Genomic DNA, 144,179 nt, shown 5'->3' on the forward strand with positions numbered 1-144,179 from the left:
TACAGAAATATTTGTTCTTGTATTTTTTAGCAAAACTCAATAATATATAGAGCATGATAATGATCCTTTTCGTAAGTTACACATAACTTTGCGATGCTTGTGATTATTTTGAATAAATGATGACTTTAATCTCGCTCTCATATTACTGTAGAACATTCCCTGCCTTCATTCTACCATGAATTCTTTCCACTTTTTTTTTATTATTCTCCAAACAGAAGCAGCATTTTAATTCTTCTGGTTTTTCTCTTAAATAACGTTTGCAGGTGCACTATATACTATTTCGTATTATCCTATTTTATCTTTATTCGTTTAAAACTTTTGTAAATAAACGCAGATTCCATGAACAAAGCTTTTTTCTTAGAACTGTACACCTGTGGAACTGTTTTCCGTTTTCCTACTTTCCAGCTAACTACAATATGGTCGTCTTCAAGTTCAACGTAAACAAGTTCTTGATGAGCCGTTTCCCTTAACTAACCCAATTTACCAAATTTACACAAGTAACGATTACTATATTGCTCTAATGACTACTGTATACTCTTTAACCCTTATCATCGAGTGGCTTCTGGGCTTTGATAAGTGGTGACTTCTTTGTAAAAAATAATTGTTTACAGATTATTGTTAAAATTAACCTATTACCACGAGACGCTTAATTTTTTTTTAGTTTATTTTTGTCATTAATACCCACATGGTCTTTGATTATTTTTTTACAACTTCATTCAAGAGCATAATCACGTTGACACACCGGTTCCTGCAAGATTTTCGAAGTTACTCAACATTGATCCTGGTCAATACCAGATGGGTGACTATTTAGGAATAACAGGTGCTGTATGTAGACGGACGTCGACACCATCGCGCAAAAACCCAAGGACGTAATCTCTCTTGACTGTTATACGCACCCGACTGGTGCTTGTGAATTTGATATGTCCCTGTGAGGAACCAGGTTACACTCGCCTCAGGTGAATGCCGTTTAAAACAAGTGAAGTATGCATGGTCCCCCGTGAGTACACAATGAACGAAGCATAAAAACATGACTAAGTTCAGCATTGCCCCCCTCCCATTTAGCCCCAAAAGTCCCCAGAGGACGTAAAATCCTGGTGAAAATGAACAACAGTGCCGTTTTAGGCCTTAACAGATGTAAATTTGAGTTCTGCACATTGCAAAAAAAAAAAAAAAAAAAAATGACAAGTCCATAATTTTCACCCTCCTATTTAGCCCCCAAAGTCCCCAATGTCTTACCATATTTAAATTTGAGTTCAGCACCATGCAAAACTGCTGAAAAGACATACACCGAAAAATTTTGGACAAATATGGTAAAATGGTTGCAAAAACGGAGTGTTTTTTATTAGCCTTTAAAGAGCTCCTGGGCACACCCAATAGTTATCACGAAGTATAGAAAACAAAATTATATAGAAATCAGTTAGTTACAACTTTTCAAAAAGTTTTATAAAAATCCAAGGCATCAATTTTTTTTAATAAGCATAAAAGTGTCAATTTTAGCCATTTTAACCCGGAAGGCACCCGGGGGGGGGGCAACCGGAGTTTTCACGGAAAATCCGTTTGGTTACATTTTTACTCATATCGTGTTTAATGTTTGTGCAAAATTAAAAAAAAAATTCCAAGACGTAGTTATTGAGAAAAGTGCAGACAGACGAACGGACGAACGGATAAGAGTGAATTTACAGGTCCACCCTCCTGTTGTTGGGGGGGGGACCAAAAATAGTAGTTAATTCTATTTTTATTATTTTTTTATCTTAAAATATTACACGTTTTGTTTTCTTTTATTCTCCACTTCTATTTGACGATCTTTCAACAACCGCTTCTAGATCCGTTCACTTATTTGTTTGAAGAACGAAAAAAAATTTCTTTTAATTACTTTTATTATGCTAATATTGATTTTCTTTATTTTTATTTTTTTATAACTTATTTTAACTTATTAATTATATTATTCATGTCTTTTTAATTATATTATGAACGCAAGAGATTTCTACTTTACGTGAGTGCTATTTGTTTTGCTAAAATGTTTTCAGATTTAAGGTTTTATATATAACAGATTAAAACAAGTTTATTATTTTATACTAGCAGGCCTCCCGACGTTGCCCGGTCGTAAAATACGCATAAATATTATATTTTAATCAATGCAGAATTATTATTTATTATAAACAGAATATACCGTAGGTATTAAAAGTTCTGTTAAATGCCTTTACAAAAATAATGAGGTAAAAAAAACAAACAAACAAACAAACAAACAAAAAACGAAAAGAAACTAAGGCATATGCATGCAAGTATTATGTTTTTATTGTAAGTAAAAAAAAAAAAAATACCCAAGCTGAGATCGAAACCAAAACCCAGTGAGTGAAGTACGATAACCATTAGCCCAACTCTACAAGATCTCCAAAAGTTGTTTTCAAACTTTCTAATTCTTAACATAATGTTAACAGAATGTTTAAGAGAAAAATCCGACGATTCCCACGTGCCATTTTATCAATTTTGACCCTTTAGAAACCCTTTTCTTCGGATGAATACCGATTAAAAAGTTTTCTACATGTTTGAATATCCTACAAATCAAATTTCAAGTCAGTAGATTAAAAATTCGTTGAGTATATAGATTGAAAATTGTCCTCACACACACATTCTCACTTTTATAGAACACTAGTAGGCCACTTGGTGTTGCCCAATCATAAAATATGCATAAATATTATATTTTAATTAATTCTTATTTATTATAAACCATAGATATCAAACGTAACGTTAAATTCTTAAAAAAATGAAGTAAAAAAGAAATAACGGAAAGAAACTGAGACGTGCATGCGAGTATTATGTTTTTCTAAACAGTTCACTTCTTGTAAGTAAACGAAAAAATATTCGAACTGAGATCGAAATCAAAACCTAAAGATAGTGAGTCAAATACGATAATCATTACACCAGCTAGAATGAAATACGGAAAGTGTTTACAAGCCAACTAATACTTAACATAAGAAACGGCCGCGTATACGTAGTCGTGAAAAAGTTGACAAACAGATAAAAATCTGGTGGCCTCCTACGTACCAATTTTTCAATTTTGACCACTTAGCAGCCGTTTTTCCGGATGAAAACGGATTAAAAAGTTTTCTACAAATCTGAATAACCTATATACTAACTTTCAAGTCAGTAGATAAAAAAATTGTTGAGTACATAGGTTAAAAAGTGTCCTCACACACATTCTCCCGTTTATAGAATATTAGATAAAATAAGTGACTACTCCAAAATGAAATGTGTTCTATATTTACAATCTTTAAACACTTCATTACTTCGGTCTAATATATTGTTAAGTTTGCAGGTTGAAACAAGTAATGTAGAAAGCAATACAAATAACAACTCAACAAACAAAAGTAGATCAAATAAGAAGTGTATTAGGAAAAGGTATATTTACAGGATATTTACATAATGGTGTCAAATAAGCGAGTCTTTGCTGGAGAAACATATCTGCTCTCGGCGGCCTTCGGTGACTTCTGGTGAACACACACCCAGACTAACTGAGTCTTCCTATTTATGTGTAATTACTATCCACATATGCAAATGAATGTTTGACACCACAACACCCTCCTCCCAAGATTTGAAGTCGCACAGATTTCAATATCTTTTTCTCTTGGGATTTAACATTAATGTTTAGACCTGTCGAAAAGTCTGCGCACACTCTGATTTCATAATTCTTTTTCTTTACATATACGGTGGGGGCTGCCCAGTCGCTATGTTCTATTTTTGATAGTATTCCTGTCTGTTCCAATCTGTCTAATTCTTTATTAATCTTTTCCAACCCAGCGAAGGGAACGTTTCGCTTTTTTCTAAAAATTGGGCTGGTGTTTTCTTTAAGTTTAAACGAGGCCTTAAATTTATTGCAACGACCTAATTTAGTCATAAATACACCAGGGAATAATTTTTTTAAAGTCCTCTTTCATATTTTCTGTTGTTGGAGTAATACATTCTATTTTTTTACAGAATGTATTAATTGGTTTATCTCAGAGTCCAAATTTCTCAATTAAATCTATACCAAACAGGTTTTCGCTATTTTTCAATACGAACATTTTTAATTTCTTCGTAACCCCTTTCAATTTTATCGGAAGGATAACTTCTTCAAATTTTATCTCACCATCAGTTACCGTCCGAGCTGATTTACTTGTTTTCATCATGGTTGGTTTACCCAACTTTTTCCATGTATTCAAGTTTATTATAGAAATATCGGATCCTGAATCCAGTTGTAATTTTATTGGCGTTTTAAATATTTCCGCTTTTATGTATTTTCGCCGATTTTTGTCTAATTTTTCATTTGATTTTGTTTGCTGTACTCTATTTCTGGTGAAATCTTTATATCTGCAACAATCGCTTTTGTGTCCGACTTTCTTGCAAATGTAGCATTTTTTTCTTCTTATAAAGGCAATCCGATTCCCAATGTCTTTCTGCGCATCTCTTACAGTTCTATCTAGGAAGGGACTTATTATATTATTTACTATAATTATAATTATTATATTTGGAATATCTCGTTCCGTTTTGACTGCTTTTATTTGCATAGTTCTTTGTTGGTGTGTATGGTTTTCTAACCTTCCTTACATATGCCACTTTTTAATCCTTTTTTTAGTGTAATGGTCCTTTCACAATCCTCTGCTAATTTCTGAAGTGTTAAATCTTGCTCAGATTCCAGCTTAGACAACACTCGTCTGCGTATTTCTGCTTTTTTCGTGGAGACTAACCCTTGTGCGAAGATTAGGCATTTAAAATCTTCTACTGTTAGTTCCGCTAGCTTAAAATTATCACAGTTTTTATTGTCAAATAATCTTGGTTGTCCATCTTCCTTAGATTCATACACAACCATCTCTTATGAAAAAGAGATATATTCGGATTAAATAATTCTTTTAGTAATTTTACAGCTTCCGTGAAATCTAATTCCATAGTTTTTTTTTTTTAGGTAATATATATTCTACGAACTTGCTGTATTCTCTTACACCCAACTTCCTGAGTAAAAGGCTCACTTTCTGACCATTTGGCCAACTTTTGCAGTCCAGTTGAAAGACATCCTCGTATCTTGTATAGTATGCTTCAAAAGTCTTTTCTTCCTCCGGCACATAATTAAATGTGTCCATGCTATTAAATATAGTTGTATGCGAGAAATTAGTACTGTCGACATTTTCTCGATTAGTCTTTAATAGTTCCAGTGTTTTAGCAAAACGTTCATTTTGCCTTTCTTCATATTCAAATTGTAATTTCTTCTGCCTTTCTTCTTGTTCAAGTTGTAATTTCTTCTGCCTTTCTTCTTGTTCAAATTGTAATTTCTTCTGCCTTTCTTCTTGTTCCATTTGCCATTTAAATAATTTCTCATCTCTACGTGCATCTAGCTCGTATTGCGCCTTTTGTTGCGTCTGCAAAATCTTCCATTTTTTTGTATCCTTCAGTAGCAGTAATGCAGTTACGAAGAAAAATTGTACAATTTCACATGCAACACAATATCCGTACCATATAAAATGGCTTGTGTTACAAAAAAAATTGTTCATAGTTTCTGTTTTCAATAGTAATATCGCTGCTCGAATATTTTCTCACTTCGCGCGCAAGTCAAGCTCATCCAACCACAACATAAGAACTGAGGATTTTGCTGAAACTACAAAATACGATTTACTTTTCCGTTTTAGGCATTTCCTAATAAATAACAGCCGAACTTAAGTGCAACTCTTTCCATAGAAAAAAAAAGAAGTTTTTCAACTCGAGTCACAATTGAAAAAAATAAAATGCATGGACTAAATTAAAATTTTTTTTTTGCCTGACGTTTTACTGTCTTATATCCGTTATCCAGTGACAACTTTAGTTTTAAAAAATCTTTCCTTGATTTTAGTTTAACTGTGGTATTTTTTTTTTAAATACCGAAGAGAAAAATTTGGTTTACCAAAAATTCTTTAGTTGGTATTTACAGCAATTTAGGAAATCCACTAGTGAACTTTTTTTTTCCTCGTATGTTACTTCCTTGTAATTTAGTAATACGAATCTGTTCTTCGTAATTTAGTAATACGAATCTGTTTGTCGTTTTACAAAAATTCACTTTTACAGTTTGTTAATTTTTTTTAAAGATGAATTCCACGGGAAACAGCGTAAATCGTCGCTTTTTTTTTTTTTTTTTGCCACGTTCGAGTTTTTTTTCTTTGAGACTGCAATTAAAGGTTTTGGTATGTCTCTTTTTTCCGACTAGTATTTTAGTAAATAAAATACTATTAATCGAGGTTACTTTTATTTTTTTAACCTGAATGTAGTTTTTGTTCTTGGAATTTGGGAAACAACTGTTTTTCTTTTATGTTGTATTTCGCGAGTTTTCCAATGTTCGCTGAATTATTCATTTTTTTTCCGCTTGAGTCGAACTTCTCTTTAGCGTAAAATCCGTTTTTACGACTATTTCGTTCGTCAAAACTTGTATTCCTTAGAAAGGTCGACGGTTGCGTTGTACTTTTTTTTTTAGTGAGTTCTTTCCATTTCTTCGTCAAACTGTTATATTTGATGTTCATCCTCGTTGTCACTGTTAAGTTTGCAGGTTGAAACAAGTAACGTAGAAAGCAATAAAAATTACGACTCAACAAACAAATAAGAAGTGTATTAGGAAAAGGTATATTTACAGGATATTTACATAATGGTGTCAAATAAGCGAGTCTTTGCTGGAGAAACATATCTGCTCTCGGCGGCCTTCGGTGGCTTCTGGTGAACACACACCCAGACTAACTGAGTCTTCCTATTTATGTGTAATTACTATCCACATATGCAAATGAATGTGTGCCACCACAACATATATGTTTTTCACATTTTTAAAATTTAATATTTCTTGTTTACGCAGCTTAAGTGGTTACGGACACGGAATGAAAATCTGCGTGTTCCAAGTTCGAATTTAGTTCATTGCATATTAACACTTTCACTTATAATGTTGGCAACCTTCACGGAGTGTCTCCTGTGAGTACCCGATGTCGTTAGATAAAAGACTCTAACAAAAAGTACCCGGGAAACCAATGCCAACAATATGATCAACTGATTCATACGAAATCAAAATAACTAAGACATAATTTAGTTCATTTAGCCTTGCTAATTTCAAGTTTTTTTTTTTTTTACTTACCATCTGGAGAATTTTCACTATATTTAAGTTCCGATGTACATAATGCAAGACGTATGTGCACAATTTTACTCACGATTCCTCCCTCTTTCTTCCTCTCCATATATATATATATATGTATATATATATATATATATATATATATATACATATATATACATATATATATACATATATATACATATATATATATATACATATATATACATATATATATATATACACATATATATACATATATATATATATACACATATATATACATATATATATACATATATATACATATATATACATATATATACATATATATATACATATATATACATATATATATACATATATATATACATATATATACATATATATACATATATATATATACATATATATATACATATATATATATACATATATATATATACATATATATATATACATATATATATACATATATATATATATACATACATATCTATCTATCTATATCTATAAATATAAAAGCGAAAATGTATGTATGTGTGTTCGTTTTTTCTGTATGTCTACAAAAGGCTTTTTTCAGAGAAGCGGTCGGTCGCTTCACAACTTTTAAAAACTTTTTATATTACATATAAATCGTATTATCTCACAGTTAACAACGAAGCTCGTCTGTCTATTTAATTTGCTCTATTTCGGGAAGATAAATATTCAACATTTGTCGCTCGCCGCATGTGGGTTAGTCTTTTTCCTATAACATCTTGGGAAAAATAAAAATCCCGAAGTCAAACTTAACCTCATTAACTCATTAAAACGGGCACCTGCCAAATCCAAGTAATTAAATAAATTCAAACGTGTCTCCGTTAACATCTCGCGGTGGGGCAATGGTTAACGTCGCACGTTTTTTTTTTTCAACTTCAATTTACAACTTTGCCTCAACGGTTCGGGTTTGACCCTCATACTTACTTTTTTTAACCCCCCACACACACCTCCAAACACCTGGGCAACGCCGGGTACCCCCCACTAGTATATATATAAAAGTGAACGTGTCTTTTACCCCGTTCTTTTCCTCCTTTGCATTACGGGTTCGAGCCTGCCTTCCTACTGCCACTTTTTTTTTTTGCTCAACATACACATCCAAACACGCGGGCAACGCCGGGCTGAAATGCTAGTATATATCTATAAAAGTGAACGTGTCTGTGTGTCTGTGTACATTTCCCTACGCAATAACTCTGTCAATTTTTAGTCCACAGACTTGAAATTTGATATACAGGGTACTGAGATTTGGAAAAATCGATGTGATCGGTTTGCGGCCATAAATTGGGCCGTTAAGGTGTCAACGTTCAACGATTTGACCCTTGAGAACTCTACCAAACTCCTCCGACAAGTTTGAGTCTAAACGCGTGAAATTTTAGATATAGGGTCGTTGGACATGGATCTAACTTAATAACTTGATTTGAGCCCAAAACAATAAAATTTTAAGGGGTCATAATAGGGGTCAAATTTAAAAAAAATTGACCATTTTTTTTGTTTTTTATGTTTTTTGTTTTGCTCAGCATACACCTCCAAACACCCGGGCAACGCCGGGCCGAAATGTTAGTATATTTATAAAAGTGCACGCGTCTGTGTGTTTGTGTGTCTGTTTGTGTGTCCGTGTGTCTGTCTGTGTGTGTACATGTCCCTACGAAATGTCTCTAAATTTTTAGTCTACAGACTCAAAATTTGATATACAGGGTACTAAGATTTTGGAAAATCGATGTGATCGGTTTTATACCAGAAATTTGTCTGTTAAGGGATCAAAGTTCAACGATTTGCCCTTTGAGAACTCTACCAAACTCCTCCGACAATTTTGGGTTTAAACACTTTAAATTTTAGATATAGGTTCTTTGGACATGGATCTAACTGAATAACTTGATTTTAGCCCCAAACAATAAATGTTAAGGGGTCATAATAGGGGTCAAAGTTAAAAAATTGACCTCTGCGGTCTCTACCAAATTATTCAGACAATTTCTGGTCTAAACATTTGAAATTTTACATAAAGGGTATTCAGAGATAGGGCAAGCTTTTTAATCGGTTTGGGTCGAAAATTTTTTGTTACTAATATATAGATTTATGTATGTATGTTTGTATGTCTGCCTAAAACTTTCGACAGAGGCGACGGATTTTACCAAGATACGTATCGTTTTGAAGTTCAACATTTCAAACAGCAGATATCGAAAAATTGGCTAAAAACATTACTATCTTCCCCTTCAACTAGGCACTTTTCTACAGGGGGGGGGCTTTTTTTCGCAGATCCTTGATTCTTGAAAACTGATACCACAGAAGCAGTTTTCCAGCAGGCAGGAAAACAAGATTCATTAAGGCATTTGTTGTAAAGTTTGGAGAGGATTGGAGCTACTTCGGCGAAGCACTTTTTTAATAGCACAGCCGGGATGAGATCAGGTCCACATGCTTGTGAAGTGTCAAGATTTTTTATGATAGCATGCACCCGAGAAGTGGTGATTTTCAGATCGGTTAATGTGGCGTCTGTCCGCAAAGAAAAGTCTGAGAAAGGGTGGTTAGTAGGGTCTAGTGTGGTATTGGAAGTAAACCGACTGGCAAGCATGTTAGCCTTCTCGGTTGCTGAGCAAACAACTTCATGATTCTTGGATAGTAGGGGAATTGTTGATTGCCCATTATTTACTACACTGTTGTAGATTTTCCAGAAGTCACGGGTTCCTAATTTCTGTGCTTCGATGCGTTTTTTGGTGGTTTCAGTAAATTCTCTCTTAGCTGTCGCTATTTCTTTCTTACAGCTACTCCTGGCTTCTATATACTTCTGTCTGTTTGAACTGGATATATGTCGGTTAAATCTGCGGTACGCGTGCTGCTTTTGTGCTATGGCAGCTGCACATGTGGAAGTAAACAATTGGGGACAGTGGAGCTTGCTATAAAATTTCGCGTGGGACCATGTGCTTCAATTGCTGTTTTGAACAATTCAGGGGTCTCATTTGCGCACTGTTCAGCAGGAAGTGAAAAGATATATTGCCATGGGACGTCTCTGATGAGATCCCTGATGGCTACCCAGTCAGCCTTTCTATAATATCTCGTTGTTTTGACCAATGGCTTTTCAGTTTTTGCTCTAGAGTTTAGGGCGATTTCAACTATTATCACGACATGATCAGCATTCCAAAGTGGGCTGTTGGCGTTCGTAACACACTCATCAGGAACTATGGTCAGAAACAGATCTAAAAGTGATGCGTGTTGTTCTTGCTGGTCAATATAAATATATATATATATATATATATATATGCATATATATGTATATATAAACACATATATACATATATATGCATATATACATATTTATCTATCTATCTATCTATTTACACACACACCTATATATATATATATATATATATATATATATATATATATATATATATATTAGTCCTCGCGCGAAAGAGCAGGACACAAAATGTTTTTAATAATAATAATAATAGAATAAAAATCACAAAGACGTTCGCTGGCGAGGACTACTATTAACCGTAACCAGTTATGCAGTCATTTTGAAATTTTCATCTCTATTTTTCTCCTTATGTACTGAATATTTGTTAATGAAACCTATATGAAATATGTACCTTATTAAAATTTAAAGATTTCCTATTCTGAAAGATGTTTTAAAAAATTTAATCTAAAAAAAATCATTTCAAAGTTTTTATTAAAAAAATCGGATTTTCTCATTATTCGGACCTGTATTACAAAGAGGGGTTTGTAAAATATGAGTTGTGGTCTGAGGAGAAATACAAACAGAAAAAGAGAGAATATTCAGACCTGTAATAATACAAAGAGGGGATTGGAAAAATGAGATGTGGTGTGAGGAGAAATACAAACTGAAATAGAGAGGAGAGTTTTAAAATATAATCTTGAAAAGATAAGATACAAGTTAGAAAAGCATTTATCCAAGGCATGAAAATTTTTAAACAAGATGCTTTTACTATAGGCTTTAAAAATAAAGGTACAAGATTCAATTTGAAATTTATTTATCTTCAAAGTGCACTTTTATAAATTTTAATAAGTAAGGTATAAAAATTTAATTTAAATTGAATCAAAAAATTATCTTGGATTTATTTTATGTAATGTACATTTTGGTGCACTTTAATAACATTACCTTTCATCTAGCAATTAATGATATAGATATAAAATTTTCAATGATTTTTTAAAAAAGTGCAACAGAATATACATTAAATTTTTATACCTTACTTTATAAAATTTATAAAAGGGCACTTTGAAGATAAATAAATTTCAAATTGAATCTGGTACCTTTATTCTTAAAGCCTATAGTAAAAGTAATGCCTTGGATGAAATGCTTTTCTAACTTGTATATATATATATATATATATATATATATATATATATATATATATATATATATATATATATATATATATGAATTTTAAAATGGATACAATCCGACGTTATGATGTGAAAAGGAAGCGGGAGACCGGAGGCTCGACGTTTCGCCCGAATTATGCGGACTTTTTCAAGAGGTGTTGTCACTGACGAGAGGGTCGATGTTTTTAGTTTTATAAATACTGGGGGAGTGTATGCAAAATAAAACTATTATACAAATATACAAAAAATAAATAAAAATATTTATTAACCAGTGTCTAGATTATTTTAGTGCAATATTATTTTAGATAAATGGAAAGAAATGTTAAAAAATCCTTTTCCCTGTTTGATTATCGTATTACAGGTACACAGATGACTCTTTCTCCCCAAATCGTCGAATATTGATAATATCACCAACAAACTTAAAAAAAAAAAATAGAACCTACCATCAATTACACTTACGAAACTGAAAATAATAATTCCATATCTTTCCTAGACATACAATTAATAATAATAATAATCAAGTAAAATTCAAAGTTCACCGTAAAACAACTAATAAGAATGATTATATACATTTTTACTCGCAACACAATGACAACGTAAAAAAAGGCATTATAATTAGATTTTATCTAAGAGCTATGAGAATATGTAGCAAAGAATATCTAAACGATGAATTTGAATATATAGAAACTACATTCAAGAACTTACAATATCCCCAATACTTCCTATTTAACGCTAAAAAGGCCTTAAAAATCTATCAAAACCGAGATCAAAACCACCCCTCAAGAAAACCTAACACACAATAGAAGACTAATTGTTCCCACTAACGATAAAAATGATAACATTTATAAAAACCTTAACAAAATCTGCTTTCAAATAGTACAGAAAACCTCCCTAACGATAAGAGATTTAATTCGGCAATCTAAAACTAACAATAATAAACCATTAACACAAGCTGGAATTTATACCATACCGTGCCTTGATTGTGGCAAGATATACATGGGAGAGACGAAGCAAAACCTTGCTAAAAGATTATATGAACACAAAAGAGACATAAAGAATAACAATACACTTAATGCTCTTTTCGATCACATAATGGAAATGATCATCATTTCGATTTCGAAAATGCGACCCTCCTAAAGCATATACATAGTAGGTCAACACGCCGTCTGCTAGAATCTGCTCTTATCTCTAACTCTATTAACACTATCAAACAGAGAAAAGGGTTTTTTAAGATTTCTTCTCACTTATCTAAAATAATATTGCACGAAAATAATCTAGACACTGGTTAATAAATATATATATATATATATATATATATATATATATATTTTGTATATTTGTATAATAGTTTTATTTGCATACACTCCCCCAGTATATATAAAACTATAAACATCGACCCTCTCGTCAGTGACCACAGCTCTTGAAAAAGCCCACATAATTCGGGCGAAACGTCGAGCCTCCGGTCTCCCGCTTCCTTTTCACATCATATATGCAGAATGACGCATAAGTCAGTTTGCCTTACAAGGAACTCGTATTCACGAGGCTGAAAATAAAGGCCATTAATATATTTTTATAGATGAATTAAAAATAAAATACTAATTTTTAAACCATGCAATAAAAAGAATTAAGTAAGCACTCATCATCTACAAAAAAGATATTTATTTTAAAATGGTAAAGTGACTTATACGCCACATTATATATATATATATATATATATATATATATATATATATATATATATATATATATATATATATGTGCCGCTCCCCATGTGAGGGTACCAAATTGATTAAAGGGAAAATAATCCCAACTCACATTTAGGTAAAAATGCACTTTCGTAAATAATTGAATTCATTCAAAACGTATCGCAAAAACAAAAACAAATAACATCTATCTCTCTCTCTCTCTCTCTCTCTCTCTCTCTCTCTATATATATATATATATATATATATATATATATATATATATATATATATGTGTGTGTGTGTGTGTTATGATTTTAGTACGCTATATACTAAAATTCCGCATGAAAAACTTATAAAAGAATTAAATGATACTGTAGATTTGGCTTTTGAAGGTGGAAAAGGTAAATATATAGACTTTTCAAACTCTAAAGCTTTCTGGTGTAAAAATAAAAATATCAAAACTAGTGTTTCTAAAGGTATTCTAAAAATACTTGTAAGTCATCTTATTAAAGAATGCTATTTTCAAATAGGAAATAAAATATTACTCCAAACGATAAGTATCCCAATGGGATTGGATCCTCCACCATTTTGGGCAAATTTGTATTTACATAGACTCGAGTATATATATATGTCATCATTATTAAAAACAGATATATCTAAAACATATAACTTTCATGGATGTAGGAGATTTATAGATGACCTTATATGTATAAACGATAATGATGAATTCGAAAAAAATAAACATCTTATATATCCAAACGAATTAAAATTGAATTGTGAACATAGAGGACAACAGGCTACATTTCTGGATTTAGATATAAAAATTGAGGATGGGATTTTTCTTTATAAAATATTTGATAAAAGAAACGCTTTCCCCTTTAAAATAGTACGTATGCCCCATAAAGATAGCACCTGCCCTGTTTTTATGTTTTATGGAACCATTATGTCAGAGTTTTTGAGAATAGCTCGCGTTACTTTAAAATTAATAGATTTTATACCGCCAGTTTCTAGTTTAGTAATAAGGATGATAAAACAAGGTGGGATAAAAATAAAATATTAAAAAGTTAAATAAAGCATTTGTTCGTTATCCTGATGCTTTTGAATCGTTTAAGATAAACCAGACTATATTAATAAAGGAAATCCAAAACTATATTAGCAATGTATAAAATGTATTTATAATTACATATAATAAATTTATATAAAAAAAAAGTATATATGTAAAAATATTTTTAACCTTTATATATCTAATTTTAAATAAGAATGTAAATATACTAAATACTAATCATAGTGGGGGTGATAAGTAGTTAAATGGATTCATCTTAATCTTATAAATACAAGACTGATAAATTAAAAAAATAAAAAATGTATCCATTTTAAATGTGGAAATTGATGAATCACACAGTTTTATAGTATGAAAAGGTTAGTAATTGTAATTAAGAATAGAAAACTTGATTAAATGTTTGAAACATGTCTTCTTCCTAAGATTAAGGGTGGTGGTATTTGATCAACACTGCAGGGGAGCCATGATGTAATATACTGTTTTGTTTGTAAATCCCCGAAACAGTGTTTCATGGTAAACAACTGATGATCCCTTGAAAAATAAATTATTGGTATTATAGTAAATTCGAGAGCGAGTGGATGCAGTGATTGCAGGTGATTAAATGACTTACTGACTAGATGGTTTTCTAACGAATGATAAAAAATATATATTTTTTTGTATAGTTTTAAAGGTTAAAAACTTCCAAGACTATATATATATATACGAACAATGAAGTTATCAAATAACATATTTAATATATATGTGCGTGTGTGTACGTGTGTGTGAGTGTCTTTACATATAAGGAAAATTTGAAACATTTAAACATTGAACAAATCTTTAATGTTACTTTTAAACAATGCTCTCCACAAGCCAGTGCGTAAACAATAAACAGCGAGAGTCTAATTCGGAAATGATCAAAATCGAACACACGCGAAAAAGTCTTCTTTTTTTTTTTTCGCTGATGCTTATTCTTCGAACGTTCGGTTAGTAGCGGACTACACGTCACAACATTGATATAAACTAAACGGATTAAAGTACTTTAGAAACAATAAGTTAACATTAATTTTCATAATCCCAACAACATGTTTGCAAGTTTATCGACTGCACGATCAAAGTGATTTTTTTCTTCATTCTTGGTATTTTTTTTTTCTGATGCGTCATCAAATTTACAAGAGTGTTTTTTCGCATGTCGGTCTGTATGTTTATCAGCGTGAAATTCATGGCGACCGTAATGCCAGCCATGGGAACGTTATAAATTTCGCAATACTTTATGTAATCCAACCATTTCTGGTACATATACACTTCAGTCTATGTTTGACATGTCCATCAATTTTCAGTCATGATTATTCAACTATCTATTTATAAACTAAAACAAAACAAACAAACAAACAAACAAAAAACATAACAAAACAGAAAACTTTTATTAATTCCAAACAAGGCATATTGCAATTGAAACGTAAGGGGCTAATGTAGTAGTGCCATATTTTATACAGAAGCAACATGGAAGAAGTTGGTGAAGATGTTTGTTCACATTACATTTAAATTTCTACATGTTGGTATTGTCTTGGAAACAGTGAGTAAGAATATTTCAAATGCAAGCGGTTCGAGGAAAGAAGCTATTACACTAGAAAACCTTCCGCATCTAAGAACCTTTACAGTGAAGCACTAGTCAGATCGGTTAGGAGTATTTTTTTTCAGGGGGAAAAGTGTAGTAAGTTTTTATTCATTTCTTTTGATTACACACCAGGTCAGGTAAGTGGGATATCAAAAGCCAGCATTCTAGAGGAAGAACAAAAAATGTCTGAGCGGCCTAGCTGGAATTCACTGGTAGGAGCACTTCAGGCGATTAGCAATAAACTAACCCTTTCTCAAAGTATAAGAAAATAAAGTCTGGTCAGGTGGACTTTCTAGATCTGCACAAGACCATATCTCAAGCCATATTAAAAAATGGCAGAGATTTTGCCATACTGATTTTGATATGAACTAACTGCAACCTGCAGTAATTTCATTCATTGGTGATGCGACAGAGACAGGTGTTTTGCAGACAGTACAGGATCTTTTTTTTTTTTTTTTTACTCATCTTCACCTCAAACAAGGCATATTGCCACTTAGATGCAAGGGACTACTAATTGAAGTCAAGCCTAAGAAAGATTAACAAGCTGGTTTACCTTAACTTTGAACTTCTGCATATCAATATAGTTAGGGTAGCAGGTATCAAGAAGGGAATTCTAAAGTAGCTGTTCGAACGAAGAAACTATTAAAGTAGAACGCTTTCTGGCATTTAGGGACCTCAACAGTCAAAGGGTGTGATTTTGTTGCTAAGCGGGTTTGTTGGGGGATATGTACGTCGAGGGGGTCACAAGTGCAATGAATTCATCAGCGCATATTCCATTAAAATACTTGTAAAATGGGCACATGTTAGAAACTATTTTTTGAAATTCTTTGATTGTCGTACAGTGATAGGCACACTTAGATACGACGTGTAGACGTACCAATAACTTGATAAGGGCTACGATTTGCGTCATTTATTTGGTGTCCTATCACAACAATTAGCCCGACAGAAACTGAGTCATTTCAATGGTTCTTAACTGGCGGGCTGAGGCATTCGTTCTTAGTATTCTAAAGAAGTCCACCCTCCCAAATTTTGCCTTCCATTTTTCGAGTAGAGTAAATTTATTGTTTACTACACGAGGCACCTCGACTAGGGAATGCCAACGGGGCTGTCCAGGCGTTTTTTAAAGGGCCATAGTGTTCCCTCTTTAGAAGCGCTGTTATTACTCTACACAACTTCCGACTTTGTGTCGCATCTTCCTGTGGTGGGAAGTAAGTAATAGCGTGTCGATAGCTCTGACAGATTCCTCTTTTGGCATTGCTCTTACTTGGGCTGTAATGGCAGCCTTCAGTTTGTGAAATAGTCTGGAGACTGTTTTTAGTGACATTATCTTTGAGATAACCTCTCAGATAGAAAAATCTGTGAAATTAAGATCCAATACATGTGAAGACGGTTCAAGATCATACTTATTACTGATGAAACGATTATCAAAGTGCCCTCGCATATCGTTGAACAGCGAATAAAATAACAATTGTTCGACATTCACAACTGAAACTTAGTGGACAAGTGAGACATATACTGAAGTTTATTTGTACCAAATATGGTTGAGTTGAACGATGCAGAGTCTATTAGGTAAGGAATTAATTTTCGAAATGTTTTGTTTTATCGCTATGAGACGATGTGTAAGTGTCCCTGATAATATTGTGGCCGAGATGGGTATATTTGCTGATGATCCATCTAGCACGGCCGTAGCCGAGATTGAACTCACTACCCGAGTTTGTAGTGTAATTTAAATCTTGTCGGTAGCGGAATACTTGATGCTTCGCCAGGACTATCAAGGGTATTATTTTTTTTATCGTGACGCCATCACTAGACGGGGTGCCTACTATGGCCTAAGAGAGCCCCATCTACCCTCGAGAGAAAGATAGATCACTCCAGTTTCTCAACCTGGTATTTTACCTCGCGGTACATACAGCACCTCGCCTTCCCAAATGGCCACCAATCTGGTACTGGCCAGGCTCTTCGTTGCTTAATTCGGTGATCTGGCGAGAACCGGTGTCAACGTGATTGTGAATGCGATTTGCTGATGATACAACGCTCTATAACATGCACGAGGAAAGAACGGATATACATAAATCTAAGATAATGGCAGAGTCGTAAGAAAATGACCTCAAGACAGTAGTGGAATGGGGCCGTAAGTCGATTGTAACATTTAATACTAGTAAGACTAAGCTGCTTTCGTTTAACAATTACAAGACGCCTCTCCAACCGCTTATATCCATGACAAATGACACCCTACCTGAGAATTCTTCCTTCAAACTCCTCAGCCTAACATTCGCAGGCAACACAAACTGGAACAAATACATCGAGGACATTGCGAAGGTTGCTAGAAGACTACTCACACCTGAGAGTATCCTGTTCCTCTACGAAGTCACAACACCCCCATGCATGGAGTATTGTTGCCACATCTGGGCTGGTGAATCTACCATTAGCCTCTCCTTTTGTGATAAAGTCCAAAAAACATTTCAATCTAATAGATCCCACTTTGTCAACTAAGCTCCAATCCCTGTCCCATCGCCGTAATGGTGCATATATGTGTTTTACAAATATTTTAATGGAATGTGCTCTGATGAATTAACTGCACTTGTGCCCCCCCTCGACGTACATATCCCCGACAAACCCGCTTAACAAAAAACCCACATGTCTTCACTGTTGAGGTTCATAAATGCAAGAAAGCTTTCTACTATAATATTTTCTTCCCTTGAACAGCTAGACTTTGGAATTCCCTTCCTGCTATCTGTTTTCTGCTTCCCTAACTGTATTGATATGCAGAAGTAAACCAACATCTTGTTAATCTTTCCTATGCATGATCCTGAATAGTATCCCATTACGTCAAAGTGGCCATATGCCTTGTTAAGGGTGAACGTAAGTAAAAAAAAAAAAAAGGAGCGTGTTGATAACTTCGACACACTCATCTCTTGGAACTGCTCTGGTTTTGGCTATGATAACCTCCTTTAGTTCGTGAAACAACCTGGGGCTGATTTAATAAACATTATACAATATCTGGTAAAGATCCAATGAATATGGAAACCATTCAGGATTAAACCTCTTACTGATTAGACGATTATCAAAATGTTCCTACATATCCTCGAACAGCAAATAAAATAAGGATTGTTGGACATTCACGACTGAAAATCGGTGGACAAGTGAGGCATATACGGAATTTTATTTGTACCAAATATGGATGGATTGGAGATTACAGTGAATTTTATTAACAATTCCATGATGGGAGGGGACAGTTTTTGTATGGGTGGGGTGGAGGTTAACCTGTAACATTTTCACCACTAAATGCGCAGATTGAATAGGCTCATCTTCTTCTAGATGCGTGCAAATATGCTTATTTTAGCCTGACATGCTTAAGTATGAAGTAGTATTTTCGTAGATCAATAGTGCTTAAGTTTGTGATGGCATATTTAGATGAGTCCACGCATCTCCGAACAAAGCTGTATAGGTCGGTCAGTTAGAAAAAAAATCCGCATTAAACGCGTAGATTGATTGGACACATCTTAAGAATGGACCCGTTCTTTGTTCTCTTATTTCTGTAGGGTTTATCATTTTATATTTTTCATATGTTTTTTTTTTATATTGGATCGTCTGGTGATGTATTTCTGCTGACAACAATCGATGTTATTTAAAAAGAAAAAGATAAAATGGCGGACAATTATGTGACGTCTGAAGCGCAATATCAGGTTCACACGCTTCTTATTTACGACTCAGTCTTGGAGGAGGAAGGAAGAGTCTTGCACGTCTTTCTGAGCATCATCATCATCAGCACTTGCTAGCGTCTAAGTTTTTCAACCGTTGATTGTATAAATGTACGTTGTATGCGAAACATTCTGAAAGTTGGATATCGCATTCACATATGATAGATCCACACTTCCTCGGATCTGAAATAAAGTATAAAATAAACAAATTATGCATTTGCATATCAGGTTCGCATGTACAAAAAATGCATTCATAAATATATTAGCTGAAATACTCGTCCCATGACGAAATCATAATATTGAAACATTCCGGGAGCCTTTAATAAAAGCAGACGAGCCTAGACGCCAAAATGGTTCAAACCAGTAAAATATATTTAATCGATAAAATGTATGTGAATATAGATATACAGGAGTTATGGACCGAAAAAACAGTTTTAATTGATTAATTTACCTCCTTTTCAGGTTAGACACAAGGTTAATTGTGGGTTTAATGAAAGTGTTTCTGTAGAAAAAACTGGATTCGAACCTGGCACACCATAACATTAAAAAATGAAATAAAGCATAAAATTAAAAAAATAGTATAATTGCATATCAGGTTTGCATGCAGAAAAATACATTTATCTATAATATAAAGGACAAAAATCTGTTTAAATATATGTATGTATTATGTATATATTATGTATGTGTGTATATTTGTATGTCTGCCTAAAATTTTCGACAGAGGCGACGGATTTTCACAAGATCGGTATCATTTTGAAACTAATATCGAAAAATTGGCCAAAAACATTAATTCCTTCACCATCAACTGGGCACTTTTCTACGAGGAGGGGTCGCTTTTTTGTCGATATTTTCGAAAGTCATCTCCCGTTTTCGATTGCATAGCCTTAAATTAAATCTACATCACTTCAAGTTTGGCGATGGGCGCAACAGTAAATACGCCACGTTATTTTTTCACGTTCTTTTTCTCCTTCGCAGTACGGGTTCGAGCCTGCCTAATACAACTTTTGTTTTGCTTAGCATACGCCTCCAAACACCCGGGCAACATCGGACCACCAGGCTAGTTAATAATACGGCTAGCGTATAAATAACTTCGCCTTAAAAAAGAGCCTGTGTTAGCAAAGGCGAGAGAAATGGAGGCAATTTACGTAACATTATTTTTCATATCAATATAAAATTCCAATCTTTAAACTATGTAATAAATATTGAATTATAAAGTACAATCATGTACAAAAATATTTTATTTTAAAATGGTAAAGTGACTTATGCGCTATCCTGTATTAACTGAAATATCCCATGTAAAATTCATAATATTAAAAAATCTTTGAGCTTTTAATCATCATCATATCGTATGAATCCAAAAATTCATATTCTTGGCATTGGTTTCCCTAATATTTCTCTAGTCATTATTACGAGACGAACCATGTGAAGGTTGCTAACATCCTAATTGAAACTAATTTTGTCGAACAAACTGGATTCGAACTTAGGATATACAAGTCCGTGTTGTTAACCACTATCTTACTGTCATCGCCCTTCTCAGAAGTCAATCGGCAATTATTAACTGTCACATGTCAAATTAATAACAGTGAAAATGTTTGAACCTTTAATAAGAACAGGAATTCCTAGACGACCAAGTAGCTTAAACCATCTAAAATATGTTTATTTGATAAAAAGTATGTGAATATAGATATAAAAAAAGAGCTATGGATATAGAAAAAGTTTAATTTTCTGAAAGTCTTATTTACATTGTTTTGAAATGATTCAGATATGCTCAAATTCTGAAGAATATATTTAATTTTCTGAGATTAAAATATAGTTTAAATTTATTCCTAAGATATAAAAAAGTACATTTCAGTTTTCTTGCTTCCATTATTAAATAATATAAATATGAATCCCTTAAAAAGCTATGTCTTCGATTTCAGAGCATATATAGTGGTTATATTCCAATGACCCAAATATAAATGCTTATGTTAAACAAATAAAAAGTATATATATATATATATATATATATATATATATATATATATATATATATATAAAACACGATCTTAAAGTTAAATTGCACTAAGATAGGAAGATTCTTTAATCAAATAATGTGTTATAGAGTTGTCAAAGATGCAGAAGTACGTAGATTGCTGTCGCCAGATAACAAGAAAGGATTTAATCCTTTTGTTTAGTGATCTCAGTGTCAAGAGGTTCGAAAGTTACAAACATATAAAACTAACGATGTCATTCGGTGTATCCATATGATTTATTTTTCAACCGAATTAACAGAAATATTTGTCATACTGTGAAGAGTGTTAGAAAGTGATTCATAAAAAGAAAAAGTCGTCGGAAGTAAAAAGCTATGACAATAGTTAGAAATGATTCACTAAGGTAAACAAAGACGCTCGGAAATATAATATATGGTCAGTAACTTTTCGCTTATCGGCCACTCTCAAACAAAACACCGGGCATAGGATTTCCGATTTCGAATCAATTAATTTAGAAGCCAGAGTTAGTTAATAGTTGATTTTCAGTTTGAGACAGCTAACAACGATTTGCGGCTCGGAACAAATCAAGGAGAGCTTTAGAATATGAAATAAAAGATGCACGACAGACAGTTATCAACAGCCAGCGTTTGGGGGTCTTTTATCACAGATACTCAGATCTCAATTGAGTTATACCAACAAGTTGTTTTGCGTTGCTTTTATCCTAGTGCGATTACAAAGGCGATTATCGGGCTACAAGAGATATTTGAAAGCGGTTTATTATTCGTCATTTTTAAAAAATCTTTTTGTGATATGGGAGAAAATGAAAGAGAACATTCGTTGCTTTCTGAATCAAAAAAAAGAAAGCTGTTTGCATACTTACTTGATGTGCACATGCAGTATTCCGAATTGCAATGGTAATCATACTGCACCATAGGATAATAAAACCAATGACAGTGAAAAGAACCGTAGCAGAGATCATGATCGTAACAGCATCTGAAACAAACATGCATTTATTTAATCATATTTTTCAAAGAGTGCATATAATGATAGAATTCGATTGATGAAACGCAGAAAAACGATTATCAACTCAGATACGGCAATCTTAAAATTAAAAAAAAATGTCACAGTCTGGAAAGCAGAAAACATGGAAAGAATTCCAAAATCTGAAGTCTGAAGGAATAAACTATTAGATTAGAAGGCTTTCCAGCATCTAAAGACCTCAACAGTGAAGAGGTGGGATTTTGCTGCTTATCGAGTTGATCGAGAGTATGTGCGCCGAGAAGACCCATTGCTACGGGCTTATCAGAGTACATACCCCCCTCCCCTCGATAACTCGCTGACATCAACGTTGTATGCCGTGGATTTTTCTCTCGTTTTCTCTTATTCTTGTTTTGCCGTGTCGTCGTCTCTTACGCATTAGCAGTTGTCGAGCGGGGGCACACAGGTTCACAAGCATAAAAAAACACAACTCCAGAGAAAAACACAGACTCATACACATTCTCTATATATTGGTGTGACTCAAAGTGCGTGTGTGACATCCTTGATCCTATAAAATGTAAAAATCCACATCTACGTTCTGTTGAGGCTGTGTCCGTCAGTTGCCGTTATGTCTGCTCAATCTCTCTCGATTTGATTCAAGCCACGGTTTGCCTTTAGTCGTACACAAACCATTCGTATTGTCGTTAGCATAGTAACCCTGCAAGATGTTCGCAAACCAAATGTAAATATATCTACATCCATTGTTTCATGTTTTTGTTTCAGTTAGTGCTACGTCTTAATTAAAATACCACCTTACTTCTCTTTTTTCTGCATTAAGGAACAAATTTCGATCATTGTCTACTGATAAACCCTATTTCTTATTCTTTTGTTAATCGATAAACCTACTCCCTTTTCGTTTTTACTTTCTTTCCCACTTCCTAAAACTAGGGGAAGATCGATGGTATCACATCGACGATAAAACAGACGTTAAAGCTTGGCCGATAATGCGTGACATATTAGATTTGAGAGTATTTTTTGGACATTGTCTATGAGGAAAATCCTACTGGTAGATGCACCAGTCCTTATGTTACAATAATACTTCATACATGGGCGAATAGTGGCTTTATAGAGGTATAGAGGATACTCAGGTGTGAATAATTTCTAACACGATAGAAGGAGTTCATCTTTTCTGTAGTAGTCTTGGCAATGTCCCCAATGTATTTGTTCCAATTCCTGTTGCCTGTGAATATTGCCGAGGAGTTCACATGATGAGTGTTTAGGAAGGCTGTTATTTGTTATGGTAATCGCTGACTTAGAATGTTTTATTGTAACTATTAAAGGAAAGAAGCTTAGTCTTAGTAGCATTAAATAATTCCACTATAGACTGAATGTCGTTTTCTAGGGTTTCTGCCATTACCTTGGATATGCATATATTTGTTTATTTTTTTATCGTGTCTATTATAAAGCGTGAAACCATTAGCAAGTATACACATCTCAGAAACTATTCTATCAGGGAGGTCGTTTATGAATATTATAAATAATAAATATCCGAGGCGCATTCTGGCTAAAATAATGTTGTTTGGATTTAAAACCATCGAGGACAATTTGAAAAATCCGATTATTTTGCACCCTCGTTTTCTTTTAAAAATGGTATTAGAAGTATTGAAACTGACCTACACACCACTGCATCATACAGTAATATAATTTTAAGATGAGCAGGTTATGTCTTAATTCTTTTTAGCGGAAAGAATAACAATTAATTACATTCCCATCAATCCATATTCTTTATAAAGTATCAGCCAGGAGAGAAACAGCGAACTTTATGACAACGTCTCACTCTGTGATTTTTTTCTTATGTATAAGAAATAAATTCGATAACTCATATCAAGAAAACGGGAAATAAGTATCGAATTTTATATACATTAAGACACTAGTAAAGTGTGACATGATTACGGATTTTATTGGAGTCAGAAAACATTGATATTTGATACAATTGACAACAAAAGTGAAAATATTTGTTTGTTTTTATAAGGTGAAAAAAAAAAAAAGAATTTAGTGGGTTTTTAGTTTAAAAAGTAAATAGTTCGACCATAGTCGAAGGTGGCCCGAAAGAGCCCTTGATTGAATGCTATACGAAGGTATAGGAAGATAATACCCTTTTCCTAGGATTACTCCACTTACCCTTGATCCTAATCTTATAATGTTGAGTGTTTACAAGGAGGCACCAAGAAATATTGAAAAAAGATTTCGGTATGAATGAACCGATGTTTGAACCCCGGTCTACCGACACATTAGCAAACACTTACTATTAGGGGTTTGTTTTCTAACTAAGGTGATCCAAAGTAATGTTCACACCAAAATACTCTCGTGACTTCGTTCCTCGAGATTTATTTGTTTTTATTTTTTTTTGAACGGCATTCAACCTAGGCTGGCCGAACCAGCTTTATTTGAAAAGGAGATCTCATGGGAATATCAAATTCACAACCGATCCTCAGTCGCATGTATATCTCGGCCAAGGGAGATGACAATGTTATGTATGTCTTTATAGTTTTTGCACGGAGATGTCTACGTCCTCCTATATACACCGACTGGTGTTTCCAAATGGTCAACCATCTGGGATTGACCAGATTCAACGTTACTTACCTTCGGTAATCTAATGAGAACGGATATGTCAATGTGATCATGCTCCAGGTTGTTCGAGCAATATGATGTCTTGCGTTATCTTTCAAGAGAAGAGTCCGGATTTTGTTCACAAATTCTGTTTAATCTATTCGCAGTACAGGTTGCCAGCTCTGGTCCGAGCATCCAAAGCGAACTTGTAGTCAATTATTCACCCATAATTTCACAAGTCTCATCAAAGTATCAGATCAGTACATGTGAAGGTATTTTAACCATTGTAAATAAATTTATACATATTGTTATGATTAATTTATGAGTGTTTTTTTTTCTCAGATTATTGAAGCATTATTCATTTTTACAAAAAATATTCTCATCCGAAAACAACCTTCTTTATATTCTGACTCGAAAACAACCTTCTTTAGTCAACAGAAAGAGAGTCATTTTCCTCATACAGCACTACTGACCAAAGACCTCGTAGGGAATTTTATTAGTCAATTTTACTCCATCCTGCATATTCTCCCAATCTAGCTTCTTCAAATAATCACTTATTTTGGAGATTTCAAAACCATTTAGATGGCCTTATATTAACATCACGAGAGAATATTGAGCATGAGTGCGAGTCATCTTTCACATAAAACTTAAAGAATTTTTACAAGCGAGGCCTTTATAAGCTCATTAACAAATGAAATCAAGTTATAGAGACCAAAGGTCGCTAAAGCTATGAATAAGTATTTTCAAGATCTCACAATTTTTCATTTTCAAGATGAAATTTTAAATCTGCAAAACTTTCTCACTGATCTAGTAGTACGTATACAAATAGAGCAGAACTGTTGAACCACTCTTATATATTCATCCCAGATTGATCTTACGTTTCTGAATTTTGAGATGACGATTATTTTGTTCGCATTATTTGGACTTCTGTTCTCATCTTGTCGACAGTTAAAAATTTGATCCTATATGATTTAATCTAAACAACAAATTTGTCTCTTCATATGACAAAAAACAAAATTAATCAATCAAATTTTGATCCGTTCAAAACAAGATCAATTTTTATTTGGATTCTTTGAACTAATATTCTCATCTTAAGTGTTATTTTCACAACGTTTCGGTCGATGTAACATCCGACCTTCTTTATATGTATCTTATCGAAATCGGGTATCTTTCTGTCGAAATCAAGAATCTGCACGGAATTTCGAACGGAAATGAAGATTGAACCTTCAACCTCCAGAAGACTATAACTTTACAACTGAATTTTACCAAGTACTTCACCCATTTCCTCACAGATCTTTGCCGGGGGGGACACTAAAAATACGATTGCGAATTACTTAAGACTTCTACCCAGTTATGACTGACGGAACGACAGCACACTACCCTCGTGGATTAAATAAATGTTTCGTTCGAAATTCCATGCAGATTCCCGAGTTCGACAAAGATTCACGAGTTAGACAAAATACACCTGGAGAAAGTCGGAGGTTCGATAGATCAACACATTGTGAAAATAGCTATGAAGATGAGAACAGTGGTTAAATGAATCCAAATAATAAAGACTAATCTTGTTTTGAAGGGATCAAAATTTGATTGATTAATATTATTGTCTGTCACATGAGGAGACAAATCTGTTGTTTAGATCAAACAATGTATGATCCGGCTTTTAATTGTCGACATTACTGAACAGATTTGACTCTTTCTCTGTCGTTTGAAGAGTTTCAAATTAAATTGGTTTTGGAGACACTCATAAAGGCTTACACATAACGATAATTACTAATAGGATTTGCTATTTATCAAGCTAAGACTATTAAACAATTTAATAAATCAAGGTGACCTTCTGTTGTTTGTAATTTCAAATAAACAGTCTGTCAGTAACGAGTAAACAAATACAATACACTTTTATAAACGTATTTTATATTATCAGGATTATTCAGACTACTATTTCTAAATTAAGTGTTATTCACACAACGTTTCGATCGATGCAACCCGTGACCTTCTTTGTCGCCTGTACTTACGATTTGATTTTCAACCTCCAGCCGAATGTAACATACAACTGAATGTTACCAAGCACTTTATCTACTATGCGGACATTACAAGTTCAATCCTCAGTGCGAGCGGCACTAAAATACAATTGCGAATTACTTAAGTCTTCTATCCAATCATGGTTGATGGAACGAGAGCATGCTACTCGTGTGGATTAAATAAAGGGTTCTGTTCGAAATTCCATTTGCATTTCCGAATTTGACAGAATTATTCCCGAATTTGACAGGATACACCTGATGAAGGTATGAAGTTACATCGACCGAAATGTTGCGCGAATCATGCTAAGATGAGAACAGTAGTCCAAATAATCCAAATAATACGAATTATCAATCTCCATCTAAAAAAAATTAAGATACATCAAAGTAATTCTTTTATTAACTGTACCTAAAACTATGCGACAAAGTATGGTTCGATAAAAGAAATATGCTTATTTTTGAATTTTTATACGGTTTTAATGATGATAATGATATTATTATTATTATTATTATTATTATTATTATTATTATTAAACAACAACAACAACAACAACAACAACACAAAGGTGTACACTACTCCAGTGGAAATGACAGAAAAATATTATGCTTCTTTAGTTCTCGCACTACTCTGTCTAATATATAAAGAGAAAACGTATGTGTGTGCGTATGTCTAGATAAAAGTAAAATATACAAAACGGACCACCATCAAGTTGGTACTGTCTTCAAAAGTGTGACCACGGACGTATAATATCTAAAATTTAGAAAAAGATGATCAGTTTCTTAGAGTCTTACTAATGATGAAATAAATTGAGCATTGATATTTTATTTATAGTTGGTCAGCAGTTTATATTAGTTTTTGCTAAATTTCAATTACGGCACATCAACGCAATTCAATTCATTTAATGTTTCGAGTTCATTTTTTAAAAATACAACCGATTCATCATTTACCACGATTAAAAGCCACTCGAAGTTAATGAGATTAACTATTGAATGATGAATAATACTATGAGAGGGTTGGAAATGATGGATGTTGTGTTTACTGTTACGAATTATTCATGGTATAAATACGTGTGTATACCACCGGATGCAATTTTATGTCATACTAGAAACTAATTATATTGAACACATTAATGCGAACTTGACAAATCATACTTATCCTGGTCAAAAGTAATGCTTAAAAAAAGGTGATTCAAAACTCTGCAAAGTTCCCAATGAGGGTATTATTGCAGGATGTTGTTCCGTATCATGCTTACAATAAATGAGTATTTTAACACCCTTTTTAACTCTATTGATACATAAGTGATCATAGTAGATCCGATTGAATTTCATATCCCAAAAGTCTATTTCGTAGTCGGCGCCGGTAATTCTATATAAAAAACATCATAATTTTACATCCCCCCTTCTCTCTTACATCTATATAATGCACAAAACTTCCTGCTCAAAAAATAAAAATTATAAAATGCACAAAGCTTTTTACACAAAATGTGTATTTTATGAAATGTAAAAACTTCTTACCTAAAAAGTGAATATTATAAAATGTGAGAAAACTTCTTACTCTAAAAGTGAATATTATAAAATGTAAAGCATCTTACCCCAAAAGTAAATTATTATAAAATGTACAAAGCTTCTTACCAAAAATGTGAATATTATAAAATGTTAAATCTACTTACCCCAAAAGTGAATACCATAAAATGTAAAAACTACTTACACCAAATGTGAATATTACAAAATGTAAAAACTACTTACCCCAAAAGTGAATACTATAAAATGTAAAAACTACTTACCCCACAAGTGAATATTATAAAATGTACCAAACTTTTTACTAAAAAGGAAATATTCTAAAATATAAAAACTTCTTACCTAAAAAGTGAATATTATAAAATGTAAAAACTTTTTAATAAAAATGTGAATATTATAAGATGTACAAACTACTTACCCCAAAAGTAAATATTATAAAATGCGCAAAACTTCATACTCAATAAAAGTGAATATTATAAAATGTAAAAACTACTTACCCCAAAAGTGTATATTATAAAATGTACCAAACTTTTTACTAAAAAGGAAATATTCTAAAATATAAAATCTTCTTACCTAAAAAGTGAATATTATAAAATGTAAAAACTTTTTAATAAAAATGTGAATATTATAAGATGTACAAACTACTTACCCCAAAAGTAAATATTATAAAATGCGCAAAACTTCATACTCAATAAAAGTGAATATTATAAAATGCAAAAACTTCTTACCCAAAAAATGAATATTATAAAATATACAAAACTTCGTACCCCAAAACTGAATATAACAAAATGTAAAAACTAAGAATAAAATTAGGTAATATGATACTATGAGCTGGGCACAAAAGGATCTAAGATCTTAATTCAGTAACGGACTACGTTTGATCTCCTTACTACTATATTTATATAAAAGAGCAAAACACAGGTTAATTAATAGTAATCACAAAAAAGACTGATGACTCAAATCATCCTTCTTTTACTAAAATGTTTAAGACATATTTCTTATATTGTATATGACGTCATCGCATTGAGGATGATGACACAGAGAAATACTAATGAATAAATAACTTCACATTTGCTTAAAAGCTGTGTTTTTGCCTATGTGAATGATTAGCCTCTCGTGAATAGCTGTTCTATTGTCAATTCGGTTTTCATATGGTCTTCTGACGCGTATCCGATCTCACTCTTTTCGTCTCCGCTGTTATTTATGGACGCCTTATAAAGACACATGGAATGCCCCCCCCCCAACAAGAACAATGCAAACAAAACAGTTATTCTTGTTTTATATCATAAGTAAAAGGATTAATCGACTATGCCTGTTATTAACTTAAAAAAAAATATGTACACACGTTCCATATAAAAAAGGCGGCGATAAAAGTTACACCTAACAATGCAATCAAATTATTTAGACAATTCGGACTACTATTCTCATCTTGAATTTTATTTGTACAACATTTCGGTCAATGTAAACTCCGACCTTCTTAAGTGTATCTTGTCAAACTCAGGGATCTTTCTGTCGAACTTGAGAATATACACAAAATTTCGGACAGGACCCTTTAGTGTTGTATATTTTGTGTTTTTTATTTTCTATCTCTCACTCTAATTCTCACTCACTCACTCACTCACTCACTCTATCTATCTATCTATCTATCTATCTATCTATCTATCTATCTATCTATCTACCTATCTCTGTCTGTCTGTCTGTCTGTCTGTCTCTCTCTCTCTCTCTATATATATATATATATGGATATATATATATGGATATATATATATGTATATATATATATATATGGATATATATATATGGATATATATATACATATATATATATACATATATATATACGTATATATATATATATATATGTTACCTGAGAAGAAAACCGAGAAGTAATAGTAATCAACGTTTCGCCCCTATTTCAGGGGACATCATCAGGATTCCGTACGTATATTTGCTCTACAACAGTCAACAGTATTGAGCACTTTCTTCAGTTTTTATTAATTACTATTTCCACTAAATATATATATATATATATATATATATATATATATATATATATATCTGTATTATGTTATTAGTATTGTTATTTTTTAGAAAAACGGGGAGCTGAATAAACGTACACTATTGCAGATTTATAGGATCTTTTGTAACAATAAATCGATCTCCATAAAAAAAAACTATGCTTATACTCAACACATTTAATAAAAGAAACAAAAAAAGAAAAGAAAACAGAAAACAAACAACAAAAAACACAACAAAACAAAAAAAAAACAAAGAACAAACAAATAAAACAAACAAACAAAAACTTGTCATAATAACATGTAGATATATGCAGATATATTATCAGAAGTGTATTTTATAGGTACTGCCCCTCCCCTGTCATCTAAATATTCTGTTTCTATATTACAATCTCGAAAATTAAGAAAAATGGTATTTTTTTTTCAGATGATGTTTCTGATTTTTTTTTTAGATGAGGATTAATAATTCGTATCATTTTGATTATTTGGAGCATTCTTCTCACCTTTAGTGTTATTTGCACAACGTTTCGGCCGATGTAACCCCCGACCTTATTCACGTGTATCTTGTTGGGTCTGGCTGACCACATATGGAGGGAAAAGGGAAACTATTTACCTTATGGAATGAAGTGAAAATTATAGACAGAGAAGAACGGTGGAGAGTAAAACGATTGGACAAAGACCATATATTAAGCAAGCCTAGTATAGAATTTCATACAATATGAGAACCATTTATCATAAATAATAGGTAATCATTTTTTACTGTTAAAAGCAACAACAACTATGAAGATGATGATAACAGTCCGCAAATAATTACATAAATAACAGATAAAGTCTCCATTAAGAAATATGTACACATTTACACATATAATATGTAGTAATAAATGCTTCATAGTGATAAGTATTAAGGTTGTACACGTAAAGAAAAAGGTTTAAGGCTCGCACAATTAATGCTAGATATGTCCGAATAAAGTACTAGGTTAAATTCAGATGTAAGTAGCACTGGGAGTTGAACGTTCAATCTTTACTGTGACGAATATTAAGAATACAATTGCAAATTACTGAACACTTCGACTCGATTCTGGATGACGGAACGAAACCATGATTCTCCCTTGCATAAAATAAACGATTCCATTCGTTTCGTGCAGATTCCCGAGTTTGAAAGTAAAATTTTCGAGTTTGACAAGATACACCAAAAGAAGGTCTGAAGTTACATCGGAAACGTTCTGCGAATAACAAGAGAACGGTAGTCCGAATATTACGAATTAGCATTCCCTGTATAAAATAATTCAGAAACCCAAAGCAATAAAACATTACACACAAGTTGCCCTGAGCTATGTTCATTATGTGTTCTGTCTCCACTGGAATCTTCTGACCATTCGGTTGTCTCAGTTAAGATAAAAACAAAATGAAATAAGTCCTCCGACATACCTCTCCATCGTACAATATATCGATACTCTATGGCTGACTGGGATAGTTTCCGTACATTTATATCAGATCTACCTTTGCATTCCATGTATCTATAGTATCAGACCTGATAAAATGGTTAATTGTATGTATAAACCTCTTCATACCAGCCAAAAAAAAAAAAAAAAAAAATCCAGAAAAAAACTAACAGTCAACCGAGATTCACACCAGAATGTGCTGCTGCTATTGCACACATAAATCACTATTTCCATTGCTTCAAACATAATAAATGTACTGAGACTAAAGCCACTGTAAAATAAAAATAAAGAATACGAGAGAGAGAGTTGTATGCTCAGTTCGTCAATTCTAAAGTAGCTGAACAGCGGCTTGGTTTTCACAAGTTTTGGCAAATAACAAACAGGGTCCTGAGCAAAAGCGTGTGCTCTATCACAACCATCATCAATGGACCTTAGGTAATCTCGTCAGCATGAAAAAGCCAAACTCTTTGCCAAGAACTTTGCAGCTAATTCTACCCTATGCGATTAAAAGGCCGCCAACTCTCCGTATTTCCTCCTGTATCTGAAAACACGTTATGTGACATACAAATAGTTGTGCGTGATGTTGTCAATCTAATCAAAAACCTTGAGTCAAGTAAAGCAACAGGCCCTGACGGCATTCCAATTATAGTGCTGAAAAAGCTTCAACTAGAACTAGCTCCCATACTTACGAAGCTGGTTAAGCATTGTCTTAAAGAGAATTGCTTCCCAACACCCTGGAAAACCTCATCAGTATGCCCCGTATTTAAAAATTCAGGTGATCGGTCATCTCTTAGTACATACCAATAATAAGTCTCCTGTGCGTCATGACTAAGTTGCTGAAATCTATGTTTATTTAACAAGTAGTCAATCACCCTAGCAAAAATAACCTGCTTAGTGACATGCAATATGGTTTCTGTTCGACTAGATATACAGCAGACGTGCTAACAGTTATATCTCATATGATCTACAAATCTATCGATGGAGGCATCTTTTCTAGGGCAATTGCTCTTGACATATCAAAGGCCTTTTATAGGGTGCGGCATAAAGGTATACTCCATAAGATCTCCAGCTATACTAGAACTGGAAATGTCTTCTCAATTATTAAATCAGTTCCCTTTGATAGGTTTATAAGAGTAATAGTTGAAGTGCAGAAATCAGAAGCTCACAGTATTAATGTTGAGTCCTCCAGGGTTCCATCCTGGGCCCAACTCTCTCCCTGATCTACATCAATGATCTCCCACATCACACCCTAAGATCATTCGTAGACATTTATGCTGACGACAATACCATCTATGGCAACGTTTCAAAGGCTGTAAACAACCAACATCTCTCTGATTCTCTCTCCTCTGATCTTGATCATATGGTGCAATGGGGAAAAGGTGGCTTGTTAATTTTAATGCATCTAAAACCAAGCTTCTAACTTTACATCATCAACAGTCTGATCCCCATCTGACATCAATTAAAATAAATAGCTTTCGTTTTGAGGAGGCTTCATGTTCTGACACGCTTCTGGGTTTGACGTTTACTCCTGATATGAAATGGAACACGTACATCAAACCGGTTGCCAAGGTTACTGGAAAAATAGGATCTTTCTACCGCTCCAGTAGATATCTAATCGCAAATGCAATTCTCAACCTGTATAAGAGCCAATTACGTCCAAACATGGAGTACTGTTGCCTATCTGGGCAGGAGCTGCTAGAAGCAGATTATCCTTACTTGACCGAGTTCAAAATAGGCTTCGTAGCCTAGTCGGGAATGCTCTTTTCTCCTCCCTGCAACCTCTTTTCCACAAAAGAGACGTTGCGAACCTGTCTCTGCTTTATCGTTATTTTCATAGAAAGTGCTCGTTTGAGCTTCAATTTATGGTCCCCCTCGCCAAACTTTTACGAAAAACACTCGTCTAGCTGAAACCACTTTCAATAATTTCCCCCACTCTTTATCTGTGCCTAAATCTTAATGTAGATTCCATGAATAAAGCTTCTTTCTGTGAAACTCTCTCCTGTTTCCCTGCTTTCCAGCTGACTACAATATGATCGTCTTCAAGTCCAACATGAACAAGTTCTTCATGAGTCGCCCCCGTAAGTAATCCAATTTATCAGGTTTCCACTACTAACGTTTACTATGATATTGCCCCGTTCACTACTGTACACTTATTAACCCTTATACTCGAGTGGCCTCTGGGCCTTGATAAGTAGTGACTTCTTTATAAAGAAAAATAACATAAATTTAAATTCAAATAACTAACAGTTTGCAATACCAGTTTCTTCTCAGAAATTTTTTAGTGAAATCGATTTTTCAATTTGAATCTGTTTTTTTACTATTAGGTCACCACATATCAAGTGAAAAACCACTCGGAGGTAAGGATGAGATGGATAGATTAACAGCCAAAAATTGATCAATGCTATAAGGAAAGTTTGAATATTTGTTAGACGTTTTTGACAAGTAGTTGCTGACATTGGATTTGAAGAGAACTATGTTGTAGTTTGTGAAGATGCTCCACAGATGGGAAGTCTTTGCAAATAAGACCTGTAAATGGAAATGAAAATGTACTGTCCTGTACAGGGACTGAACTCACAACCTACAGATTATTACTTCGAAGTTAAGTCATGGAAACATTGATAACTCAAAAACTATCTGATCAGGTTGAAACTTTGTAGTTTAGTTGTCTAAAAGTATGAATAATAAGGAAAAAAAAAAAACACCCTTACTTATGAAGCATAAATCAGGTGTGGGACTTCATTGACTACAATATGGGCAAAGTAAAAACTCTTTATGATGAATGGAACTGAAGATATAGGGATGATTGTACTTACCTATCAATGGCGTCTAACGGTTTCGAACCGTAGGAGCCGATGCCACAAAAACAGCCATATTGGTTAAAATCTGTACAGGACCGATTTGTGTACGTGTGTATCATGTCGCAAATTGCAAGAATGGAACGCTTTGATACTCGACTCACTCGCTTCATATTAAATCCAACTGCAAGAACAGAAACAAAAGGAAATAAAATAATTAATTACTAGTTTATATTCGTCTTCTTGCGTGTTATTTTCCTAGCTCCTACCACTTTATAGCTACTACAAAGAAACATACCGTATATTTCGGCGTATAAGACGACCCTTAAAGTTAAAAAAATCATTTTTAAAAACCAATATTTCATAAGATACCGGGTGTTGCAATCTCTAGCCTAGGCTAAAAAAATAATGGTTTCGTGATTTATCAATCGTCTTATACAACCGATATATGATAAATTATTTAAAATTTGTTCCAATTTTGTACCGCGTCTTATCTGACGGTCGCCTTATACACCGAAATATACAGCATTTGTAAAATTTCGTAGAAAAAATTACGCCACTTAGTATTTGCACGAGAGAGAAACTAACTACAAAGAATGTATTTACACTTTGTTTCTATTGGCAAAAAAAAACCCCCAAAAAACATAGAAATTATGTTTGAAGCAAAAATAATTCGTTTTCGACTAATGCTGAACAAAAAATAATCAGCAGAAGATTTTTTTGTGTTCTCTAAACTCTTATCCGTTTTTAACACTTTATTTTTACACTGCCCTATTAGGTTATCTATATCAAATTAATGTATGTTCGTCTATTTCAAAATCCATTATACAACATACAGAGTACATAAAGACGTTAACATACGCCACCAAACAAACCTCTAGCCCCTACAAAACTAAAATAACTCACAAATTCTTACTAGAAAAAAAAGGAACCCCAACAGCGCATAGTCTGTATGATACCAAAATTGTTCTGGTGTAAAGGGAATTGTTTTGTGTGTAAAGAGAAATTGAGTACACGTGTTTATTTCAACTGGTAACGTGTGCGTTTACGTATGTGTAAAAGGAATAGACATAAAGGTGTGAGAAGATATTAGCGTGAACTGTGTATGTGAGTTCAGTGAGCGACATGTTTATGTTCCACTGAGGACCGTGTTTAGCAATTCGTGAAAGTCTGTCCTTGCGTCTGTCACTATATCTGCAGAACGGGGTGTGTACACTATTTTACGAGAATCGTTCTCATACGTGTCGACTGTGGAAGAAAACCGGAAAAAAGCGATAGAAATCTTCGTGTTTAGGTTTTTATAGTACACGCAAAATTGCACTGCGATTGGTCGGAAGAAACAGCTGATTTAAGCTTGTCCAATTCAGAATCGATATATAGCAACAAACTCCTCAAAACACCATAACTTTTTAGTTGTACATAGATATGTGTACGTTGACGTACTTAAACTCGAGGAATTCATTATTCTAACGGTTTTTGTTTTTTTAAATCTGTGAACATTCATTAATAACGTGACTGTACACATATTGTTATGTAGCGTGGATAATCAAAGACGTCGGTCCGATTCTGTCTCGTAGTCTTGTTCCTTAAGGAGGCAGGGAATCATTTTCTACGTAGAAATAAATGGGTAAATATTGTTTGCAATCACTATAGTCTTCCTTCATCTATATCAGACGTTCACATTTATTTATCGCATAACTTTAGTTCCTCTATAGAAATGTGTGTGCACAATCTACAACGAAGTCTTATTAAAAAGATACAATACCCATTTTACTGTTGATAGGTTTATTGTTATTATGTATTCATCTGGTCAGAATCTTGTAAAACTGTGCTTGTTAGACGATCGGTCTTTTATGATTGCCAGGCTGATTTTGGAAGAGCGGGAAAACTAATATGAACGTTTGCTTCGAATGCGACTATGATTGTTTTGATAATTCCAAGATTTAAACTAAAATTGAAATTGTAAATATTGTGTTGTTTTTATTTTAAAGTTTGTCGATTGAACAATGTATTAAAAACTCATAAGTTTATCGACGTTATATATCTCTGGCCAAGATCTCGTAAGACCGTTCTTGTTAATTTTTCGAGATTAAAAGATTCCGAAGCTGACTTTGGAAAGAGAGAGGGAGAAAGAAGATTAACCCGCTCTCCAGTACACGTCTGCGTCAGACACCTGCTGCTAAACATTATTTATTCAATTTTTGTCATGACGTCAGTCACAAAATCTTTTCAATCCTCTTACTGATTATGCACAAATATGAATATTAGCTCTAAAAATGATTACAAATAACTGCAACGAGATTACCCTAGAATGGCCGAAAAATCAGGATAGTAATTAAGAATACTAATCTACATGATAATGATGTGTAGGTCAGGAGTGTGGGTAGATGTTGTGTTTGGAATGCGATTGTGATTGTTTTGATAATTTCTTAAACTAAAATTGAAATTATAAAATTATAAAAATTGTATTGTTTTTATTTTGAAGCATGCCGACTTATCAATGCATTAAAAACAATTCAGAGTTACATAACCGATAGAGATAATATTGAGAAAAACATCAGAATTAGATTTGCAGTGAAGTGAGCGGACATTCCGCTTTTTGCCCTTCCCTCCCAACCTGGAGTTGTGCATATATAAGACAGTCGTGTATCAAAGGAATGTCGACATGCTATCACAAATAAATTGTAAGCTGTATATATAAAAATCTTGTTTTCAACTTCGCATTTGAAGACGAGTAAAAAAAGAGCGGGCAATGTTACATGTAATCTTTCTTATGAGTATACATTTTATAAAATGAAACCGCATTTACCAGCGTGGTGTAAACACTTTAATGTAAGTAAAAAAAAAAAAAAAATGAAGAATACATCTAAAGGTAACTGTCTACGCATTTAGATGTACTTATTTTCGACATTTTTTTCTTTGTTCTATTCATGATGATGATGGTGTAAACACTTTAATGTGATGAGGATGATGGTGATGAGGATGATGATGATCTGATGTAACTAATATAAGTAATGGTTCATCATTTTGGATGTGAGCCACCAGTACGCAGTCATTTAGAAAATAAAACAAACATTCCATCTCCTTAATTCCTTCATGAATATATCAGACGTGAAGCAATTACTTACCGATAGAAAAAAGAACGACGAGAAAGAGAAGTGTCAGAGAGCCAACTATAAGTATTAGCCGACAGTTTAACGTACGCGTCTTCTTCTCCGGCATTTCTGAAAAGGGAAAAAGAAATGAAAAGAAATCGTTATATACAGGTATAAGTAAAAACTAGTTGGAATACTCATTTCAAGACACACTCATAATTCTTGAATCCTTTAACCTGTATACTGTAGTATACATGATCGTGGCTTTAAAATAATCTTTTTTTTTCACCCCAAACAAGGTGTATTATCACTTGGGATCATGTCTGTTAGGCGATCATAGGGAGTTGAGTAGCGAGATATCCGTTCACATTAAATTTAAGCTTCTGCATGGCAGTGCAGTAAGGAAAGCAGGAAACAGGTGAGAATTCCGAGGAGGAAACAATTAGTGTAGAAGGCTAGAGATTTTAACAGCGAAGGGGTTAAATTTGTGCTACGAGTTTATTAGAGCACATTCCACTAAAGTACTTGTAAAACAGGCACAGGGATGCAACTTTGCGGCGATGGGACATAGTTTGGAGCTTGGCCGATAGTGCGGGACCGATTAGATTTGAGACTCATTTTTTGAGCCTCTCCGACTGTCTGTATTTTTTCTTGGGTAGGGGCTCCTGTATTCACTTATATGATCTACTGTTTCGTCCCGTTGTCAATGGAGTCTACATTTACTATTTTACTGATTTTTGTCTATTTTGGCTTTTATATAGTTCATTTTGATCACATTTTTTGTGCGGCTGTCAGTAAAAACTCTGTTTATTTGTTGAAGGATCTTTTTATGCGTTTTTGTAAGAAATTTCTTTAGCCAGTCTTATGAATCATCAATGTTGCTGTTTCTCTTCATGTTTCCTTATTTCGCAGCTTTTTGCCCAATTTCATTGTGATAACCACTCTTTCTATATTTCAAGTTATGCAATTTTATAGTTTTTTTTTTATCGCATCATCCTAGCGGTCTTCTATACTTACCAGACACAACTTTTTTCCTTTTTACATAGAGTTGCACGGTGTCATTGTTCGAGTGCAATTTATTGTAAATTGTTACAAATTTCCCTTTTCTTTAGTGTACGTTTCTTCTTTTGTTTAGCTGATGAAGGATCCAGTTAACTCATTATGGATACTGTCCAGGTATTTATTTACCATTATTTTTGTTTGTACTCCCTAGGAGCTCTAGCAATGGTCTTCATCAGAGTTCACTCACTGCTAATAAATGGTGGTGTTATATGGAGGCTGAGTGACAAAAAATCTCTCCATATTTCCAGTATTCTCCACTTCTTTCGATAACGACTTTGCATTATCGCAACATTCACTTACCATTGATTTCTAGCAAGTAACGACCAATGTCTCAACATTCGCACTCAACAGTAGAGATCTAGCTAGTATTCTTTCTCTTTGATCCTTCAAACGTCTTTCACCGTTCACGACTATTTTGTGTAATATCATCCATATCATTTCGATGATAAGGACTAACGAGGGGTGATGTGGCGTAACCCTTAATTATCCCAAACACACATTGAGTTTTATACTCAAGTAGCTTTTGGGCCTTGGTATATAGTGATCAATTTGTATAAAAATAAATAAAACTCAGAAATATATCAGGTTGGTGCATAAGTTCCCGCCGTTTCATAAAAAAAACTTGTTCTAAAACATGTTTTGATATTTGGCAAAGTGTTATATATCATTAGAAAGCAAGTATTCTGTTCTACAAGATAATGGTCATCGTTTTTTGCTCATATAATATTTTCTCGTTTTTCAGAACCGTCAAATGGATTGTCAAGTAGATAAAAAAAATCACATTTTCGACATCTTCTTTTCACCTTTAATCGAGGTCAAAAAGCGAGTGAAGTGACCAAGAATATTTGTGTCGTATATGGAGAAAACGCTATAGCTGAGAGAACTGTTCGAGATTGGTTCACCCGATTAATTTTGATCTCAGTGACGCTCCTCGTTCCGGAAGACCAATCAAGATAGACTGAGACCAACTCAGAGTTTTTTTTTTAAGGAAGATAGTCATCAGACATGTAGAGAATTGGGTGAAAAGATGAAATGTCTTTAGTTGATTCACACAAAAACTTCGGTTCTACATGAATTTACTTTTGCTGTTAAAATTCTTTGACTTTCTTAAAAGAAAACAAACAATAAAAAACCTAATATAATATATATATATATATATATATATATATATATATATATATATATATATATATATATATGTGTGTGTGTGTGTGTGTGTGTGTGTGTATATAAACAACTTACAATGGTGCATTAGGCACTGGACGTGAAAGTCTTGGCAGATTATAAATGGAAAAGAAAGGATGGGTGTTGACTCATTAAATCGAAAATTGAAATTTATAGAGAAACACCCACGGCGATGACAGAAAACATAACTCATAGAAAAAATCAAAACAAAAAGCAAAAGTGACGACCCCTCCTCGAAATGGCTGAACACAAAAACACTAATAAATAATCATTATAACGCTAAGTGTGTGTGGGCTGGCAGAATTCTTGGTTGAAGCAGGAATTTTCGGAGCTTGATAGATTCGCAAGAAAAGTAATATACGAGAGGGATGTTTTGCGCATGAAGGCAACTGTACTCAAAGGATATACGAAATCTGTGAGGTAGGAGTTTTGTCAGCATAGAGAAGCGTCTTGATATTTAATTAGCGGGAAATAAGGAACTACTTGTTAAGTAAGTTGCAAATAAATGTTACATATTAAAGGAAAAGAGAACCAATATTGAAACACAAGGGTTAAGAGATACGAAAGGCTTTGTTTAATTGAGCGTCGGACTAGAAATCTGAGTACGACTAATCAACAGATAAATAAACTAATAATATTTGAACGATAAGCCTTCTTAGAGCGCTTCTATTTTAGAATCTATTTTTCCTTTATTACATTTGTGATCGCGGACTCCCTGAGTTTGTTTACTACGATGCAGCAAAACTGACTGAAACTCAATGCAAAGATTAGTTTCGCATTTCCTATATCCCTGAAACCGTTGGATTGGCAAATCGAGTCTGATTAAATATAAACCTCTATTAATAATACTTTATGCATAATATCCCCGAAATTTAAACAATTTTCTACATTTAGTATTGAAACTAACAGAATTGTAAGCACGGATGTAATTATAGAAAATAAAACACGCCACTTTGCTATATTCTCGTTGGTTTCGGATTCTCTCAGTTTGGAAGACTTAATTAAATATAAGTCCATTATTTAAAATACTGAAAATATCTCCCCTTAATTTAAATCAATGTGCCACATTTAGTTTTGAAACTAAAATCCGAAAGCTTGCTAAAATTATAGACGATAAAATAGGGTACTGTAAACACTAAGGCATCCTCGTGGGACTAAATAATAATTCGGTCTTCTCTCATGTAACATCCCAATTATATCTTGAACAAGTAAGTTTTTTTTTTATAAATTAAATAACTCTTAAAAACTTCAATTCAGTTTCACTAGTTTTATTCTCTTTATCCCGAAAAACAACAAAAAAAAACCCCCAAAAAACAAAACAGAACTAAACAAAACAAAACAAAAAACGAACAAAAAAAAAATAAATAAACAAACAAATAAAAAGCAACAACTTTGGAACTGCTTTTTTTTTTTAAAGAAAATATTGTGTCTGAAAGTTGTTTGCTGTTCGTACCCCATTCAACGAAACACATGTAAGACAAAATAATATATTGAGAGAAAAATATAAACAATGATATTTTTGGCTTTGGAATGCAAACTACTGATATATATATATATATATATATATATATATATATATATATATATATATATATACTTTAGTATAATATATATATATATATATATATATATATATATATATATATACATACATACATATATTATTTCTACATTAGAAGTATCGGTTAACGAAAATATAAAAAAATCATTTAGAAACCAAATACGATGCAAGAACAGTTTTATTTCAGATTCTTAATAATGTATACACAATTTTTTTTCCTTTTTTCACCATTGTCGAAATCTAACGACCTTCCGTCATAGACATCAAATTTCTAATGTTCTTGGATACATTTTAAATGTCATTATCGTTGTAGAGAAACGTTAGAATGCGCGTGTAGAGCTATTAAATTTAATATGTCTACATTAGAAGCATCGGTTAATGATAATATGGGGAATCGCTTAGTAACCAAAGACGATGCAAGGACACACACACACACACACACGTATATATATATATACATATATATATATATATATGCATACATATAAGCATACACACATATATATACGTATATATATGCATATATATATGTATATATATATGCATATATAAATAAATATATATAATATAAAATAATCTATATATTTATAAAAGTGAAAACGTGTGTGTGTATGTGTGTGCGTGTGTGTACATTTCCCTACCAAATTACTCTGTGAAGTTTCGGTCTAGATATTCGAGATTTGACATAAGGAGTATTAAGATTTGGAAAAATCTTCTTAATCAATTTTCGGCCAGAGATTTGGCTGTCAAGGGATCAAAGTTTAACGATTTGATCTTTGAAAACTCTACCAAACTCATCCGCCAATTTGGGTCCTAAACACTTGAAATTTTAAATGTAGGTTACTTGGACATGAATCAAATATTTTAATCGGATTTGACCACAAAAATAAATGTTAAGGGACCAAAATTGGGGTCAAAGTTAAAAAAAAAATTGAACTCTGCAGTCTCTACCAAATTATTTAGCCAATTGAAATTTTACATAAAGTGTATTCAGAGATAGGGCAAGCTTTTTCATCGATTTGGGGCGAAAATTTGAGCTGCCAAGAGGTCAAAGTTACAAACATTTGGCATTTGCGGTGTCTAGCAAACTACTCAGCCAATTTTGGGTCTAAACGTTTGAAATTTATAATAACGGGTATTCAGCCATGCGGCAAGCATTTTAATTAGTTTTTGAGCAAAAGTTTAGCTGGAAAAAGGTCTGAATTGAAAGAGTTGATCTTTGCAGATTCTACCAAATTTCCCCGCCAATTTTGGGTCTAAGCACTTGGAATTTTAGATGTAGGTAATGTGGACATGAGTAAAACTTTGTATTTTGATTTGAGACCAAAGTAATAAATTTTAAAGGGTTAAAATTGGGGTCCAAGTTATAAAAAATTTACCTCTGCGGTCTCTACGAAATTACTCAGATAATTTTTGGTATAAAGATTTGAAATCTTACATAAAGTGTATTCACACGTAGGGCAAGTTGTGATCAGTACATAAGGCCAGAGCAAAGCCCGACTAAACTGCGAGTAATTCTATAAAATCAACAGTAGGTACTCTACATTACAATGTAGACTAAAATGTATTGTGGACTAATTTATTGCGGGGAGGCATGTGAAACTTCCTCCCGGTGAACTGCGATGGATCCCCAACCAAAGCTTTCGATTTGATTAAAAAATGTGATTTCACCGATTTCAATGACACAAAAATATGGGAGTGTTAAGCATTCATTGATAATCATTACATCTCGGACAACGCCGGGATGCCCCTGCTAGTGTATATATATATATATATATATATATATATATATATATATATATATATGTGTGTGTGTGTGTGTGTGTGTGTGTGTATGTGTGTGTGTGTGTGCGCGCGCGCGTGTATTCTAGCAGGACCCTTGTACCGGCGTTGCCCAGCGGCAGTATGTCACAAAGACAGATCAGATTCAGTAAGGCTTCTCCCGCAAAATAAACAAATTAAAGTACGGTTTTTAGTGGGGGCCACTGCCGGACTTAGAAAATAACGGGCTCTGGTAGCCTAGGAACAAATGAAATTATCTGGCTTCTACTGTCTAGCATTTTCAACTCGCAGAAGCGGTTGACTGTGATTAGCATAACTGTTGGTTACTGGCGATTAGTGTTGTTTATAGGCGATTACTTGCGTTTGTTGGTAGGTACTGTCTGCTTTGAAACTGAAACTCACTGGTGGTCATGATTAGCGTCAGCCGCTATTGGAAAGAAATGATAATTACTGGCAGTTAGTGCTGTATTGAAGCGTTTACTGGCGTTTATTTGTAGACCTTGACAGATAGTTTCCGGCGTACAGTGTCAAGCACTAGCAACCATGAGCGTCTTCTGCTGCTATTGGAGTGCTCTTAATTGAGCTTCAGGCAGATGATTGCGTGTGACTGGGTTCTTCTACAAATCTTGATCATGACCAGTGTCGAGCTTTAATGAACTTAATTGCTCTGAAATGAAATCGTCTGCAGTTACTTTCACTTTATGACACTGGCGAGCACTGTTGGGCAAATCGCTTATCTTTAGCTGTCGTTCATTGTCATATAGTGGAGGGCACTTTCATCCGTGTTAGTCATTGCTCTTTTAACGTAATTATTGTCACTTTATAGCATGAGCGCTGACTGGTATACCGTACTACGATATTCCAATTAAATAAAACCCGACTGTTGTTTTTTATTAATCTGTTATTAAAAAATAAACTATTGTAAATATCGAGTTGTAAGAACAGGCGATGCAGAAGCGTACTGCACCAGTGTCAGGTATAAATCTAGGTTTGATTTAACAATTGTCCGGTTACCGAATCGGACTTTGTTTCGTTGTTGAAGGGAAAAATGAGATTGGATATGGAATAAATACATGAAACTTTAACATGGCTGCTAGCGGTTATAAACAAAAATTGTTGGCCTATGCTTCTTATTTGTCGAATACTGATGAACCAGAAAATAGCAGATGTATTATCATAACAACAATAATAAAAATACTACTAATAATGCGAAAAGACGTAGTCCGTTTTCTGCATAAGCATAGATTGAATAAAATCTGATCCTGTTATTATTATATTATTAAAAGTGAACTATTGCAAATGCTGTAAAATATTTTGCAGTCTCCCAAAAATTTATTCTTATCCTTCTTCATAATTTCTGGAATTCGGCTGATTCTTCTCCTTTTCACAATTTTCGATCTCAAAATTCCATACACATTTGACAAAAATCACTCCTGCCAAAAGGAATGCTTTTTATTGAACTCGTCTGCCTTTCATATGCACATTAGATGCCCTGAAGTCTCGTTATCTTACGGGATCGCCATAATAAGTCTAAGTAAACACAGCGGTCATTGTTTTTCTTATTTATTCTTCTTGCTTGACACGAACACTGTCCAAAAAAATCAGTTTTGTACTAATTTTTAATCACAATAAATATTTAATATTTAATCACAATAAAGAACAGGTGAAGCAAAAGCATACGGTATCGGTGTCAGGTGTAAACTTGGGTCTGGTGTAAACATTGTCTGATTACCGAAGCGAACTGCGTTCGTTTGTTGAAAACACAAAATCCCATTGGCATGAAAGAAAATATATGAAATTTAAACATGGCCGTCAGCGTTTATTAACTTGCTCCTTATATACTGATGGGAACATAGTCATTGTTACTTGATGACTAAATGAAGACTTACCTTTAAAAAGTTGATTTCTAAAGGTATTCAGGTACGGTATAAACGAATATCACAGTTAAATTTGTCACCGGCGAATAATATTTATGTTAACTATTCTTCTCTTTCCTCACAATTCTCGGTATCAAAATTCAATAGACAGCTGATTCTTCTCCTTAACGTTAGTAGTACGTTTATTATTCATACGTTAACTTCAGTAGTACGTTTATTATTAATACGTTAACTTTATATTCCCATGTTTTATGTAATACAGGGTGACCCCCCCCCAAAAAAAAAACAGGCCCAACTCTAATTAGTCCCCGTTTCTTAGTGTTTTGTCCGAATGAAATTAAACTTTGGTCATAACTAGTTTATTATATTCTAAACATCACATCAAAACACTCGGGTCTTTGGCCTTTTTTCTCCGTTGACTGTAAAATGCTCAGAAAAACAATTGAATGTCCTCTGTTTTTTTTGGGTCACCCTGTACTTTAAAGTAGCCGTCATTTTTTCCCTTGTTACATATAACACTTGACGCATGATCTAAGCAAAACAAAACACCCCCTCCTTGTATTAAGAATGATAACCAGTGAAAGCAATATGAAAAAATAATTAAGGAATAACATAATATAAAAACTACTTGCTTGCGGCTAATGTACCAGTGATATTCGTCCATACCAGGCCCCAAAACCTGTAGAAATTAGCTATTTAATGTTAAGTTTTCATTTGGCCCTCTACATCACATTAACCGCGAAGAGTAAATAGCAAATGTAGTATCATAGGCTTTCGGGCCAAGATCACAGTTGAGTATCTGTTCTGATGCTACAATTCACCTTTTCTGTCCGCAATCACTGGAGGAGAAATCCTACATGATTGAGACAATCTAAAATTTTGTTCCTATCCAGAGTGCCCCTTTTAAGGGAGCTGGATTTTCCCCACATCAAAAAACGACCTTGTAACTAACTCTGCCCTCGTGTGGAGGTAAGCAAATAAGGTTAGCGTGAAACCAAATTTTAATCTATGGATGATCAACATATATATATATATATCATTTTACTATTTGAAATGTTTGATTTAAAAAATGTAACTTTATATTTGAGACGAATTATATATACTGTTGATCATCCATAGATTAAAATTTGGTTTCACGCTAACCTTATTTGCTTACCTCCACATACCTATATATATGGAAAGAAATGATAATTACTGGCAGTTAGTGCTGTATTGAAGCGTTTACTGGCGTTTATTTGTAGACCTTGACAGATAGTTTCCGGCGTACCATCCCTCTTGAAGAAGCCCGCATAAATCGGGCGAAACGTTGAGTATCCAGGTCCTTTCACCTCCATTTTATTTCATATCGTCGGATTTAATCCAGCTCAACAATCATATATATATATATATATATATATATATATATATATATATATAGGACTTTCCACTTATTTAGTGTTTCTTTTTCAAATTAAATATGTTTATAACTCTTTTTCAAAGTGTTTTTTTAACATGTTTTATTAACTATTTACTCACACACACACACACACACACACACACACACACACACACACACACACACACACACACACACACACACACACACACACATATATATATGTGTGTATGACATCATATAAAAATGTAATGTGAGTTTCAACGATAAATTGTATAATGAAAAGTCTAAAATCAGTTTTTAACTCCAATTATTAGATTGGGTGATGCCAGGGACAGAACCGTGCATAACAAAACAATCCAAAAATATATTTTAATTATTTGTAATTTTGTTTTAACACGGAACACAGTGCATAAGTTTTTTCTTAAAGTTCTCTTTTCTAAATACTTATAAAAATGTTTGCAAAAACAGTTTATTATATAGTTTTATTATGCAAGATCTATGTTTATGTTTGACTAAAAAACAAACAAACAAAAAAAAACATACAAACATACCAACACTTGTAATCTTTGATTAAAAAATCAGTTTATAAAAATATTATCGTTTTAAAAGTTCGAATGAAAACTGTATAATTAAAAGTTCTATTTTTTTATGTGCGGTTATAAAAATAAACATACCAATATGATAAAAAAAGCAAAACAAAACAAAAACAAAATTAAAAAAAAATAAACATACCAACATGATAAAAAAACAACAAAAAACAAAATTAAAAAAATAAACATACCAACATGATGTTTCAGTAAAAAAAAACAAAGTGCCCTCCGACAAACCTGACAAGCAGCAAAATCGCGCCCCTTCACAGTAGAGATCCCTAGATGTAAGAGAGCCTTTTACTCCGGTAGTTTCTTCCCTAGAACCGCTAGACTTTGGAATTCTCTTTCGGGTCCCTGCTTCCCCAACTGTACTGACATGCAGAAGTTCAAGTGTAACGTGAACCGACATCTTGCTGCCCAACTCCCTACACAATACCCCTAATGCTTATGTACTTGATAATACCCCCTACAACAAAGTGGCAATGTGCCTTGTTTGGGGTGAAAATGCAATAAAAAACAAAACAAAACAAAAAAACAAAACAAAATTACCAACACCTCAGAAGTTCATAAATATATTTTTATTGTAAATGTTATATTTGGTATGTGATAAAAGTTAGAATAAAGAGATTTTCCTTAGTTAAACAGTGGAAACCTAGTGTCATTTTACTGTTGAAAAAAGAAAGTTTTTAACGGTAAATTATGTATACCGTTGGGCATCCGTAGATTAAACCGGAGAACGCTTTTGTAAATAAGGAAATGTGGATCTTAACGATCATAACGAATGAAAATACTCCTGCTACCACCACTACTACTATTATTACGAATAATAATAATAATAATAATAATAATAATAATAATAACAATAATAATAACAATAATAATAATAATAACAACAATAATAATAATAATAATAATAATAATAATAATAATAATAATAATAATAATAATAATAATTTTTACCGTATTGTATGTGACTATGTAAAATACATAAGCGCAACCAAATAATAAAGTAAAGATAACAAAAAGAAGAATAAAAGTAACTACGGGTGTAAACAAATGCTAACTATAAAAAGGGAGCGTTTGAAAAAATAAATCTCGGAGATGTTTATTTCTGCGCGAATGCGCTTTGGTAAATGAGTAGGCCGTTTTATTCCCTGGGATTGAGTGACGCCTTCTGGTTTTGTGTTATAAATGACCGCTAAGTCATAATCTCTTATTCTGAGGAACGTAAGCGTACAACGAATGGGAGCGATCGGATTTGTATGAGGGAGAGATCATTATATTCAGAACTGAAACCAAACAAACAAACAAACAAAAAATAACGTCACATGTATCTGGCTAAGAAACAGTTACGTACGGCTCGTAGAACGGCTCGTACATAAAAAATAATGAACTATCCGGTTACGACTGGAAGTATGGAAGGAAAAAATAATTAGGGAGAAAAAAATTTGCTACCGCTCTTAATATAGACGTGGTATTGATTGTGATTCTCCTAGGAAATAATATAGGATTTTATCATAACGGATGAATGCGACTGCAAATATGTACAAAACTTACATAACATGACTTTATGTGGCGTCTGCGTTTGCGAAGCTATAATGTTTTTTCTTTAGAGGAATAATTGACTCCATTATATATATATATATATATATATATATATATATATATATATATATATATATATATATATATATTTGAAATTGGCATATTTAGGCAGCATTTTTTCATTCAAGCAAATAGTATTAAATGCAACGGAGACACTTTACATTATAATTCTTTTTTTTTAATTTTACAAATAAAAAAAAAGAATTATAAAATAAAGTGTCTCCGTTGCATTTAATAATATTTGTTTGAATATATATATATATATATATATATATATATTAGCAGGCCTCCCAACATTGCCCGGTCATAAAATACACTTAAACATGATATTTTCATTAATGTATATTTCTTAATTATTATTATATTATATTGGACCCAATATATAATAATTATTTAAAAACTTTCAAAAATAAAAAATAAAAAATAATGACTCGTGCGCCACTACCGAGAATCGAAACCAAAACGTTTAACTTACGATTTACTTTTTCCTTTGACGTTAATGCCTGAGCTATGAAGATATGCTTGCTGCAAGGCTCAAAATTAAAATATGAACCAATAGCTATTACGTTACGCATGCATATTCGTAATGTCGTCGTTTATTTGTTAATTTTTAGACTATTGCACCGATTTTCCCCGGTTAAAATCGAAATATAAAGTGTTGCATGGGTTCGAATACCCTATATATTAAATTTCATTAAGGGTTGGTCCCTCTGCTGCTTCGGTTGCTTAAAGACCTGAGTAGAATGTTCCAGTGAAGAATCCGTTCTTGACAATCAGCCCGACATGTGATGGCGATTTACGTGGCCCATTACCTGTCAGAGGTACGCCGCCTAATGGTCCACCCTTCAAGGCTTGCCCACCCGGATTTCAGGTGAGGCAAGTTTATTGCAGGTTGCAGGAGGCGCCTCTACTGGGCAATGCTGATGAAGATGCCCAGGCAATTTTTTCTAGGCCTGAGTGATTCCCTTCCTGACCTTGTGTTACGTCTTGCTATGTTGGGCAGCAAGTAAACATCTACTCTGTAGAGAGATGAGCCGCAAAATGTATGTTCATTGGTTGGTTAGTTGTTTTTGTTTTACGGCATATCAACTCTTTTCAGGTTATTTAATGCCAAATCCAGTGGATTTGAAGAATTTTTTTTAATAGAGTATATTTGTTTTTTTTTTTCAAATCGATTTCTATTTAACCCATAGTTGGGACCCTAACAGGGACTACCACTCCGGATCAGAGTGGACCTGGGAGCAATGCCAATTAAAGCGTGGCTCCACACTCCCCAAAGCCATCAAGCTTGGGCCTCACCATTAGATATAGTTTAAGGTCACATCCAAGACCAGATGTCTGTTCACATTGCACTTGAACTTCTGCATGTTAGAACAGTCGGGAAAGTAGGGAGGGAGTTCCAAAGTCTAACAGTTCGAGGGAAGAAACTATTTGAGTAGAAGGCATCCATGGATCTCTACAATGTAGGGGTGAGATTTTGCTATTTGTCGGGTTAGTCGAGGGGTATTTACGTCAAGGGATACAAGGGCTTGAAATTCGTCGGAGCATCTACGATTAAAATACTTATAAAATAGGCGCAGGGATACAACATTTTGTCGGTAGGACAGAGGTTGGAGTTTGGTTGACAGTACAGAACCTATTAGGTTGGTCATTACTTTTTAAACCCTGTCTAGAAATGAGAGACAAGTAGAAGATTTACCAAATGTGGCAACAATACTCTATGCATCGGCGAATGGTGACCTTGTAGAGGCAATGGATACTCCCAGACCTTGTAGAGGTACAAGATACTCTCTGGTGTATCTGCTGAGTTCTTCATACGATGTAGTAATATAGGGTTTTAAAAAAAACAAACTTACCGATATTTTACAATGCCTAGCTTGTTAATTGACTCCAACAAATCCTAAACTGATAATTTTTTTACTCTTAAAATTTTCTCTCTCACGAGCTTCGCACGTTATCACGTCCCGCATACGGCGTCTCCTCACTCTTGCGTTCATTTACAAAGCCATACATTACTGCACCGTTCGAAGAACTTAGTAGATATAAACGCCCCAGAGACTAATATATCGCATGAAGACAATAGAATAAATCAATCGAAAGTACTCGCGAGAATAGAATCTAAAACGTACGGATACTCGATGAATCATAAAAAAGAAAAGAAAATCGAAAAAGATAGTATTTAGCATTTTCAATAAGATTTGTCTTCATGAAAATATGCCCCGTATATACGCGCACACGCAGTATATATATATATATATATATATATATATATATATATATATATATATATATATATATATATATTTGTCTTTACATAAGCAGTAGTTTGTTGCTACACAGTCATGGGCGTGTTTCGGTCTACTAGTATTTACTAACTAGAGACCTCATCAGGCAACAACCCTTATTTTCGAAAATGGAATTCTAACCGATTCAGAATTCCATTTTCGAAAATAAGGGTTGTTGCCTGATGAGGTCTCTAGTTAGTAAATACTAGTAGACCGAAACATGCTCATGACTGTGTAGCAACAAAAGACAAATGTAAACTGCTCTACTTCTGTATTGGGCACTCTTGTATAAACATCGTTATATTTCACTGGTTACCCTACCTTTGGAAAATAGCAACCTCAAATTATATATATATATATATATATATATATATATATATATATATATATATATATATATATATATTATAAATATAATTATATAAATATTAATTTTAAACAAACCATCATAAAAATTTAATACAATTTTTCTTTTTTTCCCGCGCTATGTTTGTAAATTGAATATTATAGTTAATATATAATCCGTGCGTTGTTCATCTGCGGTGATATTTTCAAATGTCGGAAAATTACGCGTGGCGCATGTGATATGAAAGTCATTATGTTTTCTCTAATATAAGCGTTGTTTAAACACACACACACACACACACACACACACACACACACACACACACACATTAAAACATGATAAGCGGAAATCTTTTTAGAGCTCTTTTGGCTATCATCTCACCACGAGAAAATCGATACAATGAAAAATTTTATTGGCGAACATGTTGGGCGGACTTCTTTACATTTGCAGACTCGTTCCATTCAAGATTAAACAGGGAAGTCTCCTTTCCTTCGTAACTTTGGACTTTGCTATTGGTCAGCATTTGGTTGAGAATTCTTGTTGTGCCAATAAGTATAAAATAAAGTGGTTTGATGTACTACATAGAGCGAATTCTAAAAATCATTTTTAAATTTTGGAATCTGTCTCTATCGTGATTCTAAAATCTTCTTTGTGCCGGGAGACGGAATCGATTAAAGCGTTAAATCTCTTTGGGGAACTTTGATCCTATCTCTTCTATTTTTTTTTCTCCCACGCGGTGTCATTTTTCTCCACGCGGTGTCGTCTTATACACGTTTATCGAAGTACATTATTTATTTTAATCGTTTTTTTTTGCACCTTAAATAATTAAAAATTCTCCCATTGCGCTTTATTTCCGCCAATAATATTAGTTTTAATTGTATGCTATCGATTTTTTTCTTGACGAGATGGTAGCCGAAAGCGATTTCCGCTTACCATGTCTAAATGTTTGTATAAATGTGGTACCTCTAAACACACACACACACACACACACACACACACACACACACACACACACACACACACACACACACACAATTCATAAAGCTCATAAATACAGAGTATATAACAAACAAATGACAAAAGTCTATATTCCAAATTTCAGGATGTTGACCATCTCACAGATTATTCCTTTAATCACGGTGACATTCACAATTCTTGATAGAAATTGTTTCGTAGCGCAAAATCATTCATTTAATTATTATATCAATCATTGAACCTATTCTGCCCTTAACTCGGTATATGCCTATATAGTTTCCACGCTTTCCCGATTCGGTAAATCATTTTACCCTGAGGAATATTCTGTACTAACATATTCATCATCGTAGTATTGATCTGTTTTCAATGAACACAAACACTTCAATATATTTTATACAGACAATCTTTTAGTGGATTGTTTCATCTTATAAAATAAAGTCAGTTTAATTTTTCGTGAAATGAGCTGAAACATCACTAAAATTATTTCGTTTTGCGTTTTTTTTTTACAAAAGAGTCACCATTTATCAAGGCCCGGAGGCCACTCGAGGATAAGGGTTAATGGGTAGATCATAAGTCAATGGGATTATAGCATAGTAATCATAAGTAGTGGAAATTTTGTAAATTGGATTACTTAGGCGGACGGTTCACCAAGAACTTGTTTATATTGGACTTGAAGACAATCAAATTATAGTCAACTGGAAAGCAGGCAAACGGAAGAGAGTTCCACAGTCGTGCAGTTCTAAGAAAGAAGCTGATGGAATCAGATAAAGAGTGGGAGAAATTATTGATAGTGGTCTTGGCTAGACGAGTGTTTTTCGTGAAAGTTTGGCGTTTATCTATTTTCTGTAATCCACGTACTTTAAAGAAATTAGGATCCCAGACAACGCCATATAGCGCTGCTAGGCTTATATAAAAAATAAAGTCAGTTGCCCATTCGAAGTTTGGGATTAATTTCAGACATATATTATCTGTATTGTTACAAACATAAAATATGCTTTCAACGTTTTTTATATTTAGTCCTGTTCAATATTTTATATAGAGCAAGGCGAAGGAGTTCTGACGCTTACAGCCAGAATTCGCTTGTTCTAATTTTAAGCAATGTGTGTATGTGCATGTGTATAAGAAAAAGAGAGAAACAGAAAGTTGGTTCCATAGTAGAGGTAACGAGTTCAAAGCGCATTTAAGCATGAGGATTTATACTGTTATTTTGCTTTAAACTGAAAAACATTTCATATTGTTTTATAACACTTTTATTAAATTTCTATAACCCATGTTCTTTATGTGCTCCACTGAGTTTCAATCTATAGTTCTCGACATAAAATAACAAACACTCGTCTACCTTCAACAACTGTCAACAACTTCCCACACTCTCTATCTGTGCCTAAAACTAAACGAAAATTGCACGAGCAAAGTTTTCAATACCGTGATGCTGCTTCCCAGCTGACTATAACATTGCCGTTTTCAAGTCTAATGTAAGTTCTTGTTTGTCTAATATAATTAAATTTACCGAAGTTTCATCATTTCAGATCATCATGGTGTTGTCTCGTCGTCTACCTAACACATTAACCCTTATACTTAAGTCCCCCCTACATTTACATTTTTTGTGGAGTATTTTATTACTTAGAAGATGTACTAGAGCTATTTTTAGAAAAAAATGCGTGCAGTATACCGAGAAGAAAAACGATGGCCGACTTGAAAGATATTGCCATCGGTAGAAGGCGAAACCACTGATTTCACTCATTCTAAAGAGTTAATATACAGTGAGAATCCCTAACTTCGAAAACTTCTGTTTTTACTTATTATTTTTCGTAATTTTTTGAAGTGATACTGATTTAGGCATGACAAATATGTACGTAATGTTTTTCCTTAAATGTTTTTTTTATAATCAGCCAGTATCTGCAGGTTATCGCCCCAAACCAACAGTAATCGCTGGTAACCAACAATGCTGACAATCGCAGACAGTGGCTTCCACTAGTTGCCACTGGACAACAATGCCCAACAGTGGAAGCCAGATTATTTCATTTGAGTCACGACTGCCAGTGTCCAGGAACGGCAATGGCCACTACCACCACCACATTTCATACTCAACTGTGAACTCTGAGAAGTTTAGCAAATAGATGCGAAAATAATTTCTTATGTTTTGAAAGGTTTAACGAGGGTATAGGCGTAAGTAAACCAACTCAGAATAACTATTTAGCCTATCACAACCCCCACCCCAAATGAGTTTCAGTTAATCAATGCTGATAATAAGATTTCTAACCTGCGGTGTGTAGCTCTTAATCTTATGTTCTAAATAAACAACATTCTAATATATAAATGCATTATGTTTATCCCATTGTTTTATTGTAAAAATAATATAAATAAATAAAAGAATCGGAAATAAGGCTTACTTGTTTCCGATTCCAATACCAATTCCGATACATCAAAACGTTCCGATTTTCCTAATCCTGATTGATCGTCCCAACACCAAGAGTAAGCAACTAGTGCTGTATATTGCCTTCTAGCTCAGGTCTGCACAGTACTATTTCTTCTCGTTGTGCATTCTCTCAGACACTCCATGTTTACTGTTACAGGTATTAATGTCATTGCTTTTCTTTATGGGCGATGGAAGGTCAATTTATTATTTAATAACTTCAAACTTAAAAGTTTAAAGCACTTTTAAAAAATTACATGAACGGGTTTATTATAAAGTTATTTCGAGACTTATGATGTTACGCTTTCCGTTGGAAATTAATAAATACAATATACCTCTCACCTTCTCTCGTTTATCTTTCTCTAAGGGAACATATAAATTACTCTAGTCAAGAAGAATTGATTCTTTCTCTGACCAAGTATAGAAAAAATAATACGCGTTTACTTGCCAAATAAGTATAGTTACACAATTTTAAAAAGTAACGCCATTAAAAGTGTTGGAATAACGAAAGGCGGTGCTAATCGTTTGTCCCCTACACTTAACTAGAATCAGTAATAATCACTAAATTTACTCTATGAATTACTTGAAGTATCCCTAATAATTTGAATTTAATAATATTTATAAATATATACAGTACTACGCAAAAGTTTACGACATATTGAAAAGGTTTCCTTACATATTTTAACAAAGCTCGGACGCACATATGGCGACTGTATGCATGCACCGAGCCGTATACAAAATGATGTCATGACGAGGAAGAAAAGAAAATGATAAAGAAAAGAACGTGTGTTCAGACTGAGGATCTGGATCAGATTAACGTCCGAAAGGATCACGATCATGTTAGAGACGTGGATAAGGTCACGCATAGCCGGAGCTTGAGGAATTAAGTTTTTTTTCTTCTTTTCTTTTTTATTACATTTTCACCCCAAACAAGGCACATTGCCACTTTGATGTAGGGGGCTACTATCAGGGACATAAGCTACAGGGGTACTATATAGACAGCAAGATGTCGGTTCACGTTACATTTGAACTTCTGCATGTCAGTACAGTTGGGGATGCAGGGACTCGGAAGGGAATTCCAAAGTCTAGCGGTTCTAGGGAAGAAACTACTGGAGTAGAAAGCTCTCTTATATCTAGGGATCTCTACTGTGTAGGGGTGGGATTGAGCTGCTTGTCGGGTTTGCCGGGGGTATTTTTTTTCGAAGGGGCACAAGTGCTTGCAGTTTTTCAGAGCATTCACCATTAAAATACTTGTAGAACATGCAGAGGGATGCAACATTTCGTCGGTGGGACAGAGGCTGAAGCTTGGATGACAGTTCAGGACCTATCAGATTAAAACCTGAAACAGCGAGTTGAATTTCTTTATTATTCCTGGTTTTTGTCTCTTTTGCGACGGAGTCTACAACGTGTTGGGCGCCGAGTGTGTAAACGTGTGTAACGTTACATATTCATAAAAGTTAATTTTATGAAACTTTTGTGCCATCAGTTTTAAAGAATAATAAAAATATCCCACAAATAAAAAATTGATGTTTAATAATGCAAAATGCGTAATGCACATAATAAATCATCTATTAATATCTCGTAGCGTAACCGTTATTGTTAATTTAGAGAAATCCTGTACGGGTTTCCTGCATTTTTCTTACCTAATATATCCCCATTCTCTACGAAAATATTCCTATATTTGACGCCGCTTTTACATGGCCGTTCTTGGAATTCTAGGTTTCATCTCTACCCATATATTTTTAATCAAACTGAGATCTGGGTATTTATTTGGCCACTTTAGAATTTCTATTATATTTTACCTTAATCTATAATATAAATCTCATCTGTCTGTTTAAATGTATGTATGTATGTATGTATGTCTCGCAAAAACTTTCGACAGAGGCGACGGATTTTCATGAGATCGGTATCGTTTTGAAGCTCGACCCTTCAGACGACAAATAGTAGTCCAAAAACATTAATTCCTTCACCCTCAATTGGGCACTTTTCTACAGGGAGGGGTCGCTTTTTCGCTGATATTTTCAAAAGTGATCGCTTATGTTCGATTGTCTAGCCTTAATTTAAACCTATGTCATTTCCGGTTTGACAGTGAGCGCAACAGATAACACGTCACGTTTTTTTTCACTTTGTTTTCCTCTTTCGCGGTACGGGTTCGAGTCTGCCTGTCTACCACCACTTTTTTTGCGCTCGCAATTTTCCTTTTTTTTTGTTGCTCAACCAACACCCTTACACCCCTCCCCCACTTTTTTCCGCCTTCGCGTCACGGGTTCGATCCTGCCTGCCTACTGCCTACTACAACTTTTTTTTTTTTTTGCTCAACACACATCTACAAACACCCGGTCAACGCCGGGTACCCAGCCTAGTTATTCATATTCAAGCTTTACAGTATGTTTATGGTAGTGGTCTAGGTTGGGTTTTGTTACAAACAAAACGCAACCTGGTTTCGAGTCCAGCGCATGCGCATTGATGTAAATTCCTCTCCAAAATGTGTTCCGTTCGTCCTCATGTTGTTTCAGAACATCATGTGATTGCATGACGACTGACAGAGCAATTGGTTTAAGTACGTCCAATTTCCACTCGGCACAGAAAGAGAAAAAAGTGTAAAGGAAAGAAGCGCAAAGAGTAAGTCGAACGAACGGAGAAATAAAGAAAACTTTGTACGGACCTTCGTTCTGATAAGGTACAGCAAACTATGTATTATGGTATCCGTTCGATGCTCAGTTAAGGATTAATAGAGATTAGTCATCACATTTACGCTCACTTTTTCTCGGAAACCATTGAGTCAATCTTGCTGAAATTTTGTATGGGTATTTGTTATGATAAAGTACAACTAAGTATTATTGTACTCGTTCGAGACTCCTAAAGGATCAACAGAAATGAGTATTTAATGCAAAAATGACCACAAATTTAACCATATTCAATCATCAATTTGGCATAAGCACTCATTCTAAGTCAATGGACTATAACATTTTCCTGTTTTTAAACGGGTAAAAAGTCTAGTTTATTTACTAACTAGAATGGCGATCCGGCGTTGTCCGGGATTGAATGATGATCAACGAATGTTTCTGTTATATCCATACTTTAAATAAGAATAGAGCAAGAAACACGGGGTCATGGGTGAAAGACAAAGGGGTTTATTTACAAGTGAATGCAGGTAACATAAGAGTTACTCGACATATTTTCTTATTCCCTTCCTGTCTTTTTTCCTTCTCTCTTAGTCACGTGAGAGGGTCAATATATCCATAGTTCATTTCATCTATGAAAGAATGTTAGGTTATTTCATTACACCAGTTTCATACTCCAATATTTTATATCGAAATCGGTAAAATCGCTCATTTTTCAATCAAATCGATTGATTGCCTGCTCTAGTTGGGGATTCATCGCGGTGCATCAGGAGGAAACTTCACATACCTTCCCACAGTAACTTAATCAACAATACATTGTAGTCTACATTGCACTATAGATAACCTACTATTGATTTTATAAAATTATTTTTCTATATATAATAGCTTGAATTAAAGTTTAAAATTAAAAAATCAAATATAATGCTTCAATTGTGCTCTAAGCAAACATTCATTTTGGACGCGCTTCTGTTATATCAAATAACCTACTGTTGATTTTATATGCATAGCTTTTCTGCTTGTGCGGTGATAATGGTTTGTATTTAAGTTTAAAATGAAAAAGTAACATGGTGCAATTGTGCTTTAAATAAAAACATTTATTTCGGATATGCCTCTATCATATCAAAGTACCTACTGTTGATTTTATATGTTGGGCCTTTCAGCTTGTGTTGTAATAAAACTTATCAAATGCACTTGTGGTGTAGGCTGTTTAAATTGTTAACTTTGGTCAAAATGGTTTGTTCATTCTTTCATCGAATTATTTCGATTATCGATTATTGATACTCATAAAATATTCCCATATAAAATCCATCTAAGAACACTGCAAGATAGATTAAGTACATTTGTGTGAAATTTCATGAAAATCGCCGCAGCCGTTTTCGAGTCCATAGGAAACTAACTCACAAACACGGGCACATACAGTCATACACACAGACAAATCCCCTAGTATATATATATATATATACCACAGACCTAGGTAAGAGAATTCTAACTTTATCAAATGGAATATTAATTATTAAATGTGGGAAGGTCTTCAACGTATAGCGCATGTTTTTCAAGACGCTAAAATGTACGGCCGCCTCATTCAACAAAATGTACAGTGAAGAGTGGACAATGCAGAGTGGGTAAATGAACAGCTGAGATGTGAAATACGTAATGCAGCAACAAAGATACAAGAGAAATTCCAAAGACCTTAAAATCTCGATATATTGCTGATACAATTTGTCAGAGACTGAGGTACCATTCGACCATTCGTAGATTAGTCAGACTCGCTAACAACAATCCAGATAGTTGTGCGAACAGGCAAGGGTCAAGGTGTAGTATTTGCTCTATGCATAGTCATGGCAAGAGAAACCTTTGTTGGAGAGGAGAGCGACCGGTGATTAAACCAAATCGACCATACAACTAAAATATTAGACACAAAAAAGAAAGGCAACATCACAGACAAAGAAGAATGACAAACAGAAATTTCAGTTCCAAAAAAACGGTAGGAACCGTTCTTTTTTATTGACAAACAAAAACGTGAGATCGTAAGGCAAAAAAAAAAAAAAATAAATAAAATAAATAAATAAATAAAATAAAAAATAGATAAGTAAAATAAAATAAAAAAAATAAAATAAAATAGATTGCCAGGATCAGGAGCTGGACGTCAGTAGGCACTCGAAAGTAGGTGTCAGTGGGCTGCTGAGTTGGACGTCAGTGGGCACTTGAAGGTGGGTCTCAACGGGCTGCTGAGCTAACATCAGTGGGTACTGGAAAGTGAGTGTCAGCGGGCTGCTGAGCTGGACGTCAGTTAGCACTGGAATCAGTAACCGGACGTTGGCAGGATTTAGTGTGCACTGAGAGGGGTAGCTTGACAGCTACCGGTACTGGAACGGGTAACCGAATGTTAACAGGCTCTGGCATAGTAGCCATACGTCGACCGGCACTAGAAGGCTGTAGGAGGCACCGAGGGCTGGAAGGCTGCAGGAGGCAACTAGGGATGCTGGAAGGAGCTAGATGAGTAGGCAGGCGTCTAAGAGTGCAGAGTGCAGGCAGTGGAGGATGAAAAACTTTCAGAATGTTAGCCCTGAAAAGGTCTGTTTGTGAAAACCTTTCTGAGTTGTGGAAAAACTTTCTGTTTGAAAAACCGCCACCGCTGCTGAGAGCTTTAGACTGTGCGCGTCGAAATGTCAACTCCTCGCTCTCCCTCCCCGCCGTATGCCGAATGGCAGCAGGCTGTATTCATGGAAGACTATTGTTACAACAAGTGCTGCTCTTAGAAGAAGAAAAAAGAAAACAAATGAATAGAATTAAATCTCCTTCAAATCAGTCACAATAGTTTCAGATTTAAATTTATAGTGTTTATGTCAGATTCAGCTCAGAATCAAAGTCTCTCCTATTTTGTTAAATGAAAAAAAGGTTGAATTTAGGTTTCTTGTGTTTCAGTTCGAAATAGGGAAAAGGGGTATTGCTATTTTTAGCACAAAGTCAGTAGTTCCGTTTGTCTACCAACAGACGGCGTCTGTGAGAATGTTTACAAATAAAAATGGCCGGCGTATTGAAAATACACACCTCGACGTAAGCGCACCACGACAGCTTCTTTGAGACAATTTTGTTTTGTTTTAATGATCTGACCGATTTCCTCCACTATTTGAACTCTTACTTAATCGTCCCCATATTAGTCACTGTGTTGCCTAAAATATATCCCACAAATTCCATAGTGATCTGTTCATTAATATTGGAGATGATCATGCAACATAGGTATATAAATATATACACTTAAGTTTATATGGAGACAATAGTATACAATTGTAGATAGATATTAAAATATTTAAATTAAGTTTCAGGAAGAAATATTCGTATGTTACTCGTGTTTCAGAGTTTTTATACCATGTTCATACAAAGCTAACAAATGGGCAACCATATACCCATATATACCCCCCTCACCATAAATCTAAGCTATTAAAGCTGTAAAATAAGCAAAACAGTCATACCTTATCAGAAGTAAACATTGGTTGAAGCAACACACACAGTTCCTTATAATAAAAATTAAATTTAAAATAATACGTTTTGAAATTAATAAACAGGTTTCCACGATACCATAGAGTTACATAGTAAGTTACTGAAGAAGGTCTAAGGTTACATCAGCCGAAACGTCATAGGAATTGCATTCGATATAAGAATAGTAGTCCGACTAATTCAAATACTTCGGATATTTTTTTTTCGTTAAACATTTTTAATGTTAACAATTCGGTTTTTTGTTTCAATTCATTATTATTTTTATACTGTACGCGGACAACGCTGGATAACCTTGCTGGTTTATTTATGTAGCTTCATTTCTGACTGTTGCTCTCTATGTTAGATTTGTTGACTAGTTATCTGGACACATTAAGATAAAAACGCTTAACTTTAGCTGACACCGATAATAGTTTGAACGACACTGTATTAATAAGCTGCGCAGATCAAATCAAATAACGTCACGACATGGCCCATTGACCGATTTATATATCGAAAGAAAATCACCCGATAAAGAAATGTGCGCTTAAAGACACCCGTTGGTTAAATTTCATAGATAATTAGAAGAATACCCGTCTTAGGACAGGTAAAATAAAAGACCTTCGTGAAAATTTAGACACTTTCAAATTTTCTGAATATTTAACAATATATATATATATATATATATATATATATATATATATATATATATATATACACACACAAAAGAGTCACCACTTACCAAGGCCCGGAGACCACTGGAGTATAAAGGTTAATGATTGTACAGTAGTCAATGGGAAAATGTCGTAGTAATCGTTAGTAGTGTAAATTTGGTAAATTGGATTACTTAAGAGAAACGGATCATCAAGAACTTGTTCATGTTGGTTTGAAGACAACCATATTGTAGTCAGCTGGAAAAGCAGAAAAACGGAACAGAGTTCCACAGGCGTGCAGTTTTAAGAAAGCAGCCTTGTTTATGGAATCTATGTTTAGGATTAGGCACAGATAAAGAGTGGGTGAAATTAATTGATAGTGGTTCAGCTAGACAAGTGTTTTTCGTGAACGTCAGGCGAGGAGGGGCCATAGATCGTAGCTCAGATGAGCACTTCCCATGAAAATAATAAAGCAGAGACAGGCTCACAACGTCTCTTCTGGGAAAAGAGGTTGCAGGGAAGAGAAAAGGACATCTTCCACTAGGCTACGAAGTCTATTTTGAAATCTTTCAAGGCAGGATAAGGTGCTTCTAGTAGCTCCTGCCCAGATGTGGCAACAGTACTCCATCCTTGGACGTACTTTGCTCTTATACAGGTAGAGAATTGCATCAGCAGTAAGATATCTACTGGAGTGGTAGAACAATCCCACTATTTTTCCAGCAGTCTTGGCAACGGATTTGGTGTACGTGTTCCATCTAAGATGAGGAGTAAAGGTCAAACCTAGAAGCTTGTCCAAACATGGAGCCTCCCCAAGACGCAAGCCATTCATTTCAATTGATGCCAGACGTGGATCAGAGCGTTGATAATGGAAAGATAGAATCTTGGTTTTATATGCATTAAAAGTAACCAACCACCTTTTTCTCCATTGCACTACATGATAAGATCAGAGGAGAGAGGATCAGAGAGAACTTGGTGATTTACGGCCTTTGAAGTGTTGCCAGTTGCCATGTATAATAGTGTCGTCAGCATATATGCCTACAAATGATCTTAGGATGTGATTTGGGAGACCTTGATGTAGATCAGAAAGAGAGTTGGGCCCAGGATGGACCGCTGAGGGACTCCGGATTATTTTTGCTAAGGTGGTTGACTATTTCTCTATTTGACAGATATTCTAGCAACTTACTTATGACGCACAGGAGACTGATTGATCTGTATTAAGAGGGAGATGATTGGTCACCTGAATTTTTAAATACGGAGCATACTGATCAATTTTTCCGATTCTGATACCGATTCCGATTAATCGTCCCAACACTAATATATATATATATATATATATATATATATATATATATATATATATATATATATATATATAAAAGATCTGTAGTTGTTAATTTTTTATATTATTAATATTATTATTATTATTATTATTATTATTATTATTATTATTATTATTATTATATATTATTAACAGTATTGAAACGCTGTTCTTTTTATTATTTAATTTCACTTCCTACACGACAAAGTAGTTACCTCCTTGTTTATTTTGCGTCGCCCCTTTGTTTGACGGACGTATTTTTTATTTTATTTAAAAAATCTTTTTATGTGCATAAAAGTTATCCATGGACACATGTTTTAGGCTACCAGTCATCATCAGCATGGCTATATTTTTTTGGCAACAATCGAACCCATAACTACATGATCCAGATTGCAGATTATGTAGTCCTGAGTTAGATCTTTGTTATTTTTGGCAGACCACACTCTCGCACTTTCCCTTCTCTTATTTGGTAAAGCAGCCCATTTATTGCTAAAGCTGCGGAATGGTTTCTTGTTGCTATGTTTAAATATGTTTACGTGCATAAAAGGTATTCATGGACACGTGATTCTGGCTACAATCCCTCATTAGCATGGCTAGACTTTTTTTTTTTAGCCAGGATCGAAGCCATAACTATATAATTCGCAGCCTGGATTATGTAGTTATGGATTTCATCCTTGCTAAAATAGAATAATTTCAGGGATTTGTTACTTTTATATCACTTTTATGTGCATTAAATCTTTTATTTAGTTCATGCTAAGTTTCGCCAACGTATATCCTCATATCTCTCCAGTAATAATGAATCATTGGGTTGAGTGGTTGTAATTATAGTGGATTGTTTCTGCGCTACGAAACAGGGTATGTCAAGATTTGAACATTTTAACATGCGGAAAGAAACGGTAAGATGAATAACATCTTCGAATTCGGAATATAGACTTGTCACACACACACTATTTGGAATATGGACTTCTTGTGACACACACACACACACACACACACACACACACACACACACACACACACGAATTTTTTATCCTGAGCTCCCAGATTCAACAGAGATTAGACCATTCCTATACTGATCCGATCCCTGTTAGTTTTGCGGTGGGAGTTTAGTTTTGTGCAGTTCTAGAAGATTCACCCTCCCAGGCTTTGCCTTTTCTCTTTAAGAAGGGATTAGTTTATTGCTAATTGCCTGATGTTCCCTTACCGGGGAACGCCTATGGAGCTATCCAGATATTTTTTGCAGGTTAGAGTGTTCCTCTTCGGGGGCACTGACTTCTCAATCGGACTTTCTGACCCTGGTGTCTAAGTTCTTGCAGTGGGAGTAAACTAAAAATCATGTTTATATATATATATATATATATATATATATATATATATATATATATATATATATATATATATATATGTGTGTGTATGTGTGTATGTGTGTATATGGATGCGTATGTGTGTATATGGATGCATATGTGTATATATGTTTAAATAAAAGCCAGATTGTACTTTAGAAAAAAAAATACCGATTTCATTATAAAAATAAAAAGATAAAATATTCTAACTCACCATGATACAATGCACTTGTGCCCCCTTCGACGTATATATCCCCGACAAACTCGTGTAGCAACAAAATCATACCTTTCCCTTTTGAGGCCCCTAAATGCCGGAAATCCTTCTACTCTAATAGTGTCTTCCCTTTGAACAGCTAGACTTTGGAATTCCTTTCTTGCCACCCGCTTCCCTAACTGTACTAGCATGCAGAAGTTTAAATGTAACATATACTAACATCTTGCACATCTTCCCTAAACATAATTTCAAATTGTAGTCACTTACGTCCAAGTGGCGATGAGCCTTATTTGGGGTGAATGTGAATAAAAGTAAGCAAGTAAACAAACAAACAAATAAATAAAAAAATAAATACTGCAAGTTTAATTTAGCTCAATGATTAAGACTTTAAGTCCAATAAAGCTCATATAATTCAGTAGAATACAGAATTTATGACAAAATTGATATAACACACCATAAATATTATTTATCTTTGTGTACGTATTTCAGAAATTTATTGCCCACTCAACTCTAAGGTAGGCAAATAAAAGTAATAAGCAGACTATCTTGAGCACATAAAATTATTTATCAATTCGTTTCAGGCAAAAATAACAATGAAATTGCCCCATGATCATGAATACAAAAAATAAAAAGTAAAAATAAAAATGATAAAAATAATGATGGTGATGATGATGATGATGATGATGCCACTTATAGTAGGAGCGCTAGAAGCAATCCCGAAAAACTTTGAAAAGAGAATGGGAGAGATTGGAATCAGAAGGTTGGCTGAAAAGAAACAACATATAACAATAATGAAAATGGATAAAATATTAAGGAAAACCCTTGAATGCGGAGACTAACACACATGAGCTATAGACACAAACTGAAATACAGAAACTGCTACAGATGTAAAACATAAAGGACCATCACATGGAATCAAGAAAACTGAAACTGTTTGATTGTAAGTTTACACCCCCTCTGCGGTCCTGTCTTCCGCCCCCTTTTTCCATGTGTTGCTATAAACAGGGACACACCAAATAAGTGAGAATCAAGGAAATTGAAAAGACCGAAGAGAGAGAGAGAGAGAGAGAGAGAGAGAGAGAGAGAGAGAGAGAGAGAGAGAGAGAGAAGTACTAACCAGACCTCCATTAGATGAGTGCAAAAAAACCCCCAAAAAACTGGGACCTTGGGGAGGCTTATTGCCATCCTAATTCCAGTGAAGACTAATGGTCGCTGTCAATGAGGAAAATAGTAAGCGGCTGTTGCGATAACGCAAATTCATCTGTAAACGTTATCCAAAGCAATAGAGAGTACTGGAAATCTGGGGAGGCTTATTGTCATTCAGACTATAGAAAACACAAGTTGTTAGAACTCTTTGATGATGGCCTGGGTGACTACTAGTGAGTATGTTGCCACATTAGGGCTGGTGAATCTGCTACTAGTCTTTCATTCTTAGAAAGGGTTCCAAAGAGAATCGCACACCTTATAAGTCCCGCATAGTTAGCGAGGCTTCAATCTCTGGCCCATCGACGAAATGTTGCATCCCTCTTCCTGTTTTACAAGTATTTTAATGGTATGTGCTCCGATGAACTACAAGCCCTTGTACCCCATCTGCGTAAATAACAAGCAGTAAAATCCCACCCTACAGTAGAGATTCCCAGTTGCCAGGAAGCCTGTTACTCTAATAGTTTCTTCCCTTAGACTGCTAGACTTTGGAATTCCATTCCAAGTTCCTGTTTCCCCCTTGTACTGACATGCAGAAGTTCAAATGTAATGTAAACAGACATCTTGCTGCTCAACTCCCTACATAGTATCTATGCAGATTATGTCTCAGACAGTAACCCCCGACATCAAAGTGGCAATGTGCCTTGTTTGGAGTGGAAATGCAATAATAATAATAATAATAATAATAATAATAATAATAATAATAATAATAATAATAATAATAGGAAGCGGACACCATCAGAGCAACAGAAATGAAAGAGAAAATTGGAAAGGAATACCTCAGGAGAACAAGAAAATTTCTGGAAACTAAATTATATAGTAGAAACCTAATAAAAGGTATAAATACATGGGCAGTGTCACTAGTGAGGTACTCTGGACCGTTTATAGGATGGACAAAAGAAGAACTGAGAAAGCTCGACCAGAAAACCAGAAAACTCATGACCATGCATAATGCACTACACCCAAAGGACGATATTGACAGAGACTACGTGAAAAGGAAAGGCGGCGGGAGAGGACTGATCTCTATAGAAGACTGTGTGAAGGACACAAAAAAGAACTAGAAAAATACATAATGCAAAGCACTGAAAGGATAATTATGGCAAGGAGAGACACGGAGAAACCCAATAAAACAGAAAACAGAAAACAGAGAGACAAAACGAGAAAAGAGAAATGGGAAGAGAAACAACTCCACTGAAGATTCATAAGAATGACAAAAGATTAGAATAACGAAAACACCTGGACATGGATGCGAAAAGGACGCATAAACCGAGAAACTGAATCTCTAATAACTGTAGCACAGGATAACTCGATAAGAACCAACCATATCAAAGCAAGGATCGATAAAACACAAGAAAACAGCAAATGCAGACTCTGTGGACAAAGAGACGGAACGATAAACCATATAGTAAGTGAATGCAGCAAACTGGCCCAAACGGAATACAAAAACAGGCACGACCAAGTGATGAGCGCGGTGCACTGGGAATTGTGCAAACAGCTGCATTTTCAGCGTACAGATAAATGGTACAAGCATAAACCCGAAACAGAACTCGAAAACGAGAACCACAAAATCCTATGGGACATGGACATACAAACGGACAAACCCATTCAAGCAAGAAGACCAGATGTTGTAATAATTAACAAGAAAGAGAAATCCTGTTAAATCGTAAACTTTGCTGTCCCAGCTGACCACAGGGTGAGTATGAAAGAAAAGGAGAAACGAAGCAAATACACAGAACTAGCCTGAGAGTTAAAAGGGATTTGGATGATGAAGAAAATCAAAATAGTACCGATAATAGTAGGAGCACTAGGAACAATTCCGAAAAACCTGGAAAAAAGAATGTCAGAAATTGGAATCAGAGGAATAGCTGCAAAAATACAACGCCTAACGATAATGAAAACGGCTGAAATATTAAGGAAAACCCTTGAATGCGGAGAATAACACAAGACAATATAACGAAGAAGCGTTATAGGGAATGAAGAACACCGAAGCTGCAGAACTACATGTTCTACATCCCCATCATGCATCCCCTCCATTGTTACACCACCGTTCCCCCAATAGAAAAGTGATATCAAAGAGCCGAGAAGGGTCAAGGAGGATGGGAAGACCGAGGAGGGAGTACTGGCCAGACCTCCGCTGGACAAATGTGAAGAGAACTGGGATCTTGGGGAGGCTTAGTGCCACTCAAATTCCAGTATAAACTAATGGCCACTGCCGCGAGAAATCAATGGTAAGAGGCTGTTGCGATGATGCAAATTTATTTGCAGATGCTATCGAAGGAGGAGGAGAGAGCTGGACGTCTGGGGAGACTTGTTGTCACTCAGCTTCCAGAGAACACCACAGGTCTTCAATCAGATCGTTTGTTGACTTGTGTGAAAGCTCCATGTGAGCCAATAATAAAATAATAATAATAAAACAAGAAAATACAAAAATCTTATTTTTTTTATTCGTTTTATGGCAGACTAAGATAATTGGATTCAAAATTAAAATTAAAATATGTTTTAAAGGGTGAATGATGCACGTATCTAAAAAGTTCTGTGAAATATCATATTTTAATAAAAGATGCTGAATTTCTTCGGAAAAAAATTAACTGAATAGCATATAATTTTCAACTTTAAGATGCATATAGGTGCAGAAAGAGCAATGTAAAATATCTCATTACATTGATGGAAAGTTTTTCTTTTTTTTTTTTCTCAGAACTGTCCGCCCGTGGAACACAATATCGAGGGGCTGCTTCCCAGCTTACTACCGCCTGGTAGCTTTCAAGTCGAATGCAAAAAGCCGCCCTCTTAAATAATCAAATTCTACCCAAGTTCCACCACTCCCGATCATCACGGTGTTGTCTCACCAGCCATCAGACACTCTTTAATCCTCATCCTCGAGTGTCGTTCAAGCTTTCATAAGCGGTATTTTATTTTTTTATTGTAAAAAAAAAATAAAACAGATAAAAGTGCACATAAGTATTGAGTGTTTAAAAATGACCATTTTTTTTTTGTTTTTATTAAAAAAAACAAACAAACAAGAAAATAACATCACCCATTGCCAGTCACGTATTCCTTCCTTTCTATGTAATAAAAAAAAGGTGTCATAAGCCCCCCCCCCTCCCGCACATCTTAATAACATTAATCGACTTACCCGGAATAAAAGCGACGATTCTTTCATCTAAATGCAGACACTAGTCATGTTTCGTCATGAACACGGGGTTACCAATTTCGATATGTAAGCAAAACGCATTAGCGTGGCCTTCCTGGTGTTTGTAATGTCAAAGATATTCCAATCAGCGAGTTGGGGGTTAAGTAATTATCCAGACGACTTGCCAAAAAAAAAAAAAAAAAATAAATAAATAAAATAGAATAAAAAATAAAAAAGAAAAAGAAGGGAGGAGGGTGAATAATTTTAGCTTTTTTCATTCGTCTGCAACGAAGCTAGAAACCACGTGTCGTAGGAGGCCACTTCTCGCTTGTCTGGCCTCTTTATCAGCAACGTGTTTTGATAGCGCCCACTTTAGGATCTTCACTACTGTCATTCATGTTAACGCGTGATGTGTACTAGAATCTAAGTACAAAAAAGCCACCTTAAAGGTCTGATTATAAAGACAAAGAATGATATTAGTGTTACTAGTGTACAATCTATGTCAAAAATGATAAAAATATGTTTAATCAGTGTTCGTACTCTGTTTATCTAAAAGTATTTAATTTGTTTTACATATGAATCACCCACCACATCAAGGCCCGAGGGTCACTCGAGGATAAGGGTTAATGAATGTACGATCGTTATCAGGAAAACAGGGTAGAGATCTTTAGTTGTAGAAATTCGGTATGATTTGATTATCCAAGAGGTCAGCTCATCAAGAACTTGTTTACATTGGATTTGAAGACGACCATGTTGTAGTCTGCCGGAAAATCATAAAATTACGTTAAAAATTTAATTTTACGTATGTAAATTTTTATTATCATTTCTGATGACCTAAAGTAAAAAAAATATTCACCGTTTACTGTTTATTATATAGTAAAATATATCATTCAGGATTCATTTTAGGCGACGGAGTTGTTTAACTTACTATTTGCTTCCTCATTTCTCCCCATCACCTGTCCGGGAACTTTAAATAGGAACGTGTCTTACTCGCTAACCGTTGCATAACGGAATCGAACTATACATATTTATATACAAACAAGCGAACAGTGCTCGTTGTTGTACCTATTTACTATGCCTCTCCACGGGACAGAGTTAGACACCAGGGTCGTTTTTTAACGTAGTGCTCGTTATTGTAGAGTGAAAGATTTTAACATTAACAGGATGGTTAACGGCCGAGTTCTCACAGAAGAAAAAAAAATCCGTTTTAGGCATGAACCCTAACCCTAAATGACCGACTCAAAATATTCTGTATTTATTATATTAAATGATTACTAGCCGCGCAATCACGTTGATACACTGTCTCTCGTAAAATCACCGAAGTTAAGCAACGTTGAGCCTAATCAGTACAAGATGGGTGACCATTTGAGAATATCAGGCGCTGTATGTAAGCGGACGTCGACTGCAAGAATTGCAAAAACATAACGTCGTCATCTCTTATAACTAGGATATAAATGCGACTCGGGACCGCTTGTGAATCTAGTTTTTTCTAGACACTTCTTTTCGGGGGAGGCTGGTTCAACTCACTTAGGGGTAAATCCTAGCGAAATTGTAGAAATTCCACATCTTCTTTATCTGTGTATTGCTGCTTTATTTGAAAATGTTTCCATTCTATGGAAGTCCGGCGCGAACACAAACCTCGAGATATTAATTTATCATATTTGTTCAAGCCTGAACATACTTATCTAAATATTTCGGTTAATGTAATTTCAGCATATATCTAGTTATAGTTGTCTACCCCCAAAACCTTTGTAGGAGTTTGTGTCATTTATATGTCATAAGCATCCAGTGCTAACGAAGACTTCACGATATTACTTTCTTTGTGTTGCATCTTCTGCAATCGGGCGACGCATCTTTTAAAAAGGGGCGGAACATGATACTGCCTGGGCGTATTAGTATATAGATTTTCTTTAAATAAATTTCTAGCCAAAATGGCAACTCTTATCCTAAGATTTTACAATCAATCACAGTATACAGAACAAACTGAAAAAATATATATAAGAATTTCCCGCTCAATTAAATATAGTTATCATTTCATCTAAAAATTAAATCTTCGCGTTATTATCAATTAAATTCTACATTTCCATATAAAATGTAATTTTAGTGAAATCAATGTTTGAAATTTTTAGGTTGGAATTCAATTTATATAATTTATGGGGTATTTCAGGATTACTGTATCAATTTAATACCAAATCCTCATCATATCGATCAACCAGCCGTGTATTTAACAGCAGAGAGCCCTTTTTTATTTTATCGATTATCGTCCGATTCGGTTCTATAAGGCGTGCATTCTCTGAACTTTTGACTTTATACCTGTCAATTCATTAACTGAACAGTCCAGCAGCTACCGATTGTTCAATTTCCATCCTCCCGTCCCAGCACAAACGTATTCTTTTTCAAGGAACTTTTTCTACTACATCATTATGCGAACAAAACTTACTCTTTCAGAATAATTCACAGGGAATAAAAAGCACCATGTTCAAAGTAACATAACTAATAATTTGCATAGGATACTTGGCCGACCTAGGTTTATACTTGACTAGACCTACCGAGCTGCTCCTTCAATCTCAGTGAGGTTTACGTTTGGTCATAAACTAAGAGAACTAAGTTGATCTCCAACCTCACTGATGTCATTATCAACCATAAGTGTTGAACAAGTAACACAACCATACATCACTCGTCAACATTTTGTGAGACGTCGATAGTTAAAGCAACCCTCTCTCATACACCTGTACTTTTACGTTTTAATAAAACTGATATTTGTTGTTGAAATATTTGAACTCCTGTGTTTATTATCTTTTGCTCGGGCCCTATGTACTATTCATAACTTTATGAGCATATATATATATATATATATATATATATATATATATATATATATATATATATATATATATTAAAACGTTTGACTCATGTTCAGATAACCTACATCTAAAATTTCAAGTTTTTAAACACAAAATTGGCAGAGGAGTTTGGTAGAGTCTGCAAAGGTCAACTACTTCTACTTTGACCTCTTGGCAGCCAAACTTTTCCCCCAAAACTGATTAAAAAGGTTGCTACATGTCTGGATATCCTTTAAATGTCAAATGTTTAGACCCAAAATTGACTGAGAGGTCACACTTTTTTAAAACTTTGACCTCAATTTTGACCCCTTAACATTTATTGTTTTTGGGCTCAAATCAAGTCAGAAAGTTTGATCCATTTCCAAGTCACTCCAAGATGTATCTAAAATTTCAAGTCTTTAGAACCAAAATTGGCGGAAGAGTTTGGTAGAGTTTTCAAACGCCAAATCATTGAACTTTTACCCCTTGACAGCCAAATTTCCAGCCGAAAACCGATTAAAAATATTTTCCCATATCTCAATATGTCAAATCTCGAACCTGTAGACAGAGTTATTTGGTAGGGAAGTGTGCACACACAGACATACACACACTTTCACTTTTATAGATATATTTGTTTTGTGTCTTTAACAAACTGCAAGATCTATAATCCCCATATATTGTATGATGCTGTTGAATATATTGTTAAATAAAATAAAAACTTCTTCATTTTATGAGTTATTTCCGTTAATTCTATGCATTTAGTTAAATTACAAATAAATAATCAAAACAAGTTCGAAGCTAGTCTACTCTATCGCATTTGAATATAAAAAAATGTTAATTAATTTTTAATCCGTTGTTCATTGTTTAGTATGATTGTTTCTCTGTAATGCATGATGATATCGATATTTTTTTTAATTAATGCCAGTAAAAATCGTGCAAAGGCCAGCGTTTATTAAAATATCTCCTTAGAAGTTGACGAATAATATTCCACTATAAAATTGTACACAGTTGCAGATTTCTCTGTTTTTATTTTCGTTCCATTGAACCAGTTAATTGTATCATTCGTGTTCATTGACTAAAATTGAAAAAACCTACCAACATCCTGCTTTTAGAAAAATTCTTATATATATTTTTTCAGCACGTTTGTTCTGTATACTGTGATTGAAAAAAAAAAAACTACCAACATTCTGCTTTTAGAATCTTTTTATGAGTTATATCAGTGCATTAAATAGACTAACTCTCCTGATTATCTTAATAATTGTAGTATGTTTAGGTATGTCTGTCTATCTCTGTCTATCAAAATCTAATTATATAAGCATATTCAGATCTATCTATCTATCTATCTATCTATCTATCTATCTATCTATACAATGATCACAATCGTCGATTATCAACTAGGTTAGATTCATGTAACTAATCAAATAAAAATGGACTTTAATGTTAATAAGGTAACTTAATTCAAACCCAGATGAAGCCGTTTACTATTGACTTACGGCAGGTATATATATATATATATATATATATATATATATATATATATATATATATATATATATATATATATGCGCATACTCACTCTCATACAGACATATATGCACTTTGTGTAAGAAAAAGTTAATTACATATATGCGTATACATACGCATTTATGTCTGGTCACTAACATTTAGAATTAATAGCAGCGGTCTCTGGGAACGCGTTATACTATTGAAGTAGACAATTAAAAATAACCTTCTGTTCAAGACAGAAAAAACAATTTAAAAGGAAAAAGATGAGGATGAGAGGGATTCCCTCAACCCATTTGAGAATAATCAGGACATCCGGACCCTTGGGGTGGGTGGAGCGACATTGATTCTATCAGTAATTTTTTTAGATGCACCTTCGCATATCTTTCAGAGGCTTTGGCCGTCGGTCTGTAGATCAGTTGAAAATAACATTTTTAACACGCTGATTGAATGGACGTATCTTATTTTAGATTTATTCTATCATCTCTCTAATATATCTTGGACGTCGGTCGTCTGCCACTCTTAAGTTTGAAATGGAATTTTCTTTTACCAGTCACATTTAAGTTTGAAACAATTTTGATCGGTCTGTCACACTGCAAATTGAAATAACATTTTCGTAAGAAGCTTAAGTTTAAAATGACATTTTTAATTGATCTGTCATGCTTAAGTTTGAAATAGAATTCTCCTTGATTAGTTTTGCTTAAGTTTTTAATAGTATTTCCATTAATTTGTCCGGCTTAAATTTGAAATAGCATCTTTGTTGGTCTGATATGCTTAAGTTTTGAATAGCATTTTAATTGGTGCATGCGATTTAGGTTTGGAATAGCATTCTTGGTAATCTGTTACGCATAAGTTTGAAATAATATTTTACTCAGTCTGCCAGGCTCAAAATTAAAAAAAAAGGATATTCGTTCGCCTTTTACGCTAAATTTTGTAATAGCAATTTTTTTGCCAAGTCACTCTTAATTTTGAAATAACATTTTAGTCGAACTGCTAAGCTCAAGTTTGAAATAGCATATTTTTTCCTTTGTCACATTGAAGTTTGAAATAGCGCTTTTCTTGCTCAGTCATGCTTAAGTTTGAAATAGCATTTTACTCCGTCTGTCATGCTCAAATTTGAAATAGCGTTTTCGATTTTCTATCTCGTTTAAGTTTGAAATAGCATTTTCATTGTTAAACGCGCAGATTGAAAAATCGTATCTTAGGAATATCTGTTCTTGCTTCTCTTCCTGCTAGGCAATTATTCTCTCTTTTTTGTAGGTAATTATTTCCTATTCCATCTTACACTCAGGACCATCTTTTTGTGCGAAATAAAAAAACGAAACTTTTTTTTTTATATGGGGATGCGTGTATAATCATCTAGAGAAACGCGCGATTCATTCTTTGGATGAATGAAATGCGTACCTGCTTGCACGGAATTCTCCGACCGCGATGAAAAGGAAAAGTTTTATTCTGTGACCCCTTACTTACAATGTCTGTCTGTCTATCTATCTATCTATCTATCTATCTATCTATCTATCTGTACATATATTTGTCTGTATGTGTGCGTGTGTGTCAATTAGAATCGCCGATTGTCAATACCTTTATTATCACACTGAATGCTGTGAAAGAGTTCATCAGGCGCAAACTTTATTATACCATCCCTATTTAAGTTAAAACATACTTATCAAAGTATTATTATGTACATCTATATAAAAAACACTTGTAAATGTTTTTTTTTTATTTTTAAATTTTTTATTTCCATACTTTGTGGACCAGGCGCGTACGCAGACCCCACAATTTTAATGAATTATGCCAGATCAAACATACACATTCCTGTGTCTCGATACATCTTCTATCATTATATGTAATCAGTTTTCTATAATAGTCAACAATATAGGATCCTATTCGTAACCAGACACACACACAGACGTTCAGCTTTATATTATACTAGCAAAAGTACCCGTCGTTGACTGAGTTCAAAAACAGCCTACAGAAAATGGACTCTGATTTATGAAAGTACGATAGGTTATGAAAAGGAAGGGTTGTAAAGAGATAGCTTCGAATTTGTCGGCATCAAAACCAAAGCAAAATATGATGAAAGTAAAAATAAAATAGATAAACCCCATAATTTATTATACCATACCTGTTCACACTGAAATACTTATCACAATATTCTGTGGATCTATATTAAAAAACCTTGTTAAACTTTGTGACATATTTTCATTCTATGGAGGTCAGGCGCGAACGAACACCCCATCATTTTATTATACCATATATCTTAAAACTGAAAAATAATTATCAAAGTATACTTACGCAGATAGATATGAAAAGTCTTTATTAAAGTTTTTGCCTATTTCCATTCTATGGAGGCCAGGTGCGAACGCAGACCCCACAGTTTTATTATACCATCCCTATTTAAGTTATAAGATACTTATCAAAGTATTATTATGCACATCTATATCAAAAATACTTGTAAACGTGTTTTTTAATTTTTAATTTTTTTATTTCCATACTTTGTGTACCAGGTGCGAACGCAGACCCTACAATTTTAATGAACCACTGTTCTGCCAGATCAAACATACCCATTCCTGTGTCTCGATACATCTTCTATCATTATATGTAATCAGTTTTTTTAAAAATAGTCAACCATATAGGAGCCTATTCGTGACCACACGCACACGCACACACACACACACACACACACATCTTTATATTATAGATATATACATAAAGTTGTATACATATTTGTCTGTATGTGTGCGTGAGTGTCAAATCTTGTAAATTTCGCCAGATCTAGCTATTCATTCATCTAACTCTATATATATATATATATATATATATATATATATATATATATATATATATATATATTTGGTACTCATGCAGAGAGTGATCCGTGCAGAAATAATAACGTTATTATTTAAAAAGCTATTCATTCATCTAACTAACTAACTAACTAACTAACTATATATATATATATATATATATATATATATATATGGTGAGAGAGAGATGGTTGGTTCGTTGTTTTTGTTTACGTCATATCAACCATTTTTAGGTTATTTGATGCCGAATCCAGTGATTTCGAAGAAAGATTTTTAATAGAATATATTTGTTTTTTGTTTTTTCAAGTGGGGCTCTATTTAACCCATAGATGGTACCCTAACAGGTACTACTACTCCGGGTCAGAGTGGACCTGGGAGCAATGGCAATTAAGTGTTGCTCCACACTCCCCAAAGCCCGCAAGCTGGGGCCTCATCATCGGATATAGTTTAAGGTCATATCCAAGAGAGAGAGAGAGAGAGAGAGAGAGAGAGAGAGAGAGAGAGAGAGAGAGAGAGAGAGAGATACTCTCTCTCACACACACACATATATGCATTTTGTGTAAACAGAAATTAATTATATATATACGTAAATATACACATTTATATCTGGGAACTAACATTTAGAATTAATAGCAGCAATGTGTTGGAACGCATTATACTATTGAGGTAGATAATTAAAAATAAATATCGAAATAAACTATCAGAATCAAATAAATGTTTTCAACAAGGTAGTATATCACACACAGATTACCGTAGATCAAATTTGTAGTGTGGCTCCTTGCTCGAATAGAATATAGACGAGTCTCGTGTCTTTGGAAAAGTACCAAGACCCATGCTGACAAGTAAAATGTAATAGATATTAAAAATGGATAAAAAATTAAATTTTATGAATGAAATATTCATTCACTTGAAATATACTCACACCAATGTTTTATCTCTGTCATTCACAAGTTTTGGTGAATTTTGCACTTGCTTAATGGTTACACATACATGTTCATCTGAACTTTGTAATATAATAAGGTTGGTGCAAAAATAATGTCGTTTTATTACGTTCAACTTCAAGTAAAAAAAGGACATTTTTTTGCACCAACGTAATATAAAAAAATAAATATCATGCTCTTATTAAACAATTAATGTGTGTTTTGGAAAGATGTAACTTATTAGTACGCACAATACTATTAACGTCGTTCACAACTGTTTGCAGACGTTACTTATTTTCAGTCATACAATATAACATAAATTATTTTTAACATAATTTTTCTTAAAAATTCTAGAGCAGTCGTCATTTTTGCCCAGAAAAAAACAATTTCTGAACTTAAGTCATCTTCGACTCCTTAAAAATAAAAAAATCTACAAGTGCGGATCTAATGCTAAATACCTCTATAACATTTGAGATTCTATGCATATTATATTACATGTTATTTAATATAAGAATGAGATGAATGTCAAAGTTGGAACAAGTATTTAAAAGATGAATTATTATTGTGATAATAGCATAGTGAACCACAAAAAGAAAAAATATGTCAGTCCCATTCAAATATCGATATGTCAGACTGATTGATTTATTGAGACTGACTTTGAAAATCCGATATAATGATTTGTATATTAGATAAATGATAATGCAATTCTTTAACATTTTACTACAATTTCACCAATTATCAGAAGTATGTTTGTAGAAATATCAAAGACGAAACCGGAAAGAAACGTGGGTATCTACTTATGTAATCATGAATTTCACGCACAAAAAAGTTTTATTGGATTTTCTTTTGTATATTGTATTATTTGTTCACTGATTGAAATTTGTTTTTGATGATATAGATTATCTGCTACAGAAACTATACAAAAAATTAAATATCATAGATGTGTAATTTTATCAATTAACACCCTATAAATATACGCAGTACAAGTAATCTTATAAATATCTACCGACGACATATAATAATTTTTATGAAGGAGTAAAGGTATTTCACATGTACTCAACTACCGTCATAACAACAAACATGTACTTAGGTAAGGTTTTATAAACGTTTATTAAGTAGACATATCACGTGTTCACAGATCAACACATTGTTTATATGAAAGTATATGAGTAGAATGGTAGATAGACACAGTAAATATGTATTGTAATTTGAACTATCGACGTACCAAAAAGCAATATAAGATTTACAAAACGCACACACACACACACACACACACACACACACACACACACACACACACACATTGTGAATATGTATATATTAAAAAGTGTGAATATGTAAAGTAATGCCTGTCTGTGTAATAGTCTTTCTTAACTACCACAGACAGACAGACAGACATTTTCACTTATATATATATATATATATATATATATATATATATATATATAAAGAGAGAGAGAGAGAGAGAGAGAAAGAGAGAGAGAGAGATTGGATGCAGTATATAGTAATATTTTTAAAGTATAAAAAAAAAGACTTATGCACCACCACCGAGAATCGAAACTAAAACGTCCAGCTCACGATTTATTTTGCATCTGCTGTCAATGACTGAGCTATGAAAACATGTTTACTGCAAGGTTAAAAATTAAAACATAAACCAATAGCTACTACGTTATGCATTCGTAATGCCGGCGTTCGACCTTCACCGGCAAATTTCATTTTTTTTCAATTTTCACACTTTTGAACCGATTTTTCCGGGCTAAAACCCAAATATAAAGTTTTGCATGAATTCAAATACCTTATATATGAAGTTTCATGTCTGTAGACCAAAAATTCTAGGAGAAGTTTGGTAGGCAAAATTTGTTATATAAAAATATATACGTATACATAAATATATATGGAAACAATTTTATGTTTACTATAAACTTTTTACGCAAATATTATGCAAGTATAAATCATGTAGAATATCTGCATGAATATAATACACGTAATAGTTAACTAAAGACGATTATCTCATTAAAAAACGGAAGCAACTAATAGGGAATTAAATAAAATGAATGTCTAAAGGATGCAAATTAGCTAGATCTTTTGCTAGTGAATGCTATTCCACAACCCACATATAAGAAAATTGTATTTTCTTTTTAAATAAATAGAAAAGAGGGGTTTTAATATGAATATCAATACACACCAAAGAAAAACGAATATATATATATATATATATATCTATAGTTCGGAATGTGTTCAACTGATGAGCCAAAACGAGGGCGAAACTCGAGTCTTGGATTTCCGTTTTGTTGGCTTGCATAGTTTATGTGAACTGCGAAGTTGTTTGAATATATATATATATATATATATATATATATATATATATATATATATATATATATATATATATATATATATATTAAGCATTGGAAGACCTTATGTAATTTTCTCGTGACAACATGTCACAACCAAAAAGGTAAAAAAAAAAAAATATTATTCAAGAGAAGACGTATACCATTGAAACTAAGTTGATTTTAAATAAATGAATACTTATTATAAAAAACACAAAATGCCTGCGTTTTCTTAGGGGTCTAATCTTATCAATTCGATGCTACCGTTCAGTTTCAATAGAGAATGGATACTCTTCTGTAAGGATAGCTGCACATGTAATTTTGAGAAAAGGTTGCGCAATCTCCAACTAGGCATCTTTTGAATCGGCACTGCTTGAGTCCAGTGGCAAGACGAAGTGCAAGACGACTGGAAACAATGCCGAGATAAGCGGAGAGCATATACAGAACATGGAATTCCCAAATGGTCACTTATTTTAGTATTATTTAGGTGACTTAACGGGAACCGGTGTGTCAACATTATTATGCCGTATTAATCTTATATATATATATATATATATATATATATATATATATATATATATATATATATATATATATATATATTGCACATAACCTTATGAACAGTACATACAGCCCGAGCAAAGCCGGGCGGAACTGCTAGTATATATATAAAAAAGTGAAAGTGTGTGTGTGCGTGTGTGCGTATGTGTATATGTGTGCCTGTCTGTCTGTGTACATTTCCCTACACTCTGTCAATTTTCAGTCTACAGACTCAAAATTTGATATACAGGGTACGGAAATTTAGGAAAATCTTTGTAATCCGTTTTCGGCCAGATTTCTGGCTGTTAAAGCGTTAAAGTTGAACGATTTGACCTTTGAGAACTCTACCAAACTCCTCAACCAATTTATAAACAATTGAAAGTTTAGATATAGGTTCCTTGGACATGGATCTAACTTAATAACTTGATTTGATCCCAAAACAATAAATGTTCAGGGGTCATAATAGGGGGCAAAGTTAAAAAAAATTGACTTCTGCGGTCTCTACCAAATTAACCCGACAATTTCTGGTCTAAACATTTGAAATTTTACATAAAGCGTATTCAGAGATAGGGCAAGTTTTTTAATCGGTTTGGGTCGAAAATTTGAGCTACCAATATATAAATGTATGTATGTTTGTTTGCATGTCTGCCTAAAACTTTCGACAGAGACGACGGATTTTCACAAGATCAGTATCGATTTGAAGCTCGACCCTTCAGACGACAAATACCGAAAAATTTGCTAAAAACATTAATTTCTTCACTCTCAACTGGGTACTTTTCTACAGAGAGGGGTCGCTTTTTTCACCGATATTTTCGAAAGTTATCCCCTCTTTTCGATTGTCTAGCCTTAATTTAAACCTACGTCACTTCCGGTTTGGCGGTGGTCGTAACAGCCTGTTCTTTTCCTCCTTCGTGGTACGGGTTCGAGCCTGCCTTCCTACTACCACTTTTTTCATTTTTTTGCTCAACACACACACCTCCAAACACCCGTGCTAGTATATATATTTAAATCAAGTCAAGGGTATCCTACTAAACAGTATCCTAATGAGACCCCCCCCCAAAAAAAAACAGCGCATCAAATTTAGTTCGTCAGATACCATAGTATACTGCAGGTATTAACTCAGCTCTATGGTTAGTACATGGATCAACCAGAGCTCATATGTTGTAACTCTTAGAGGTACAAAATTATTACATATTCATAATTAAGTATATGTTCCAAAATGACTAAATGTTGAAAAATCTCCGTTGCTTGTGCTTGTTCTCAGATAAACTTAATAAATTTGTATCTGAAAGATATATACACTAAAAACTCTGCTGGTGTGAAATTTATCATGAATATGTTAAAATTTTATATATTTAAAAGCTGTTATATATTTCCACTATCAGGCAAACTATGAAAGCAACAGACCGGCAACTCTAAATTCGTGAAATATCAGCCTATGCTCTTTGAAAAGAGTACATACATTCCACAGTTTGTCTACGCCTCGGTTTGCTTGATCTGTATTAGTCTATAGTCTTTTTCTTGTATGTAGCTTGATCTGTATTAGTTTCTTGTATGTAGCTTGATGGCTCGACTGGCAGAGTATTCAACACATATGCAAGTGACTCGAGTTTCGGATCTTGAGTTCAGAGTTTCGCAAAGGAAGGCAGAACTCAAGTTTAGGACTTCCGGTCTGTGGCTTTGATAGTGCATGTGTTACAGCATTATCAAACTGTAAAAATAATTATAAATCATTTCACATTAAAAATCTGATTAGAAAACCTGCAACAACCACTGTATGTGCACTTTTTAGATAATAATTTATTTTATCCGCTCCTAACCCCCTGGCGGAATCTTCAGACTACAACAACTGATTTACAAACCATGAGGCTTCATTTGGTCATTTGTAGAGGCTAGTCTTTTTTATTACTTTTACTTTTATCTATCTCTCGCCTTTTCTTTTTCAGCTATTTTTAAAAAAAAGAAATTGCACGTCTTCAGCTGGACATTGGATATATGAAAATTTTAAAAGTTAATTTACAAACAATGTAAATGTAGAACACTCCCCACACGCACACACATGCATGACTTCGCACACATTGCAACCTGAACATATGTATAAGAAAAACAGAAATATACACTGCTAGTGAAATTGTACGAAAAGTTAAAGATTAAAAAATATTTTTTTTAAGCTTTTTTAATAAGCTTCAGCAACTGCATAATTACTTTGAACAAATAATATCATTCTAGTTTTAGAAATATATGAGAATTATAATTTGTTGGCTGTCATGGTTTTATACATGCAAAACATATGCACGCGTACATTCAACCTTACATACATGTTTTCCTAAAGATCTTCCATATTACGATTGTTACTTAATTTAGTTGTAATTTCATAATATATATATATATATATATATATATATATATATATATATATATATAACTACTTCATTTACTCACATAAAATTAATATACGAAAGTATACATTCATGCGTAAATTTAGAAAAAAGCACATATGAACCGTACTTAAAAGATGACGCTAATCCAATATACGTAAACCCTAAGTCCAATCACCCACCATTAATTATAAAACACATTCCTAACTCGATCGTAAGTAGACTCAGCAATAACTCAAGCGATGAAAAATGTATTTAGCATGTCAACCAATATTTATGAAACAGCCCTAAAAATAGTGGATACAAAAATATTGATATCAAATATAAGCAACAAAACACCAATAAATATAATAAAATTAAAAATAGAAGAAAAAGAAATATAATCTGGTATACGGTCCCATACAATCAAATGTTAAAAACAAAACTTGGCAAGAAATTTCCAGATCTTATCGAAAAACACTTTCCCGCAACCAACCCCTTACACAAAAATTTCAATAAAAATACCCTAAAGTTATCCTACAGCTGCTTTGAAAATTTAGAGATGATAATTAAAGCACATAATAACAAAATATTAAATAAAAACAATGTAAAAAACAACAACAACAACAACAAACAATAAAAATTTAGACACCATGACAAAACTAAAACTAACACAAAAGACACATATATAACTAGCAGAAATAATAATAATAACAATAATAATAGTAATAATAATAATAATAATAATAATAATAATAATAATAATAATAATAATAAACCAACTCCGGACAACAACAACCATACTAGAAATAAAAATAAAAATACTAATAACGAACAAGATAAATGCAACTGTAGATACCACCCACTTTGCCCACTTAATAAATGTCTAACCAAAAACATAGTTTACCAGGCCCGAATATTTGCGGAAGAAAACCCGAATAACAAGAAATATTACGTAGGTATGACTTCCTTAGATTTCAAAAGTCGATATTATGACCACAAAAGTACATTCAACAATACAAAACACAGTATGAAAACAACGCTAGCAAACAAATACTGGGAACTCAAGGAAAGCGGCCGTTCGCCGATAGTCAAATGGAAAATAGTAAGACAAGAAAACACCTGTAGAGACCTAGAAGACCCATGCAGATTATGCCTTCATGAAATATTTGCTATCCTGTACTTTAAAAAAAACCCAACATCTATCAAATTGTAGAAGAGAAATAGCGAACAACTGTGTTCACAGGATAAAATTTACTCTAGGATAGAGATACAAAATAACTTTAAAACTAACAAAAATAATAGAAAATAAACAAATAAATAAATAAATAAAATAAATAAATATGTATATACATAAACTATCACACATATATATGTATATATATATATATGTATATATATGTATATATAAACTAACATAAAAAACCTATCCTAGATATAAAACAGGACAAGACACTAGATATCCAGGCTAAATAGAGCACACACAAAGAATCAGGTCAACCAGAGGTCAAATGGGCCTTTGTCCTGTAAGTGCATGTTCATTGGCTGATAGGAAGGGCGCGGTGGATACTAGAAAGCTGATTGGCTAACTAAAGTCTCAATAAAAAATACGTATATAAAAACGACAGACAACCACAAAATTCGCGCATAAGCCTGAAGAATTCTAGAGTGGATGAATATTCATATATATATATATATATATATATATATATATATATATATATATATATATATATATATATATATATATATATACACTCGGGAGCAAAAAAAAAAAAGGGCCAAACAAATTTATATGTGGTCGTCCTTCAAAGTGGATGCTCTAGGGCGACCCAATCCAGATTTCTCTTTTACCAAGTGTTCGACTTCAAACCTTGGACCAATTCACTTCACTGCAGAAAAAGATGTATTTACATTTTCTTTTCTTAAAATATCAAAACTCTGATTGTAAGTCATTTTGGACTGCCTAAATCCAGCAATTTGGTTTTTTATACCTAGGATTAATTTTTTCCCTTATTATTATATGCTATAATTATAATGATCTGCAAAATAGAAATTTGCAGTTAAAATTAACAAAAATTCACGGAAAAATATTGAAAAATCGATTTCTTCCTTCTTTCACTCTTGACCATTTCTTTTGCTCACGAGTATATATATATATATATATATATATATATATATATATATATATATATATATATATATATATATATATATATACTCGGGTTTTTTTATATTCAAAAGTAATGGACTAATGAATTCAACGAGGTTGTTAGATAGTGCTCAATAAAAAGAGCTGATAATACTTGTTTATTGTTATATAAACATGCTCACATCCCGTGTGTGTGTGTATATATTTACATATATGTATTGTATTCTTTTTATATACATAAATATTAGTAGTTTTTTATTTATAATTATTGGACCTATTTAATTTATTTAATCCCCTCTTATGGCTAAATATCTTATATTAAAAAGATAATAAATATTAATTTTATTCTGTTTTTATTATTATTATTATTATTATTATTATTATTATTATTATTATTATTATTATTATCATTACTATTATGTTTATATTATTAATAATAATTTTAATATTGTTTTATCATTATTTTTTTATTTTTTTTATTTTATTTATATATTTATCTAATAAAAACGCGAAAACTTTAAACTTATATCATTTAGCATAAAGGGCCTAATGAATTGTAGACGTATGTTTGAATTGCGTTGATATTACTCGTGGACGTATGTAAGAGGATAAATATGCTGGCTGGATACATTCACTGCCTTTTTTGACATGTTCATTTCTGATGCTTGGATTGTATCTTCTGTCTGTATTTGTAATAATATGTTTCATTACTGAATTGTATAATTGTTCATAAATTGGTTTACACGCAGATCTTTTTCTTTCTCTTTTTCTTTTTCTATATACTGTCAAATTCTTATTTTCTCTCTTTCTCTCTTTCTCTATTTAACTAGATCTCATTATTCTTTCCTTTTCCTTCTAGTTCTTATTCTCTTTATAATAACAATTTATATCTTTTTTCTTTTCTTCTATATATCATATATATATATGTATATGTATGTATATATGTATATATATATGTATGTATGTGTGTGTATATATATATTCTCTCTTCTTTTTCTCTCTATTTTTTCTCTCTATTTTCTTTCTCTATTTCTTTCTCTATTCCTTTTTTTTCCATTTTCAATCACTTTCTCCCCATTGTAATCTTTTAACTTTATTTAAATTGCCCCTCCCCTTTTTACATTTTTTTTTAATTAAAGTTCTGTGTTTTAAGTTTTTTAACTCCAACTTTTAAAGAGTTCCTACCTAAAATAAAAATCCATTATTCATTGAACTTTTGAATAGTCAAGTCGCTGCCTGATGATATCTGTTGTTTGATTGAAACAAGTGGCTATTTGTAGCAGCGGGATGTGAGCATGTTTATATAACAATAAACAAGTATATATATATATATATATATATATATATATATATATATATATATATATATATATATATATATATGCACTGATAGAAAGCGCTTGCGAAGAATATGGCTGAACACCCACCGAACAACAACTTTTGTAATAATATGTTTCATTACTGAATTGTATAATGTCATTTTATATAACATGCCAGCTGAAATGAAAAGACGGCTCGGCGAATGGAAAAATATCTAGAAAAATCGGAAAAAAAGAATAACTCTGTCGTGTTCAATTAAACGTGCTTGAATAATGACCTGCTACCAATATATATATATATATATATATATATATATATATATATATATATATATATATATTAGCAAGGAGACTCTACGTTGTCCGGGATTGAATGATAGTGAACGAATGCTTCATACTCCCATATTTTTATTGTAATCAAAATCGATGAAATCGTCAATTTTCAATCACTTCGATTGATAGCCTGCTCTAGTTGGGGACCTATGATGGTGCACCGGGAGGAATCTTCACATGCTCTCCCGTAGCGACTTAGTCCACAGTACATTGTTGTCTACATTGCACTGAAGAGAACCTAGTTTTAATTTTATAGAATTATTTTTTATATATAACAGCCTAAATTAAAGTTTAAATGCAAAAGTCAAGTATCATGCTTAAATTGTGCTCTAAACATGAACATTCATTTCGAACGCGTCCAATCTTATTGTTAAACACTCTAAGTTGAAATGTAATAAGTCGGTCATTAAAGCTCATGTGCGCAGATCATGATTTTATAATTATAAGATAGTTCTCTGCTGTCTTGAAATTTACGCTTTATATAAGTGTTAATTTTTACTATTTCTCGCGGTTAACGTTGGCCGTGCGGTTTTTCTCTTGCTAATGGAGTCAGACGTGGCTTCGTGGCCGGGTTCGAATCTCCCGACCGGCTGTAATCGTAACTCTCTTCACCGATGATTCCCGGAAGGGAGGAAAGCTAGTGTCTGTAGGTATTACTAATTACGTTTTATTTGGTTATATATTTTTTTACTACTTTTTTTCACGTAAGAATAGTTAGGAAAACTTAAAAAATATTTTTTGGTAAGTTTTAAATATTTATTTTTTTATTTCAAGAAAGATTTTTTAAATTTTGTGAGGGATTTCTTTTGTAAAAATGTTTTCTTCCATGTTAATTTTTTTTTGTGTGTGTGTGTGGGGGGGGGGAGGACTGTTAGAGGACATGATATTTTCTTAGAAATATTTTCGGTGAAACATTCGTCCTACAAAATTCAGACTGTGGTTCATCGTTAGGTGTGGAACTCTTCTTCTCCAAATTTGCTTTAGACTTTCCAACAGTCGGATACGACCGTGATCGTCGGTGATAGAATGCATTACTTTATTGGAGGAGGGGGGGGTCAGTGTTACATTTGGTATAGTATCATCAACGCTCTGATCCCGCCTGGCATCAATTGAAATGAATGGCTCTCGTCTTGGAGATGCTTCATGTTTTTATAAGCTTTAGGGTCTGATCTGAAATGAAACACTTACGTCAAATCCGTTGTCAAGGCTGCCGGAAAAAATGGTGGGATCGTTCTCCCGCTTCGGTAGATATATCACTGCTGATGCAATTCTCTACCTATATAAGAGCAAAATACGTTCAAGGATTAAGTACTGTTGCCACATCTGGGCAGAAGCTGCTAGAAGCAGTTTATTTTTCCTTGACAAAGTTCAAAATAGACTTCGTAGCCTAATGGATGATGCCCTTTTCCTTTCCCTACAACCTCTTCCCCACAGAAGAGTCATTGCGAGCCTATCTCTGCTTTTTCGTAATTTTCATGGTAAGTGCTCGTCTGAGCTCCAATCTATGGTCCCCCGTCGTCTGACTTTTACGAAAAATGCTTGTCTAGCTGAAACCACTATCAATAATTTCCCCCACTCTTTATCTGTGCCTAAATCTAGATTCCATGAACAAAGATTCTTTCTTAGAATGACGGCCTGTGGAACTATGTTTCGTTTTTATGCCCTCAAATTAACTACAATATGGTCGTTTTCAAGTCCAACGCGAAGAAGTTCTTAATGAGCCGTTCTCCTTAAGTAATCCAATTTACCAAATTTCCACTACTAACAATTACTACGATATTGCCCCACTAACTAGCGTACATCCATTAACCTTTATCCTCGTGTGGCCTGCGGGCCTTGATAAGTGATGACTCCTATGAAAAAAAAGTCATCAAGAAGGACTCCTTCTTAGTGAGGTCATATCCTCCGAAGACCCAGCGTTATGTTTCCTATTTCCACGGTTTACCTTGGGCTTCGTTTTGCTGGGGATTTCCAAGGAAATAATTATGGCAAATGTCTCAAAAAGTTTCTCCAGTCGGTCACATGCACCCTGCAGACTTTTTCGCGTTGTCATATCATGTGACCACAAGCAAATTATTTTAATAATTTTAGAGATGTCTATTTTATATAACATTTTATCTAAAGTCGGTAAATTCATGTTTATGTCGTCCATTTTTTTATAGATTGATTAAAGTTGTACCTGATTAAAAGTATGTTTTTTCTTTCAATTTATTAAATGTCGTCTGCTTAGATTTCCATTTACTAAGTGCGCTTCTTATCGATTTTTCATTGGCTGTTCAAAGTGATCAGCGCTCGGCATATTCCGGCGGTTTACGTCAACTGCCGGGCGAGACTGAACCAATATTTGCATAAAATCGAAATGGTAAGTGCAGAAGTTTCAAAATTATTTCAATTAATGTCACTTTAGTTAACATCCTTCCCCTTTATACTGAGTATATACGTCGGTTTCACTTCATCAATCGAATATTATGAAATGTAACAAACAGGAACAAAAAAGACAACATAGTATTATGGATTGGGGCGAAAATAACGTAGAATTTCTCATACAACCCCGCACAACGTCGGGTAGGCCTACTAGTAGTTGTAAGAAAGTCCGTGAACATTGCTAACCGTCAATTGTAATACGTCGAAATGCGAATTATAACTCATGTACATGTGTGATAGTTATACCATGTTAATGAATGAGGTTATCTATAAACGTAACTGTGGCGAATGTAAACACGTGGTTTCCAGTTACTGGCTGGTTTCGCGCTTTGCCGAAAAGGAAGAAACAACAACGTTCTCCTCAGGCGGTAATTGCAAATGGTCAAGGGATTCGAGCCGTTAATGACCAGGTCAGCGGGTTAAGAAGGTCAAATGAAGAGGGGGCAAGGACATTAAAAATAAAAATATATATGCAAGGTTATTCTATTACTACCTAATTGGATCGTGTTGTTCATGTAAACAACATTAAACGAGCAAATACATTCACACATATACACACTAGTACACACTAATACACACATATACACACATATACACACTAATACACACACTAATACACACATATTTCATGTATTCGCATAAAATTTTATAAGTGGATTTAATATTTTATGTATCTAGTTTAAGTATTTACTACAATAGTGCTCAATACGTGAGTAGAGTTAGGTAGTAGTTTATGAAAGGAATACATGGCAATTAAGCTACACAGAATTTTCCGGGTTTCATTCACGTAAGGATTCTCCAGGCTACCTGATAAATCTTTACGAGGATGAAACGTGAAAAATTCTGTGTAGCTTAATTTACATATAATTGTTCATAGCCTAGTATATATATATATATATATATATATATATATATATATATATATATATATATGTGTGTGTGTGTGTGAAATTGAATTTATACTCTGCAAATAAGAATTTACAAATTACATCTAAAAATTGTTCTTTATTTCATGGAGTTTCAAAGAATGGCACTTATCCATAGAGGAATAAGGAAAATTGAAAAAATTTAGTTTGTATTCCTTGACAAAGAATAAATTTGTTGTAAATTCAAATTCATGGAGTTTAAATTCAATTGCTCATATTAATGCTCTATCTCAAATATTGAGCCTTTTCATCTGGTTAGGATTGTCTTATGAATATTAATACTAATGTTTATACTTGCTTTAAGTTTACAGAATTACATATATATATATATATATATATATATATATATATATATATATATATATATATATATATATATACTTGTACTTTTTTGTAGAAAAAGAAATCCCATACAGTGCTCTATTATTAGGGGAAAAACCTTTCTCGAAATAAGAGCAATATATTTTTTGTATAATATATACAGGAATTTACATTTATATCGGTAGTCGGAAAAATATGGAACGCTTCACGAATTTGCGTGTCATCCTTATAATCAGGAAAAAAACAAAAAATAATATATATATATATATATTAATTTTTGTTTTTTTTCCTGATTATAATTGATAAGTATAATCATTCTATTAAATAAAATATTACAATATCATTATTTTGCTTATTACTATTATTCTTTGTTTATTCCTTAATTCATTTTGTTATGATGCTGTAATTCATTATATATTTTCACTATTATCGATTTTCTTTATGTTATTTAACATTATTTCAATATTTCATTATTTCTACTTGTAATTTATGTTATTTTTATTCTATTTTATTTATTTTGTAAAATATTCCAAATCGTTTTAGAAATGATCCTACGCCAAATATTTGTAGTATTTGAATTCTTGGAACTGATATAAATAATATACTCAATCTAATTTTATTTGATCTATATATTTTACCATTGAGTTCATCGTTTTAACTGTAATATTTACGATTCTCGAATGTCTGTATTTTGACTTTATCTATATTTACTCCCGGCGAGTTATTCTATCGTACTCGAATCAAAGAGCGTTAACTTCAAATTTTCATTATATACGAGAGTCATTCCAAATGTAATGCCTTCTTTTAGCCGTATTTTTTTATTCCGCCTGAATGGATCAAAGAGAATTGAAAATTGTAGTGTTATGATGACTGTACTTATGAATTCATGATCTGATAGTTTCATCCTTCTGTTGCATTATTGACAGTGTGAGACTAAAAAAGCAACCCTTTTTATGGACGTGCGTCAGAAGCAGAAATGCGTCATTGAATTCGTCCATGCAGAAAAAAAATAAACCGATCAACATTCATCGGCGTCTGTCGAACGTTTACAAAGCCGATGCAATTGCTGTCAGCATAGTTGGAAGATGGGTTCGTCGATTTCAGAGTGGCGACAAAGATTCCAGTGACAAAGCCCGCCCTGGGCTTTTACGACGGAGGTATCAAAAACGGTTACCAAAGTGCATTGACTATGTAGAAAAATGAATTGTGGAGCACAAAAGATTGCCCATTTTAATATTAACACTCTTATTTTTGTAGCTCTTCAACTTTTTGAGTAAAAAAATAAAAACAAAAGCAAAAACAAAAAACAAAATGCGTTACTTTTGGAACGATCCTCGTACGATAAATCGCGCTCCGGACGCTCATGCTCAGCCATCATTCATCGCTAGGAAAAGTGCATTGCAAATCGCGGTGACTATGTAGAAAAATAAATTCTAGATCACAAAAGATTGCTCCTATTAATTATACCATTCCTGCGTTCGTAGCTCTTCAGCATTTTTCTGAGTGAAAAATAGGAGGCATTACTTTTGAAAGGACCCTCATATATGTATAGATACACGAATGCACTAAGATACGATTTTTCTTTTTAATATGACGATACATTGTATCTATATTTATGTCCTAAGATTCGATAATTGTTTTGAAATATAATTTAAAATATCGCGCGACGCCCCAAAATAAAAAAAAAAACGAGCCCCCCACTGGAAATCGGGTTGCAATAAGCCTCCCTAAGCTCCCAGTTCTCTTTGCACTCATCCAGCGGAGGTCTGGCTAGTACTTTCTCTCCTCGGTATTTTCTTGACCCTCATTATTTGGTGTGGTGCCCATTTATGGTGTCATTCACAGAAAAAAAAAGGTCGTATCTTACAATTATACAGTTTCAGTTTTCATGATTCCATGTGATGTTCCTTTGTGTTTTGCATCTGTAGCCGTTTCTGTGTCCAGTTCATGTGTAGTTTATGTGTGGTGTTAGTTTAAACATTCAAGTGTTTTCCTTAATATTTCTGCAGTTTTCATTATTAAAATTCGTTGTATCTTCTCCGCCATCCCCCTCCCCCGATTCCAATCTCTTCTAATCTTTTTTCAAAGTTTTTCGGTGTCGTTGCTAGCGCTCCAACTATTAGTGATGTCATCTTCACTTTCTTCATTTTCTAGTTTCAGTTCCATATATTTGCTCCGCTTTTCAGTCTCCTTGATCTTCACTCTGCGGTCTGCTGGAACAGCAAAATCTACAGTCTGGCAGGACTTTTCATCCCTGTTAACTATTATGATATTCGGTCTTCTTGCTTGGATGGGGTCATCCGTGTGTATGTCCATGCTCAATAGGATCTTGTGACTTTCATTTTCCAGTACTGCTGCCGGTTTGTGTTTGTACCATTTTTCTGTGTGTTCAAGATGCAATCGTTTGCACAATTGCCAATGTACTGCCTTCTCCACTTGATCGTATCTATTTTTATATTCTTTTTGGGCTAGTTTGCTGCATTCATTTATTGTGTAGTCTATTGTTTAGTGTTTTTGTCTGCAGAGTTTGCATTTGCTGTTTTCTTGTGTCGTGTCGATCCTTGCTTTGATGTGATTGATTCTAATTGCGTTATCTTGTACAGCTGTCATCAGTGACTCGGTTTCCTTGTTTAGAATTCCTTTTTGAGCCATTGCCAAGTGTTTTCGTTAGTCTCTTCTTTTCATTATTATTATTATTATTATTATTATTATTATTATTATCATTTTTAAATTGGAAACGAAATATTTCCATTGCTATATCCATAATGACTTAAATAGCCTACATTTTTATGACACACTGTTCGAGGCAAAGTACGTTGAGTTACACGATCCAAATTTATGATAAGTGGACATAGTGTAATATGAAGCAAGTCTCATTAACCGAAATTTTGCCATTAATGACAACATTTCGGTCAATGCGACTTGACAAAAAACTTATGCTTTCTTTGTAATACTAAAAATAATTTATATAAACAACAGTCACATGTCTATTATATAATCGCAATTTGTTTGGGGCTTAATATATATATATATATATATATATATATATATATATATATATACTTTGCAAGGATGAAATATAGGTAAAATACTTTCGTTTGTTTTCTTTTCCTTATAAGGGAAATGGTTTCCATAATGTTTTATTGTTAAAGTGGGGTTTATTCAATAAGTCTGGAGAAAGACTGTTCTTGTGAAAATTTTCAAACGACATAATGTTTGAATTTGTCCGAATAGTCTTGAAACAATTCTAGCTAACGATGAAATACACTATTTGTTGCTATCAATCCATTCTTTGATGTCTTGGCTTTTGTTAAAACAATATATGAATGCTCAATTATGAAATATGATAATTTTTTAGCTCACAGTTTAAGTCATCTCTTTTTGGCTTTACAAATAAGACTATATATATATATATATGATGAAAATAATGGAAATAGTATTCCGACAAAATAGAGAAAATAAAAAAGGAACAAACCGTATTATGTGTTCACCAACGTTTCGTCTTTATTTCGAGACTTCCTCTGGGTGAATGAGATTAAGAAACCAAAAAATATACCAGTACAAAAAATATTTGAAAAAGTTTCACGTGCACAGTGTGACGCAGTTCTATTTAAGAGAAACGGAAAAATTGATGTTGGAAATTCAAAAAGGAAGGGGGGCTGGCGCTGTTAAAGAGAAAGGAAATTTTAGTGACGTCATATAGTCGTTAATTTAATTTTAAAACTATGAACGCAAGTTTATATTCTTATTGGGAAAAAAGATATATCTGTTGAAATTTAAATATAAGTTTGTAACAGGAATGAAATTAGTGTTTTTTATGTAATTTATTGATTGAGATTATGTGTTAATTATTACAGGGGGTGTTTGAATGGTGTGAGAAAGTTAACCTGTGTCCACAGTTAAACATTGAATACCACCCCAATGTTCCATCACTATATGGCCTGCCAAAAATTCACAAACCAGACATCCCTATGCGCCCTATAATATCCGGCATCGGTAGTGCCACACACAAAATTGCACGTGCCATATCCAACGTTTTGACTCCACTACTGGGCACTATCAGCACCTCCCACATAAAGAACTGTTTTTGGCAAATAGCAAACAGAATCCTGAACAGAAGCGTGTGCTCCATCCCAACTATTATCAATGGACCTGAGGTAATCTCGTCAGCATCAGACAAAGCCAAACTCTTTGTCAAGAACTTTGCAGCAAATTCTACCCTTTGCGACCAAGACCGCCAACCCCCAATATTTCCTCCTGTATCAGAAAATACGCTATGTGATATACGTATATCGGTACGTGATGTTGCGAAGCTAATCAAAAACCTTGATTCGAGTAAAGCAACTGGCCCTGATGGTATTCCAATTATAGTACTCAAAAAACTTCAACCTGAATTAGCGCCCATACTTACAAAACTGTTTAAACGTTGTCTTAAGGAGAATAGTTTCCCATCTCCCTGGAAAACCTCATCAGTATGCTCTGTATTTAAGAATTCAGGTGATCGCTCATCCCCCTCTCAGTACAGGCCAATAAGTCTCCTGTGCGTCATGAGTAAGTTGCTAGAATCTGTGTTAAATACAGAAGTAATCAAACATCTCAACAAAAATAACCTTCTTAGTGACACTCAATATGGTTTCCGTTCTGCTAGATCTACAGCAGATGTCATTACAGTTATATCGCATAGGATTAGCAAATCTCTCGACGGTGGCAATCTTTCTAGAGCAATTGCTCTTGACATATCTAAAGCCTTTGATAGGGTATGGCATAAAGGTTTACTTCATAAGATCGCTAGCTATGGTATAGCTGGAAAAGTCTTCTCAATTATTAAATCATTTCTTTCTGATAGGTTCATAAGAGTAGTAGTTGAGGGGCAAAAATCAGAAGCTCACAGTATTAATGCCGGTGTCCCTCAGGGATCCATCCTGGGCCCAACTCTTTTCCTGATCTACATTAATGATCTTCCAAATCATATCCTTACATCATTTGTAGACATTTATGCTGACGACACTACCATTTATGGTACCACATCTAAGACAGTAAACGACCAAGTTCTCTCCAATTCTCTCTCCTCTGATCTTGAGCACGTAGTACAATGGGGAAAGGAGTGGCTGGTTACTTTTAATGCATCTAAAACCAAGCTTCTCTCTTTACATCATCAACATTCTAATCCACATTTGTCATCAATTGAAATGAATGGCTCTCGTCTTCAGGAGGCCTCAAGTTTTGACAAGCTTCTGGGCTTGACCATTACTCCTGATCTTAAATGGAACACGTATATCAAATCTGTTGCCAAGGCCGCTGGAAAAATGGTGGGATCTTTCTATCGATCCAGTAGATATCTCACTGCTGATGCTATTCTCTACCTATATAAGAGCCAGGTACGTCCAAGGATGGAATACTGTTGCCACATCTGGGCAGGAGCTGCTAGAAAGGACTTGTCCTGCCTTGATAGAGTTCAAAATAGACTTCGTAGCCTCGTAGGAGATGTCCTTTTCTCCTCCTTGCAACCTCTATCTCACAGAAGAGATGTTGCGAGTTTGTCTCTGATGTATCGTTATTTTCATGGAAAGTGTTCAACTGAGCTTCAATCTTTGGTCCCCCCTCGCCAAACTTTCACAAGAAACACTCGTCTAGCTGTAAACACTATCAATAATTTCCCCCACTCTTTATCTGTGGCTAAACCTAAACGTAGATTCCATGAACAAAGCTTCTTTCTTAGAACTGCACGCCTGTGGAATTGTCTTCCGTTTTCCTGCTTTCCGGCTGACTACAATATGGTTGTGTTCAAGTCTAAAGTAAATAAGTTCTTGATGAGCCGTTCCATATAAGTTATTAAATTTACCAAATTTTCATTACTAATGATTACTATATTGACCAATTTCTACTGTACACTCTTTAACCCTTATCCTTGAGTGGCCTCTGGGCCTTGATAATGTGGTGATGCCTTTGTAAAAAAAAAAAAAAAAAAAAAAAAAAAAAACTCCGGAGATTTACTGAACAAAATAAAAAACATTAACGTGCAAAACAAAACTATTCACAGCTTAGATATAACATCATTATATACTAATGTCCCCATTAAAAAATGCTTGAATCTACTCCTTAAACATTTAAAAAAATCTAACATTAGCTTACCTTTTCCTCCCGACACTCTTATAAAAATCATTAGACTTATAACTAACATGACTTACTTTCATTTCAATAACAATTTCTATAAACAAAATTTTGGTCTTCCTATGGGTAACCCTCTTAGTGGAGTATTAGCTTGCCTTTTCTTAGAATTCCTAGAATCTGGTCCTTTCAAATTCAGATTACCTCCAAACACAGAGTATTTCAGATACATTGACGACATCTTAATTTTTCTTCCTGAAAATACGCGCATAAATATCATTACAGACAAATTAAACTCAGTCGAACCTTCCATAAAGTTTACCTATGAAACAGAAAATAATAACTCATTACCTTTTCTTGACATACTTATAATAAAATCCAATAATAAACTATCCTTCAAAGTTCACCGCAAAACTACACACAAAAACGATTACATACATTTCTATTCACACCATAACAATAAAATAAAAACAGGAATGATAATTGGTTTCTTCTTACGCGCTTTCAGAATTTGCAGTCCTGAATATCTGGACGAAGAATTCAAATACCTTACAAACATTTTGAAAACCTTGCAATATCCGACATATTTCATATTGAATGCTAAGAGAAAAGCCACACAAATATTTTCCAGAATAAATAATAATAAAAAATCATACACACCAGACCTTTCTCTCATAAACAGACATCTTCTTTTACCTACACACACCAATAATACAATAATTTATAACACACTAAACAAACTAAAAATTCCTATCGTACAAACCACATCACTAACCATAAGACATATATTAAAAACCACGAAACATCTCTATAACAAACCAGTTTCCGATGGAGGTATATATACTATTCCTTGCCATAATTGCCATCATAAATACGTTGGTGAAACTCAGCGTAAATTGGAAAAAAGGCTCAATGAACACAAAAGAGATATAAAAAATAGCAATTCTCTAAGTGCATTATTCTCTCATACATTGCAACATAACCACACCTTTGATTTTAAACAAGCAAAAGTAGTTAATTCATTTCAAATAAACCGCGCCGGAGACTCCTTGAATCTGCGCTTATCGCAATTTCAAGCACTATTAAACAACGTGGAGGTTTCTATAACATAGCGCCATTAATAAGCAAACTGTTATTAAAAGAACATTATTTAACTGTGGACACAGGTTAACTTTCTCACACCATTCAAACACCCCCTGTAATAATTAACACATAATCTCAATCAATAAATTACATAAAAAACACTAATTTCATTCCTGTTACAAACTTATATTTAAATTTCAACAGATATATCTTTTTTCCCAATAAGAATATAAACTTGCGTTCATAGTTTTAAAATTAAATTAACGACTATATGACGTCACTAAAATTTCCTTTCTCTTTAACAGCGCCAGCCCCCCTTCCTTTTTGAATTTCCAACATCAATTTTTCCGTTTCTCTTAAATAGAACTGCGTCACACTGTGCACGTGAAACTTTTTCAAATATTTTTTGTACTGGTATATTTTTTGGTTTCTTAATCTCATTCACCCAGAGGAAGTCTCGAAATAAAGACGAAACGTTGGTGAACACATAATACGGTTTGTTCCTTTTTTATTTTCTCTCTCTCTCTCTCTCTATATATATATATATATATATATATATATATATATATATATATATATATATATATATATATATATATATATATAGCTAATAGTTTCATATGTTTATATGTTTATATGTAATTTAACTACTTTGGGCAGTGATTACAGTGAATGAATAACAAAGTTCTCATTTAGAGAATGCCGACTGTATAAACTGAAAAGGTCCTATTCATGAGATGAAAAACTTTTTACATATTGGTTTGTTCTAACTGATGAAGCCAAAGTTTGCGCGAGTTATAATTTGCTAAACAATTATATCCTTATATGCGAATACTGGAGGCTGAAACAATTGTACGTCATGTTGTGACCAATAAAAGGAAAACTTTCTGAAAATGAGTAAATACATGTGTATCCTTCCCAAGTAACGTGATATCTTAGAAGAATATATATATATATATATATATATTATTCATTTACATTTTTGCTCTTCATAGTTATTTTATAATCAGTGAAAATGTATTATCAGCGAGATTCTACAGAAGCGTTCAACCATGAAAAATAAATAAGTTACATTAACACCATGTTGAAATTGTCCAATCATCTCTGTTAGAGTGCTCAACTTAGTATAGTAATCATATTAGCTCTTCAAGGGTGTTGGTCAGAAAACTAGATTCAAAAGAAATGTGGCGACATTTGTGTGGTATCCGACACCCAAATGTACCGAACGTTTTCATCGAATATCTCACTAGAATTTAGAAATAAATATTAATTTGATTTTTACTTCAATATCTTTAAGTCATAGTTCCTGTTTGTTTGTTTAATTATTCGATTATTTATTTACGAACTCTTTCCATAACCATATATATTCTGAAAGTACATTATCCAGGACACGCGATAAGTATATTTCATTTTGATCACAAGAATTACAATATTATTACGGGTCTTCGATCGCACTGAACATCTGTAATAATGAAATACAGTGTTTTAATTTGATCGCATCTCCAAATCAGAATAAAATGTAAAATTGAATAGTAGAACATGTAAGAAAAATTAGAATATTTTGTGGATCAAATGTAGGAGGTCATAGGCTGTCTAATTTTTCACAAGTGAAGACACAAAAACATAGGTTCTTCCTACTAATATATATATATATATATATATATATATATATATATATATATATATATATATATATATATAAAGCTGAATGTGTGTGTATGTGTGTGTGTGTGTGTCTGGTCACGAATAGGCTCCTATATGGTTGACTATTTGAAAAAAAAACTGATTACATATAATGATAGAAGATGTATCGAGACACATGAATGGGTATGTTTGATCTGGAAGAACGGTGGTTCATTAAAATTGTAGGGTCTGCGTTCGCACCTGGTCCACAAAGTATGAAAATATAAAATTTAAAAATAAAAAAACCCAAACATTTACAAGTGTTTTTGATATAGATGTACATAAGAATACTTTCATAAGTATGTTTTAACTTAAATAGGGATGGTATAATAAAATTGTGGGGTCTGCGTTCGCGCCTGGCCTCCATAGAATGAAAATAGGCACACACTTTAATAAAGACTTTTCATATCTATCTGCGTAAGTATACTTTGATAATTATGTTTCAGTTTTAAGAAATATGGTATAATAAAATTATGGGGTGTTCGTTCACACTTGACCTTCATAGAATGGAAATATGTCACAAAGTTTAACAAGGTTTTTTAATATAGATCCACAGAATATTATGATAAGTGTTTCAGTGTGAACTGGTATGGTATGGTATAATTATGGGGTTTTTCTATTTTTTTTTACTTTCATCATATTTTGCTTTGGTTTTAATACCCCCAAATTCGAAGCTATCTCTTTACCACCCTTCCTTTTCATAACCTATCATACTTTCATTAATCAGAGTCCATTTTCTGTAGGCTGTTTTTAAATTCAGTCAATGACGGGTACTTTTGCTAGTATATATATATATATATAAAATGAAAATTATGTAAATAATATTCTTTATATATATTTAACTATATATCTAACTACATCTATAACTATAACTATAACTATATATATATATATATATATATATATATATATATATATATATATATATATATATATATATGTAGAGAGAGAGAAAGAGAGAGACAGAGAGATTTAGAAAAACCGGTCAACTTTTGCGCGGATGCGATATTCTGACTTCTTGTCGTTGAATACTTTCTCTGACTGTTTACTGTGAACGCACACCGACATGGCATGTATAAGTTTTTAATTCTTTTCAGTTCTTGTGTTAATTGCTGGTGGCCTAGAGGAAAGCTGCTATTGACGATGTTCGAATATCCCAACAGGTAATTATCACTTCTTACACTGATGATTGAATATCCATGAGACACTAATGTCTGTAGATATAAAAATAATTGTTAATATTTATTTGAAATATATTACAGATATGTATGCAGTAGGATATGAACATATATTTGTCGCAATTACGCTACACAGGCACTTCCGTGTTTTATCATCAGGGGAATTGTCAGGCTAAAATGGATGGAATTCGTGTTACCGGATGTTTTTATATATACACGTGACGTTTAGTCTATCTAGCTAACCAGTCAGATTTATTGTTATTTCCTCTCACGGGTTATTGTTTCCACTAGCCAGTAATAGGGCTTCTCTCAAACAAAAGTTCGGCTGAATCTTTTTGTTACGCTTCTTACAGGAGTTTTTGAATGTATTGAATTAATAAGTGACCTAATTTAACACGTGCATTCTTGGAATACTTTTTCTATTACTAATTTGAGTGCTGGTTTAGTTTAGTTTATTAATTAATTATTTAATTTTATTTTTCTTATGTATTGTTATCCCAAAACAATTTTTATTTTGTGCATGCACTTGTTTTTTTTTTAAATTTTTTTTTTATATCACTTCTGCAGTTTAATAGATTTCGGAGATCTTTAAAGTTTCAAATGTCAAATTTCTAATTCAGACATAATCTACACAAGTTGTCTAAATTTCTATATTAGTGGCCTGTTGTATAATTTCCACTCGATTATTGGCGAGCGTCTGTTTTCTTTAAGCTCACAGTAAGAGGTCGCTAATTTCGTTTTTATTTATTTTTTTTTTTTGTTGTTAAATGTGTTTGTACTCATTCAATAAAACCATTGTTTGTCTGGACATATACGCAAGTGTGAGTGTGTGTGTGTGTGAGAGAGAGAGAGAGAGAGAGAGAGAGAGAGAGAGAGAGAGAGAGAGAGAGAGAGAGAGAGAGAGAGAGAGAGAGAGAGATTTATTTTATTTTGTGGCGAAGAAGTGGCCTTATTTTAATTTCTTGAACATATGTACATGCAAAGATTTGTTGGAGTTAAATTACTTCACGTATTCACATAAAATATTATAAAGAGATATTATATTTTATTGTTTCTAGTTTTTACTTTAACAGTGTTAATTACGTGAGTAGGTAGTAATTCATGAAAATATATTTATGGCAATTAAGCTAAATATTCCTAAATCTCATGGAAAAATACTTACTCTGTAACTCATCCCTTGCACAAAATGTAATGTATAAACGGCTATATGTCGGTCTGTCCGTCTGTCTGTCTCTATATTTTCAAACTCTACCTCTCCCGAAATTAAAAGTCGCAGAGCGGAGCTAAGGGCTTCAAATGGTTGGATTTTTACGGACCGTTCTTTTATGGGTCTTTAGCGGGTTAAAATTGTGTTTAAGAAGCCCAAAATCGGTCAAAACTTTAAAAAATCGTTTAACATTTTGTACATTCTTAGTTTATTTTTATTTTTAATTTTTAATCAGTTTGTATGCGTGTAACGTTGGTACAGAGGTAACGTCACCAGCTTTGAATGCTTCGGTTTCGCTTCTAACTGATGGCACCTAAATACTTTTGTTTTTACTTTTGAAATCACGACTATAATAATATTTATGAAATCTGGACAAATTAAAATATCATATTAAAGCGTATTTTACACCCTGGCAAAGCCCCCTCCATAGGCTTATATATAAAATGCTATATGCCTGTCTATCTGTCTCTATATTTTCAAACTCTATCTCCTCCGCAACTAAAAATCGCAGAGCGATATTAGGGGCCTCAAATGATTAGATTTCTTTTACATACCGTTTATAATGGGTCTTTAACCGGGTAAAATAGTTTTTAAGGGATCAAAAATGGGTCAAAATTGAAAAATTGTTACGCATTTTGTACATTCATTTTAGATAATTTTTAATCAATTCATATTCGTGTAAAGTTGAAACAGTGGTAACGTCACCAGCTTTGAATGCTATAGTTTTGCTTTCGGTTTTGATTCTAGCTGATGGCACCCAAATACCTTTTTACTCTTAGAATAACGTCTCTATAATAATATATACGAAATCGCCCTCCCCCTCCCCCTGCTAGTATTCAATAAAAAATAACTCAAAACTATCCTGCAGTTGTGGCGGGAACTTAGGAAATAATAATACAAGCACACAATAACACAATTCTAAATGAGAGTAGCAGAGAAAAAATAACAACCTGCGTAAAAAAAGTATTTGCCTTATATAAATATAAATAAACATTAACAATTATTTTTATACATACAAATAATAATGTTTCATGTTTACCTAATAATCAGTATGGAAAATGATAATTGCTGCCAATCAGAAGATTTGAACCCAGCCACAGTCATCCTTGACTTTGTAGGCTGGTATTCTATTTCCAGGCCACCAGAAATTAACACGGGAATTAAGGAAAATTAAGTGTTTATAAATGCCAAATCATCAGGTATAGACGGTAAAAAAAGTCTGAGAGTTTCGCCATTTTATCATAAATCCCCAAAGAGAGCTCAACTTTATTTTCTTAAATAGACTTTGATAACAATATAATTTTAAAACAAATACTAACAATTATTTTGCATACAGGCACTAGTGTTTCATCTTATGCAACCATTAGTGTAGAAAGTGATAATTACTGGCAGTCGAAACGAGAGAGAGAGAGAGAGAGAGAGAGAGAGAGAGAGAGAGAGAGAGAGAGAGAGAGAGAGAGATGTGTGTTAAATACATTTTTCTTTTTTCCATATTAAATCAGGTCTAAACTCCAACATGACTATTTGCACTATCTATAGATATTATCTTAAAGAATATACACTTCTTTTTTTTGCAGACTAATAAAGATCTGGTTAAAAAATATGAATGTATAAATTACTTGCACGTAACTGTAATAAGGACATTGTAAATGCATATACAGTGAACGCTATATATTGATAATACCGAAAATCTGTTTTTCAACAGACAAAACATGGTTGTCTTCAAGTCTAATGCGAACAAATACTTTTGACCCGTCCTTTTGAATAATCAAATTCATATTAAAAAATATTATTCCCATTCCTCCAACTGTTTCCAATCCTTGCGTTCACCGTCCAACCGACGATCTCTTTAATGTTTATCTCCGAGAGATCACCGGGCCTTGATGTGCAATGACTAATTTATAATAATAAAAAAGAAAACAAAATTTTCCTTACAAGCCAAAGGAACTTATAGCGTGAAGCCACTGACATGTGAAAACACGAAAAGACCATCAAGGGACAATTAGTATAAGCAGTGCAGTGGCGTAGCTAGAATAAACGTCACCAGGGTCGGTCTGCTCATATGTCACCTGACTGACATTGTGTCAACCCTCCTTAGATACAACACTTTATATATATATGTATATATATATATATATATATGACTATAATGCTCCCTATCTTAGGTTGAGCATTTGGGAAGTGATATACAAATTATGAAGCGATGCTCTTTGTGTAAACAAATGGAGCTTAGGTATTTGGACAATGTCAAAACATTGTTAATTCACAGCCCGCATAGAAGCAGCCGTATAGCGCAACGGTTAGAAGCTCCGACTGTCGTTTGGGCGATCCGGTTTCGATCCTGGCTTGAGGTAGTTGCTTGTCTAGCCGCACTGATGAGCTGCGAAACAGTACTGTATATGGATGACTATATATACTAATATGGAAGCTCGACGTTGCCAGAGATCGAACGAATGAACTGCACCATATTTTTATTGTCATCGAAGTCGGATTAATTGCTAAGTATTCAATTAAATCGATTAATTGCCTGCTTTAGTTGCGGACCCACTGTGGGGTACTAACAGGAAACTTCACATGCCTTATCCCATAATATAGTGTAGTCTACATTGCTCTGAGAACTTATTGTTGATTTTATAAAATCATTTTTATATAATGGCTTGAATTAAAGTTCAAACAGAAACATTCATTTCGGACACGCCCCTGTCTTATCAAAGAACCTACTGTTGATTTTATAGGCTTTATGCTCGCGCGATGATAAAATTTCTCAAATGCAATTGTGATATAATGCTGTATATAAATGTGAACTTGGTTACAATTGGACTTACTCCTTTAATCGTTTTTTTTTCAATTACTCCCAGACACATCAAGTACCTTTGTGCGAAATTAAAAAAAAAATCGACGTAACCGTTTTCGAGTCCATAGGTAACGAACTCACACACACATACACAGATACAAAGTTTCTTATACACACACACACACACACACACACACACACACACACACACACACACACACACACACACACACACACACATATATGTGTATATATGTGTGTGTGTATTACTAATTGCATTAATTTGTATATTTATTAGTCGGTAAAAAATACAAATAAAAAACTGTTAGTTGCCATAATACTAGCAATAAGTCATATATAAGTATAAAACTGTGTCACACACACCAACACATGCTAAAACAAAAGTAATTGCAGATGTGTATGTGTTCACAAGGATATACATTTTGTAGCGGAAATCAGTTGAACTTCCTCCGGCCACTAGTAAGCCACGGAATTTCGGCTTGTTTCAAACTATAACTTAAATATGTCTCCAAATGTGCAATCAATGTAAAAATTAAATTAAAAAAAAAAATGTTTGTATAAATAAAAAGTTTTATACAAAATAAATGTACACCTCCATTTATTATTGATCAGGTTTATATATATACAGCAATGCGACACTGGATTATACTCTGACATAAACATAAACTTACCATATAATATATATATATATATATATATATATATATATATATATATATATGTGTGTGTGTGTGTGTGTGTGTGTGTGTGTGTGTGTACGCGCGTACGAGCGCGTGTGTGTGCGTATATATCTGTAATTATGAATTACATTAACTGGTATACATATATTTTCGGTGATAGAGCGAGTTTGATAACTACCAGTGTCACTAAAAGAAATCAAGAAACTGACAGTCGCTATAATACTGGTAATAAGTCATAAATATAAAGATGTGCACACAGACACACTTGCACATTAGAATAAAAATCAGTATCGATATGCGCGTGTGTGTCCACACATTTCTTGCACGCGGAGTAAAAAGAAACCGGAATCTTAGGAAGATCTTCATCCTTCGAGTAATTAGAGGAGTAACGGCATGCATGAAAAAAAAATCAAAAACTACTTAGTGCATATATCAGGGGAACAAAAATCAAGAGAGATACAAAAATTGTACTTAAAGAGACGGTTAGAATCTTAAAAAAGATCTTTCGGTTGCAGTGTCCGAGATAGCGAGTGGATGTCTGCTCCATTTTCAGCAAAAACAAAATCATAAGAAAATTGAGTAAAATCAAACTGACTAAATATACATGAATTAATCTTTAAGGCGTAAGTGTAATTTACCACTACTGCAGTTACTACTACTACTACTACTACTACTACTACTACTACTACTACTACAACTACTACTACTAATAATAATAATACTAATAATAATAAAAGTTAGGAATAAGTGTAATATCTACTTACCTTGAGAAAGAGATGTTGATGCGCGTCCGTTTGTAGTTAACATCCCAAGAGAGAAGGCATTACGCCGTCAGCGATGTTAGCTCTTCTCAGCGTCCACTGCAGCCTTAAACTCGAAAAGAACGCTAATGATGGCATTTAAGCTGCGAGAGCAGCGTACACGCCTCCTAGTCGTGTGTGGACGCACATGAGTAAGCGTGCGTGTGTCTGTGTTTCTGTGTGCGCGCGTGAGCTGACGAGAGTGCTTGCTTTGTACAACGGAGAACCGCCATCCCCCCAAACCCCACGCAAGTGCGCCGTTTCTTGTACGCGAGTGCGCGCAGCCGTCGCGAGAATGCTTCAATGTTTACACACAAAAAAAGTGCGATCTTGAAAAAATAAATAAAATGAAAGATGTAGACATCATACGTATTTAGCCAAATTTCCCAACTTTTCGATGGCTCAAATCTGGATAATATTCAATTTTTTTTTTAAAAAGAAACGCTGGCGATTTGAAATGAAGCAAAGCTTACAAATGCAGAATAAACTATTTTGACACATATGGGCAAATATATACACACAGTATAATCCCCCCACACACATATAATCTGAGGTTATTGTTTTTCAGAGATTAAGTAACCTATGAAATTTAACGAGGTTAATATAAGAGTGCTCAATGCCGAAGTAGAGCAGGGTATAGTCTTTGTTTTTACATAAGCAGTAATATGTTGCAACACAGTTGTGGGCATGTTTCGGCCAGCTAGTTACTAGTAGCTAGAGACTTCTCCAGGCGATAAAGCTTATACGAAATCACACACACACGCACACACACGCACACACACACACTCACACACACGCACACGCGCACACACACATATATATGCATAATATTCTATATTTATACAAAAATATTATTGGTTACATATTTACATACATGTTTCAGCTGTGGTTTCTTTAGAAATCTAGCGTCCTTAGACAGAGTCCACATGCTTTTGAGGTGCCTATGTTTTTTATGATATCCTGCACCCAAGAAGGGGTGGTTTTCAGATCGTATAGTGTGGTGTCAGTCCGCAAAGGAAAATCATGGGGGGAGTGGTTTGCTGGGTCTAATGAGAGTTTGAACTCTCTCTAATACAATATGTGAAGGGAAGCCTATACCTCCATCCCTGTTAATGAAATATTATGGTAGATTACGATTTCAAACATTGATAGGGAAACTGATTTAGGAGAAGAACAATCACTAAAATTCCTGCTTTGCTTCCGTTTATATTGGATGTATACTTGCAATTGGATTTAAGCAATATCGAACCAGAAGAAATGTTGGAGATTGCACAACGTTGTTTAACTATAAAATCTACACATAGTCACTGTTTGGGAGGATATCCATTGCAACTCATGATTAAAGTATACAATCATATATTATGTACGTTCACGTCGTGTGAGAGTTCACTAGTTCAAAGTTTCGTCTTTAAGGTCGTTATAGGCTAACTATTGGTCTAGCAACCAACTTCATTACGAAGAATACTTTTTAAAGATTATCAGGAACAGACACTAAGGAATACACACATTTCTTGGTTAAATAAATAGCGATATATGTAGGCTGCTTTAATGTGTACTCATGCGAAGGCGAAATTTTTCATGCGTGCCTTTATATAATTGGGTCGTTAATAAAACAAAATTCTTAGCGTTTTCTGCATAGATTATTATACATGATTTGTCAGTGACGCTCTCGTTCGTGTCATTGTCCTCATCCCTGTCAGCATCATTAATGTTCTTCTAGAACGGAGAAGACTCTTTGAAAAATAAGTGGAACAGAAAAGAAAGGTAAAATAAAATTGAAAGAAAATCAATAAAATTTCTTTTGTTTTTATGTTGTTAAAACGGTGCTCGCACTGGACTTTTCTACCCAGATTTGTTTGATTTTTCTTCTTTGTGTGTATTTAGGTAGCAGTTTTTCATCTAAGCAAACATTGTTAAAAATAATAGAGCTCTGTCCCTTGATTATAGCTTCTTTTATTTTTTCAGCGATTTTTCTTCGTCGCGTATTTTACAAGCGTGTTGTTATATCACAATTTCTCACTTTTTTTAAATACAGTCATTTGTTATATTCTGCAAGATCTTCCAAACTGCGCCGGTTGGGTGGTAGAGGGTAAATAAAGCAGTGTTGCATTGTATGGTCCCCCCTTTCATACTCAAATTGTTACATGATAAGGGATGCCCCCTTTTCATGTAAGTATAAAAATAGAGAGATTTAGTTAAAATGAAAATGAAATAGAATAGACGAAATTCGAACCTCGTAATTTAGGTTTAGAAATAGATTACGAGAGACAATTAGAAAATGGAATGTAAAAACAAACCATTGTTTAGCTTAGAGATAAAATAGTTTTAAGAAAAGGAATGCAACTATAGGATAATTTAATAAACATGTTTTTAACATATTGGAAATATAGGTTACTGGAAATATAGGTTAAAATTCCTTTTGTAAACAAAGGAAAAAGTTTTGGACACGCATTTCCAGAACACGTGAAAGAAGACACATGTTTTAACATGTGCATGACGTCATGGAAAATGGGAAGTTCTCGATATAGTTAGAAACTTTAGAGTTAAGCAGAGAGAGTCTGAGGACGACAGATGACAGTCTGGAGTCGAGAGATGGACAGTCAAACGTCTGGAAGCGAGACGGTCACCTTTGAAACATAGAATGTAAAACTTTGAATTCCTGACTAAGAAAAACACCGACCGGTCGAAGAAGAAATAAACCCATCATGTGTTTTTATAAACGTCATCTTTGTGTTGTAATTCTACCAAAAGGTAAAGTGAAATTGTCATTATATGTCTTATATATCCTGTGTTTTAAAATGTCTTCACATACAATGTCTCTACATCTCATATCTACAATGTGAACACTAAGACTGTCTCAACACTGTCTCCTCACTCAAAGAGCTTCTACACTTCTAAGTATGAACATTTTATATATATATGAATCTCTTCATAACGCGAACACAGAACGCAACATCTCTCTTAATAAGACTCTCTAAGACTCACTTTTAATAAGACTTCCTAACAACGAACAATAACAAATATAACAATCATAAGAATAATAATAACAAAATATATAACAAAATGGTTGGGTCAGTTTTGTAGTTCCATCTGGTCATAGCAACTTTTGATCACCTCATTCCTGTTCTTTAGTGGTCGAGTATTTTTCATTGGAGCTAAGGTACTTCTGAGATTTTCATGTCAGTGCAAGAGGAGCATTCTTTGAGTGTAAAACCATTCTTGTAATAGAAAAATGACCCAAAAATGGATTACAAAAAAAAAAAAATATCGTAGAAGAAATAAGATTATTCCATTGCGAATATTAAATGCCCTTATCCCAAACAAAAATAAGAGACATCAGTCTAGTCAGAGAAGCTTTGAATTGTAAAAGATACTAATGTAAAAAATTGTAGTATTAATACAGTCAGTATCAGCAAAGCATAGTTCTCGTATTGTGCTAAGACAAAAACTATGACTGAAACATCCAGAAAAATTCAATATATTTTATACAGTGATTCTGGCACCTGATAGATTTGTTTTTCTCACCCCTGGCGATAAATATAAGCGTCCAAATTTTTGCAATCATACCGAATATTTTGCCAAAAATATTGAAAACCTATTTTTTTTTTGCATAATGGGAAGGTCCTTTTAGTATTTCTTGTATCAACAGGCGATCTCGTGCCATCTAGTTCACAACTGTAGCCCAATCTCTGTCTGAGATATTGTTAGGAGTTTATTATGGTAATCTAGACTTCAATCGTTGGAATTTGTTTAATTGTGACTGTTACAATCGTACCGATAAATCGCACCATAAATAAATAAAGGACGCCGGACACATAATCTATTATACGCAGATCCAAATATGCTTAAAGAGTTAAAAAGAAAAAAAAAGAACATAGCCATGGATTAACTATAAAAAGCTTATGGCAGAAGTCTTTAAGCATAGATAATTGAGTATTTAAGTATATATAATATATCTAACAAAATGATTAATCTCACAAAGAAAACCATAGGATGATGGAGATTGCTACTGACATATTACTATTATAAAAATGCACATAAGCTATGTTAAATGAAGCTTTCCATCACCATCACTGTTTGATGCCACTCAAAAACATATTCCCAGATAAAGGTGATGCCGAATACAAGCTTACAAACACAGGAAAAAAGAATAAAACACCTCATGCATATGGAGAAAGCGATTCCCTCCTCCCAAAATAAAAAAAAGAACTGAAAAATTGATAAATGTCAGAATCTTAAACGATGATATTTTAATTGAATTCAGAATCGAAAAGTGTGCAGTACTAGAGAACTAAAAGAAGAAAATTCGAGACAAAGGAAAACATGGAACCACACAGCTAAGAGGAAAAGGGTACTTGGCAAACATGCATTTATAAATATTTAGAGTTCTAGAAGCTGCTGTCAAATTAACAGAAATTAAACAATTTATTGGTACGAAATGCCATTGGAATGGTGCCGGCGTATCATGTGGACTATGTGTGGTAATGAGTGTTAGATCTCTATCGTTTCACGTCTTATTCTATTTTGCAAATGATTGTACTACCACTGCTCACCCAGGCCGACGGCACCATTTAACGCCAATGGAATTTGATAAAGATGCCAGAAAGTATGTTCCATGTACACATTCTCAGACAAACCGTCCACCCACTCAAGAGCAAGAAGCATCCATTCATCATTGCAGGCTATGCCTGTTACTAATTTGTTAAAGACTTATTGCGATTTTGACAACTTAATATTACATTCACGGCGCTATTATTTTTCTACCCATTGTGATTTACCAATTAACTATTACTAACTAACATTAATCCTAACTAATTAATCTAACAACTCGGTAAATCACTTAAAAAAAATACCACTTATCACGATCCATAATAATGATAAGCGTTAATGAGTATAAGATGGTCGTTGAGACATATTGACGATCACTAATGGTGGCAATCGGTAGAATTTGGTTATTTATGGCTAAAAACCATTCGATAGATCACATATTAGAAGAGCGGCAAAATGTATCTGGGGGAATCATGTGGGAATCGTGCCATCTTTTTGTGATAGAGTACTATTATTTGATACACATGCAGGATAGTGATCTAAGAATTAAAAGTGAGATTCCCGAGTTTTGACGGCAAATGACGAAATAAGTCGATCGGCACAGAAATAAAATGATTCCCTTGCGAGTATTTTAAGACCATGTTCAAAACAAAAATTGGCAGCATCAGAAGAAGCTTGAATTGTAAAAGATACTAATGTAAAAAATGGTATTATTAATACAGTTAGGATCAGCAGAGCATAGTTCCCTGATTGTGCCAAGACGAAAAGCTATGAGTGAAACATCCAGAAAAATTCAGTATATTTTATACAGCGATTCTAGCACCTGATTGATTTGTTCTTATCACCCCTGGCTATAAATATAAGCATCGAGACAAATATATCGAAACAGACTCTTTTGCCGGTTTACATTCGCTGATTTCTGATTTGTACCCGTTTTCGGATAAAGAACGCCACCAACCTTGCTCTTCTTCTTCTTCTTCTTCTTCTTCTTCTTCTTCTTCTTCTTCTTCTTCGTGTTAATCTTATTATTTTATTTCGGTATACTTGTTCTTATTACTTTTTCGTCTCTTGTAATATTTTTCAAATCTGTCTAATTCTAATTAATCTCCAGTTGTAGTATTCTCACTCTCGACAGCCAAAAGTACTTAAATTATACGATTAAGTCTTAAACTTTATCCAAAGCTAACCTTAAGTCCTGGTGACAACAAACCCCCAAAAGACAGAAAGAATTACAAATAAAAACTAATTATAAGCCCCGTCCCCATTTTTGTAGTCTTCTCTTCCAAAAAGAATAAAAGAAGACAAAAGACATTACCCTCTTGTAGTCGATCAATAAAAATTACACAATAAATTGTTCACAAAATGGTAGTTGTGTGCGTTATGACGCGGAAATCTCCATAAGCATTGAAATTCTTAGATGACTATTCTAAACAAGTACCTGTTATATTTTCAGTACGCCTGAACGTTCTCTTGATGTTTTTTTCCATAAAGGGAGTATACTCTAAAAGAAAGTGATAACAACGATTTTAACTCAACATATATTTTTCAACTCTGGATCCTCATGTTTTTCAAGTTAATTCTGGCTGGAATCCCCTCCCCGTGCACATCTTTAGCGCCTCGTATACAGTAATAACTAGGGCTATGACAACAGCATATTATTTTCATTGTTTTGACTCTCGAGTATATATCCGACACTGCTAAACACAGTTAATCAATCGAGAACCACACCACTCTATATAAAAGCATATTAGATATCAACGAATACACACTCGAGAGTCAAACAATGAAAAGAATATACTGTTGTCCTAGTCCTAGTAATAACATTCCATGATATCTCGCTTCAATAACATCCTCTCGAAAACTGGATTTAATTTAAAAGCATGTGTATGTAGCACATTTAAGCTAATCAATAAATTATACTCCTACAAATGGCTCCAGACAAGATCCATAGGATTTTACATATACTCAATGAAAAATAATTTAATGGGGTTAGATCGCACGGACGAAGTGGCCAGGTGACTGGTCCATTTCGTGAAATTATTCATTCATCAGATATTTCTTTCAGTAAATTGACCGTATCGCTCGCTGTGTGGCATGTGGCTCCGTCTTATTGAAACCATATGATTAATTGGCAAACTCAGCTGAACTTCAAATAACCGATAGTTGCCAAATCTGCAATTAAAGAGAGTAGAGTTATCAATTTAAAGTTCGCCGCCTCTAAAAGACACCTCCCACACACATATTGTTGATATAAATAAAGTAATTTCATGAACGAATAATAACGTATTTAAATAAATCAATTAAATTTACTTTTTGTTTCAACATCTAAAGTAAAATCGATATCATCTATAAATCATTCATTGTCATGTAATTCTATTGAACTATTGATGACCCGTATGGACAATCACGTATTGGCTACTCTTTATGCGACACAGCTTTACGAAGGTCAAGAATTTGATGCAATCGAAGGCATTCAAATGACAAGAGTGATATGTAGTAGCTACTGATTCATGTATTGTTCGCCAAAAATGTTTGCATAATTAAAAATTCATATTACAATATATTAAAAATAGACACGTTATGTATAAATGTATGCGTATAGTAATCACTCTTAACCTAACGAAGTATCCCTTAATTTTTACGTAAATATATCACAAAGCTAAATAAATTCTTTTTGATTATTAAACACCTTATATTTCGGGCTACGCACCACCACTCAATAAATGTGGTGTCTATTCCGAAATCCATTCTTAACATAGGTAGGTTTGGGATGTCCATTCCGAATGCCGTTCTCAACATAAGGATGTTGGTGGTTGGGCTACGACAACACGAACTGTACTTTAATATTTTTACGCGGTGTGTGTGTGTGTGTTTGTGTGCGTGCTACCACCGGGCAACGCCAGTTAACGGGTCCTGCTAGTATAGATATATATATTTTTAAAACAGTAATCTACGTACATGCATGTTTCAGGGCCCTACCCCTCTTCAGCGCAGCTTGACTGTTATTAGGACTCGAACCCTGGACCTTATGCACTTCAGTCCAGCGTGTTATCCATTACGCTATGACGATTTACTGCTTAGTTTTTATCGTTTATATATTTACGGAGTTTTTTTAGTTGTTAATTTTTTTAAAACGATATTGAGGTTAGCGTCTTCGCCTTTAAGATCGGATGTTTTTTTTTTAGAAATTGCCCATTTTTTTTATTTTCGATGTAAACAAATAATATTTTTTATTTATTTATATATTTATTTATTTTTAAATCCAAAATATTTATTTATTTATTTATTTTTACATCCAAAATGGGCAATTCAATGCTTTGAATCGATCTGTTACGCCCACTATTTGAAAAGGGAATTTTTCCGAAATTAATAATGGATATTGTCGCAGACATAACGTAAGACATTTTACCAATACAACTGAATAAATATATGTATATACAAAATATATGTATGTACTTATTGATTTGTAAATCGTCACTTGTTCTCGTCTTCTCTTACCAACAACGACTATATTTCATTCCTCGCATTGTGGCAGCCTTCTAAATCTCTACTACATACCTATCCCACACAATGCTTCAAGCAAACTACATATCAATCATGGTGTATGTGTGTAGCTATAACATAATCATACGCGCCAACATTCACGGGCTTATACATTAATCCAGTTTTCATACTTTATAACGGGCTATTGTCTATTTTCTGTTCGGCGGGGCGTTACATTACTGACATAGACAATGCCGTTAATTAAAATACCAACTTGTAAACAGATGATAGGATTAGCAAAACATCGTTAAATCGGAGCGCAAATGCCAAAATAAACTTCCAGAAATATCTTTATTCATTTCAAGCCGCCGACAAAACTGTTTAGCTACTTTTATAAAAGGACAATTTAATTAATTCTTTTCCACTTAGATCCAAACGTCATAGTTGTGTTTAGATTATATGGACCTATACGAGAAAGGTTTGTAGCGGTAGTATTTTGTGTGCCATTTGAATTGAACATAGGAGTTATTTGAGGACATATTTTTAGGGAAATCGCCCCAGACAAGGCATGAAACTAATTGATGAATAGCAAGAATGAAAGATGATTTTCGCAAAGGCAGAATATGCTTATTGAAAAACTAATGTTGTAATTCAGAGGAAAACAGTGAGCAGGAAAAGAGTTCCATACGCTTGCAGTCATTGGAAAGCAGCTACTGGAATAAAAAGCTGTATTACAATGAGGTATCAAAACAGCGAATTTGTGGAGATTACAAGACCAACGAGTCAAACGAGCTGGGACAAAGGAAGCAGGGAATAGATCCTTAAGAACACATACTTTAATTGTATTTATAAAAAAAAGATTGAGACTAAGAACATCACGTTCGTGAGATAGGTGAATGAGAGTTGCTAACCCGAGCCAATCAAATTACAGATACGTTTAGGTCCATTTGTTGAATATTTATGAAAACACAAGCAAATACCTCTGAATATGTATGAAGAGGTACATCGAAGAACGTCTCGAAATCGTACATAAATTAAAAGAAAGGTTTTAATAGCGTATCCACAGTGTTGCTAAGATAATAGATTGGGGAGAAATTTGAAATTAGGGTTTAATTAGGTTGGTTGGTTGGTTGTTTTTGTTTTACGGCATATCAACCCTTTTCGGGTTATTTAATGCCGAATCCAAAGATTTTGAAGAAAATTTTTTTTTAATAGAATATATTTGTTGTTTTCACGTCGGTTTCTATTTAACCCATAGTTGGGATCCTAACAGGTACTACCACTCCGGGTCAGAGTGGACCTGGGAGCAATGGTAATTAAAGGGTGACTCCACACTCCCCAAAGCCCACAAGCTGGGGCCTCACCACTGGATATAGTTTAAGGTCATATCCAAGACCCCCATTGAGGTACTTTTACCCTTTGCAGAGGGGCAGTTGGCGTATTCTAATGCCCCACCGACAGGGCCGGTTTAATTAGGAAAACAATGTAACTCAATATTTAACTCTTTTTTAAAGTTCAAATAGAGCATAAGACTTTACGTTAAAATAAACTAAAACTTCAAACAAATGTCGAAAATAAACAGTTAGGTAGACATGATAGTTCTTGCGGAATCGTTAATAATGATTTCCAACGATGTATTTTCAAATAAGTTTTCGTTACAATACCTTTACTTTATCATTTTAAAGAGCATTTTTCGCGCTGTCTAATCGTTTAAATTATAATCGTTTAAAATTAACTACGTCTTATTTTCAGAACGTTGAATATAAGATGAAAATGAAGCAAATTCGCACAATTTCCTTATATCAATTTTAGCTAGACTGAAAATTTGCTGAAACAGTTCACGATATCAACGAAGCGTTTGGCTCAGGAATCACTACTGAACGCACAGCAAAGTGGTGATTTAAGAAATTTCGTGACAGCGACAAACGTATAGAAAATAATGAGTGTAGTTGTCGGCTATCGGCTGTTGACAACGATCAATTAAGAGTCTTAGTCGAAGCCAATCCACGCAAAACTATTCGAGAACTTGCTTCTGAATTAGACGTAACTTATACGACGATTTCCAAACACTTAAGGGAGATTGGAAAACCAAATTTGATAAATGAGTGCCTCACAAACTGAACGACAACTAAAAGAAACGCCATTATGAAATGCCATATTTCCTTCTTTTAAGCAACAAACATGACAGTGACAGATCGATTCAAAGCATGCTAGAATCGATCTGTCACATCTACCATTTGAAAAGGGAAGTTTTTCCGAAATTAATAATGGATATTGTCGCAGACATAGCAAGTAATACATTTGTATCCAATACAACTGAATAAATATATGTATATATAGACATATATGTATGTCCTTATTAATTTGTAAATCGCCACTTGTTTTCGTCTCCTTTCACCAACAACGACTATATTTCATTCCTCGCATTGTGATAGCCTTCTAAATCTCTACTCTAAATCTAGGGGAAGATATTAATCTTTTTAGGCAATTTTTCGATATTTGTCGTATGAAAGATCGAACTTTAAAACAATACTGATCTTGGTAAAATCCGTCGCCTCTATTGAAAGTTTAAGGCTAACATGAAAACATACATACATACATTTATATATTGGTAACTAAAAATTTTCGACCCAAACTGATGAAAAAGCTTGCCCTATCTCTGAATACCCTTTATGTAAAATTTCAAATATTTAGACCAGAAATTGTCTGAGTAATTTGGAACAGACCGCAGAGGTCAATTTTTTTTAAACTTTGACCCCTATTATGACCCCTTAAAATTTATTGTTTTGGGATCAAATCAAGTTATTAAGTTAGATCCATGTCCAAGGAACCTATATCTAAAATTCCAAGTGCGTAGACCCAAAATTGTCGGAGGAGTTTGGTAAAGTTCTCAAAGATCAAATCGTTGAACTTTGACCCGTTAATCGCCAAATTTCTGGCCAAAAACCGATCACATCAATTTTCCTAAATCTCAGTACCCTGTATATCAAATTTCGAGTCTGTAGACTAAAAATTGACAGAGTTAATGCGTAGGGAAATGTACACAGACACACAGACACACATATACTTTCACTTTATATATATATATATATATATATATATATATATATATATATAAACCGTGTAAATCGCTTTATTGCTGATCAAAATTTCTTTAATTTGGAAATTAATATAAACCCTAGAGGAGTGAAAGTTTGTACACTGGAAGAACATAACAAAAGTGTGTGCTATTTTCGATAATGTATATATATACTAGCATCGGTACCAAGCGTTGCCTGGGTCGACATGAAATTATGTTTAAATCACCTGTATACTAATCATTTTCATCATGGGCAACGTGGATACCTCCACAACAAAAATAAAAGAACGGATGAAAACAAGTAAATGTAATCCCCCCCAGAAGTATGTGATACCCTCTCCACCAGATATTTCAGCAGAAGGGCCACAAAGAGAAGAAACTATTCTCCGGATATTGAGCACTGCAAAGAAAACTCCCTCCAAATAGTTAAAAATAAATCATTACAACTTTTGTTTCAATAAAAAATAACAGCGAATGCCCGTATGATCGAAAAAAAAAAAAGAAAAAGATCTACCAAAAATTAATTCCAAAAACAATAATAAATAAGTATTAATTAAATTTATCGTTATTTTATGTTTCAAATGTAATTCCCGCCTTCCCACAAAAATCAAAGAAATGTATTTGTCATGTTTAGCCCCCTCCTCGATCACCAAACTTGAAAAAATGCTAGAGATGACATGTCTCGTTGAACACTTCGTGGCCAAAATGTGGGTGTTCATTTTACGTTAAATTTATATAGAAAAGTGATCATCCACGCTAAAATGTTAATTTTCTTTCTTTTTTTTTTTTTCAAAATTTCATCTTTCATATTATTTATAAAGACTGTTTAAATGTATTATGCCCCCCAAAAATAGGCTTTAATTTTTTTTAAGGGTTAAACGACGCTGAGTCACGTGTTAAAAATTGACCATATTTAATTTAAGATATTATATAAATAATAAAGAAAATCTGTTTTGCAGTGGTATAATTATTATAATAAAACCTGGACAACACCGATTAAATTTTATGAATAAAAAATGAGCAGATAATGTATGGGATGATGGATTTTGCTCACATGGAAGATTGGCCTTGTGTCTGACTAACTCTGCCCTCGTGGGAATGCAAGTAAATGAGGACATTAGTTTTAATTATTTTTCTTTAACAAATAAAAAAAGGTTACTTAAAAATTAAGAATAAGCGGGGGGAAAAATTCCTCCGAATTAAAAATAAAAATAATACTTCAGCTTAGAAGAATATTTCGAAATGAAAACAAATCTATTACAGAAAATATTTAATAACGTGTTCCGTTTAAAACATTTTTTCAATTAAACTATCACAGTTATTTCCACTTTGGTTTTCTGGTTTGAAAACTAAACTGTTTCAGATTTCAGATAAAATAAGTTAAATCAAATATAAATTGAAATTTAAATAAACTAAATACTTAATTTGTTTTAATTAATTCAGTTGAAACGAAGCTATTATGTCGAATAAGTAATATCGAGCCAATTATTTAAATAGATTTAATGTAATGTGATATGCTAATGACCGTAACTCAATCAATGTAGATGTTGTTTGAAGAATGCTATATATAGATTACGTATAAAATATAATGTCTCCTTTGACAGGAGTATCCTATCATGGGCATTAATATTTCTTGACCAGGTGAATTGTACACACATATTGCCGTTATATTTCTTTAATCATTAGGAGTTGCATACACAGACAACAGACAATTGCACTTAAGGGAACAGCGAGGATACTAAAAAGAGCTCTCGGTTGGTTTCAATAAAAAAGCGGGGCAATGTTGGCAGCTGGTTTGGCTGCCCCATACCCGGCATTACAATCTTCAAAGGAAGAAAAAAAAAAAAAAGACAAACACACACACGAACGCTACTATTTTATATATATATATATATATATATATATATATATATATATATATATATATATATATATATATATATATAAGAAATAGGAGGTAAAGTGTGGTTTTATATATACAGGGTGCCCATAAAGTTCGTGTGCACTTTAAAAAAAAATTATAATTTTATTTATATTTGCGATAGAAATAATCTGTAAAAAATGTTATAAAGTTTCATGCATCTAGTTTTAAGTATAGTTATTAAATAATTTTTCACCACAAAATTCGTAACAATTTTTAGATAAGTAAAAAATAAGTAAAAAATATTTTCTTTTGTTTTCAGAATCAATTTGATCCCATGGCTTCAACTGAGGAAAAAGTAAACTGTGTCCTTTGGTTGACTGAATTGAAATCTACTATTGCTGTACAAAGAAAGTTTAGAATTGAATACAATAAAAAAGCGCCTCATAGGAACACCATTGTTAAATGGATGAAAAAATTTAAAGCTTGTATAGAAGAACCCTTTACTGCAAGTCCAAAAAAGTCTGTAAGACGGGCATCATTGGAGCTCGGGCTGCCAAAGTCTACTGTGCATAAGATTCTGCGGACAAAACTTCATATGAAAGCTTACAAAATTCAGTTACATCAGCAGTTGTTAGAAGAGGATTATTATGCACGGCTAACTTTCTGTCATCAGTTCAATGAAAAACTTTGCAATGATGATGCATTTGTGAGTAATTTACTGTTTTCTGATGAAGCAACATTTCACATTAGTGGCAAGGTCAACAGGCATAATTTCCGAGAACTGAAAACCCAAATGAAACTGTTGAACATGAAAGGGACTCTCTTAAAGTTAATGTGTGGTGGGCTTTGGGAATAAATCGAATCATAGGGCCATATTTTTTTGAAGATCGTGTTATTAACAGTGACAGCTACTTAGATATGTTGCAGAATTACATTATTTCGCAACTTGAACAATTAAACTTGAAAGATTATACAGTGTTTCAACAAGATGGAGCTCCTTGTCACTTTGCTCGGCGTGTTAGACAGTTTCTAAATCAGGAATTTCCTAACAGATGATTCGGACGGGGTGGACCATTTCATTGACTTCCACGTTCGCCAGATTTGACTCCATTAGATTTTTTTATGGGGACATGTGAAAACAATTGTGTATGCAACCAAACCTAGTTCATTGTAAGATTTGAAAGCTAGAATAACTAATGTGATATCAGGCATTACTATAAATCATTTGGCAAATGTTTTTCGTGAACTGCAAAATCGTATTACCCTTTGTATTGCTAATGATGAGGAGCATGTGGAAAGTTAACTAAAATTTCAATAAAAGCTTAAAAAATATGGATTTACTTCTTTCAAATCCATTTTACAGATTATTTCTATTTATATATATATACACACTTTACCTCCTATATATATATATATATATATATATATATATATATATATATATATATATATGAAAAGGGAAAGAAAACCTTTCGCCTTTTTAGAGAATTCTCAACGTTTCGTTACGATTTTCGGGGGACTTCCTCAGGATAATGATGAGAATTATTGAGGAAAATAAAATATAGCAAATTTGAATATATATATATATAGGAGGTAAAGTGTGGTTTATATATATATATATATATATATATATATATATATATATAAGCGGTAAAGTGTGGTTTATATATATATATATATATATATATATATATATATATATATAACCACACTTTATTTCCGATTTCGTATATATGTATGCATATGTGTAAAGCCTTTTAGATCTAAAATTGCATTTAAAGCAACTGTCAAAAGTAATAGTTCTCAAAATTTCTTTGTAACGGTTTAAAATAATATTTAACGTCAAACAATCGATCGGTTTAACTGCAATTTCTTTTAAGGAAGGACTTCTTTTTAAAATACCAGTGTGTTTTGTTTTTACTGCTTATTTTATTTGTCACTAGCAGGGCACCCGATTAAAAAGGAAGTATATATATTAAAATATATTAAAATAGAGTAAAGTATAAAACTAACACTTTGAAATATAAAAAATATTAAAATATAACTAGGAGAAAAACAACCCATTCCAAGGTTTATTTATGCTTATATTTTTCCTCTGTGTTATATTTTAATATTTCCGAGATTTTATTCTTGTAGGCTATACCTACTTTAATATATTTTAATACAGAGTTCTTCTATTTCCAATTTAAATGTTATTAAGCCAATTTATATCTATATTTTACGTTTTGTATAATTCTAGCCTGTCTCCTCTTCTGATGAGAAGTATTTAGCTTTGCAATGCCATTATCTCCGCCTCCATTTTAAATTTCAAATATATACTCTAGCAGGCCGACGTTGACTGGTCGTAAAATACGCTTAAATATTATATTTTAATTTATGCAAGTTTTGTATTTATTATCATAAAGCAAATTCTCTATCGATTATTACATTGCACCTAATAAAAACGATTTTGAAAAGTAAAGAAAAATTACCTTTGTGCCATTAGATAGAATCGAAACTAAAACTAAAACCTACAGACCTCCAGCCTTATCCGTTAACGTATGATCTTAATCTGTACACATACAAAAACTGCAAAAAAAATAAAATAAAAATAAAAATGTTTAATTAGCGCATGTGAAGAAAAAACGGGTATGATCGCTTTACGCAAGGCCAAGGTCTGTATTTTTTTTTAATTTTTGACTTTTTAGCAGCTATTTTACCAGCTAAAAACCAAATCAAAAGTGTGGTACAGGACCAAGTATCCTATATATTGAATTTCAACTCTGTAGACTAAATATTAAAAGAGGAGTTTTATAGAGACAGCTTGCACACATGCCGACAAAGACACTCGCATATATATATATATATATATATATATATATATATATATATATATATATATATATATATATATATATATATATAGTAAGTTATAAATATATATGGCGTTTAAACGCCGTATATATTTATAACTTACTAACTAGCTCTATCTACGTATTGAGCACTGTTGAAGTAAATACTTAAAGTATACGCATAAATTTATACTTTCGGATATTAATTTTATATGAGTAAACGAAGTAGTTATATATATATATATATATATATATATATATATATATATATATATATATATATATACATTTCCCTGTGCTAGAAAGTATTCATTTTAAATTCTACGCAATTGTGCAGAATGTAAGCACTATACATAAAAAGAATTCAGTGTAATAGTTAAATGAAACCAATCATCTAATAAGAAACCATAAAAATCAATAATTAATCAATACATGTTTTTCAAAATAATATGCAAATACGTTAAACTTTATGTAGTCGCTCACATATCCATGACTGAGTATATTAAGAAGTTTATTTTAATATTTTTTTAAATAGAAAATGTAGGGGTTTAATATCAATGTCAAAGCCAGAAAGAATCTAACTTTTAAGTAGAGTAGAACGCCAGGATACGGAATTAAATATTAGTAACAAAATATAGTACAGTATATAATACACATATATCAAATAACATTATAAATAATACCGTAAGGCGGGGCAAATACCGTAGCCAAGGGTCGAAAAACCATCGTATTCCACACTGTAACCTGAAAAAATCGTATCCTAGGGCCACCGTTTCCTGGGGTTCTACTGTATATACAAGATGTGTATGTATGTGGAAATTTGTATCAAAATACTATAAAAATGACTTGAATTTCATCCAAATAACTCATGGAATGGATTTTTCTCTGTCCCGTTTGTTAGTTTTATTAAAGATTGTAGTTGGTATTACTCAATCCCAAACAATGCTATACCTTTGGAGAAGAGATACTTGCTGGAAAATTTTAAATCTTGTCTAAAAAGTAAAAAAGCATAAAGAAGTTTTATTCTTTTTGTAGGGGACGATCGATAAGACGGGTCGGAAAAAAATGGAACACCGATTGTCATCCGTAGTTATAAATACAATGCTGGTCTCTGACTCAGGAGACTTTTAAGCCCACTTTACACTTTTAAAACAAATTTATAAGCTTTACACAGAAAGACATCAAAATCGGGAATGAAAATGCTCAACAATTTAATTCTTTCGTTCCGCGCTAGATTCTCTTTCGGTGAAATAAAAATGGCCAGTTTCGACAGTTTTTGTTTGCCCGGCGACCGTTGGTGTGAAGAAAATATGAAATACGTTTGAGTGTGTGTGAAGCGCCGATTGTAGCCAACCTGTTAATGGCCTCCTCTTTCGACACACCAGACGACATTGCAATGTCTTTCGGGGTGGAGCGGCGAATCATAAATTCTGAAGGCGCGAAATTTTGTTTTGACAGAATCTGACAGATTGTCAATTATTTGCTCTAAGCGCTGTAGATAAAATATTATCTTTACCTTGCCAATACCTTGCCATATTTATATTGGCGAAATAGATATAGATATATAAATAAATAAGATAGATACATACATAGATACAGAGAGGGAATAAGACACAGGTGAATTGATGGAACAAAGCAGATAATATATTTCTATTACTAGTGGCAGTATCCGTCTACGAAACTAGAATCCTGAAATATTCACCTATCTAAATAATTATAAAACTCAGATCATCTTGATTGCTTGCTTGGGCGTTTACATCGGGATCAGCTTTGTTACTTCCGGTTTAAAAGGAATTCGTCTGCTTACCTATTTCATAGCTGCCCTGTCTTAACTTCGATATAAAAAGCCACTGCTGCTATACACAAGGCCAACAGTAATTTTTAGTTTTAACTTATTTTAACATGTTTTTCTTACAAATAAATGTAATTTAACCCCGTTGAGTTAAAAAAAACTGATTTAAATATGAACATACAATATATAACTATAATCATATTGATAACCACAATTACTGCTTTTAGTAGCGCTTCTGTAGATTTTGACGATTTTTTCAGGCCTTACTTAAAAAAATATTTTCTCTTTAAGGAGAGGGGGTAGAAACTTGGTTTTAGTAGTACTTTTATTAGGGCCTCCTTAATTTTAATTAGTGTTTGCAGCAGTGCTCTGAAGGCTTCCTGAGTTTTATTTTCTTCACTCCTTACTTAAACAATATTTTTTCAAGACAATAAAAGACAATATAATCTAAAAATCACTTTTTATTTTGAACATTTTTCATCTTACTTTTTAAGAGTAGACTAAATAAAAGATAATGACGGAGAGGGGAGCAGACCGAACTTTTCTTAAAGTGAAAAGTCGCAGAAAAGAAGAAGAAAACATATTAATAATAATGGCGGGCTGAAACTGACGGATCGATTTACTAGAACGTTGTTTGTGAAACTGAACTCCATTCCAAATTTTTAAATATTGATTTTTTTTTCATTATCTTATAGCCTAGTGTTCAATAATCCACAGAAATAGTTGAAAAAAGAGGAGAATGAAAAATTGTAAGGGGGTACCGATTGCTCAGGTGCACCTTATTTTTTAAAAATATTTTCTTTACCTAAGTTGTGCGGGATTAAAACTAAAACTTGATTAAAAAAACTACATTTTTTCGTGTTCAAAATTATTTATTTACGGTTGTTTTATTTGTATTTTTCATTGCAAGTTGGGATTGTTTAAAAAAATATGTTTTTCTAATGTAAAAAAAACCTACTTGATCAATTTAAATATGTAAAAAAAACCAAACTATTTGGCTTTTTTCACGACCCAACCCAGCGTAGTTTATCACCTTAAAAGAAATAAAAATTTACTGTTTTTTTTGCAAATGCGTTTCAACGGCTTTCAAGGATAAATAAATAAAGAATTTTTTTATGAAATAATTAAAATTTACACTTTAGCGTGAGGGATAACTTTCCTATAAAATTTAACTTAAAGTTAGACCCCATCTCTTAGCGACGTAGCGAGCCATGACATTTTTAGCAATTCTTTCAAGTTTGGAGACAAGGGTGGGAGCAGAAAGATAAAATAGGGTGGGGTGGGGTCATTTTTTAAATATGCAGAAATACTTCAAAACATGTGGGTGTGGGGAGTTTTCATTTTTTTTAAAAATTTGCCGTGAAAAGGTATCATAGTTAAATATTACTTAATCAGTTAATTATTTTTTCTTGATATTTTTAAGGCTGTTAACACACAGAAACTAGGGTGGATCTTTACAATGCACACTCTCTCCTTGTATTTTTTCTTTTCGATTTTTTTTCCAATTTTTTTTTTACACAGTGATCACCACTTATCAAGGCCCAGAAGCCACTCAGGGATAAGGGTTATTGCAAGTACATTACGTTAGTGTGGATATTTGATGAGGTGTTTACTTAAGGGGGCGGTTCATTAGGAATTTGTTAACATTGAACTTGAAGACATCCAAGTTGTAGTCCGGTGGGAAGCAGGCAGACGGAACAGAGTTCCACAGGCGTGCAGTTCTAAGAAAGAAGCTTTGTTCATGGAATCCACGTTTTGATTTAGGCACAGATAAAGAGTGGGGGAAATTTTTCACAGTGGATTCGGCTAGACGGGTGTTTTTCGTGAAAGATTGGCGAGGGGGGGACCAGAGATTGGAGTTCAGACGAGCACCTGCCATGGAAATAACGATAAAATTTACTACTACTTATATAATAGATTTCTAAGGGCAATACTGTTAAGACCTTTATTATCCAATCTTTCCGTATTGTTTTTGTTGGTCGCCTTATTTGTTTTCATGCACGTGTATTCTATTTTGCGCGTGCGCGAAATTGCGTATTGTTTTCACTGGTCGCCACGTTTGTTTATGCATGCGTATGCATTTAATTTGTACGCGTTTATACATTAATTCTGTATACTCACTTGCACTTTTATACATTACTTCTGTTTTAAGTTATTATTAAAGTTTCTACGGATGAACTTCACACAACTACGTTGTCCGAAATCCACACAGATGTTTTGTTTCTAATAGTACTGGCTTTGTATATGAAGTAAAGTATGCGCATATGTTATATATATATATATATATATATATATATATATATATATATATATATATATATATATATATATATATATATATATATACACGCATGTATCGTTGAACAGCAGGGATAATTCCTGTTTTTTTTATCCATTTTTCCTTTTGGCGGGTCAATGTTCGAACGTTCTGTTCGAGTGTATAAAGGAATTTGCCATACTTGCGACGTTTTCGCCTTCCATGAGTCGTCTTCATGCGAGTCATAAATTAAAAAATCGCGTTTGGTGAATTCCCCTCTCACATTGAGCCTGATTGATAGTCGGTTTGTTCATGCGTACGAGTAGGGCTTCAATGTTTGGGAGGCGCAGATCACAATGTTAAAATGGCGGCGTTTTTAATTAATATGGTCCTAAATTCGTTTTGGGGTTGTCATGTGATGTAAGGTGTTGGTAAATGTAGCACATGACAAATTTCTTTTTATACTCAAACAGAACGTTCGAACATTGTCCCGCCAAAAGGAAAAATGGATTAAAAAACCCCACAAAAAAACAAAAACAGGAATTATCCCTGCTGTTCAACGAGACAGGTATACGAGAAAAAAGGCTGCCCAAGTTGTTTGGCTGTGGAAATTATTATATAATCTCTTACATTCTGAAAATTATATATACATGTGTGCATGTGTGTGTGTATGTTTGTGTGTGTGTGTGTGTATGTGTGCATGTGCGTGTGCGTGTGTGTAATAATTCAATACTAAATAAGCGATATTAATGTTGGCACAAAGCTGCAAGACGTAAAGGTATATAATGTTTATTATATTTAATCTAATTTGGTTACATAGAAGAGGCATAGAATGATGAAAGCACTTTGAAAATTCAGATAACTTTAATTTTTATGAAATTTTAATAGGTACTAGACAGTTCCTTTAGAGAATTACAAAGTTTTTAAGGCACATAATATGTACATGACGTTCCATTTGAAAATTTAAATATTTCAAAGTTGCATTGAACGTGATCCATAGTCATAAGATTCCAGTTCAGCAAGATTCTTCGAATTCCGATTCTTTCTAAAGGGAGATACTTTTCTAAAGTAAAACATGTCATAAATTTTGGTCAAAATTAGAATAAAAATTTTAAACATAAGTTTTAATAGCACACACACACACACACACACACACACACACACACACACACACACACACACACATATATAGTCTTTGAAGTTTTTAACCTTTAAAACTATAAAAAAAAATATTTTTTATCATTCGTTAGAAAACCATCTAGTCAGTAAGTCATTTAATCACCTGCAATCACTGCATCAACTCGCTCTCGAATTTACTATAATACCAATAATTTATTTTTCAAGGGATCATCAGTTGTTTACCATGAAACACTGTTTCGGGGATTTAAAAACAAAACAGTATATTACATCATGGCTCCCCAGCAGTGTTGATCAAACACCACCACCCTTAATCTTAGGAAGAAGACATGTTACAAACATTTGATCCAATTTCCTATTCTTAATTGCAATTACTAACCTTTTCATACTATAAAAATGAATTTCTTACCTGTGCGATTCATCAATTTCCACATTTAAAATGTATACATTTTTTAATTTACCAGTCTTGTATTTATAAGATTAGGATTAATCCATTTAACTACTTACCACCCCCACTATGATTAGTATTTAGTATATTTACATTCTTATTTAAAATTAGATATATAAAGGTTACAAATATTTTTACATATATACAATTTTTTTTATTTATTTATTTTTTTTTATAATATAAATTTATTACATGTAATTATAAATACATTTTATACATTGCTAATATAGTTTTGGATTTCCTTTATTAATATAGTCTGGTTTATCTTAAACGATTCAAAAGCATCAGGATAACGAACAAATGCTTTATTTAACTGTTTAAATATTTTATTTTTATCCCCACCTTGTTTTATCATCCTTATTACTAAACTAGAAACTGGTGGTATAAAATCTGTTAGTTTTAAAGTAACGCGAGCTATTCTCAAAAACTCTGACATAATGGTTCCATAAAACATAAAAACAGGGCAGGTGCTATCTTTATGGGGCATACGTACTATTTTAAAGGGGAAAGCGTTTCTTTTATCAAATATTTTATAAAGAAAAATCTCATCCTTAATTTTTATATCTAAATCCAGAAATGTAGCCTGTTGTCCTCTATGTTCACAATTCAATTTTAATTCGTTTGGATATATAAGATGTTTATTTTTTTCGAATTCATCATTATCGTTTATACATATAAGGTCATCTATAAATCTCCTACATCCATGAAAGTTATATGTTTTAGATATATCTGTTTTTAATAGTGATGACATATATATATATATATATATATATACTCGAGTCTATGTAAATACAAATTTGCCCCAAATGGTGCAGGATCCAATGCCATTGGGATACCTATCATTTGGAGTAATATTTTATTTCCTATTTGAAAATAGCATTGTTTAATAAGATGACTTACAAGTATTTTTAAAATACCTTTAGAAACACTAGTTTTGATATTTTTATTTTTACACCAGAAAGCTTTAGAGTTTCAAAAGTCTATATATTTACCTTTTCCACCTTGAAAAGCTAAATCTACAGTATCATTTAATTCTTTTATAAGTTTTTCGTGCGGAATTTTAGTATATAGCGTACTAAAATCATAAGTAGCTATAGATTTTGCTTTTATTCTGGAATTTATTTTATCTAATTTTTCTTTCACTGGTTGAGAGTTATTTACTACCCAAAATAGATTTATATTACTATAGAATTTACTTTTCAGGTGAAAATTATTTATTTGATTTATAATTAATTTAAATATTTTAGATATGGCTTTACTTAAAGGTTTAGTGATGCCCGTCTTAGAACCTACAATAAATCTAGCACCAACTGGATTTTTATGCATTTTAGGTATCCAATACATACATGGAAAATTTTTGTGTTTGTCTTCTAACTTTAATCCTACTTTTTTACTAATAATACTATTATTAAAAATAATGCTATCTAAATTACTATTACTTACTTTATAAATATCCGAAACGTTTCCTATAAGTCCTACTTCTATCAATAAACGTTGTATATAATATATTTTACATATAAAAGCTATATTGTTTGCCGCTTTATCAATCGGAACTATTACAAACTTTTCTTGAAGTATTTTAAGTTCCTCCCGTATTTCTGAATTTTTTAAAAGAGGATTGGTTTTTCTAGAGTGTTTAAATTGTTTTATGTTTAACCTTTTCATTTACGCATTCAAGTATACTATTTTTCCATGCATCAAAAGTAGACTGTGCAAATTTATATTTATTTATCATAGACATAATAAAACCTTCTAGTGCTTTGGTTACTTCTTTAACGCATTTAGTGTAATTTAGGCATTTAGGTTCTCTATAATTTGGACCCTTACTAAGTAGTTTTCTTAATTTAGGATTATTTACTATCTTTAAATCTCCTGTAATTACATGTTTTATCTCATTATTACAGAAAGGAGAGGAATTACACTCACATTCTGGAATATTTATATTATTATCTTTTATATTTATATGTTCTACCGTTTTCTTATAATTGAAAATTTTATTGCGTATTGTTGACCCTAGTTTATATGTAACTATTGGTTTTTGATCTTTTGTCTGTAACTCATTTGGTAGTAATTGTATAGTTTTTTGTTTATTAAATATTTTAGGTAAATTTACATCATCAAAACCTTTATTTTCATACAAAACTACACACACATCTTTAGGTTTCTTTTTTATATCGTTCACTGGTGGCTTATATAATTCAGTGTCGATTATATCAAGAATATAGTCATACCATTGAATAAAATAGTCCTTCTTATATATCGTATCCGGTTGTAATAATATTTTAGATGCTATTTCCTTCAAAACTTTCTTTTTTTGTTTGATTTAGCAATTTTCTTATATAATTGAACGACTCAAAAATTTGATTAATAATAATATCTTTAATTTTACTAAAAAAATCCTCGCTTGAAATAACTGATGTTCTATTATTTCTATTAACATGAGTTCTCTCTCTAATACCGTAGCGAGGCAAAGCTGGATATAATCTACCTATAATTTCAGAATCTTGTAAGTTATTTTTTTAAAACTTTAATATTCAACCCATATGGGTAAATTACTCGCATTTTTTTAAATTATATCGTCTTCCTTATCCTGACGCATCCTTAGGATATCGTTATCTACATTACCTAGACTATTATACCCATTACTTTCAAACTTTTCAATTATTTGTATAGAAAAAGACGACTGATTACAGGTTTCTTTAAAATGTTTAACAACATGCAAATTCATGCGTTTATTTAGAGGCATTATAGTTTCCCCTACGTATTGTAAATTACAGTTTTTATAGGACAACAGGTAGACCAAATTTTGGGACCTACATGACAAATCTTCTTTAGAATGATTTATAACAGAATAAATTTTATTAGTCACATTTGACATATTCTTTCGATGTTATAAGAATATTACAAGTTTTACATAAGGAAGCTCCACAAGGAGCAACCTTAAAATTATTATCGGCCGAACAAGTCCCATTTGCCACTTCGAAAGAAGAAGTTCCTACTTCTATATTACTAATGACAACGGCTTAACCCTGTCGAGACATCTTCGACCTCCTTGGGTGGTAAGCCCTAGGGGAACTCACTAGTTCTGAGGACAGCCCAAACCTAGCTTGCAATCTAGTTTTAGTGACCATATTTAAAAGTTATTTGATAATTATTTTTGTATTTTATCAGAAAAAAAAAAACTTTAGTACCTTTGGTACCAGAAAAGTATCTAAATAAGAGGAAGGGAACCTAGCCATACATATTCAAATACTCAATATATAGTCTTTGAAGTTTTTAACCTTTAAAACTATACAGAAAAATATTTTTTATCATTCGTTAGAAAACCATCTAGTCAGTAAGTCATTTAATCACCTGCAACCGCTGCATCAACTCGCTCTCGAATTTACTATAATACCAATAATTTATTTTTCAAGGGATCATCAGTTGTTTACCATGAAACACTGTTTCGGGGATTTAAAAACAAAACAGTATATTACATCATATATATATATATATATATATATATATATATATATATATATATATATATATATATATATATATATAACGATTCGCGCCGAGTCGTGGAAATTTCCACATTGGTATCTGGGGGCGAATTAATCATTGGGAGAGATGCACCCCCAGTCTTCATTAAGACATGCATCTAGGAGAAGAAAAATCTGATGTAAAAACTACTGTCTACTGTATACTCTGTCCTGTAGCAGTCATCTGCACCGACAAAGGTTAGCAGTAATACTAAAATTTGCGGTTGGTTCTACAGAAATACTTCACCACTATAAACAAATCATTTGTGTGGATTTCCGAGCAACTTGGTTGTTGTGACAGAAGCTGATATGCCGAAATCGACGGGAGAGTCGATCCATCATATATAATGATAATATTTTGAAATAAATATTAATAATTATTTAAAACCTAAAGACGCACGTGTTTCGAACTTACGTTATCATCAGTGTGCAAAATGATAATTACTGCCAGTCAAAAGATTCGAAACCAGTCACAAAGTCATTCCTGGCTTCGTATGCCAATATTCAACCCACAGACTACCCGGAGTTTGCACGATAAGTAATACCGATTAGGCGAGTATAAACAGAAAAAAGTCAGACCATATTAAACGATGTCGAAATATTGCATCATGCTGAAGTTGATTGCTTATTTTTAATTCCCTAAAGAGGGCCTCTATAACTGTGATATTGTTTTATATATCTTGATTTTAATATTCGTAACATGACATTATAAAAGTGGTGCAAAACTGTTCCTTTCTTTGAATTAACTTTTCTTTTTTTTATCTAGCTGTATAACCGTTGTGGAAGGGTATTCTAGTAGTTTCTTTATATAACTCCACTAACACATAATATTAAAATTTCATAAATCTATCTATCTATCTATCTATCTATCTATCTATCTATCTATCTATCTACACACGCATATATATATGTGTGTGACAGAAAAATCAAGGAGTTCTCGGCGTTTTGCATCGAAAAACTAAAAGAAGCGAGAGTCAAGTCAAAAAATAATACTGAGCAGCGTGGAGCTAAATTCTCGCATTTATATGTCTGTCACCACTGCGGTCGGCATTGCAAGTCTCTAGCAGGACTAAAGTGCCACATACGTCTAAGTGAATTTCGACACGCTGAGTTCTAGACCTTCAGGTCAATTGTCGGAGTCTCATACGTCGAAAATCGACGGAGAGTCCATCATATATATATATATATATATATATATATATATATATATATATATATATATATATATATATATATATAAAGTGATCTTGTTTGTCTCGTTGTGTGCGAAACGGTTTCTATCAAACTGCTCTATGAGTTTTTAGTCTACAGACGTAAAACTTGATACGTAGGGGATTCAGACGTATGGAGCAAATTCTATATGGCTTTTAACTGGAAAAAATAGTTGCTAAGGGATCCAAATTGAAAAAAAAATAACTTGTTAGGCGTTAGTCGACTAAACGCGTTACTTTTACACATGCGCAACTATACATTTATACGTTTATCTATGTTAATTTGTAATGTTTTGATCTGCATATGAAATTAGCTCAAATGTTAACGAATAATGCTGGAGAGCTATATGTTTTTGTTTCAATTCTAGCAGATGGCACCAAAGTTATAATATAAATGAGTAAATACATATAGATATACATTATTAAAGAAGATTGACTGAAGTAGCCGTTTATAAAGATTAATACATTGGTTTAATGGATCTGAAAAGCATACTAATACAATCCAAAGGGCTTAGAACATTCTTGAATTAAAAAAAAAAATCCCTCTTAAAATGATTTCGATTTGCTCAAATTTTGTTTTTAAAACGATTTCATTTGCTTGTAGTTTAAATTTAAGATGAATTAAAGATAAATACATGTTCAATAAAGAGCTTAGCAAAATCTACGAAACAATTTACAAAAGATCTTTTGACACTTATAAAAGGGAAGACTATTTCCTCTCTATAGAAAACCAACCAGTTATTCAAAAGAAATGAAAAATCATTTTTTTTCGAATTAGAGCAGTTGATTCATTTTTTAAAAAATATTTTTCGATCGATAGATTTTTCGAGATCTATAAACAGTGGTTATTTTCTATTCGTTATTTAATTTTTCAGATAAACGGGGGTTTTAAGCTACAACTAAAATTTAAAGGTTGGGTGGTTGGTTGTTTTTGTTTTACGGCATGCCAACCCTTTCCAGGTTAGTTAATGCCGAATCCGGTGATTTTAAAGAAATTTTTTTAAATAAAATATATTTGTTTTTTGCAAGTTGGTTTCTATTTAACCCATAGTTGGGACCCTAACAGGTACTACCACTCCGGGTCGGAGTGGACCTGGGAGCAATGGCAATTAAAGGGTGGCTCTACACCCCCCAAAGCCCGCAAGCTGGGGCCCTCACCATCGGATATAGTTTACGGTCATATCCAGGACCAAAATTTAGAGGAGAACAGATATGAGACTGTAGATAAAGTAGATAAAAACAAGAAAGAAAACAACTGCTAATAGAAGGATTTTACTCAAATAACATTTTGATGAAGGTGGGTTTTCTAAACTTATAAAAAACGAACTTCGTTCCAACTATACCTTTGTATATTCTTTAAATGGAGACATCGGGATAATAAAAAGCTCAACATATCAGGTGGAGCTTACATACAATGATGAAAATCACTATGCTTCGAAATACTTATAACGAACATATATATCCTTTATTCCTAATGATGTAATTCTATTTTTCAATGAATGATTAAATTTATATGCATTAGTATATATTTTTGTACTGTCGATTTTTCCTTATATATATGCATGTATACATGCACATATATATATATATATATATATATATATATATATGTTTGTATGCACACACACACACACACACACACACACACACACACACACACATATATATATATATAAACAGACGTTAAGCGAATGCTTTTCATTAACATAAATATAATTAATTTATTATTACAATTTAAAGTGATATTATGATCTCAGTTGGATATGTGTACCGTTCTAATATTAATACGCTAGTATGTTTGTTCGCTCTTCATTTTTTTGCCACGCTTTATACGAAGACAAAGACGTGGCTTGAAACACACTTCCGGTTGTATTCTTCAGACTACTGCTCTCATCTTAAAATTGGTGACTAGTGGATATGGAGTCTTATCTCCTTAGCTTTCACATTTCCAATTTCCTTTTTTGATGAGACTTGACCCTCTTAAATACCTTTCTTATATAATAGATATAATAGGTATTATTCAATGCAGGTTTTGTCACCAGTCAGCAGTATACTTTCCAAAAAAAGGGCAAAATCATTTGTGATTTTGGTCTGTAATTTATGTTTCTTCTACCGGCTGTTGTAGATTCTTATCTCGGACGAGTTCATGTCTTACTAATCTTGCGAATCTTTTGTGTTCTCTTAGAACTGATGTAGTTCCAACGTTATGGCTAGTGGCACTAACTTAAGATCACATCATCTGCATAGAAATGTGAGATGGTTATTCATTCTAGTTTTTAGAGTTTTTCGAGATTTTTCCATTTTCGTATTAATTCAGGTCCATATCAATTTGATATTATCTTTCTTATTTTGGGGATGAGGATTAATAATTCGTATTATTTGAAATCTGTTTACTGTTGTCAATATGAGAACAGTAGTCCGAAGAATGTAGATAATACTCAATCATGATAATCAGTCCTCATCTAAAATTCAAAATCAAACATTTTATGCATTTTAAAATGAAACATTAGCTTGAAATAATTTCAAATAATGTGTAATTTATACATAATAACAAAAATAGCCCAATATTTAATGAATAGTGTAATAATTTTCAATATTCTGTTAGTTACATATGTCAAGTTAAGTAATACTAACCCAATTAATAAAACGATGATATGAAAGTCCAGTCTTTTATTAATATAGTTATAATCACAATTGTCATGTAGTTCACGCAAATTCAGTAAAATTGATCTAAGTACAAAAGAAGATAACATAAAATGTTAATCTTTGTTAAACACCGTGTAATTTACGCAGATATAGTTTAATATTAATCTAATTAAAAAGAAATAAAATAGACCAGTCTTTGTTAAATAGTGTACTTTACACATATCTAATTTGTTAACATTAATTTAATTAAAACGAATATAGCATGCTTATTGGCTGGAAATCAGAATATGCCATCTGTTCTGATTCTGTGTTTTGTCAGTGAAGAACTCATTTTAAATTAAATAATTAAAAATTAGATAATTAAAAAAATTCCAATTCCTCACATTAAAACTCCGACTTTGTATCGAACTATGCCCTCGTTAGGAGGCAAGTAAGTAGGAAAATAATAGATCAATATTTGAATAATTGTGTTATGATTTCAAATATTATGCCATTTACACAGGTTCAATCATTAAGATAAATCTAATTAAAAAAGTAGAAAAATAAAATTGTCTATACTTCATTAGTCTTGTCATTTAAAATACTGTGTCATTTATACATGCCCAGTTAGTTAAGATTAACCTACTTAAAATAGAAGATAATATCATATAGCTGTGTCTTTATTTAATAGTATTATCATTTCAAATATTGTATAATTTACAAAAGTTAAATTAGTTAATACTAATACAATTAAACAATACGACAGCCTAAAATAGACGTCTTTGATTAATAGTGTTATCCTAAATATCGTATAATTACGGTCAGTTAAGGTTGATCTAATCAAAATAAAAGGTAAGGTAGAATAGCCTAGTCTGTACATAGCATTATTATAATATCAAATACCGTATGATTTACGCATATCAGTTTAGATTAATCTAATTAAAAAAGAAGATAACTTTAAATAACCCAATCTCTATTTAATAGGGTATTAAGTACAACTACCATGTAATTTACACAAGTCAAGTTAGTTAAGATAAAACTAACTAAAAAAAGAATAGATTAGTTGTTGTTAAATTGTTTAAGAATTTCAAATAGTCTGTAATTTACGCAGGTACAATTAGTTAAGATTAATCTTATTAAAATATAAGATAAAATAAAATAGCCAAGTCATTATTTAATAGCTTTATAATTCCATATACTATGTAAGTTACATAATATTAATCTAATTAAAAAGATAAAAGCACTAACCCAGTCCTTTTTTGAACGGTATTATAATGTGAAATATCGTGTAATTTACGCAGGTCTTATTAGTTAATATCAATCTACTATAAAGATAACATAAATTAACCAGAACATTGTTAAATTGCGTTATAAGTTAAAATGCCGTGTAATTTACACAGGTTTAGTGAGTTAATATAATTATAATTAAAGAAGATTATAACATAAAATAATTCAGTTTTTCATTAATAAGTGTTATAATTTCATACGCCGTGTAATTTACACAGGCACATCTTATTTAAATAAACGTGTTCATTTGTAAAATTTCTTTTCATGATTTTCAGCGTAAGGTTACCTCTTTGAAAAGGCTTTTCTCTGAAATCGGTGCTTATCTGACCCGGCACTGTTGTTGAATCATAGTAAACGAGGTGATATGATAACATAATACCAAGGATATAACTTCAATCCTCTTCGGGTCATCGACGGTTGCGTCTTTGCTTTGTAAAAAGCATTGCCGTGGCGAACCTGGGTCGGTTATTGTGCGCACCGCGGTGGGTAGTGAGTTCATTTTGTCGATCATCCTGCCTTGATTGTCAATTATTCGCTATACGCAGCGCAGATAAAATATTATCTTTTCTCTGCAATATCTTGTTCGTGTTTACATTGGAAAGAAAGAAAATAACCAAGGGAAATGGAGAAGTAACAAGGGAGGAAAAAAAAATCATCATCATCATCATCATCATCATCATCATCATCATCATCATCATCATCATCAACAACAACAACAACAACAACAACAACAACAGCACACTCATCACCGTATCCATAATGTGTGTGTGCTTTGAAGATAAAATAAACACCATATCATAAAATGGAATGTGTGAAAAAAAAAAGACAAACTAAAAACAAATTAAACACTGGAACAAATCATCAAAAACAAGAGCTTTACTTGTTTTGTTCGATCTACGAACGTCAAACTTGATTCGTTGATCCGAACGAAAATGGTAAAGCCCTCGATTTGGATAATTTAGTCCTGCGTTTAATATTTTTTAAATATGGGAAGTACAGAGACGGTAGAGCACACCTTTCAAGAAATGGAAGATGGAGAAAAATAAATGCAGATACTTCAAGTGGATCAGCAGAAACGTGGAAAAAACCTTGAGTACTCGTTCTGAAAGTAAAACTGATTTTGAGGGCGCTGGAATGATTGTAAGTAAGAATAGCATTAGAAGAATTCTACAGGGTGAACGATAAATTTGTTGCCCTTAAGAAACCAACACTACGACTTTATTTTACAACTTTTATTGAAAAGATCAATTCAGTGCACTTGATTATGTGGTAGAGCTGATATCTATTTAATGTAGCCGCCTTCAGCCTCAATCATCGCCTCGACACGGGTCCGAAACTGGGAGCACCCCACACCGAGGGTCTGCCAGCGGCCACCTGATTGCACCAGAGGATCACCACACTCTTCAGCACATCCACATACACTCTTTTGTGTTGATTTTCAAGGCGACTTCAGAGATGTGAGGTTGCATGATGTGACCCTCACTTGAAACCACACAAATAACCGTAACCGTGGCTGGAAACTTAGTTGATCTGTGCCCTCAAGTGTTGAATCGGCAGGATTTGGATTTTGAGGGTGCTGGTAATGGTTCTGTTGTCAGATATTGGACCAGTAGAGAGCATGAGTTGTACAGCCGATCTTTTCATACACACATTCACGTCTGTGGAGACTTCAATATTATTCATGAACCCATCTGTGTCTCCGACACTGACGGCCAGTATGCTAGCCCTTTTTATCACAACTTGCCCTGAGCTATGTTCATCTTGCGTTCTGTCTCTACTGGGATCTTCAGACCACTCTGCTGTATCAGTTAAAATAAAAACGAAATGTAATAGGTCCTCAGACGTACCTCTCCATCATACAGTATATCGATACTCCATGGCTGACTGGGATAGCTTCTGCACATTTATATCAGATCTATCTCTGCGTTTCGTGTTTAAAAAAGGATGTATCCTCTATAATATAAGACTTGACGAAATGGTTTATTGTAGGTATAAACCGTTTCATACCCTCGAAAAAGTTCCAGCAAAACCTAACAGCCAGCGGTGGTTCTCTCCAGAATGTGCCGCTGCCATTGCACACAGAAATCACCTTTTCCATTGCTTCCAACGTAATAGATGTACTGAGACTAAAGCCGCCTTCAGGTCCGCCAGCAACCATGGTAAAAAAATAATAAAGAATGCGAGAGACTTGTATCTTCAGTCCTTCAAGTCCAAAGTAGCTGAGCAGCGGCTAGGGTCCCATCAGTTTTGGCAAATAGCAAACAGAATCGTGAACAGGTGTGTGCTCTATTCCAACTATAATCAATGGACCTGAGGTAATCTCGTCAGCATCAGAAATAGCCAAATTCTTGCCAAAATCTTTGCAGCTAATTATACCCTTTACGACCAAGATCGCCAAAATCCCAGTATTTCCTCGTGTATCTGAAAACACGCTATGCGACATACAAATATCTGTACGTGATGTTGCCAAGCTAATCAAAAACTTTGATTCCAGTAAAGCAACTGCCCCTGACGGGATTCCAATTATAGTGCTAAAAAAGCTTCAACCAGAACTAGCGCCCATACTTACAAAGTTATTGAAGCGTTGACTTAAGGAGAAATGCTTTCCAACAACTTGGAAAATCTCATCAGTATGCCCTGTATTTAAGAATTCAGATGATCACTCATCTCCCTCTCAGTACAGACCAATAAGTCTCCTGTGCATCATAAGTAAGCTGCTGGAATCTGTGTTAAATACGGAAGTAGTCAACCATATCTGCAAAAATAACCTTCTCAGTAACATGAAAGATAATTCCCGTTCTCCTAAATCTACAACAGACGTGCTGACAGTTATATCTCATACGATTAGCGAATCTCTCGACAGAGGCTTCCTCTCTAGGGCAAAGGCCTTTGATAGGGTATGGCATAAAGGTCTACTTCACAAGATCTCCAGCTATGGTATAGCTGGAAATATCTTCTCAGTTATTAAACCATTTCTCTCTGATAGGTTCATAAGAGTAGTGGTTGATTGGCAGAAATCAGAAGCTCTCACTATTAATGTTGGCGTCCCTCAGGGGTCCATACTGAGCCAAACTCTCTTCCTGATGTACAATAATGACCTTCCAAATCAAATCCTTACATCATTCGTAGACATTTATGCTGACAACACTACAATCCATGGTAGCACATCAAAGACCGTAAACGACTAAATTCTCTCTGATTTTCTCTCCTCTGATCTTGAGCATGCGGTACAATGGGGAAAGGAGTGGCTGGTTACTTTTAATGCATCCAAAACTAAGCTTCTATCTCTACACCATCTACGCTAGGATGCCTATCTGGCATCGGTTAAAACGAATGGCTCTCGTCTTGGGGATGCGTCATGTTTTGACAAGCTCCTAGGCTTGACCTTTACTTCTGACCTGAAATGGAATTCGTATATCAAATCCATTGCCAAGGTCATTGGAAAAATGGTGAGATCCTTCTACCGCTCCATTAGATACCTCACTGCAGATGCAATTCTCTACCTATATAAAAGCCAGGTACGGCCAATGATGGAGTACCCTTGCCACATCTAGACAGGAGCTGCTAGAAGCAGCTTGTGTTGCTTTGACAGAGTTCAAAATAGACTTTGTAGCTTAGTGGAGGATACCTTTTTCTCTTATCTGCAACCTCTTTCACACAGAAGAGACGTTGCGAGCCTGTTTCTGCTTTATAGTTATTTTCACGCCAAGTGATCAGCTGAGCTTCAATCTATGGTACCCCCTTGTCAAACCTTCGCGAAAAACACTTGTCTAGCCAAAACCAATATCAATAATTTCCCACACTCTTTATCTTTAATGTAAATTCCATGAACAAAGCTACATTCTTAGAACTGCACGCCTGTGGAACTCTCTTCCGATTGCTTGCTTTCCAGCTGACGAGAATTGGAATGTCTTCAAGTCCAATGTAAACAAGTTCTTGATGAACCGTCCTCCTAAGTAATCCAAATTACAAAACTCCTACCACTTATGTTTACTACGCTATAATCGCATTGACTAACCCATTGACCCATTAACCCTTATCCTCGCATTGACCCATTAATCCTTATCCTCGAGAGGCCCTCGGGCCTTGATAAGTGGTGATTCCTGTGAAAAAAACTGCTTTAGGACATGATCGGAATTTCGTGCTTCAATACGACAATGATTCCAAACATACCGCAAAACATAAAAAGGAATGGTTTCCAAATAATGGTATTAGTACTATCAATTGGCCATGTTAGTCTTCTGACTTGAATCCAATTAAGAATTTGTGAAATACTTTTAAGCTTGAAGTTCAGAAGCGGAATCCACAAAATATCAAGCAATTAGAGAAATTATGCAAGGAAGAATTGGGTAAAGTAACGATTGGTCAGTGTGAAACCATGTGACCAACTATAGAATACGACAGGAAGCAAAGAAAACACGCTATGTGATATACGTATATCTGTACGTGATGTTGCCAAGCTAACCAAAAACCTTGATTCCAGTAAAGCCGGTATTCCAATTATAGTACTCAAAAAACTTCAATCTGAACTGTTAAAACGTTGTCTTAATCTTAAGGAAAATAGTTTCCCATCACCCTGGAAAATTTCATCAGTATGCCCTGTATTTAAGAATTCAGGTGATCGCTCATCCCCCTCTCAGTATAGGCCAATAAGTCTTCTGTGCGTCATGAGTAAGTTGCTGGAATCTGTGTTAAATACAGAAGTAATCAACCATCTCAATAAAAATAACCTTCTTAGTGACACTCACTATGGTTTCCGTTCTGCTAGATTCACAGCAGATGTGCTTACAGTTATATCTCATAGGATTAGCAAATCTCTCGATGGAGGCTTCCTTTCTAGGGCAATTGCTCTTGACATATCTAAGGCATTTGATAGGGTACGGCATAAAGGTTTACTTCACAAGATCTCTAGCTATGGTATAGCTGGAAATATCTTCTCAATTATTAAATCATTTCTTTCTGATAGGTTCATAAGAGTAGTAGTTGAGGAGCAAAAATCAGAAGCTCACAGTATTAATGCTGGTGTTCATCAGGGGTCCATCCTGGGCCCAACTCTTTTCCTGATCTACATTAATGATCTTCCAAATCACATCCTTACATCATTTGTAGACATTTATGCTGACGACACTACCATTTATGGTAGCACATCTAAGACAGTAAACGACCAAGTTCTCTCCGATTCTCTCTCCTCTGATCTTGAGCACGTAGTACAATGGGGAAAGGAGTGGCTGGTTACTTTTAATACATCTAAAACCAAGCTTCTCTCTTTACATCATCAACGTTCTGATCCACATCTGGCATCAATTGAAATGAATGGCTCTCGTCTTCAGGAGGCCTCAAGTTTTGACAAGCTTCTGGGCTTGACCATTACTCCTGATCTTAAATGGAACACGTACATCAAATCTGTTGTCAACGCCGCTGGAAAAATGGTGGGATCTTTCAATCGGTCCAGTAGATATCTCACTGCTGATGCAATTCTCTATCTAGATAAGAGTCAGGTACGTCCAAGGATGGAATACTCTTGTCACATCTGGACAGGAGCTGCTAGAAAGGACTTGTCCTGCCTTGATAGAGTTCAAAATAGACTTCGTAGCCTCGTAGGAGATGTCATTTTCTCTTCCCTGCAACCTCTATCTCACAGAAGAGATGTTGCGAGTTTGTCTCTGATGTATCGTTATTTTCATATATTCAATCTCTTTTCCTATGCCTATCTTTTTTCTCTCCTCTCAATTCCACGTTAAATCGTATTACTACTCCCCCTTTTGTTATAAATAGACTCTTTGATCCCCCGACAAAAGGCGGGTGGATCTTGTTCGTTCGTCTGTTCGTCTGTCTGTACTTTTCCCAATAACTACGCCTTGGAATTTTTTGAAATTTTGCACAAACATTAAACATGATACGAGTAAAAAAGTAACAGAACAGACTTTCCGAGAAAACGCAGGTTGCCTCCTTATGGGTGCCTTTCGGCTTAAAATGGCTAAAATTGATACTTTTGTGCTTATTAAAAAAAAAAAATGAAAGATTTTGTTATTTTCCTTCTTTCTTACCTTTGGCTGTTAACAGCCAATGAAAAAGAGTGGCAAAAATGGAAAAAAGAAATACCTTATAGATACCGTATAGCTGAAGTCAAGCATGATGCAGTGAGATGGAAAACGTTATTGAAACTTAAGAGGTTGGTCATTTGGTGCTTAAATTTCAAATTAAGTCTTATAAGAACAGCATACTCGAGCTCTTCTACAGAAACCTGTACATCGCTAATATCTTTGCCACCAAGCTACACCACAGAGTTTCTTGAGGTAATACCAGATCTAAACATAGCCACAGCTGGATTTTGTCATCACTCGGAGAATCATGCAAAACCACATGCTTCTCATGCGCAGTTACCACAATGCCAGTTGCGACGCTGACCACTCTTCAGTTGAGAACAAAGTGAGGCTCCATCCCAGGCCAATTAATCGCTTCAAGCAGAAGGGTCGTCTCGTGTTGATACGTCAGGAGTGCTGATATAGGAACCCCTTGAACGTTTCTCCAAAGCCATCGATAAGGCTCTAGATGATTGCTCTACAGACTACACCTACGGGATTTAATTCGCGATGTCGTGGACAAGGCTGCCATTAATACTTTTGGGAAAAGGGCAAAGAATAATGTAGTCTGGTTCGAAAGTGGAGTAAAGGATATGGAGTTTGCCATAGCTACAAAAGGAGCACAAAAAAACAAAAGACAAGGGACTTGTGAGATAACACTAGCCACCTACAGAGAAGCCCGCAATAATGCAAAGAGAATCTCCCGCAAGTGCGCCAATAACTACTGGCTGTAGTTATGTGAAGACATCCAGAAAGCTGCGGAAAGTTACAATACCAGGACCATGTATGATGGATGAAGAAAGGCTACAGTCTCAATGTTTCAAAGTCACATCTTTAAACCCCGTCCCTGGAGCGATCAGTAAGGACTGCGGCAAACAAATGGGGGATGGGCTGAGCACTACCAAAAGCTGTACTCCGGAAAAAACGTCGTTAGTGACAAAGTAATCGAGAACATCACAGCGCTGCCTACCATGGCCGAGCTTGACTGACCACGATTCATCGATGAAACTGATGAAGGCCATCGACTCCCTCTTTTGTGAAAAGGCTCTAGGCAGCGACGAAATTTCACCAGAAGATAGAAAGAGAAAACTCTTTGCTGGGCGACGTGTACAGACTCTTGCTACAGTTCTGTGAAGAGGGCACAATACCCATGAATATGAGGAATTCAAGGATGGTCACACTCTAAAAGAACAAGAGCAACCATAGCGACTGTAGCAACTATCGCGGGATCTCTATCCTCAGCATTGTGATTAAAGCTTTTGCACGGTTGTCCTTAACAGCTCTCAATTGCTGGTTGATCGAGTTTATCCAGAGGCACAGTATGGGTTTTGAGCGAAACCGTTAACGAGCGACATGATATTCTTCGTCAGGCTGCAGCAAGATAAGTACTGTGAACAAAGAAGTCTCTTGTGTCTCGCTTTCATCGACCTGACAAAGGCGTTGATTTAATCAGTCAGACGAGTTTTTCATCCTCTTGCTCAGGATTGGATGCCCACCTTGGCTCCTGAAGATGATCATATCATTCCTAGATGGCATGCTGGGCACCGATGGTTCATCATCGGACCCTTTTTCAATCAAAAGCGACGTGAAGCAAGAATGCGTCTTAGCACCTACGCTCTTTGGCATTTATTTTTTATCTCCTGCGCTACGCATTTCAAGAATCAGACGGTGTCATCTATTTTCAGACAAGGAGCGACGACAACTTATTCAATCTCATCCGCCTAAGAGTGAAGACGAGGGTGCACTGAGTACTCATTAGAGAGATGTTCTTTGCAGATGATTCAGCTCTCGCTGTTCACTTTGAAGAACACCTCAGCGACTCATCCCCTGTTTTGCGAACGCGTACACAAAGTTTGCCCTTATTACCAACCTAAAGTAACCAATATCATGTACGAAGATGTAAACACCACCCCTATAATCACCATTGATAGCCACACTCTGAATGTGATAGACAAGTTCTACCATCTCCAGAAACTTGTCGCTGAACGCGGAGCTCAACGCGAGAATAAGAAAATCAGCCGTTACCACGACCCGCGTAACCAAAAGAGTGTAACAACAATAAACTGAGAGTATACTATACTTGCGTGCTGAGCACTCTTCTTTACGGTAGTAAGTCATGGACTTTGTACTCACACCAAAAGTGATGACCGAATGCATCCCACATGCGAAACCTCAGACGTCTCTTGACAGGATATGGTTACAAATACAAGTGTCTTGTTTAAGGCTAGCATGCCTAGCATGCCAAGGATGGCAGACGATCACATCCCAAATGACAACCTATATGGCAAGCTCGCCTCTCGAACACGTCCAACCCCGCGCTATAAGGGCATCTACAAGAGAGATCTGAAGATTTGTGGCATTCAACCAGCAGATCTTGAGTCAATGACATCCGAATCGCAACGATTTGCGAGGAAAGGTCAAGGGCAGCGTTAAATCAGCAGATGAGTGGGGTTCGGTTGAGAATATAAATATGAAGGCAAATTTATACATATAGACTAAAGAACAATAACAACAACAACAACAATACTGCCTCCTAAATTCCAACGCTTTCTCACCGAAGTTATGTCATATGGAACTCCAGTTCCTAACGTACATACTTGATACTAAGCGGTATTAAGGCAACAACTTGGGTAAGAGGTCTCTGTTGAAGATCTAAGAGAAGTCGGCATTAGAATCCGTCGTCCTCTGGTCGCTTTTATCCCTGTGTTTGAGAAACAAAGACGTGCCAGGCGCGGGAACA

At 33.6% G+C, this 144,179-nt stretch overlaps 1 protein-coding gene and 1 long non-coding RNA gene across 4 annotated transcripts; one reads left to right on the forward strand and one right to left on the reverse strand.

Annotated features, from left to right (window-relative positions):
• Positions 1 to 15,587: 15,587 nt before the first annotated feature.
• LOC145277012 (basic phospholipase A2-like) lies at positions 15,588 to 105,707 on the reverse strand. Of its 3 annotated transcripts, XM_080128612.1 has the most exons (6): positions 105,232 to 105,707; positions 68,960 to 69,136; positions 37,972 to 38,067; positions 34,862 to 35,027; positions 22,352 to 22,464; positions 15,588 to 19,684 (listed from the first exon to the last, which is right to left on the reverse strand). In XM_080128612.1, exons 3-6 carry the CDS (start codon positions 38,063 to 38,065, stop codon positions 19,566 to 19,568), a joined length of 492 nt encoding a protein of 163 aa, XP_079984738.1. In that variant the 5' UTR covers positions 38,066 to 38,067; positions 68,960 to 69,136; positions 105,232 to 105,707; the 3' UTR covers positions 15,588 to 19,565. The 3 variants fall into 3 exon arrangements, with proteins under 3 accessions (XP_079984738.1, XP_079984737.1, XP_079984739.1); XM_080128611.1 differs by lacking the exon at positions 68,960 to 69,136 and having other exon boundaries at positions 105,232 to 105,702; XM_080128613.1 differs by lacking the exons at positions 68,960 to 69,136; positions 105,232 to 105,707 and adding an exon at positions 54,975 to 55,119.
• On the forward strand, positions 96,817 to 119,567 carry LOC145277013 (uncharacterized). The gene is made up of 3 exons (XR_013868079.1): positions 96,817 to 97,399; positions 99,685 to 99,750; positions 118,561 to 119,567. It is a non-coding gene; the product is annotated as an uncharacterized LOC145277013 (long non-coding RNA).
• The last annotated feature ends 24,612 nt before the right edge of the window (positions 119,568 to 144,179 follow it).

This window comes from Euprymna scolopes, chromosome 5 (assembly GCF_053919585.1).
Source record: "Euprymna scolopes isolate OS-2025 chromosome 5, ASM5391958v1, whole genome shotgun sequence".
In the NCBI taxonomy this organism is placed as follows: domain Eukaryota; kingdom Metazoa; phylum Mollusca; class Cephalopoda; order Sepiida; family Sepiolidae; genus Euprymna; species Euprymna scolopes.

What these genes read in the sequence shown, in the direction of transcription:
- LOC145277012 (XM_080128611.1), bottom strand. Translation starts at nt 105,274, where the DNA reads ATGTTAACTACAAACGGACGCGCATCAACATCTCTTTCTCAAG. An exon ending in ATCAACATCTCTTTCTCAAG is followed by an intron (nt 38,068 to 105,231) that starts GTAAGTAGATAT and finishes TTCCCTTTTCAG; the next exon opens with AAATGCCGGAGAAGAAGACG. An exon ending in CGTCGTTCTTTTTTCTATCG is followed by an intron (nt 35,028 to 37,971) that starts GTAAGTAATTGC and finishes CTGTTCTTGCAG; the next exon opens with TTGGATTTAATATGAAGCGA.